Consider the following 121896-nt stretch of genomic DNA (forward strand, 5'->3'; position numbering starts at 1 on the left):
ATTATAGGTCAACATATACAACCCCAAGGTAACCACAAATCAAAAATAATAGATACACAAAAACAAGAGAGAAAGCCTATATATACAAGCTATGTTATCATAAAGACACATGTTGCACTCAACATGTCAGCAAATCTGGAAGACCCAGCAGTGGCCACAGGACTGGAAAAGGTCAACCTTCATTCCAGTTCCCAGAAGGCTAGTACTAAACAACTTCAAACTATCAGACAATTGCAGTCATCCCCCACAGTCACAAGGTCATGCTTAAAATCTTGCATGCTAGGCTTCAGCATTACACCAATCAAGAACTTCCAGGCATCCAAGCTGGGTTTAGAAAAGGCAGAGGAACCAGAGATTAAATTGCCAACAGTCACTGGATCACAGAGAAAGGGAATTCCAGAAAAATGTCTATCTCTGCTTCATTGACTACATTAAAGCATTTGACTGTGTGGATCAAAATAAACTGTGGAAAGCTCTTAAAGAGATGGAACTACCAGACCATCTTATCTGTCTTCTGAGAAACCTGTATGCAGATCAAGAAGAAACAATTAGAACCCTGTGTGGAACAACTGATTGGTTCAGGATTGATAAAGAACTACGACAGGGCTGTCTGCTGTCACCCTGTTTGTTTAACCTATACGCTGAGCACATTATGAGAAATGCCGGGCTGGATGAGTTACAAGCTGGAATCAAGATAGGCGGGAGAAACATCAACAACCTCAGATATGTGGATGATACCACTCTAATGGCAGAAAGTGAAGAGGAACTAAAGAGCCTCTTGATAAGGGTGAAGGAGGAGAGAGAAAAATATGTCTTAAAACTAAATACTAAAAAAACTAAGATCATGGCTTTTCTGGTGGCTCAAACGGTAAAGAATTTGCCTACAAGGCAGGAGACATGGGTTTGATCCCTGGGTTGGGAACATCCCCTGGAGAAGGGAATGGCAACCCACTTCAGTATTCCAGCCTGGAGAATTCCATGGACAGAGGAGCCTGGTGGGCTACAGTCCATGGGGTTGGAAAGAGTCAGACACGACTGCCTGACTAATCACAAGATCGTGGCATCCAGTCCCATTACTTCATAGCAAATAGAAGGTAAAAAGGTAGAAGCAGTGACAGATTTCCTCTTCTTGGGCTCTAAAATCACTGCAGGTGGTGACTGCAGCCATGAAATCAGAAGATGATTGCTGCTTGGCAGGAAAGCTATGACAAACCCAGACATTGTGTTGAAAAGCAAAGACATTACTCTACTGACAAACGTCCATATAGTCAAGGCCATGGTCTCCCCAGTGGGCACACACAGTTGTGGGAGCTGGACTGTAGAAGACTACTGAGAGTCCCTCGGGCTGCAAGGAGATCCAAGCAGTCAGTCTTAAAGGAAATAAATCCTGAATACTCATTGAAAGGTCAGATGCTGAAACTGAGGCTCCAGGCTTTTGGTCACCTGATGTGAACAGCTGACTCACTGGAAAAGTCCCTGACGCTGGGAAAGATTGAGGGCGGGAAGAGAAGAGGGGGTCAGAGGATGAGATGGCTGGATGGCATCACTGATGCAATGGACTTGAACTTGGGCAAACTTCGGGAGATGTTGAGGGACAGGGAGGCCTGGTGTCCTGCAGTCCCTGGGGTTGCAGATAGTCGGACAGGACTGGGTGACTGAACATCAACATGTATAATGACCTGTCACTAATAGGTTTGCATTTTCATTTAATTTTATACTTTGATAAAATCACATTTGAAATAACATTCATTTTCAAGTCTTGCCCTTAAGTTGTCTCTTGGGGCTATAGCTTACAGGAAATCAAAGTTTACTGACCATAACTACAGTGGCATTGGACTGTATCAGCTTAGCCAATCTAAATCAGCATTTCCTAGAATCTTCTTGTATGGCTCCAACTGAGACTGACCACAATAGAAATTTGCATAATATTAATATTTGAAAATGAAAGTGAGGAAACAACACTTTCCTCCCCTTCTCTCCCCTTTCTTCCTTTTTCCTCTTCCTTCCTTCTCATCTTGAAGGTCATTGTAAGAGTGTCAGGCAATACAGCAGCTCAGGCACCTCACTGCTGATCTGTTGCAAGCTCATCTTACTGGTAGGAGGTAACAGCCAGGCCCATGGCATCTCCTACAGCTTCCCAGCTTCTAGGGGATTCCCTCCTTATGCTTCTCCACAAGCTGGGAAGGTCCATGTGTAGTCCTATGACAAAGGATGCCAGCTTCTATTGCAGGTCACCCACACCATCTCGTTGAGCTGGAGATGATGAAAGACTAGATTCTAGCATGTCCTTGCTCCTATTTCATTTCCTATTCTCCCCTCCAACAGCCAGCCTGACTGGCCCACAGCAACATCAGATCTAACACCAGACTCAAGAATCCTTGCTTAGACATATTCATTAGGCCTCATAATTATAAGAGCTAAGTGTAAGAAAGTGAAAGTGAAGTCTCTCAGTTGTGTCCGACTCTTTGCGGCCCCATGGACTGTAAACTACCAGGCTCCTCCGTCCACAGTATCTTCCAAGCAAGAGTACTGGAGTGGGTTACCATTCCCTTCCCCAGGGGATCTTCCCAACCCAGGGATGGAACCCAGGTGTCCTACATTATAGTCAGGTGCTTCACCGCTTTACCCTCTGAGCCACCAGGGAAGTCACAAGATCTAGATCGTAGGATCCAAAGCCTATAACAAATCCTTTATTCTATACCACTCATGCTAGTTGTTCCTTCCTGACCAAACCTTGACAACAGTCAACATTTTCTCAACGCTGACCGTTTCTGCTTCCATCCCCAACAGCTGAGGGCTTCCCTGATGGCTCAAATGGTAACGGATCAGCCTGTAATGCAAGAGACCTGAGTTTGGTTCCTGAGTCAGGAAGAGCTCCTGCAGAAGGGAAAGACTACCCACGCCAATATTCTTGCCTGGAGAATCCCATGGACTGAGGAGCCTGGTGGGCTACAGTCCATGGGGTCCCAAAGAGTTGGACACGACCAAGCCACTAACACACATACACCCCCCATAGCTGAAGCATGAGCATGCCTCTGTATTTTTACTTCATTATCTTCATTCTAATAATGAAGACTACTTATCTAAAGGTAATTGTGTTATTTCAACTAAAGTGTTATTATTTATCCCAAACTCTAAAAAGTCATGTTCCATAATGTTCTTTCAATAAAACTCACACAAGCATTGAAACTCAGTCTCAATGCTTTGCCAACTGTGAGTCAGTTTATTCTTTACTTTGTTCCAAATTAAATGTAAATCTTGTTAATATAAAATTAATTCATACAATATTGGCACCTCAGTCGAGTGATGGTCGGTATAGCATTGTGATTATAAATATAGATTGCAGAGTCAAACACCAAGTGTTGAACCCAGCTTCTCCTCACGCTTGCTGTGTATCCTGGACATGTTACCTATCTCTCCTGTCCTTCATCTCTTCATCTGTAAAATGGGACTAAGAAGAGTCCCTATGATTATAGACTTGCTGTAAAGATTTAAAAATTAATGTAACAAAAGTTTTAAGAACCATCCCTGGTATAATGTAAAGAAAGACCTTATTGGCATTAATTAGCTATTATTATTAAATATATGCCACAAATTCAGATAAGACACTAATGAGCAAAAGAACAAAGCTCTTTCTAGCTAGCAGGCTGCATTTATAACTCCTTTCCACTAATATTCTGTCTCATAACAACTCACAAGTGGCTACAGCATAAATTCTGAAGTGTCCTGTTCTTGCTAACAATGCCTATAATGCACTCTAATATTTTCTATTATTTTCTATTTGATTTTATTAACATGCTGGCCACATAACTCTTCCTCTAGGGAATTTTATTTTTTTTTTCTTTTTGGTCTCAGCCTCTTGACTTAGACCTGGAAGCCTGAAACAATTATGATGGGAATGCTGGGCAGAGTTACAATAAATTGCTTAAATTAATCAGTTCCTGCCCCTGGAGCTGTGATAAATTCCCCAAAGTGCATCCTGCTACATGATGGGGGAGGAGTGGGAAGGATGTTGAGAAGACTTCACCAATATCCACTGTCATACATATATTATCACATCTCTATGAGTATATATTTTGGGAAATTCTATTTTTCTGAGCTTTGGTCCTTAACATTAACTCCTGTCATATGGGTTATGACGTATTTTAATACAATCTCCTAAGACTGCCAGCTCCCATGCCAAATGCTGCTCATAATCTACTAAGTTGATTTCATGACCTACTAAGTTATAATTTACAGCTTACAAAACCCTGTACTACCTTCAATAGCAGAGCTGTCAATCCATGCCTTCTCTTTCCAAAAAAAAAAAAAAGAGCAAAAATAAAGAACAATGCAGAGGCCGGGATCTCCTTCCAGCAAACTCATTTGTCCCTTCCTGGCCATCACCCACTGCAGTGCTTCCATCAGTGCCTAGTTTTTAGTTTTATCTTTCCCTAGTTCCCTAACCTCACCGTGTAGCATTTAAGAACATGAATACTGGAGTCAGAGATTTGAATTAGCGCCTCAGTTTTGCCCTATTAGTTCTCTGACCTTGAACAACAGTACTTACCTCTTTGAGCGTCAGTTTTCCCTACATGCAAAAATAGGATACTGTAATCAACACATTCATAATATTAAAGTGAGGACCAAATGAGATAAGACATGAATACCCGGAACATATAAAGTACTTAATATAAATTAGCTGTGAATGTTGCTCTAAAAGCTAACTCACATAGTAAGCTAATTGCTCATTTTTATAAAAGACTACTTAAAAGTAATTAGCCTCCAATTAAAATAAGTAAATTAAAAAAAAAAAAAGAATGGGCCAAAATAAATAAATAAATAACAGACTACTTAATATTTCCATTTCCAGGACACTAGATGTCAAAAACTTAAGCAAAGAACTTCTAACTATAGAATGTCAAAGATCAGTCAGCTTACAAAGAGAAACTGTTTATGGCCAAAAAGTACTTCTCATGTCCTCAGGTCACATTGGTTGTTGTTCAGTCGCTGAGTCGTGTCCGACTCTTTGCGACCCGGTGGACTGCGGCGCACCAGGCTTCCCTGTCCCTCACCATGTCCCGGAGTTTGCTCAGACTCACGTCCACCGAGTCGGTGATGCCACAGCTAAGCGTCAGCGTCCAGTCGGTAACGCCACTGGGCACTGCTGACACGTCACAACACAGACAGCTATACACTTGACTCTACTGTTGCTAAAGAGAAGGGGGAAAAAAGAAGAAAACAGATTTTTTTTTTTTCTTAAAAAGCACTAACAATATTTCTCTTTGTCTCTGAGTTAGCCTGGAAATATTTCAGAATTAGACCCATGGAAGTAAATTATTTGACTTCCTTCTTCTAAGACTAGTATTTTAAAAAAGCAAATCTTAAGAAATGATTACACATTGAGTTCTTTTGGAAAACAAGTAAGTCAAGGCGTGAATTAGCTGAATGAAAACTGTTTTTAGAATCATGAACAATCTGCATGACACCTCCCAACCCTCCCTCAATGAATCTTCTAATTTGCCACACGCTATTTTAGACTTTTGTTGAAATCTATTTATGTATTCACATTACCTATTCACAGCCAGGAGATCAGAGCTCTAAGACAGAAATCACATTAAATGCAGCAGACAAAATGTGAAAAGGCTGTAAAATTACCCATCCGTAGTTAGGGAACTGTTATTAACCCTATGGCAACAGGCCAATCTAGAGAAGTTGTTTAAAACAGTCATTCAGAGTGTTAGCACTCCACTGTGATCCCGTATTTTTCACATCCATTACGTCTGATTTACAAGTTTTCACTCTGGTAATGCGTAACATTTGCCCATTGGTAGTGTTGCCTTTTGCAGTTAGTTCTAACCAAATGAAGTCGTATACTGTATTGTGACAACAAATGCATGAGGTAGATTTATGTTCGTCTGTTCAGTGTCACACAGTTCTGAACATTCAGCTTCCCAAGAACGGACCTCAGTGGCTTCAGCTGCTACCCATAAGCTTCGTTTGGTACTAAACAGAGGCTCTTTAGGCTAGAGGACATGAGTGAAGGGCTAAAAGAGGGAAAGCTGAATAACTCTACAGACAAATAAAAAGAGCCAGGATTTGATCCTTTGGGTTTTTCCTCTCTTGCACTACTTTGATATAGGAGTATCATATGAGTGAACTGAATTCCAGTACGATAATCAGCTATGAATTCACTTTTAATTCTTTCAATATACTGTAGTGATACTTCATTCTTTAGATTTATGCTTCATTACACTGAATTGAAATGGCTAAAGAAGACCTAACTTATGCCTGGAATAAAATGGGAGCATGAAAAGAATAAAAATCTAACTTTGTATGTCTGACTAATTATAGAACTTCTTTGTATAATTGATTATATTTTGAGATGAGCTTTTACTGTCTCCAGTGTTCTTGCCTGGAGAATCCTATGGACAGAGGAGCCTGGTGGGCTGCTGTCCATAGGGTCGCACAGAGTCAGACACAACTGAAGTGACTTAGCACACATTTACTGTCTTATGCTAAAAAAAAAAAACCATCCCATTACATTCTGATCACTGCTTCTTCTAATATACTTAGTAAAAAAAACTATTCAGTTTTTCTTAAAGGATTAAAATTAAGCTAAACTGAACAAAAAGAAGCAGAATGCAAAGATGTAGGAAGGCAATCACTACTAAATAATTTGTATCTTCAACAATAACAACTCCTAAAAATGCTTTCATAATTTACCATGTTTCCACAATAACCTGTATAAGAGTGCAATACAATTTTACAAAGCTCAAAACCAAAGGAAATTAAACAATTTATTATTTATAATATATGCATACATGCTCATTCGCTTCAGTCATGTCCAACTCTGTGCAACCCCATGGACTGTAGCCCCCCAGGTTCCTCTGTCCATGGGATTCTCCAGGCAAGAGCACAGGAGTGGGTTACTGGTCCCTGCTCCAGAGGATCTTCCCGACCCAGGGATCGAACCTGGGTCTCCTGCATTTTCTGAATCACAGGCAGATTCTTTACCACTGAGCCACCGGGAGGGAAAGCAAATGAAAGATACATATTCATTTATAACCAAATAGAAAGTAGAAACAGAAATTTGAATAGTGATTACCATGGTAGGCAGAGATGCATGATAAAGGAAGAAAACTTGAAAGACGAAAGCTATTGCTGGTGTTCCAGAACGAGACTTGGTAAGCTTAGACCCACAGGCTAGTCCCATTGTAACCTGTTGGCAACAGAAAGATTTCTTGGTAGACAGCCATGTTATTTATTTACATACTGCCAAGTGAATGTCTTCACACTACGGCAGCAGAGTTGCTGTTCAGTCTTCAGTCGTGTCCAACTCTTTTCGACTCCATGGACTGCAGCGCACCAGGCTTCTCTGTCCTTCACTGTCTCCTGGAGTTTGCTCAAACTCATGTCCATTGAGTCAATGATGCCATCCAACCATCTCATCCTCTGTCGCCCCCTTCTCCTCCTGCCTTCAATCTTTCCCAGCATCTGGGTCTTTTAGAATGAGTCGGCCCTTCGCATCAGGTGGCCAAAGGATTGGAGCTTCAACCTCAGCATCAGTCCTTCCAATGAATATTCAGGACTGATTTCCTTTTAGGATTGATTTGTCTGATCTCCTTGCAATCCAAGGGACTCTCAAGAGTCTTCTCCAACACCACTGTTCAAAAGTATCAATTCCTCAGCACTCAGCCTTCTTTACAGTCCAACCCTCACATCAATACATGACTACTGGAAAATCATAGCTCTGACAACACAGACCTCTGTCAGCAAAGTGATGTCTCTGCTAAAATGCTGGCAAGATTGTCATAGTTTTTCCTCCAAGGAGCAAGCATCTTTTAATTTCATAGTTGCAGTCACTGTCCACTGTGAATTTGGAGCCCAAGAAAATAAAGTCTGTCACTATTTCCATTTTCTTCCCCATCTATTTGCCATGAAGTGATGGGACCAGATGCCATGATCTTCGCTTTTGAATGCTGAGTTTGAAGTCAGCTTTTTCACTCTCCTCTTTCTCCCTCATCAAGAGGCTCTTTAGTTCCTCTTCACTTTTTGCCATATGGGTGGTATCATCTTCATATCTGAGGCTTTAATGTTTCTCCTGGCAGTCTTAATTCCAGATTGTGATTAATCCAGCCCAGCACTTTGCATAACGTATTCTGCATATAAATTCAATAAGCCAGGTGACAATATACAACCTTGTCACACTCTTTTCCCAATTTTGAATCAGTTCATTGTTCCATGTCCGGTCCTAACTGTTGCTTCTTGACCACATACAGATTTCTCAGGAGACAGGTAAGGTGTTCTGATATTCCCATCTCTTTAAGAATTTTCCAGTTTTTTGTGATGCACACAGTCAAAGGCTTTAGCATAGCCAGTGAAGCAAAGAGATGTTTTTTCTGGTATTCCCTTGCTTTCTCCATGATCCAAAGAATGTTGGCAATTTGATCTCTGGTTCCTCTGCCTTTTCTAAGTGCAACTTGTGTATATGAAAGGTCTCAGTTCACATACTGCTAAAGCCTAGCTTGAAGGATTTTGAGCATTACCTTCCTAGCACGTGAAATGAGTATAATTGTGTGGTAGTCTGAACATTCTTTAGCATTGCCCTTCTTTGGGATTGGAATGAAAACTGGCTTTTTCTAGTCCTGTGGCAACAACTGAGTTTCCAAATTTGCTCACATATCATATTGACTATAGCAGTTAAACAGCATTATCTTCTAAATTCCAGTTAACTTTTTTATCAAATACAAATTAAAGTACAGTGTTTCTTTTTAATGCTTAATTGTCCTTATACACCATTTCATTAGAGCAAGTTTATATATAGACCAGTGATTCTCAACTAGGGTCAATTTTGACACCTCTCCACCCCTGACATGGAACATTTGGCAATATCTGAGGACTTTCCACTTGGCTATTACCACCAAGTTACCTAGTAAGTAGGGGTCAAGGATGATATGGAACAGCCTAGAATGTACAAGGTAGCCCAGATCAAGAAAGCCCCAAATGTCAATTGGGCCAAGGTTGAAACACCCTGATAGAGACTGTTGGATTGAATCAGATGACAACTAGAGTCAAGATTCTTATGGTGAGGCCAAATTCAACACAAGTGACACCTCTTACAAAATTCCTTCTGGATTTGGTGCACAGGATTGCATACCCAGGGGCGTCCCAGGTGGCACAGTGGTAAAGAATCCACCTGTCAATGCGGGAGATACAAGAGACGTCAGGAAGATCCCCTGGAGTAGGAAATGACAACCCACTCCAGGATCCTTGCCTGGAAAACTCCAGGGAGAGAGGAGCCTGGTGGACGACAATCCCTGGGGCTGCGAGGAATCGGACAGACCGCGCGACCGAGCCTGGGCACACAGCCAGACACACGCACACCCTACACACGTTCATACAAGTTGTCTACACAGTGAAAAGACTCGCGGCTCTCTCCATAATTCAGACTTCTTGGGTACGTATTTTTCTCAAATCAAAAGCATTGTTCAGTCTGAATTACCCATACATACGGATTGCCCAAGTTCTTTAGTGTATTCTCCACACAAGGAGACAGCACATGGACATATACCATGGCTGACACTTCATCGTTTCATATAGATAACTGACCATCTTTCAACAGTACGGATTGCCAAAGCACACTTTTGCAAGTGTCTTATTTGTTATGTAGCTTTGAGTAGAGTGTGTGGCATCCACACATGCCTTGATCCACATCCAACTGACATCGGCAAGCAGCCTTTCTAAAGGATGTCTGGAAAATGACGTGTCATGAACTTCAGCAGTCTGGCTGTCACCACCAGGAGGAAAAAAATGATTTCAGCAAATGGTTCAGATGTATCCCAAAGAGGCAGTGAACATTTTCACTGAAATAAAAAATCTGTTTTATAATTAGTATTCCATATGTAACTGTTTCCTTTTTAATTTTAGTGCATTAATGGGCATTTCTAATGTTCACAAGAAGATATATGACAGCTTTGTTGTTCATTAAGTGTCTCATTAGTAGCCTCTGACAAAGTAGGATTCTAAACAACCAAAATTAGTAAATGTTAATAGCCAATTCTGAATCTTCTAAAATGCATGCTGATGTTCATAATCACAGCTAGCATGCCCATCATTATTTACTTATAGATGTTGTTAATAAAGACCTAGTAGAAACACTTATTAAGGAAATTGAAATAGTTTCTCTGCAAATGAATTAATCAATGTCTTATTCTGTGTGGTCTATTTTAAATTGCAAAATTATTCGGGTTTACAATGTGCCTTAATATGTAAAGTTCACCAAGTGAAATACAAGACATTCTCAGAATTAATCTTAATTAATTGCTCTATCTACCACTAACCTAGACAAAATTATAAAGCAGATAGTGTATATATCAGTGTGCTTTCTATCCAATATATTTAGAGGTGCAAGAGCCTCTTTTCATCGTTTTAACTAACTTCATCCCTATCGGTTCAAGTTTTTCACGTTTCCAACAGTGCAGTCACTGTTGTAAACACTGTGTGGTTCAGTCTATCACACAAAAGCCACATCCACAGATCTAGCCAGAGTGAGCCTCCTCTACCTTGAGCTACCTCTGAAGCTGTTGTAAGATCACCACGCCCTTGAAAGTGTTACTGTTTAAAGGCAACTATTTGCGTAGCATGCTCTTAAGATTCTTTTTTTTATTATTTACTTATTTGGCTTTGTGGGGTTTTAGTTGCATTATGTGAGGTTTTTCCATACAACGCTTGGATTTACTTGCCCTCAGTCATGTGGGACGTTCGTTCCCCGTTCAGGGATCAAATCTGTGTCCCTGCTTTGTAAGGCTGATTCTCAACCACTGGACCACTAGGGAAATCCAAGCCCTTAAGATTCTAAAGGCATGTTCTCTTATGTTTGAGAATTCATCTTAACTTTACATTTTATGTAAAACAGCAAAATATTACTATTAAGTATGGTGTGGAAAGTTAAGAATATATGTTATAATTCCTAGAGCAAATACTTAAAAAGTAATGTGGAAATGCCAATGACAAAGTTAAACATGGATTTTTAAAAAATACTTGATTAATCATAAATGACAGGAAAGGGGGAGCAGAGGAACAAAACCAGAAGTGGCAAAGAGAAAATAAATAACAAATTGATAGACTAAATCCAACAAAACCAATAATTACATTAAATATTAATAGACTGAACATGCCAATTAACAGAATTAAAATATCAAATTCAACTTTAAAAAAGGAAATCCCAACTACATGCTGGCTATTGCATACATAAACTTTAAAGATAAAGAACATGTAGACTGAAAGCAAATAGGTGGGAAACATAATGGATTGCTAACAGTGAGCAAGAAAAGACTGAGGTAATGTTATATTAATATCAGACAAAATATATTTCAAGACAATGTGTATCCTGTCTATGACCTGAGTGATAATGAAAATGCATTATATGAAATAAGCAGGGTGCAAATGCTGCTGTTGTTGCTAAGTTGCGTCCGACTCTCTGCAATCCAATGGAATGCAGCGAACCGGGCCTCCCTGTCCTTCACTCTCTCCCAGAGGCTGCTCAAACTCATGTCCGCTGAGTTGATGATGTCATCCAACCATCTCATCCTCTGTTGCTCCCTTCTCCTCCTGCCCTCAATATTTCACAGAATCAAAGTCTTTTCCAGTGACTCAGTTCTTCGCATCAGGTAGCCAAAGGATTGGAGCTTCAGCTTCAGCATCAGTCCTTCCAATGAATAGTCAGGGTTGATTTCCTTTAGGATGGACTGGTTGGATCTCCTTGCAGTCCAAGGGACTCTCAAGAGTCTTCTCCAACAACACAGTTGAAAAAAATCAATTCTTCGGCACTCAGCCTTCTTTATGGTTCAACTCTCACATTCATACATGACTACTGGAAAAATCATAGCTTTGACTATACAGACCTTTGTCAGCAAAATGATGTCTCCCCTTTTCAATATGCTGTCAAGGTTTGCCACAGCTTTTCCTCCGAGGAGCAAGGGACTCTTCGATTTCTCTTTGCTTTCTATCATAGGGTGGTGTCATCTGCATATCTGAGGTTATTGATATTTCTCCCAGCAATGCTGATTCCAGCTTGTGCTTCATCCAGTCCAGCATCTCTCATGATGTACTCTGCATATAAGTTAAATAAGCAGGGTGACAATATGCAGCCTTGAGGTACTCCTTTCCCAATCTGAAACCAATCTGTTGTTCCATGTCTGATTCTAACTGTTGCTTCTTGACCAGCACACAGCATACAGTTTTCTCAGGAGGCAGGTAAGGTGATCTGGTATTTCCAACTCTTTAAAAATTTTCCACATGCAAATGAAATCATGCATATAAGGAAGTGTTTAACTTTAATGGTTAATTTAAATCTAGTTTCTTAAACTTCTGCCAGAAGAAGCTAGAAATAGTTCAGTAAACCAAGAATAAATAGAAGAAAGAAAAAAACAAACGTAAGAGTGAAAATCAAAGAAACAGAAAACTGGCAATTGAGAAAACTCAAAATGCCAAACATTGTTTCTTTGAAATGATCAAAGAAATCTATCAACCCCGGGCTATACTGATCCAGAGATAGAGCGATAGAATGCAAATTACCATGATCAGCTTTGAAAGAAGGCTTGTCACTACAGATCCAGAAGACATTAAAAGGACAATAAGGAAATATTTTGGCTCAGCAAGTAAAGAATCCAGCTGAAATGCAGTATACTAGGTTAGATCCCTGGGTCAGGAAGATTCCCCTGGAGGAGGAAATGGCAACCCAATCCAGTATTCTTGCCTGAAAAATCCCACGGACTGTGGCCTGGCGGGCTACAATCCAAAGGGTCAGTCAGACATGACTGAGTGACTGAGCCATCAAAGGAAATATTTTGAGTAAATGAATGCCAACAATTTGGACTACTTGATAATATCTACTGTGAGAAGCTGTTGAAAAGAATAATGTATATAGGAAAATGTATATAAAATGCTTAGTTTACATTGGTGCCAACAATAAGTCAGGCCTTATATCTCTGACACAGGCTCTTAACTTCAAGGGCAGGAATAATTCACTTAATAAGTGAGAAAAGAGGAACTTAAAAATAATAACTAATTTTCAGGTTTACACAGAAAACAAAGAAGAGTTGTTATTTGAACCAACTGTCTACTTGGCTTTAAAGCCTATGCCTTCTTTTTTTCCAGAAACATTTTAGTAAAACTTGGCTGTTTCCAAGAAACACCCACTACATGCCCACCAATAAAAGGGAACCATAACACAGTAGAAAATTTACCATATGTCTGTGGGCTTCCTTGATAGCCCAGCTGGTAAAAAAAAATCCACTTGCAATGCAGGAGACCTGGGTTTGATCCCTGGGTCGGGAAGATCCCCTGGAGAAGGGACAGGCTGCCCACTCCAGTATTCTTGGGCATCCCTTGTGGCTCATCTGGTAAAGAATCCGCCTGCAATGTGGGAGACCTGGGTTTGATCCCTGGGTTGGGAGGATCCCCTGGAGAAGGGAAAGGATACACACTCCAGTATTCTGGCCTGGAGAATTTCAAGGACTCTATAGTCCATGGGGTCAAAAAAAGTCAGACACAACTGAGTGTCTTTCGCTTTTCACTTTCACTATGGTTTAGAGAAAAGGAACTAGTGAGTGTTCAAGCAACCCAGCAAACTCCAGTATTAAAGTCACATTCTTTCTTATGGGCTATGATTAGAATGCAAAAGTAGGAAGTCAAGAGATACCTGGAGTAACAGGTAAATTTGGCCTTGGAGTACACAATGAAGCATGGCAAAGGCTAACAGAGTTTTGCCAAGAGAACGCACTGGTCATAGAAAACGCCCTCTTCCAACAACACAAGAGAAGACTCTACACATGGACATCACCAGATGGTCAATACTGAAATCAGATTGATTATATTCTTTGCAGTCAAAGATGGAGAAGCTCTATACACTCAGCAAAAACAAGACTGGGAGCTGACTGTGGCTCAGATCATGAACTCCTTATTGCCAAATTCAGACTTATTGAAGAAAGTAGGGAAAACCACTAGACCATTCAGGTATGACCAAAATCAAATCCCTTACGATTATACAGTGGAAGTGAGAAATATATTCAAGGGATTAGATCTGATAGAGTGCCTGAAGAACTATGGATGGAGGTTCATGACATTGTACAGGAGGCAGTGATCAAGACCATCCCCAAGAAAAAGAAATGCAAAAAGGCAAAATTGTTGTCTGAGGAAACCTTACAAATAGCTGAGAAAAGAAGAGAAGCAAAAGGTAAAGGAGAAAAGGAAAGATATACCCATCAGAATGCAGAGTTCCAAAGAATAGTAAGGAGAGATAAGAAAGCCTTCCTCAGTGATCAGTGCAAAGAAATAGAGGAAACCAACAGAATGGGAAAAACTAAAGATCTCCTCAAGAAAATTAGAGATATCAAGAGAACATTTCATGCAAAGATGGGCAAATAAAGGACAGAAATGGTATGGACCTAACAGAAGTAGAAGATATAAGAAGAGGTGGCAAGAATACAGAGAAGAACTATACAAAAAAGATCTTCATGACCCAGATAATCACAATGGTGTAATCACTCACCTAGAGCCAGACATCCTGGAATGTGAAGTCAGGTGGGCCTTAGGAAGCATCACTATGAACAAAGCTAGTGGAGGTGACAGAGTTCCAGTGGAGCTATTTCAAATCCTAAAAGATGATGCTGTGAAAGTGCTGCACTCAATATGCCAACAAATTTGGAAAACTCAGCAGTAGCCACAGGACTGGAAAAGGTCAGTTTTCATTCCAATCCCAAAGAAAGGCAATGCCAAAGAAGGTTCAAACTACCACACAATTGCACTCATCTCACATGCTAGCAAAGTAATGCTCAGAATTCTCCATGCCAGGCTTCAACAGTACATGAACCATGAATTTCCAGATGCTCAAGCTGGATTTAGAAAAGGCAGAGGAAGCAGAGATCAAATTGCCAACATCCATCCTAAAGGAAATCACTCCTGAATATTCATTGGAAGGACTGATACTGAAGCTGAAATTCCAATACTTTGGCCATCTGATGCAAAGAACTGACTCATTTGAAAAGACCCTGATGCTGGGAAAAATTGAAGGCAGGAGGAAAAGGGGATGACAGAGGATGACATGGTTGGATGGCATCACCGACTCAATGGGCATGAGTTTGGGTAAACTCAGGGAGTTGGTGATGGACAGGGAGGCCTGGCGTGCTGCAGTCCATGGGGTCGCAAAGGGTCAGACACTACGGAGCAACTGAACTTAAAATTAGGGTTCTGAATGAACACTGCAATAAAGCTTAATATGGACACTGAACTATTAAAGTTAAAGGACCTCTGCAGAATAACCTGTCCTCAAAGGCATTCCAGTTTGAGACTGTTGACTGAAAAATATAGCCACAGTCTGAAAGTAGAGAGTTATTTTATTTGGTGGGAATTTTTAGGACTCCAAGCCAGGAAGACAGTATCTCGGTAGCTCTGAGAAAACTGCTCCAAGGAGGCTGGAGGGGGAGTCAGGCAATACACAAGTTCGCCACAAAGGGAGCAGACAGTCTGAACATCAAAGACCAGGTATGGGTGAAGGAGCTTGGTGTTCTGTGTGCGGGAAGATGCAAGCCGCTGGGCTTACCGGTTTCATTCCTTTCACATGCACCACAGCTATCAGGGGTCAAATCCTGTTCCCCTGTTCACCCTAAGCAGTGGCCGAGGGCTGCTTCCTGCATTCCCCCAGCTCCTCCGCAGTCGCTGTCAGCATCCTCTGCATAGCGGTTTGGGGAGCCCGCATTCACAGCTGGAGACCGGACGTCCCGATAGCGGCGACATTTCTTGTCTATTGATATGGCAGGAGATAGCTTCATTTCACAAGACTCAATTTCAGAACAATAAAACCTATGCCTTTTAAATGATATAACATGATGCTTTAGTAATAGATACAGTTTACCTTAGTGTATGCTCTTAAAAAATTGTATCTAAATATTATTCTCTGTGTTCTTATTACTCCTAAGATTCTAGTTGTCAAAATTGTATATTGTGAAAATTTTTTTTAATTTTACTTTTAAATTTAAAAATATAGGTTAATGATTTGCACGTTAAAATTCTAAAATTACAAGTAAATTTTAAGTACTATGAACATAATATAAAATAACCATAATCATAGTAGCTTCTCTAGGTCAGGAAATAGGTTTCATACAGCTTAATACTTGCTATTAGGTAGTTAGAATAGGAAACAGGAATCCAGAATGGCGGTGGCTAGAAGACAAGGAAAGGAAAAGCCGGGGAAAACTGAACAAAGGAAGGTCGGAGGACCAGAGTGCAGACCTCAGGTAGAACAAGCAGCACTTCTGGGTAGCCCAGTTTACACAGGGCAGGCTCAGGGGAGAGGAAAAAAACACATAAAAAGAGGAGCCAAAGGGCCGGGGTCCCCCCCCCGGCCCCCCACCCTCTCTCTCTCTCTTCTCTTCACGTCTTTTGGGTTGGCATGCCCTCACGCCTCAAGGATGTATTTTCCTTTATTTTCTAAATAAAGCTGAGCTGTAACATGGAGCCATAACACTGGTCCATCCAAGGGCTGTAATGTGGGTCCAGCGCTTCAAATTTTTGTTGTGACGAGACAGAACTGAGGAAATTACGTACTCCCCTGACACTTGCCATAGGAATAATTCAGTGCCATCCAAATTACTTACTTATTTTTATGGGCGTATAATTCCTTTACGGGGTTGTGTTAGCTTCTGCCGGGCGACCAAGTGAATCAGCTGTATGTACACACGTGACCCCTCCCTCTGAGTCCCCCTCCCCCCGCCCCTCACCCAGGTCATCGCAGAGCCCCAGGCGGGCTCCCTGGGCCTCCCTGCAGCTTTCCCCCAGCTGTGTGTCTCACATGCGGTGGTATATATGTCAGTGCTGCGAGCTCAACGCACCCCACCCTGTCCTTCCCTCGCTGTGTCCGCAGATTCACTCTCTACGTCTGCATCTCTATTCCTGCCTGGCAAACAGGTTCACCTGCACCTTTTTTCTGGATTCCATAGATATGCTTTAATATATTACATTTACTTTCCTCTTTCTGACTTACTTCACTCTGTATGGCAGACTAGGTTCTTCTACATCACTGCAAATGACCAGTTTTGTTCCTTTTTATTACTGAGTAATATTCCATTGTGTATATGTACCACATCTTTTTCATCCATTCATCTGTCGATGGATATTTAGGCTGCTTCCAAGTCCTGACTATTGCAAATAGTGTTGCAATGAAAACTGAGGTACATGTTTCTTTTTGAATTATGGTGTTCTTGGGGTACATGCACAGTAGTGGGATTGCTGGATCTTTTTTAGTTTTTTACGTAACCTCCATACTGTTCTCTAAAGTGAGTGTATCCAAATTATTTTTAACCAAATTACTTTTAAATTGTTAACTGCTATATATCTATACCCCAATGTATAGAATATAAATTTAATTCATAAATTTATAATTTGTATATAAGTTAAATGGATTTAATAGACTAACAATGAATTTAACAGATTTAAATTATGTTTAATGGATTTAACAGACAAACAAATCATGCTGAAAGTGTAATTAATTACTTAGTTAAATTAATTACATTTCTAAAGCATCAACCAAAAATCATCTGGGCTCAGATTTCTTATCATCAAAATGCTAAATGCCAGTGGGGCAAATTTTCCATTTTCTATGTGAAATTATAATGTACCCTTACTTCTGAGGGCAAGCCTAGAGCCTATTATACAGAGTGAAGTGAGTCAGAAAGAAAGGAAAATGTCATACACTAACACACATATATGGAATCTAGAAAAATGGTACTGAGGAATTTATTTGCAAGGCAGCAACGGAGAAACAGACATAGAGAACAGACTTGTGGACATGGGGAGAGGGGAGGAGAGGGTGAGACGTATGGAGAGAGTAATATGGAAACTGACATTACCATATGTAAGATAGATAGCCAAGGGGAATTTGCTATATGTCTCAGGGAACTTAAACAGGGACTCTGTATCAACCTAGAGGGGTGGGATGGGGAGGGAGATGGGAGGGAGGTTCAAGAAGACGGGGATACATGTATACCTATGGCTGATTCATGTTGAGGTTTGACAGAAAACAACAAAATTCTATCAGGCATCTATCTTTCAATTAAAAAATAAATTAATTTTAAAAATGCTAAATGACAAAGGAGTGAATTTCCAATTTCTATGCGAAATTATATGCTCACTTCTGTACTATGGCAAATTATAAATCCAACATGACTACAAATCAGAAATATTTTCAGATACTCAAGAACTTAAAACATCAATTCCCTGTTCTTTCCAAACATGTGTTTGGATATTCAGTCATGCATATTCAGTCATGTCCAACTCTGTTCAACCCCATGGACTGTAGCCCACCAGGCTTCTCTGTCCATGGGATTCTCCAGACAAGAATACTGGAGTGGGTTGCCATTTCCTCCTCCAGGGAATCTTCCCGATCCAGGGACAGAACCAGAGTCTCTTAGGTCTCCTGTATTGGCAGGCGGGTTCTTCACCACTAGTGCCTCCTGGGAAGCCCCCAGATTTCTTTCCAAGAAACCCACTTAAATAAGAGTGGAAAATAAGAAAGAAGACTTGGGATATGAAAAACAGCTTTCCCAGGATTCTGATAGAGTGAAGTGTGAAAATAACAGCTGTGCAGCAAGTCTAGGAAATAACAGGTCCAGATGAGAAGAGGAAATTAGTGGGCTCTAGGAGGAAATTCCTCCCAAAGAAAGCCCCAAGAAACAACACAGAAATACAGTTTACGAAAAACTCATCTTTGTCACATGAAGTCAATGACAGTGGGGCATGACTTACAGAAACTTATGAAGGGTTAGAAAAGCTAAGCCAGGGGCTTCCCTGGCAGTCCAGTGGTTGATTCTGAGCTCCCACCGCAGGGGCATGGGTTCAGTCTCCGGTCAGGGACCTGAGAGCTCACGTGCTGCTGTGGCACATCCAAAAAAAAAAAAAGAGCGAATCCATTTGTCCTTAATCTTGGTGATATTCTTTTTCTAACCATGAAGTATTAACAGTGGACCTTTAGGAAGGAAATTCTAGCAAGTGGTGATGATTCTGAAACTAAAAATATTAAAACAAAATTTATTTAGAATCAATATATGAAAGATCCTAAAGTATTTATATACATATAGACAATACATGAACTATTTATCCAGATGCAGGCAAAGCATAGGGTAGTTACCTCAAGTCAACCTCTAGATTAACAGTGAAAGAACTCATTATGCTTGCAAAATCAAATATAAATATTATTAGTGATAATAATGTGAAAGTAAAGCTATAGACGGCACAATTAGGAGAGGAATGATAAGGGTACTAACAATTATGTCTTACTTCAGTGCAAAACCAAGAAGACTTACTGTCTGATTTTGACGAAATAATAAGTGTAGGTTGATAAATAATGCTTAAAGTCATGAAAGTCAAAGTGTTAGTTACTCAGTCGTGTCTGACTCTTTGCAACCCCATGGACTTTCGCCTGTGAGGCGACTCTGTCCATGAGATTCTCCAGGCGGGAACACTGGAGTGGGGGTAGCCATTCCCTTTGCAGGGAATCTTCCTGACGCAGGGACTGAACCCAGATCTCCAGCATCACAGGCAGATTCTTCACCATCTGAGCCACCGGAGAACAGCGACTGTCTGAATTTGAGGAATAACAAGCATAAGCTGACAAATAATGCTTAGTGTTATAAAGGGAGCCAATAAAAGATAATTAGTAATACCAGTAACAATGCTGAGAAAAGAGGAAGGGATTGAAAAATAGGAGTTAAATACCAATCTTTCATAGGAGAGGCAATAGAGTTGATATTTCCAAAGTTGATATTTCAAGAAATACCTTATTATTTAGATGCATGGGATTATCCAACAAAAGATCTAATAAGAACAGTTGAAAAGGATTGTTTCTGACAAGGGAGTATAAAGGATGGAGCTTTTCATTATAAGCTTTTCTGTACTGCTGGAATTTTTAGCATACCCATTCTGTTTTGATAGCAACAAATAATTTTAAATAAAATATAAAACAAAGAGAAAGAGTATTTCACAGATAATAGCATATAACCTTGAATACCAAATGAATACTCTGAATATATTGCCATTGACATGAGCAAAAAAAAAAAAGCCTATAAAGGCAAGAATAGAACAAATTTCTTTAAGAGGTAGACAATGGCTATAATTCATGTAAATTATTCTATATGCAATTTCATTAGCAATAAAACAAAAATTGATACAGCAAGAATAATTCTACTTCTAAAAGTTCTGCAAGCAATGCTCTTGTACAAGCTAAAAGAAATGTTGAGTCAAAACACTGCAGAGCAGCTTCAGGGCTAAGTCACCCCTGAAAAGATCCAGAGCAGCTTCAGGGCTAAGTCACCCCTGAAAAGATCCAGAGCAGCTTCAGGGCTAAGTCACCCCTGAAAAGATCCAGGTCATCAGTAAATCAAGGACTTCAACAAATTCTTAAAAGCATAAGAAGGGGAAAAAAAGCATAAGGTTTAACTCTATTCCAATAATGAGATATATAAATAATGAAAAATGTCAGCCAAAACAGTCTCCAGCAGAATTTCTGAGCCATCCACAATGCTTTCATTAAAGTTTGACTGTCACCAATTAATATAATAGAGAAAATGTCTCCTTCAAAACTAAGATCTTAGGATCCAGAGGCGTTTCTCTTTACTTGCAGTCTCTTACTTTATGTCACCTAAATGCCCAGACTATTTTAACAGTTTTAGAAACCTCAGACCCCAAACTACGTAAGGAAGATGCAATTTAAAAGTTCACAATTTTATATTATTCAACAAGCTTAAATACTGAAAACACCAATTGTCTTACAGTCTTCTCAGCTTCAAATGAATTTCAGCCAGCTCTGGGAGTTGGCGATGGGCAGGGAGGCCTGGAGTGCTGCAGTCCATGGGGTCGCAAAGGGTCGGACAGAACTGAGCGACTGGACTGAACTTCTCAGCTTCACCCCTTCTCCACGTAAACTGGATTCAGCTGTGAACACATCCATGACGCATCAGGTGCTTATCAGGACACTTATTCCCACGTGCTTCTTATGAGTAGTCGTGTATTTCTGAGCACAACTTTGAAAAATAAGTACATTTTCTGTACTCCACATCTGCAACTTGATTTCAGGGAAAATCTACTATTCTCACACAGCCATCTAGGTGCTACTCAATATCCTATGGCAAGTTGTATGGTCCAAAGAATCTTTCTGCTCTGAAATCCATTCAAGTAAATTCTGTTATGTTAGTGACTACAGGACTGCATGACCAGGTAGATTACACTGCTTGTGCCAAGATGGGGAAATGGAACGGGAAATCTGTGTGTGTGTGTGTGTGTGTGTGTGTGTGTGTGTGTTTTGTTCGCGGTCGTGGGAAGCCAGGTGTTATTAAAGTTACTAGAAGGAGGGAGCAGGAGGAGATCATAAGTCATGTATATTATGTAACATAACAGTTACAGGAAAGAAGAGTGATAGTGCACAGTGCTCCAAACAGATTCGTAACTTGTCTTAAAGCACTGTAACATGTCACAACTGCAAAGCTCCAACAAGAAACAGGATGCAAAACCCCAGAAAGCCTGAGAAACACAGGCAATAACAGTAACAGTATCAACAATTAAGTGACAAGTATTGAGGACTTATGAATCAGATAGTTTACCTATACTTACATTTATCTATATTATCTCATTTAAATCTCAAAAAAAATCCTATGCACTAAGTGCTATCACCGCCTTATTTCATTGATGAGGAAACAGAAACTTGGAAAGAATATCTGACTCGCCCATACCTAGCAAACGGTATAACAGCGATTCAAACCCAGACAGCAGAATTCCAAATCTGACATGAGGAAGCACTCAGCTGCCTAGCTCAAGGGGGCTTCCCTGGTGGTTCAGTGGTGAAGAATCCACCTGAAATGCAGGAGACGAAGATTTGATCCTTGGGTTGAGAAGATCCCCTGGAGAAGAAAATGGCAACCCACTCCAGTATTCTTGCCTGGGAAATCCCATGTACGGAGGAGCCTGGAGGACAGCAGTCCATGGGGTCAGAGAAGACTTAGCGACTAAACAACAGCATAGCTCAAGACAAAGATTTACATATAAAGAGAGGACGACTGATTTTACTGAAGCTGAGCTAAAAGAGACGCATTAGGTATCAAAAAAAGGGTTTAAAGGAAAATAAGAAAAGGGGGGTTAACAACCTATTGAGCTAGTACTAAGTAAAATTTAAAGGTGCCTCAATCTCTTTTATAAATATCTCCCAAAACTCAAGACTGGTACAGGAAGTAGTTAGGTAAAAATCACAATTAACAAAATATGAGAAAGGCAAAGGTAAGGGTGAACATATTTTAAGAGTTTATTTGTAAGCAATTTTAACTTAATAGCATATTTTAATAAGGGCTTCCCTGGTAGATCAGGCAGTAAAGAATCTGCCTGCAATGCAGAAGACCTGCCTTTGATCCCTGGGTCAGGAAGATCCCCTGAAGAAGGGCATGGCAACCCACTCCAGTATTCTTGCCTGCAGAAATCCATGGACAGAGGAGCCTGGTGGGCTACAGTCTATGGGGTCGCCAAGAGTCGGGCAAGACTAAGTGACTAATACTTTCACTTTTTAATAAAACAAGTTAAATTTATTTCTATGCATAAACAAAGTACTATGAAAGGAAACAAGAAAGTATATTTTAAAAACTAAAGGATCTAATCTTATTTTAAAAAGACTGATATACAGAGATTTGTATGGTAAAGGGAGGTAATGAAATTATGAGGTTCAGTATTACATAGGTTTAATAGGTTATTAATATTCATTTCTGTGTTCAATCTGACATTCATTTTTCTCTTTTTCTGTAAGTATTATCGCTGCAACTACATTTTCCCTATTTGCAGAACTTTGAACCTGATACCCATAAGACCCTCTGTAGTCTTTCAGAAGAAGGAATTATCTAGCCTTTTGGAGAAGAGAGTAAAACCAATCTGATTAAAAAGACTCAAGATTCTATAACTCTGGTTCTACTTTGGGACAGAAATTTTTTTCAAGACCATTTGGATTTGAAATACTATATTCTTTGAGAATTTTGTTTTCTAAGAGTTGTGAATACATTTAAATATTAGATTAACAGATGGACAGGTGAAAAGATAGGTAGGTAGGTAGGTAGGTAGATAGATGGACTGATTGATTTCTAAGAGAACTTGTGAACATAGAATGTAAACTATGATGTGAAAGAAAAAAAGAGTGTAGTCAAAGGAAAGAATTAAATTCAAAATTCTATCCAAAATAATTCACTTTTGAGATTTCACCAATAAATTATTTACTCAAGTTACACAGACCAAATGTAATATTCTATGTCAGTGGGACATTTCATGGCTTGTCCCCTTCATATGTAAAAACAGCTTTTCAACTCTCTTTTTCTCGAGTTGGCTCAGGTTCCCACAAGTTTCTCTCAGATATTGCCATTTAGCACAGTGTGATTGCTACATGTGATATAATATGACAAGACTGCCCACTGATGTGTTCTCTAAAACACCCTTAAGTAACTGACTTAATACAATATTTAGAACAGTGCAATCAGCTGGGAAACCGCGCTGTTGACTGTAGTGACTGCGAGCACAGATTGTAGCATTTCCTCCAGCCTTTTATCCCTGAGCTTTCAGGGGCGATTTGCTCCCCCTGGAATCAAGTGCTCCAAATCAAACAACAGTTTTAAAACAATGTTTTCTTCTTTGGAGCACAGACTTTAAAATAGAATAAAGAGGACTCTCCTGCTTAATTGACTACTTTCTTCCTTTCTCTATAGAAATACTCCTCACACTCGGTACTACTTTCTTCCTTTCTCTACAGAAATACTCCTCACACTCGGTCCCCATTAACTGCTCAACTACAAAGGTTATTCAGAACTTCAACATAACTGATGTGGATTCATTACATCAGAAGAGGTTTTTCTAAATGTTACTTTTCCAAGCCTCATTTTTTTCCTTATCTAGTCAAAATACAAATGTAGGGTCCACTGTTAAACTACATTTCTCTAGCCATGGAACATAAATGTCTGTTTCTCTCCAGAAATCATCTATCACTTACAACAGAATCTCCTGGGGAGTTCTTTATTTCAGATTTACTGGATCAAAATCTCTTAAAAGGAGGCAAGAAAAATTGCATTTTAACAAGCTTCACAAAAGCTTTATGGACATATTAAAATTGAAAGTATTAAATTATAAATTCCATGATTCCTTATCTTGATTGTAAACTTATTAATTGAAGCTTTATGAAGATGTGAAAAAATAAACATTTTATATATATATAGAAATTTATGTGTGCATATATATATAATAAGTTAGCAAAATATTATAATCAAACTTCAAGACTTCAAACTCAGACCCATTAACTATAAGATAATTTTTAAATTTTCAAATAACAAGGTTCAGTTCAGTCGCTCAGTCGTGTCCAACTCTCCGCGACCCCATGAACCACAGCACACCAGGCTTCCCTGTCCATCACCAACTCCTGGAGTCCATCCAAACCCATGTCCATCGAGTCAGTGATGCCATCCAGCCATCTCATCCTCTGTCATCCCCTTCTCCTCCCGCCTTCAATCTTTCCCAGCATCAGGGTCTTCTCAAATGAGTCCGCTCTTCCCGTCAGGTGGCCAAAGTATTGGAGTTTCAGCTTCAGCGTCAGTCCTTCCAATGAACATCCAGGACTGATCTTTAGGATGGACTGGTTGGATCTCCTTGCAGTCCAAGGGACTCTCAAGAGTCTTCTCCAACACCATACTTCAAAAGCATCAATTCTCCGGTGCTCAGCTTTCTTTATAGTCCAACTCTCACATCCATACATGACCACTGGAAAAACTGTAGCCTTGACTAGACGAACCTTTGTTGACAAAGTAATGTCTCTGCTTTTTAATATGCTAAGTTGGTCATAACTTTCCTTCCAAGGAGTAAGCGTCTTTTAATTTCATGGCTGCAGTCACCATCTGCAGTGATTTTGGAGCCCAAAAAATAAAGTAAGCCATACTAAATGAAACTTAAAGGGGTTGCTGCTGCTGCTGCTTCTGCTAAGTCGCTTCAGTCGCGTCCGACTCTGTGCGACCCCACAGACGGCAGCCCACCAGGCTCCGCCGTCCCTGGGATTCTCCAGGCAAGAACACTGGAGTGGGTTGCCATTTCCTTCTCCAATGCATGAAAGTGAAAAGTGAAAAGTGAAGTTGCTCAGTCATGTGTGACTGTTCGAGACTCCGTGGACTGCAGCCTACCAGGCTCCTCTGTCCCTGGGATTCTCTAGGCAAGAGTACTGGAGTGGGGTGCCATTTCCTTCTCCATTGAGATTCTTATTATTTTTAACATGTATATGAAAATATCAAATTCAGGACCAAAAGTTAGGTCAATGAAGTCATTGCTCATTCACTGTTTAACTGATCTTGTGTCAATCCTTCTACTAAGCACTAGAGATAGAAATATGAATTAGATATACTCCAGCTAGTAGAACAAACACAAAGACAGATCTCTGTAACATAATGCAGTAAATGCAGGCAAAGGTATATCAGAAGCACCAGACAGTACCACTGTATCTGGCTGGCTGCAGAATGAAGGGACGGTGGCAAGAAGACTGCTTGGACATGACTCATGGGCTGAGACTTTAAGTAGAAGTACGAGCTGGATTGCTCAAGAGTATGAGTTAAGAGGATTCTAGGCAGAGACACCAGAATGAACAAAGATTTGGAGACAAGAAAAAGCATGGTTTGTGAGGTAAACTGTGAGTCATTCAGTGACCTGAAGAGAAAAACCAGTGTCAGGAATCGGTTTAGAGTTGAAACTTGAAGACAGGCAAAAGTCAGATCATTAAATGCCTGGTGAGACATGTGAACTGCCTTGGATTTTAAATACTTTTTACTTTGCTCTTCCCTTTCCCGGGACTCCAATCACAGGTTTGATAGACCGCTTCGTAATATCCTCAAAGTCACTGAGATTACACACGTTTTAGTTTTTTCTCTCCCCAGGTCTCACTGTCTGTGCTCTCTACATCTATAGACTCAAGTTCACTGATCCCTTCTGCAGTGTTTCACCTGCTATAAAGTCAATCCAGGGAATTTTTTTCAGATTTTATTTTTATCTCTAAAACTTCCACTTCATTTTGTATCTTTTACTTCTCTTCTCATTATGCTCATTTTCTTTTTTCTTTTTTTAACCTTTAAAGCCTTTTTTTGTATCGAAATATAGTTAGTTTGGGCTTCCCTGGTGGCTCAGATGGTAAAGAATCCGCCTGCAATGCAGGAGACCCAGATTCACTCCCTGGGTTGGGAAGATCCCCTGGAGAAAGGAATGGCTACCCTTCTTGCTGGAGAATCTCATGGACAGAGTAACCTGGCGGGCTACAGTCCACAAGGTCACAAAGAGTTGGACATGACTGAGAGACTCAGCATAGTTCATTTACAATATTACATTAGCATTAGGTGTGCAACAGAAGGATCAAAATTTTTACAGGTTATAAATGTCAGACAGAGAGAGACAAATAGCATATATTTTCACTTGTAGAATCTAAAAAATAAAACAAATGAATGTAACGAAACAGAAACCGACACAGAGAACTAGTGGTTACCACTGGGGAGAGGATGCGGGGGGGAAGACAGGTGAAGGAGATTCAGAAGCACAAACTAATAGGTGTAAAATAAACAAAACAAGAGCAGGTAATTTACAACACTGGGAATATAGCCAATATTTTGTTCATGTTTTCTCTTAAATCTCTGAGTATATTTATAATATGATGTCATTTGCTAATGTCATAATATTCCTCATTTTGTGCATTTGCTATAAACTGATTTTTTCCCCTAGCTATAGTCACAATTTCCTTCTTCATAAGTCTGGTAATTTTTTATTTATTGATAGATATTGTGTGTGTTTTCCCATTTTTGGAGATTAGATTTTGATCTGACAGGCAGTTAACTTACACGATACTTTTGAAGTTTGTTTTTAAACTCTGCAGAGTGGTTATAAAATACTCCTTCTCAATTAGGTTTCTGCAAGAAAATTAAACCCTAGTGCCTAAGGCAATATTGAACATAATGAATTAACTTGTATCTAATGTATTTAGAATGGTATTATATCAACCCTGAAAGAAACAAGAAAACAGTTACTCAAATTTTTTTTTCCACAGAATGCCACTTGAGAAACACAAACAGTTCAGCTGAACTACTAAGGCATGACCCTTTCGAAATTTCTCGGAAGGTCCAAATGTTTAAGGAGGACTCCTCATTCAAACTAAAACTCAAATGTCTCCCAACCATGTGTGAATTCTGGAAACTTTTCACCTTACAGCTTCACAGCTGTTCTTTGCCTGACCTCAAGCAGCTTCGTCATACACATGTACAGCTTGGTATTTAGCAACAAATTCAAGGAGATTCCTGAACAAATTTCTGACATTTTTTCTCTATGCAGCCTCCACCTCCTTGCTATTCTGCTCCATAAATTCCAGATGCCTCAAGCTTCCTGGACAACAGTTCTGTCTACTCAACTCAGTGATACCACTGTGCTCTGTTCAAGAACCCCCTCTCTACACTGTGGTCCAGAAAGTGTTTGAGGACAGAATAACTGGTTTCCTTCCTTCGGTATTGTGCCAACTATTTGACTAATGTCCAAAAATTGTTGCAGCATATATATAGTCCAGTTTCATCATTACTTATGGGAGGAAGGGAAGTCCAGTCCCAGAGCGAAAGCTTTATCTTGGACCTTAAGTTATAGTTGATGGGGAGCCAACAGAGGATTTTAATCAGAAGACTGACATGGTTAGCTTTGTATCTCAAATGAATGTAGCAGTCCTGTGGAAGGAGAAGGTGAAAAAGATCAGAATGATGAAAGGGAGAAGCTCCAGAAATATTTAGCAGTTGAAATCATCAGGATGAGATGGTTTGTTTTTTTTTAATGTGAGAGGAGTCAGAAACACCTGTTAAGAACTCAAGCTTGGGTGTCTGAGTGCCATCAACTTATATGAGAAAAGGGACCTAGTTGATGGCAGTTTTGTTGTTCATATTGTCTATGAGGCATCTTTGGAACATCCAAATGGGGAGAACCTTTGAAGACTTGAATACACAAACCTGAAACTCAGGGGATAAGATTTTGGTTGGAAGAAATAAAATCACACGTAATGAGCACATAGTAAACAGAAACTATGGAGGAAATACTATTGTTAAGGAAGAACATGTGGAACCCTAAGACAACACGGGGGAAATAAAAAGCACACTAACATTTCAGGAAGAGAGGGACAAGGTGGAGCTGGAGAAGTCCTCTGAAATGAAGAGGACCAGGAGACTGAAGAGTTGTCAAGGTACTGAAGACGATGATTTCAAAAGAGAGCTCTAGCTAAATAAAAGCTAAGAGAATGATCATTTGCTTATGCAGTTAAAGAAGCAGAGGACCTTCACTCACTCAGTAGATGAGTGTAGCCGAAAGCCAAATGCCAACAGGCAGAGAACATGACGGGGAACAGAGAGCAAGTCAAGACGACACCTTTAAAGGCTGAAAGGAAGAGGGCTGACTGAATTAAAGCTTAAGGAGACATGTGGTCAGGAGAGCATACCTTTAATATATGAGACTTGAATTCTTTTTTTTTTCCCCATTTATTTTTATTGGTTGGAGGCTAGTTACTTTACAATATTGTAGTGGTTTTTGCCATACATTGACATGAATCAGCCATGGATTTACATGCATTCCCCATCCCGATTCCCCCTCCCACCTCCCTCTCCACCCGATCCCTCTGGGTCTTCCCAGTGCACCAGCCCCGAGCACTTGTCTCTTGCATCCAACCTGGGCTGGTGATCTGTTTCACCCTTGATAATATACACGTTTTGATGCTGTTCTCTCGAAACATCCCACCCTCACCTTCTCCCACAGAGTCGCAGCACTGTTTATAATAGCCAGGACATGGAAGCAACCTAGATATCCATCAGCAGACGAACGGATAAGGAAGCTGTGGTACATATACACCATGGAATATTACTCAGCCGTTAAAAAGAATTCGTTAAAAAGAATTCATTTGAATCAGTTCTAATGAGATGGATGAAACTGGAGCCCATTATACAGAGTGAAGTAAGCCAGAAAGATAAAGACCAATACAGTATACTAACGCATATATATGGAATTTAGAAAGATGGTAACGATAACCCTATATGCAAAACAGAAAAAGAGACACAGATGTACAGAAGAGACTTGAATTTTTGAAAGCTGAAGAGAGGAACTTAAAAATACAGGAGAGGGGGGAGAATGGATTAAGGTCGCAGAAGAGAGAGGCCAAGATGCAGTCAAGAACACAGAAGGATTGATTAGCCTCAGTCAAGAGTCTTAATCTCCACTGGTATCAGAGGAAAGAACATAGAAATCAGCAACGAAGCCCACAAAGGTTTGTTCTGACCGAGGGTTCCCACCTGTTTCCAGAGCAGTGACAAGACCTTGATCTGAGGATAGATTGCTATAGAGTTTGGGGAGAGACAGCAAGGGTGTCAGAAAGTTAGGGCAAGGCCTTATTCTGAGAGACAGCTTTCATTCAAAGCCTTTACAGTGACTTTCTTATTGACTCAGTCAGTCAAGAATCTGCTTGCAATGCAGGAGACCCAAAGTCAATCCCCGGGTGGAGAAGATCCCCTGGAAGAGGAAATGGCAACCAACTCCAGTATTCTTGCCTGGAGAATCCCATGAATACTACAGCCCATAGGATCTCGAGAGTCGGACACAACTTAGAGACTAAACCACCACCAGTGACAAAGACCCTGGTTAGGGAACAGTCACTGAAGGCCTTGTTATCAACGCGAGCTGTCACATAGCATTCAGAGAATTCACATGAGGGGATACACATGAGAATGCTAATTACAACGATGATGATGAAAACAGATGTCCTGACAGATACCTCTCCACCCCCAGCCCCACCCCACCGCCAGGAGCTCCCTTCAGAACCGTAGTCCCCTGGCTGCCCAGAAGGCAGCGAGCTGACAACCCTCAAGGCAAGGGAATCTCCGCAGAAGAGAGGTGCGTCCCCGACGTCACGATTCAGTCCCAGCTACAGTCTGCACCCATGACTGGTCAATGCAAGGACCCAGAAATCGGGTCCCTGTGCCCCGTGGACGGGGCTGGACTGCCATTCCAGCTGCAGGTCCCCAGGGAGCCGGCCGAGGCCGCGGGCGTGGTGTTCCAGCAGTCCCAGCTCTCTGCATCCACTCCCTCCCCTTCCTCCTCACACAGGGGCGTCGCCCAGGACACTGGACGCTCAGATCTGAATTGCAGAGTCATGCTCTGAAGACTGCATTTCTAATTAAAAAGGACTCATTGTTTGCCAGAAAGTTTTAACTGGGCAGCCTATGTTTTTCCTTGCTAGATCTGGCAACCTTATCCACAGGTATTAACTCTGAGAGCACTTCCTAGTAAACTTCCTTCACACCAATTCCATTTCAGAGCTGGCCTCCCAGGGAATACAACCTGCAATTGGCAGTGAACTCTGGAATTAATTACCTACTGGACAGCTTGCAGTGAGGAACCCATATCTGGGCACAGGCAGAATATAAACAATTCCCAGAAGTAGACTGATGCATGCGTGCTAAGTCGCTTCAGTCATGTCTGACTCTTTCTGACTCCATGGACTGTAGCCTGCCAGGCTTTTTCGTCCATGGAATTTTCCAGGCAAGAATACTGGAGTGGGTTGACATTTCCTCCTCCAGGAAGGAGGCGCGATCCAGGAAAGAGTGGGTTGGGATCTTTCCAACCCAGGGATGGAACCAGTCTCCTGCATCTCCTGAATTGGCAGGCAGGTTCTTTACCACTGAGCCACCTGGAAAGCCGGAAATAAGAGGTAGCCTCACTTATATCCCTCCCAGGGAAGCACTTGGAGAATTTTTGCTTTTTCCTCACACTTTGGGGCTCTATGGGTTGACAAGTCCTGACTCCCAAAGCAGGAATTCTACCAGGGGAAATGACAAAAACCTCACTGAGCTTTAAGCTAGGGGTGTCTGTCTAGCACCTTAAGCTTCGCGTGACAAAGGACCAGCAGGCAAGAAGCTACCAGACCGGGCAAGGCAGGTGGTCATTAGAAAGAGATAAAGCTACTCGCAGATCATGGAGGCAGGGAGGAATGTGTCTGGCGCCCTTAGACATGGCTTGTTACTCCCTTGCTCGATCTTGATGGTAAGCAGACAAGTATAGAAGCCGTGACTAGAGAAAGGCACAAATAACTAGGTACTTGACTATACGCCCCAAAACGTACTGTGGCAGGACAAGAAAAAATTAAAAGACAGAAGAATAATAGAAGAGTGTCATACAGAGATCAGAACAAGCTTTCTCTAGATTCAGAGTATATTGATTTCTCCTATCATCTTCTCCTGATTTTCCAAGAATCTATTATCTATCTAATATAAATCTATTATCACTGAAAAAATTACATTACAGAGAATACAAATTAGTGTTTACTGAGAATCTACTATATGTCAGGCAGTTTTCTTATATTATTTTCACATTAATTCTTACAACAACCCTACAGGTTAAGTCTTACTCTCCACAGATTAGAAAATTGAGTTTTAAGAAGTGACTAGTGAAAGATATTTCTCTTACAGGATGTCCACGTGGGAAACTAATAGAACCTTGGGCTTCAGACAGACTGAATAGGACCATGGAGATTGAAAACAACACTGATGTGGCCAGTATAAATGCTCAAAAGCATGACTCTGCAATAGAACTTTCTAGGATGATGGAAATGTTCAATATCTCTGTGTTTTCTGTTTCACATGGTAGCCGCTAGCCACACGCAGCTAGTGAGCAATTAGAATGTAACTAATGCAACTGAGGAATTCTCTTATTTTATTTAAATTTAATTAGCTTAAATTCTCATTTAAATATCTATTTGTATTCAGTATACAGATCTGAAGTAACCCTGGAATTTTCTCTGTGCTTCTAATAAAATATAACCAGGGGTTAAGATGGTTGTTACATCAATGGAACTCTGAATTTCCAGCATAAGGTTTCTACTTTATACCATACTTTTCCTCTCCCTCAAGTTCTGAAAAAATTGCAGTCATGGCACTCCAAGCTCTAATTCTTTAATAGAGCAAATGTATCATGCATATATGGGCTTCCCTGGTAGCTCAGCAGTAGAGAATCCACCTGCAATGCAGAAGCCGCAGGAGAGACGGGTTTGATCTCTAGGTTGGGAAAATCCCCTGGAGGAGGGCACAGCAACCCACTGCAGTATTCTTGCCTGGAGAACTCCATGGACAGAGGAGCCTGGTGGACTACAGTCCATGGGGTCGCAAAGAATCAGACTCAAGCTACTTTTTCCTTTTTCATAACTCCTTAGCTAGATAAAGTCTAATTTTTCTTTCTCAAAAATAATGTAGATCTATATTAAGTTAAACAGCTGTTTTCTATTTTCTGTTGTTTTTATGCCTGGTTTTGTTGAGAGGGGCCGGTTTGGTTTTGTTTTTCACCGTGTGACTAATCTTTAAATGTCGCCAATTTACTGTTTACTATCTGTTCAACCTCCTTCTCTAGAGATTTAGACCAAATAGATTTTTCCTGATTAGGTTGCTCATCATTATTTTCTGAGCTTCCAATTAAGTATCATCTGGCAATCTAGCAGTTTTGTGAAACATTAAGGCAGGCTGTATTCAGTTCTGCCTTTTTAACGTTTAACTTTCATTAAAGAGAATCTATTTTGAGACCACTGCTGAACTGAGACCTCCAAATATTTCATAAGTTTTGACACTTTGCCAAACCTACAAAAGCTACACTCTGCTTAAAAGGATTTTTTTAATCAAATCCTGACAGACCATTTACCAAATTGAATATCTTTAACTAATTTTCTGGCTTCTCTCATTCAATCTAGTGAGTCACATTGAAATTCTTAAGTTTCGGTGATTTCACAACTTCCACAAATGTTTTGCAATTAACACTACCTTTCTACAGGTAAAGTATGAGGTGAGAGGAAAACCTCTTTGAGAGAGTTAACAAGCTATCTCTCCCTGCCTTCATATGAGTACTCACTTTTAACACCTGCTTCTTTGCTGAGATGAAAAAGGAGATGTAGATTTTTAAAACCTAGAGTGTACTACACATTTAAAAAAAAAAAAAAAAGAAAGAAACACAGAACTTTTACCCTCAACTTCTTATGACTTTCGAGTAACTGGCTAGATGATAGAGGTCACACAGAGAATCTAAGCAAATACTCAGCTCTTTAAAGCCAGAGAACCTCAGTTTGACTCTTGATTCTATTGTTGAACATTAGACAATTATTGAACATATATGTACCTCTGCTTCTTCATCTAAAAAAATAGGGATAATAATACTACCTACCTTATAATGTTGTTTTGAAAATTAAAAAGTTAATATTTGTAAAGCACTTAAAAATAGTGCCTGGCGTAAAGAAACCTAGCCTAAGTACATGGAATCATAGTATACAAGTGTTGACTAGAACTCTAGATATTATTAACTTTATGTGTATATTTAACACTTGCATGATCTTAGAAACACTTCTTATACATACGTTTGAGACTGTAGTATTTAGATTCTAGAAACAGCAGTAAAATTTAAAATGTTCATTATAATTTTATATAAACAGAATTCACAGAAAAGGAGTTTTCACTCAAATTGGAGATTGGTGTTGTGATACTTCTGTAATGGATACAGATAAGAGCTTTGTATTCCTAATGGAAATGATGCCTACAATTCTCATAGTGATAACAGTTGTGGGCACTGAGGTATCTATGGGAACTGCACTGCATTATTCATTTTGAGAAGATTTGCTTATTCACTCAACCAATGCTCCTAAGTCACCTCCATTTCACCTCTTTCTTTTATTTTATTCACCTTTATTACTAAGTATGAGCAGTAACATTAGCACCAAAATAGCTTTCATGACATTTTATCCTTTACTTTAGTAAAGGATAAAGACATTAATTTAAAAAAATCACAGAAATGTGAAACTTCAACTGATTTATATGAGTTTATTTGAGCATATTAATTGAAGGTGTGATCTAGTCAAAGAGATAAAGGAATTTTCCCTAGAGAAGAGAGAATTGAACAGATAGATGCCCGAAGGTGTGAGGAAGTTAACCATTCCTGGAAACAGCATGAGCAAAGTTTCCTGGACTGAAGTGAAGAGAATAAGGTAAACGAAACCATCAATAAAGCTGGAATGGGAGGTAGAGAACAGACCATACTGTGCTATGAGGCTGTGCTAAGGAACTTTACCCACATGATACAGTCATAAAACCCACTGAAGGATTCTAACCAGGAGGTGAGGAGGGACCAAGCATGATCGGGTCTGACGTTACACCAATCAGCAGGCCTACAAGAAGACAGACAGGGAGAGGAGGAGGCAAGAGTTCAGTCAGTCAGCAGGGAGGCTATTTAAATGTGCTGTCTTGGTCTCCCAGGTGACTAGTGGAGGTGGAAAGAGGTATAAATTCAAGAGATACTTAGGAATCTTGATTCACTGGATGTGGGAGGTGAGGAAGAAGAGGTGTCAAAAGTAATTTCTAACTTTCTGACTTGTGTAACTAGACCAGATTTAGGGAGGGGAAAATCATGAATTTTGAGGAGGGGGTCACATACTGCATTTGAAATGCTTTTCTGTGTGTGTCGGTTTTTTCTGTTCTTTTTTTTTTATTTGAAGTACGGTTGATGTACAATATTGTATTAGTTTCAGGTGTACAACATGGTGACTCAATATTCTTGTAAATTATAGTCCATTTAAAGTTATTATAAAATATTGGTTATATTTCCAATATTTTGTGCTATACAATATATCCTTGGGCTTTATTTTTTTATTTTATTGTTTTTAAATTAATTTTTGTTGGAGAACAGTTGCTTTGCAATGTTGTGTTGGTTTCTGCTGTACAGAAAATGATTCGGCCATTCATGCACATATGCGCTCCCCCTTTGGGGTTTCTTTCCTGTCCGGGTCAGCACCGTGCATCACGTGTGTTCTCACCAGATATCTACTCCACACATAGTACCAATCAGTCTCCAACTCCCAACTCCACCCCCTTTCCCCCTGGGCATCCATATATCTGGCCTTCCCTGGTGGCTCAGACGGTAGAGAATCTGCCTGCAAGGCAGGAGACCTGGGTTCCATCCCTGAGTCGAGAAGATCCCCTGGAGAAGGGAACAGCGACCCACTCCAGTATTCTCGGGGCTTCCCTGGTGGTGTTCTCATGCCTGTGTCTCTATCTCTGCTTTGCAAATGAGATCATTTCTGCCATTTGTACCTCTCCATTCCTACCTTATTTTGTCCCTCTCTCTTTCCCTCTCCTAAAATATTCAAATAAAGATATCAAGTTCACGATGAGAAAATTTCTAATTTTAACAAATTAAACTGGTACCAGACTATTCTTCCCATAGTAAATGATTATAAAACTGACAAAATAGTATTTTCAGATCTTGGTCAAAAGGCAGCACTGAACTCTAATCCCTGAGAAAGGAAATACACAAAAGAAGTCCCATAATTGCCCTGAATTTCTGCCCCAGGGAAAATTTCCAGATTACAATGCAGGGAGGTGGAGTCCAGGAGAGCATAGAAATACCACTGAGCTGAGGAATCAAAGTCTGAAGCTGCCAAAGAAACTAAAGTTTGTGGCTCTGGATATTGTAGACAAGCAAGCTGCATAGAAAAAGAGCTCACCAATCGACATCAGGATCATCTATCATCTAGATATCTGAATAGGTTACAAACTTTTGCTCTAAATATTAGCAGATCTTCAGAATAGAGAAGCATTCAGATGCATCTTGTTTGCCAGTTTCTGGGGGCTGCCAATATTCCTTGTTTCATAGCTACATCACTCCCATCATAAACACAGTCAATAATGTGGTGTTTGGTTGTTTTTTTTTTTTTTTTAATAAACAATTTAACTCAAAATGATTGAGAAAAAAGTTTTAATATTTTAGCCAATGATATGCCAAGAAAATGCAAATTCCAGAATCTAAAAAGTACACTGGTGCCTCATGGACTGTCTCAAAGAGGAAAGCAATATGTTTCCTCAGTCATTTCTTAAGGACAGAAATGAGCTCTGACTTTTACTCACACCTGGAGGTAAAGGTCTGCAAGTCACATCTCCAATCCAACTGCCATAAAAGAAAAATTAAAGAGGAATTTCACCTTAACGTGATTTTATATCTACTCCCAAGCCCCTCAAAATTAACAGTAAAGGGTGAAAAATATAATTCCACAAGAACAAAGAGAACAGGACGGTACAGACAGCAAATGAGAGATGTCAGAAACTACTGTAAAAGACAGAAAACATAATCATGGTACCATACAGGGTACAATTCAGCAGTCGAAATATTGTAAATATTGATAGGGTAGTGAAAACAAAGAATAGTGATAAAATTACACCGAGAGACAGTGGGAGGGAGAAGTCTTATATAAGTAAGGTCAATCTTTAATACCGACTGGCCAAAAGTTTGTTTGGTTTTCCATACCACCTTATGGAAAACCCCGAACCAACTTTTTGGCCAGCCTGACAGTAACGAGACCTAGTAGATATCTAACATCCATAAACCAACAGAAGCAGCTTCTTTGGACATATGAAGGGAATGACAGGAGATGGACAGAGAGAAGGACACGCAGTCCCCCTTGAAGGGCCAGGATCTGGAGTAAAGAGAGGGATGCAGAAAGCAGCTGTACTCGGTCGTAAGCTTTTAAACTGTGTGACTTTTAACCCTATGTATTTTGGACTGATGAAAATTCAGATTGCTTTTCTAAAGTTCAATAAGGCTCAAAATAAGTTCAGTAAGTTTATCAAATATGTCTTTTTTCAAATGTCACACTTTATTAAAAAGTGCTCCAGTTTTCTCAGACGATCAATACTGTCATTTTCTGACAATCAGTCTCCTCTGTGTATTCCTGTTGAAGGTTGAGGTGTATTCATCCCTGGCACCCGGCCCTAGAAAGAATCTTTACCTCACGGTAGAGAACTATAAAGGACTATCACTTTACTTCTACATTTCTTCCATATATTAATCAATTTGTGAAAATCTTCCCACTAAAAACCTCCACGTGCTCACCCTCCGACATGATATTTGAGGAAATGTAAACTGGAAAGAGAGTGGAATTTGAAGCCAGATAGACTTAGCTTTGAACTCTTGTTTTCTAACTTTCTACCTTAAACATATTTATTAATTTTTCTAAGTTGTATTTTCTCATCTATAAAATGATAGCAATTCCATTAATGTATAAAATAATGCACATAAACATCTTGTAGTGTGCATAGCATACAGTAGGTACTCAATAAATGATGGATATTTCATTACATCCATTACATGATGGATTTCTATGGTATCTTAATCAGAATTTTGTAATCCGAGTGCCCATAAATTCACAGGCCTACAAAACAAGGCCATATAGCCTTTAAAAGTTTAAATTATCATGATCCAACTGTCCACAAGCTTTATTAACCAAAAAATGGTACCCCTAAAATGTCCCCCGTTATTTGGGGTCATCCAAAGAGCCCTTACAAGTGTCCAGAAACCATTACTCCACACGTCTGCGCCTCAACGTCCTGTTCTGTATGCACGCTTCGTGCCCGTGAGGCGCCCGAGAAACCTCCAGACCAGCTGCACCACCACGGCTGGTGACCTACGGGGCCTGAGCCCAGGCTACGGCCTGAAGAGGCAACTGGGCCAGGGCGCCCGAGGGAAGGGGGAGGCCCTACTCCGTGTCAGACCACAGACAAGATCTGTCCGAGTTACTCTGGGGGCAGGGGGAGGGGGTGGATAATTTAAGTTGGGGAACTGAGATTCAATTTTTTTTTAATTTAATGAGGTAGGTTTTAGTCTGTATATGGGAATTACTGCAGCTAGTTCATCTACCTTTGGTAAAAAGAGGAGCTAAGGCCATTCTAAATGCTTAAGATTCAAGTGGTGGGCATGTTTAGAATCAAAAGTTTCTTGACTCAAAGTAACTTTGTACCCATCTGAAAAATACAGTAAATCTTCATCATTGGCAGATTCTGTGTCCGCAGATTTGCCCACTTGCTTACAATTTATCTGTAGCCCCCAAATTCATACACACGGTGCGACCTGGAGATGCTGAGGGTGGTAAAAAATACGTCATCTGTGCACATTCCCGGTGGGAGACCTCTGCCTCCCTGTTCTGATTCCCAGAGTGTAAACGGTGTCCGTTTAGACGGTGTCCTTCTCCAGGGTATTTAGGGCCGCAGTTTCCACACGTCGTGCTTTCTGGTGGCCACCTCCCTGTGGACCATGGCCCTGAGCATAGCGGGGGAGAGCCGGCTCGCGCTTCCAACCAAACACAGGAGGGCTGTGGTACGTCTTCTGGAGAAAGTGCATGCGCTAGGTAAGCTGCCTTCAGGCAGGGGCTACAGAGCTACTGGCTGCAAGTTCGCTGCTGATGAATCAAGAATATATATTAAATAAGGGGTTTTTTTTTGTTTTTTAAGAGAAGCACGTATAAAAGAAGGTTCCGTACTGATTGGCTGATGAAAATGCTGTGACTATAGGCTCACTGGCATCTAACCCTGTATTTCCCCCAGGGCAATGATTCCTCCTCTCTAATTCAGTGTTCCTGAAAACACCTAGATAACAGAAGTGAATCATAAGAATCTACTACAGTCTGACTTATTAAAGTAGTTGAGGTCCCTCTTCTTTGTCTGGGCAGTAAGGGGAAATAAACCAATGAGACATTGTGACAGGCTGGGGAGACAAGAACTAGTGAGATTCTGACTCCGCTGGGACAGAAGTTCTTGAGAACACAATAGGGGGAAAAGCTCCAAAAGGTCTGCGCTATAGGTTGCTACAGGTGGAATTATCCATACCACAGAATGGACCCTTCTCCAACTCTCCTAGGACTAGCAAGATGAGGATCCAGGCCATTCAATCATGGTCCAGGGGAAGCCATCCGCACTGGAGCTGCCCAACTCATCTCTGCCCAGGGATAGAATTCCTTATTCCCGAGAATCAGCGCTGGAGCCAGAAGTGGCAGAATCGGGCCTGGGGAGGACTCATTCTTAGATCTTCCCATTTGGGGCCTACACTTACTAAATGGGCTTCTTTTTCATTTGCTTGTTTAAGTGCCCAGGGTTAAAAGGGTGTTGATTTACTTGAACTAGGCAAGTAGACTAGAGTGAAGTGGGAAAAGTGATGGTAAGTCAATAAAGTCAGCCTTTAGAAGCTCTTCTGAAACACTCCTAAGTAACTCTGTTTGTTGTTCACAAGGTCCTGTTCAGGAGTCCTCTCGGCTTCTGACCATCGCCTCTTCCTGGCACCTCCCCACATCTTACTTAGAGCAGCAGTTCTGTTAAGTCTCTAAACACGGCTAATTCAAACCCAGGAAATCAGTCCTGAATATTCATTGGAAGGACTGATGTTGAAGCTGAAACTGCAATACTTTGGCCACCTGATGCGAAGAACTGACTCATTTGAAAAGACCCTGATGCTGGGAAAGGTTGAAGGCGGGAGGAGAAGGGGATGAGATGGTTGGATGGCATCACCGACTCAATGGATGTGAGTTTGGTATGCTCTGGGAGTTGGTGATGGACAGGGAGGCCTAGTGTGCTGCAGTCCACAGGGTGGCAAAGAGTCAGACACAACTGAGCGACTGAACTGAACTGAACTGAATTCAATTCAAACCAAGTTCATTTGCCTGCTTGGAAACAGATTCCAAATACTGGCTTTATTCTCAGCTTCTTTTCTTTCATATGCAACACACACACACACATACACACAAACATGTCAATTGGTACAAATAAATACTGGTAGAGGCAGTTTTTGCATTATTATTTTTGTAGTTCAGCTCAATGAGCCCTAAATGGAGAAAAGCAGACAAAGAAATGCCCTGCCAACTAAAGACAACAGCAAGAATACAGTCTTTACCAAGTACCAGGGACAAAGTCTTACCTACAGTAATTCATTTAATTCTCACAACTCCATGAGATGGTGATTTTCATAACCCTCATTTAAGACATATGGAAATCAGGGGATAGAAAAGTTAAGCAAGTTGCCCAAAGTTGCACAGTGACAGACTTGAACTCAGGCAGTCTGGCTCTAGAATCTGCTTTCTTAACCAAAACACAGCACTGCCTCCCCTGTTATCTACAAGCTCCTAAAATGAGAGAACTTGTTTGGTTTTTAGATCTCTAGCAGTTCCTAGCACGATACGATTACAACATTAGCTCACAAATATCTACAAGTATCTACACAAGTATCCACATGAGAACTTCTCTGAAGCTTGGGCAATTTTTATAATATGAAACTACCTTGAACGTTTTCAAGGATTTGTGATGTCCTGTGTAATGTCATTACCACAGGCAAAATTTTACAGTTAGCAGGTGACGCTGATTTTTACTTTCTAGAAAAACACAAGCTAATCTGAGGACCAACAGGCCTTTCCCCAGTTTCCCATAGATAACCCAGTTCAGATTCAAGAGCATGGAGGTGTGGGTTGAAAAACACGGTTATGGGCTTTCCTGGTGGCTCAGGGGTAAAGAATCCATCTTCCAATGCAAGAGACGTGTGCTTGACCCGGGGTCCAGGAAGAACCCACATACTGCAGAGCGACTAAGCCCGTGTGCCAGAACCACTAAGCGGTGCCCTGGAGCCTGGGGGCCGAGACTGAGGAGCCCGCATGCCACAGCGACTGAAGCCAAGCGCCCCAGAGCCCGTGCCTGACGACAGGGGAGTACTGCAGTGAGACGCTTATCACAACCAGAGGCGGGCCCCTGCTTGCTGCAATTAGAGGAAAGCCCACCAACGAAGAGCCAGCAGAGTCAGACAGTAAAATAATAAATACAGTTAGATTAAAAACAAAAGAAATATGGCCATGCTTCCGTGGAGTAGGGAAATAATAGCTTTTCTTGATTCTCCGACAACTGGAATATGAGATGAGAAAACGGTGAGGTGAATCTGAGATTACATACGCAGAGGAGATGGTACAGTGTTTATGACTAAGGGTGACAAAAAAACTGAGGAAGCGAGGAAAGCCCGTAAACCATGACAAGCAAGTCAGCTTCCGCTATATTGAGACTGCCAACAGAAACATCTGTCAGCCTAGTAGCTCTATGTCCCGTCAGTCAAATATTTATCGACTGCTTCTCTGGAAGATGCTCGGTGGTAAACATTCCACAGAGACAAACACATTATATAAATGCCATAAAATGTGTTGGAGAGATTTCCAGCCACTGCTGACCTCATCTGAGCAAATCTGAACAGTCCATTAACATCCAGAGAACCATCCACATCTGACACTCCAGTCATTTTAAACCTTTCAAAAGTGAAAAGATTCAATAAAAATCACCAAAACAAAGTATGTTTCCTACTGTTTGATAAATCAATAGTATTGTTTTTCACAAATATCTGACTCTAGACAGAACTTCAGTGTAGCAATCTGAACAGACTTACAAGCAATATTTTATTTCATTTGTTTGAAGATACCTGTTGATTTCTTAGATATAAACTCCCTAGTTAGTTTAATTAGTTCTAGGTTTTTTAACCATTTTAAAGTTGACTACCCTTCTTTCAGTCTTCCCAGGTAGAGCTAGTGGTAAAGAACCCACCTACCAATGCAGGTTAGACCTAAGAAACACGGGTCTGATCCCTGGTTCAGGTAGATTCCCTGGAGGAGAGGATGGCAACCCACGCCTCATCTGAAGAATCCCAGGGACAGAAGAGCCTGGTGGGCTATAGTCCATAGGTTCACAAAGAGTCAGACACAACTGAAGTGACTGAGCATGCATGCACACCCCCTTCTTTCACATGCCAATCTCTTTGAGATATAAAGATTTAAATCTATTAATAAAGCAACAATCATTTGAATTTTATATACATAAAACAAGAAATTTCAACAATAATGTCTCTCATTCTTAAATATTGGTCATGTTGTAACAAGCTAATGTTGCCATTTATGTACTAATATAGAATTATTTTACACAGTAAGGTATTGATTTTCAAACTGCTCTCCTGAAGCCCAGGGTTCTGGGATGTGTAAAGAGTCTATTTGGGTGAAAAAAAGGAAGAGAAATAAATGGCCAAGGGAACTGGGCCCACAAGCATCACTCTAATCAATTTTTAAATCCATCATAAATTACAGTCTTACATACAATATTTTGGGGAGAAAAATAATTGCTAGCTAGAAACATATGTAAATTATCTCTAATGGAATTCTGTTCTGCCAAAGGAAAATATTGCAAATCTAATTCTAGTCTTTACCCTGTAAAAACGATAATTATTTTTAGTGGTTTCCAAGAGAATGTGCTTCAGTTATGCTCAGCTATTGGTTTAGGTAATTTCATATTAAGTGAAGTCTCAAATGTAATCAAATATCACAAAACATTTAAATCACACTTTTAAACTGAAAAAAAATTGAGATATTTAGATACTTTTTCCTAAAACAAATATATTACCTTTCACAATAATCATCAAAATGAGGTAAATTTTTCTTTTGTTTTTCACACCTATCAATAATGTTTCTTAGTTATTTGCACTTAAATTGACTATTTTCTCTCCAAAGTATTCTACTGTCTCCACTAGTTTACTTTTCTATTATTCTATGTGAATAAAAATGAGGCATTCCTATCATACAACAAAATTAAATTATGTTATATGCCTGAAGTTCAAGGATAATTTAATTTTACATTTATTCATTTGTGGTATTTCTTGAACTGCTATGTTATTGTACAGAAAAATGTTTCCATCTTTATAATGAAAAATACCTCAGTAACTTCATCAAGATTCCATTTAAAGTTACAGAGATAAGAAACAGTCAAAATCTCATCAACACAATTACTTCATAAATGTCAGTAGGTGACCAACATGTGTGAGTTGTGAGAAACGCTTTGTACAGAATTAAATTGTATGTAGATCTTTTTTTATTCTTCATCACCTCCTTAAAATACGGGAAGTTAATAGATTGACAACTCTGGATAGAAACTTTGAAATTATTTTATCTAACACATTGTTTTATTGTTTAACATGGTGAACCTAAAGTCCCCCAAAACCCTTCTAACTAAAGCCCTTTCAATTACATTGTCATAAAACAGAATACTATAGACGATGGCATACAATGAATATAACAGAGAATTGCAGCTGCATGTCAAGACAGCCTTCCGTGAATGCCTACCCCCCAACAGAAATTGTAACGATAACCAAAGCACGCAGGACATGTGCTGTTTAAATGTATTTACCAGAAGACAGTAGGAATAGTTATTGACATAAAAATACAGTAGCAAGCATTAACTGAGAAAACAACATGCGGATACTAAGCCAACTGCTTAGCATTTGTGGCGAAGTTTCCCACCTTCGGAATGCCTCTCAGCCCGGGCACGACGACCAAGCGGCTTCGGGCGACCCTCCCGCTCCGCCCGAGGGGCCCGCGCGCTCCCGGCAGGCGCGCGCACGCCGGCGCCCTCACCGTCTCCAGGGTTCGCTACCGGAATCCCCTCTAAGGGTCAGAGCATGGTTTCAGCAGACTGAGGGACGGCTACTGTCCTCCTCGCAGGCGCGCTCAGTCGCGTTCACCCTTTGGGAAGCCGTGGACTGTAGCCCACCAGGCTCCCCAGTCCATGGGATTGTCCAGGCAACAGTACCAGAGTGGACTGCCGTCTCCTACTCCAGGGGATCTTCCTGACTCAGGGATCGAACCCACATCTCCTGCGTTTCCTGCCTTGGAAGACAAGTTCGTTATCTCTGTGCCACCTGGGAAGGCCCGAGGGACAATTAGAAAGTCTAGCAAACAGACAGGATAGCACATGCAAAATTCACCTGGGACCGCAGGCACGGAGAAGGTGAGGGAAAATCACTTGAAAACCAGTAAGGAAAGAAATCATTTTTAAAAGGGAATAAAAGGCTGTTTAATCAGAATTTGCTGTCAACTGAAAAGAGACATGTCTTCTCAAAAACATCACAGACTGTTATTTAAGGTGAAGAACTTTCGAGCACCCTAAGAAATAGGCAATCATTTGGGGGTACTCAAAAGACTGACTGTATCTCAAGCGAGAAATGTTTGCTCATGGACAGTTGAAACTGATATGAGGCACTAGAGATACAGGCTAGCTATCAAAATGTCATTGACAGAGAACATAGTGGTTTCAAAATTATACCCAAATCAACTAGGCTGACATAGTGGGATTACAGAATAAATCTCTGTTACTACAATATGGGAAAACGAAAGCAAATCTAATCTTTCCAATGAGCCACATTCCAGTGAGTAACTAGGAAATTTATACTTTCCAGTTAATACTGTCTCAGTCATTTCAAGTTTAACTAGTCTCCTTTTAGTATGCAACATTTTCTTTCAAGTAACTGTGGTTCAAAGTTTCTCCCTGTACTTTCCAAAGACTACCAGAATATCCCCTATTTCACCCTCTCTTCTAGAATGTGACCTTACCACCTTCCATCAAAAAATGGGGTCTAATTTCTCCAAAGAAGATATACAGATAGCCAATAGGCACATGAAATGATGTTCAACATTGCTTAGTATGCAAATTAAAATTATAATAATCGCACCACTCAGAACAGCCATCATCAAAAAAAAAATCTACAAACAATAAATACTAGAGAGGGTGTGGGGAAAAGGGAACCCTCCTTTCCTGTTGGTGGGAATGTAAATTGCTACAGCTACTATGCAGAACAGTACGGAGGTTCCTTAAAAAACTAAAAACATGACTACGTCATGATCCAACAATCCCACTTCTGGGCATATACCTGGAGAAAACCATAACTTGAAAAGATACATGTGCTCCAGTGTTCACAGCAGCATTATTTACAATAGCCAGGACATGGACACAACCTAAACATCCATCAACAGAGGAACGGGTAAAGAAGATGTGCTGTACACACACACACACACACACACAGATATACAATGGAATATCACTCAGCCATAAAAAAGAACAAAATAATGAAATAATGCCATTAGCAGCAACGTGAATGGACCTAGAGACTGTCGTACTGAGTGAAGAGAGTCAGACACACAAAGGTAAATACCATATGATATCACGTATATGTGGAATCTCAGATAGAAGAAGCGAGAACTACAACCCCACTCCAGAATGCAAAGCACAATCAGAGAGAGCTAACCACAATGATCGCATGGATCACAGCCCCCTGTGACACAATGAGGCTAGGAGCCGTGCCATGCAGGGCCACCCACGACAGACGGGTCATGGTGGAGAGAGTTCAGACAAAATGTGGTCCATGGAGGAGGCAATGGCAAACCACTCCAGGATTCTGCCTCAAGAATCCCATTAACAGTATGAAAAGGCAAAAAAGATATGCCACCAAAAGCTGAGCCCCGCAAGTCAGTAGGGGTCCTATATGCTCCTGGGGAAGAGTGGAGAAGTAGCTCCAGACAGAATGAAGAGGCTGGGCCAAGGCGGAAGTGATGCTTAGTTGTGTGTCTGATGAAAGTGAAGTCTGATGATGTAAACAATATTGCATCGAAACCTGGAATGTTAAATCCATGAATCAAGGTACATTGGAGGTGGTCAAGCAGGAGATGGCAAGAGTGAACATCAATGTTTTAGCAATCAGTGAACTAAAATAAACGAGAAGGGGGAAATTTAATTCATGGCCATTGTGTCTACTACTGTGGGCAAGAATCCCTTAGAAGAAATGGAGTAGCCCTCAAAGTCAACAAAAAAGTTCAAAATGCAGTACTTGGGTGCAGTCTCAAAAACAAAAAAATGATCTCAGTTCCTTTCCAAGGCAAACCATGCAATATCACAGTAATCCAAGTCTATGCCCCAACCACTAATGCCAAAGAAGCTGACTGGACGGTTCTATGAAAACCTACAACACCTTCTAGAACACCAAAAAAAGATATCTTTTCATCATAGGGAGTTGGAATTCAAAAGTAGGAAGTCAAGAGAAACAGGCAAGTGTGGCCTTGGAGTAATATGAAACAGGTCAAGGGCTAACAGCATTTTGCCAAGAGAACACACTGGTCATAGCAAACACCCTCTTCCAACAACACAAGAGAATACTCTGCATGTGGGTATCACCGGATCATCAATAATGAAATCAAACTGATCATATATTCTTTGCAAATGAAGATGGAGAAGCTCTATAAAGTCAGCAAAAGCAAGACCTAGAGCTGACTATGGCTCAAATAATGAACTCCTATTACAAAATTCAGGCTTAAATTGTAGAAAGTAGGGGAAACCACTAGACCATTCAGGTATGACCTAAAACAAATCCCTTATGATTATACAGTAGAGGTGACAAGTAGATTCAAGGGATTAGATCTGGTAGACAGAGTGTCTGAAGAACTATGGATGGAGGCTCATGTACAGGAGGTGGTGACTAAAGCCATCCTCAAGAAAAAGAAATACAAGAAGGCAAGTGGTTAACTGAGGAGAACTTACAAATAGCTGAGAAAAGAAGAGAAGTGAAAGGCAAAGAAGAAAAGGAAAGACATACCAACTGAATGCAGAGTTCCAAAGATAGAAAGCCTTATTAAATGAACTAGGCAAAGAAATAGGGAAAAACAATAGAATGGGAAGGGCTAGAGATAACTTCAAGAAAACTGGAGATACCAAGGGAACATTTCAAGCAAAGATGGGCTCAATAAAAGACAGAAACAGCAAGGACCTAACAGAAGCAGTGGAGGTCAAGAAAAGGTGGCAAGAATACACAAAGAACCTGTATAAAAAAGATCTTAATGTCAATGTATGACAAAACCCACTACAATATTGTAAAGTAATTAGCCTCCAACTAATAAAAATAAATGAAATAAATAAATAAATATTTTAATGACTTGGATAACCATGACAGTGTGGTCATTAACCTATAGTCAGACATCCTGAAATGTGAAGTCAAGTAGGCCTTAGGAAGCATCACAACAAACAAATCTAGTGGAGGTGATGGAATTTCAGCTGAGCTATTTCAAATCCTAAAAGATGATGCTGTTAAAGTGCTGCACTCAATATGCAAGCAAATTTGGGAAACCAAGCAATGGCCACGGGACTGGGAAAGTTCAGTTTTCAATCTCAAAGACAGGCAATGCCAAAGAACGTTCAAAGTACCATACAACTGCATTCATTTCACATGCTAACAAGGTAATGTTCAAAATCCTTCAAGCTAGGCTTCAACACTATGTGAACTGAGAACTTCCAGATGTACAAGCTGGATTTAGAAAAGGCAGAGGAACCAGAAATCAAAGTGCCAACATCCACTGGATCATAGAAAAAGAACTACTCCAGGAAAACATCTACTTCTGCGTTACTGACTACACTAAAGCCTTTGATTGTGTAGATCACAAAAAAGTGTGGGAAATTCTTAAAAGAGATGGGAATACCAGACTACCTTACCTGTCTCCTGAGAAACCTGTATATAGGTCTGAGGTCCTTCACACAAAGACCTCTTTGTCTCAACTCTGGGCCTCTGATGGACCACTGACTCCATCAGTCCCTCCACATCTCCTCTCTAGAGGATAAAGAGATTTCTTAATTTCCTCACCCTCCGTGCATACCCGGGAACTGAGGAGGCTGCCTGGGTCATGCCTTCACCGTCCTTGTGCCTTCACCCTTGCCACACATGTGAGATTTTCTCTGAATTTTGCAGTCTCCCCTGACCTCGCTTCTACTTAACCCTCTGATGTGGTCAGATTCTCCCACACACTCATGCATGTTCCTACCACAGACACCGGGTTCCGTTTCCAAGAGGAAAAAAATGAGGGTATGAAAACCTAACCTCTTGACCACATCCCTCTCTCTCTCTTTTCTTTTCCTAAATGCACATGTTCAAAAAAGGAAAGTATCCTACATATATTTTTCCCAAGCAAACACTTCTTCATTTTATCTATTGATAACTCCTTCCCAGGCGACATGAAACCTCAGTTCCCAGCCTCAATAATAGAAGAGGTGTCTTCTCTACACTAAAAGATAATATAATCTGAATATCCCAGGCATGGCTCTTTATACAAAAGTTAAAACTACTAGGAAAAAAGTCCATTTTGGCTTAATACCATGAAAATATCATTCCTGTTACAACACGGAATATTACAGTTTTCTAATCTTTAAATGGAAAAGTGAGCAGAAAGGGACCTGCTTTACCTCTGAGTTGTTTCACTCAGGAGACATACTCTGACTGCAACATATTGGGATCATATTTTTAAAACTACAGTGGCAGGTTTTCTGATTCCTTTGGATGTGGATTCCATATCCTTTGGGTATGATCAGAGTGTAAGAGTGAAGACATCTCACATGGTATTAATAAATACATAATTAGCAGGTGAAATGAAAATCATTTACAATATGGATTCAAAGAGCATCTTCCTCTTAGTGTCTTTATGTCATTCTGGTAATTCCTAAACCTTCCATGAGGCAAATTTACTGAAACAGTGAATATTTGCTTATTTTTGTCCTCCTTATCCATCATCACTGTCCATTTCTTAAATGGGCAAGGTAATTTATATTTTTGAATCAGCTGTCCCCTCCGTACAGCACTACAAAGCAACAGAAAAATTTCCTATCCCCATCTCCAGGTCACATGTGAGGCTACAGACAGTAATGCCAATCCGGAATTGAACAAGAGTCAGTGTGCAGAGTGAAATCTCCATAACAGACTCCTGGATTTAAAATACATATGTCTGACTAAAACCTAGTCTATGTGTGATCAATACATTAACCAATTTTCTGTTGTTTAAAGTCAAGGGCCAAAAAAAAAAAAAAAAATTAAAACAAGGCCAATTACTATAAAACAGTGACAATATGTTTATCACTATTTAACCATTAAGACTTGTCTTCTAATGAGAACTTTTAGTCATATGAACATCAGTAAAATATGCTTCTGAGTAAAAAAGAAAATATGGATATTTCATTATCCATCTCAATTAACCATTATGCCACATTTATGAAACTCTAAAGGAGAAAGAATTTTAAATTCACATAAGTCTTTTAAATCAGTAGAAGACAGGCACTCTATCTATCTTGTTCATCTCTGTATTTCCAACACTAGCATCTGGCACATAAGCATTCTGAATAAATGAATGAGCCTAGCCCAGCCCTTTTATTTTACAACTAAGGAAACTCAGACCCAGAGAGGTCATACATCTTCTCCAGTCATTCAGTAAGAACAGCTAAGAGGCTGCTGAAGTGAATCTGTACTCAGTATGAATGTTTCATTAATGCTGCTTATATTATTAATATATATGCTTGTGATTTATCACCTCCATATGCATTTTTAGCATTTGCTCTAGTAATTTACCTTAATATTGACAAGTACACTCAACTGCATTTAGGTTCTTTTTGCTAAGTAAGATACAGCTACTTTTGCTACTGTTTGTTGATAATAAAACAAGAAGAAAAAAGACAAGAAGAAATACTGTATATAAAATATTCAGTCAGTTTGGGACACATGGCTTTACTATACCCTAAGCTAAAACTTTTCTTTGGAGTGAAATATGTAAGAGACACTTGGGTGCAATAATATAATTTAAGTAATTCTGTATGTTACATACAGTCCTTTTGAAGAAGACCAAAAATCTTTAAAATTTCATAATATTGAAAAGTAGGTTATAGCAAGGCTCTGCTACTGCAATTTATATTATTTTTTAATATTTAGAATTTTTACTGTTTATTGAACAGAAATATATTTATTAAAGGAGAAATACATTTTAATGTTGAATATTCCTAGATCCCTCTTCTATAATATCTTGAAATTTCTACTTAAATTCAGTAATATTTATTGTGTGCCAACCAGAATTGCCCACCCTGATAGGAATTTACAGTCTAAAAGGACAAAGGGGAAAAAAATTAAAATATGATTGAAAAGTACCATTGTAGATGTCTGTATACAATATTTTAAGGGTGAATATTAGAGATTATTAATTCTGCCTGGGAAACCTTTGAGGTTCTCTTTTTTCAGAAAAGGTGATTTTGAGCCAGGCTTCAAAGCATATGGAAGAAGTCATCAGATTAAAGGAAAGAAATAAAGCTCAAGACCTAAGGAAAAACATGCACAGTTACACAGAGAAAAGTGTAACAGCTTACAGATAGAAGGCACGTCCAATGGTGTTGTGTGACCAGAACAGGGGACATGAAGAATGGACGCTTCCCTGGCACGATTCTCAAAAGTAGAGCTGGGATCAGATTATGAAGAACATTTTGCATCATGATAGAGTTTTAACCTCATCTCCCAGGTAATGGAAAGCAATTTCTAAGCAGGAAACTAATATAATTTGGTTTATAGATTAGAAAAAAGAATCAATTGGAATAACGAAGAGACTGAAGAGAGATAATAACAAGGTTATTTAAAGAGGTCAAATTTGATGACAAGAACATTATCAGAAAGAATAAAAAGGAGGGAGCAGATTCTGGATACCTTTGAAGAGTACCTTCTAAAGCCCTTGGCGACTGATTAACTATGGACCTTAAAGAAAGACCTGAATCGAAATTTCTCAGCTGAGCAACTGAATGGATGCCTGGCAACTTTAACCAAACTGAAATGCACTAAAAAGAAAGAATCAGGAGATCATAGCATTTGTAAGACACAACAGCAAGTACTCAAAATTTGAAAACTAAATTATTGATTGGTTTAATTTTTATTCAACTGGTAAATCAATCAACTCTATTTTCTCATCACAACGAAAAGCCACATGAGGCCGATAAAGGGCCTGTTTAATATTCTGCTCCCGAAAACACCATTAAGACATAGTTTGATGGAGACACAAGTTAAACAGACAGAAGATGGGATAACCTTTAGCTTCCCTAACTTCTTGTAACGAAACCATAGGGCGTGCAGCTTATTTTCCAATCCTGATACCGTATTCCATGTAAAGGGATACTTGCTCAGCTTCACATTCCTTATCTTTCCTCCCCCTCACTCAGTCTAGGGGAGATGGGCTGAATTACCTAACAAGTCATTGACTTTGGAAAGTATTAAAGTGTTAGTTCGAGTCCTCCGCGAAGCTTATGCAAGATGGGATGAGACATGCAAGAGGTTACTGGAGGAAATGCCCATTAAGGACGGGGGCAGAGGAGACAGGGAAGGCAGGAGACAGCCTTCATAACGCAGTGCGGGTCTGACAGCTGCTAAGGAGCATCAGTAAGAGACTCAGACCACGGTGCCATTCCGAGAGGCTGGGCCAGGTCAACGGGGCCCTCACAAGGGGCTGCCCACGAGAAGGCCTGAGGAGGAGGTGGAACTAGTCCAGAAGCCCTGCTCGGTCACTGGTGGGAGCCGCCGCAGGAGAGGCGCAGAGGCGGCTCCAGAAAGGGCAGAAAGTGGGGCAGTCAGTCGATCACGCTCCCTGCTACAGAAGCAAGCACCGCATCTCAGCGCAGACGTGCACTGTCTCGCACCTTCCCCCTCCTTTTCTTGGGAACTGGACTCCCCACAAATTATTATACACTTTACTGCTCCAGGTCAGGACACAAGATCCACTCCATGGAGGGTAAGGAGTCCTGCGTTTATTTTTCAGGGAGGAAATGTCTGGCACGCAGTGCCAGGGTCTTTGTAACAGAAAGGAGGATGAATCTTTGGGGACTGACACACACCAGCAGTGAGGAAGGCTTCTGGGACCCACGGCTTCAGGCTTTTTGGTTTGTTTGTTTACTTAGACTACGTGTAGAAATTATCAACCTTGAAATCTACAATTATGCATTTGTTGTTTTGTTTTTCCTGCCCTGGCCTGAGAGACTGTGAGCTTTGAGCATGATGGCATTTTTTCACTCGCTGTTGATCACAGCTTACAGAGGCGCTTTTTCCGGGAGGGCAGTGACACCTGTCCCAGGACTAACAGGATGACGGCTGTAACAGAGGCGGGTGCGGCTTCATCTAAGGCTGGATCTACAGCTGACTCAGCAGGCGCAGGACAACGGGTCCTTGGACCACCTAGGTGTGGCTTCCTAGGCAGCCAGGGCTGAGATAAAGCTCAGCTGCAGGAAGCAGTCTTCTTACACAGAGGCCCTAAGATTGGACAGGAGACAGAACATTTGCCTCTCCTGTGCGGAAAGGATTTAGCTCAGGCTAACCTGAGTTCTGCCCGTGCTACACTACACTGGCGAGTTTCCAGGTTTAGATTTTCAATGTCAGGTACAGATGAACAGTACAAAGAAGACATGCAAAAACAAGAGGCTGTGACCACGGGATGGAAATGAGAGACTCCCTGGGATTTTCTGTCTGAAAATTTCTGTCCACCATTAAAAGGTTCTAACCTTTGAAAAACAGCAGCCATTCTCAAATGCAAGATCTGGAAGAGGACATGGTACACAGAAGTGGATTTTGCTCCATATACATGTAAAGGAAAAATTAAACTCTTACTGATTTCTCCCATTTGAGTTTACGACTTCTGGACCAACTGTCATGACTGGCTTTACAGCAAACCTAGATCAAGAATATTTTCTGTGATAGGCAGTTAAGAAACATACAGCTAATTTATATTTTGGATGAGATAAAACCTGTAGGTGTTTAGAGAAAATAGTGATCAAAGAAACCAGGACAAGAGTGATAACATCATTATCACTTGGAACATCTACCAATGCAGAATCCTTCTAAAGTCATTTCTTATTTCCTAATTGATAAAAACCTTGAGTTTAAAAACAAACCTTTTTATTTTATATTGGGGTATCATGTTCATGTTCAGTCGCTCAGTCTTGTCCAACTCTGCAACCCCATGAAATGCAGCCTGCCAGCTTCCTCTGTCCATGGGATCTTCCAGGCAAGAGTACTGGAGTGGGCTGCCCTTTCCTCCTAGAGGGGATCTTCCTGACCCAGGGATCAAACCCATGTCTCCTACATTGACAGGCAGATTCTTTGCCACTGAGTCACCTGGGAAGCCCTGAGTTGGGGTAAAGGTGGTTAACGTGCTAGTCTCAGGTGAACACAGAAGGGACTCAGCTACAGATACATGTATCCATTCTCCTCCAATCCCCTCCCATCCAGGCTGCCACGTGACATTGAGCAGGGCTCCATGTGCTATACAGCAGGTCCTTCCTGGTTATCCAGTGTAAATACAGCAGTTTGTACACGTGTCGCTTTTTTTAAGTCAAAATCTTTCTTTTGCATACTTCCAATGCTAGATTCAGCTTTGTCTTCTGGGAAGGCTTCCAAATTTAGATATTTTGAAGTTCAGAGATTTTCTGAGAAATAAAGTTTAAAATAAATACATTAACATTTAAAATAAATACATTAACAAAAATGAAAAAAAAATATTTTTTTCTGAGTTCCTTCACTTACATATCCTGAGTCAATGCTGTGGGCTTTCACAAACATTTGCTTAGACTAGATCTTGGGTTCTGGATTCTGGAAATATTATTTTGCCTTGTATAACGGTTCTAGGAACTAAGGATTGGCTCATTTCACAATTTGTTGTTATGTGCCTAAAGCTGACACTTTCTGATGTGAATTTGGTCTCTTCAAAAAAAAAAAAGAAAAAGTGTAGCTCATAAAACAAACATTTGGCATCAAGCAAATGCAACTTCTGAGACGCTGAAGGATCTACACCCATTGTAGGAGGAAAGAGTCCAGCCTGCAGCTTTTAAAAGAAACCCAAACACTGAGAAATGGCTCTAGCTGAGACTGAGCAGAATATTAAGTTAAACAGAATGGATTTTGCACTTAAATTTCTCTGGCATTCTACAACACAAGGGCAACAGAACTTGATTTTGGACTTTATTTCCTTCACGCTTTTTGCTAAACTTGAATTGATGAGCTGGTTCTTTTCTGCCTGCTCTCCAGATCACTCTGTATGCTTCGCACCCCAGAGGCTGCGCGGGCCCCTGGCCCTCTGACTCTCCGCTGAACGCACCCGCGGGGAGGCACCCGGAGGACAGGAGGAACTCAGGGCACGGGCTTTCCCCTCTGTTCCTCCCAGGTTGCCGGGAGTCCCCTTCCTCTCTGTGAAGGTGGCCTTCTCCACGCAACTCCTTTCCCTGGAGTCTGAGGCTCTCCCGTTCCGTGGCCCCTTCAGGCCCAGGGTAGTGTCAAGGACCCCCTCCTGATAACCCCAGGATGCTGTCCATCCTTCTTCACTTCCAGACGCCTTGTCTCCACTGCGGTCAACAGTTCTTTTATTAAACCCTTCTCTACTGCCCAGCGTGAGCTGCCATCTGCTCCCTACTAGAAGTTAACAGATATAGCCTGGAAGGGAATTCAGTTGACAAGTTACATTTCTCCCGGGGAATCTGATAATAAGAAGAGGATTGTGTTTTATGATTTTTCATTTGCTCTCTTTGAAGAACCTCTGATCGCCCCTTCTGGATATGTGGTGGGATACATTTGGGATGCGAAGTAACATATAAGTGAACTTCAGCCTTCAATGCAGACTAGTCTTGGAGGAGTTAATTTAACTGGTTATTGTTTTGTCCTAGAGCCATTTGAGTGTTCAATCTATACTGCCTGCGAGTGGTCCCAGTGGGTACTCAGAGGAGCAGTAACCAGTGTTTGCAGAGCAGCCTCAGGAGAAGGGTCATCCTGAGAGACGCCCGCTCCCCTTTCCGGCTGACAGGGCTATAACTCTGGCTGACCAAAGATTGTACAGATAAGCCCCAGATGATAAAGAATCTGCCTGCAGTGCAGAAGACCCGGGTTCAATCCCTTGGTCAGGAAGATCCCCTGGAGAAAGGAATGGCTATCCACTCCAGTATTCCTGCCTGGAGAACCCCACGGACAGAGGATCCTGGTGGGCTACAGTCCGTAATGTTGAAGAGTTGGATAGAACTGAAGTGACTTAGCAGGCACGCGCCATTGAAGGCTAAGTTGTGATTTCATTATTTGTTTCACAAAAAAGGTAAAGGCCATAATTCCCAGGAAAAACACAAAGCATTAAATTATATAGCAATCAAGGAAAAACCAAAAATAACATGTCTGTCATTGTTTGGAAGATTTCAATTTATGAAGCCAAAATGAGTATGTAATTCTTGAAAAAACCACCTTGAAAACTGAATTAAAATAAATGGTGGAATTTTTCACTTAGTGTTACCTCTCCTGAGTCTTCCATCATTTTCTATTTAGATAAACTACCAGTTTCATTTCTTCTTTGTCCTCAGTGTGGAGAATAAAGGTCAAAATCTGAGCGTACATCTCTGTGGGTAACTGTGATTACTGACGATGGTGTCTGGGGAAGGAGCGGCTGACACCAGGTCAGTTCGAATGATAGAAAAAAACATCGCACTGATAAGAGAGTAAGACCTTCCTTGTTTGGTGTCATGTCTGATAGCCGAGCACATAGGGTAAGTGCTGGTTAACGAAGATACGCTATTACGTGAAAACTATTAGAGTTCAAAAGAGGAAGATGTCTACTTGGGAGGAATATTGCTGGGTTAAACAATTGAAGAGTTGCCAGAGCAGGCCACTGGAGTGCTATCGATAGCCCCGTTGAGAAACAGACAAAGCTGGTGGGAAATTTCCTAACACGAATCCCCGTGAGCCCAGCATTAGTATTGGTGATTTTGTGACATGTCTCTCTGGTGGTGGATTTCACTTCCTGAACAAACCCTCTTTTCACCAAGGTTAAGCCAGTCTGTGCTTGATAACCACGAACACAAGCCTGACTTGTCCCAGAAGGGCCGGTAAGTCACAGAGCAAGCAGCGCGGACCAGAGGAGAAGGCTCTGAGGACACCAACAACACGGCTCTGCCAGGAGAACCCAGAGGCTCCTGGAAAGTTGTTCTACACATAAACCACGTCTTGCAAGGAAAGACTCACTGGAAAAGACCCTGATGCTGGGAAAGACTGAAGGCAAAAGGAGATCGGGGCGGCAGAGGACGAGGTGAGACTGTGTCACCAACTCAATGGACGTGAATGTGCGCAAACTGGGCGATGGCGACGGACAGGGGAGCCTGCGTGCTGCAGTCCATGGGGTCGCAAAGAGTCACACAAAACTTAGAGACCGAAAGACGACGACAAGGAAAAAACAGTGTTTGAGGAAGGAAGGGGTATTTCACAAATGAGGAGTGTTCCGTATTACTGTATCAGCCCACACTCATCAACCATAAACTTTTATCCAACATCAGCTCAGTGTCAGGAACTTTGCCAGGCAACGGAAATACCTGCTCTCAAGGAACAGTCAAGCTGAGGATACAGAACATATTTATGAAGTGGCAAACAACATACATAACAGGTCAATCAGTCAGTTCAGTTATTCAGTCATGTCTGACTCTTTGCGACCCCATGGACTGCAGCATGCCAGGCCTCCCCGTCCATCACCAACTCCCAGAACTTGCTCAAACTCATGTCCATCAAGTCGGTGATGCCATCCAGCCATCTCATCTTCTGTCGTCCCCTTCTTCTCCTGCCTTCAATCTTTCCCAGCATCAGGGTCTTTTCCAATGAGTCAACTCTTCGAATCACATGGCCAAAGTACTGGAGCTTCAGCTTCAGCATCAGTCCTTCCAATGAAAATTTAGGACTGATTTCCTTTAGGATGGACTGGTTGGATCTCCTTGCAGTCCAAGGGACTCTCAAGAGTCTTCTCCAACACCACAGTTCAAAAGTATATAATAAACAATAATGAAGTAAGCCAAATATCCCAGTTTTAGGGAAATATACCAATACCAGGCTAGTAGAATTATTTTAATAAGGGAATAGAACCAAACCAACTTCCTTGAGTACTGGGATGGTTTTTCCAGAAAAGAGTTTTCCTGTTGTTGATCATACAAAAAAGACGTTAAATCAGAAAGCTGGGATGGGAAAGAGGTGTAGGGAACTTGGGTGTGAGGGGTATACTAGTCTCTTCTGGGAAGGGGCATCTCATGCACAAAGATGACTGAGAATTCTGGAGTCATTCTAAAGGTGAGGCGTGAGTTATCCCTGGTCAGAGGACACAGGCTGAGAGCTAGGCAAAGAATGAGGCCATAAGTGATCAGAGGTGTGAGCACAGGTTTAGGCAATGGTTGTTAGGAATTCTCTAACTTAAACCTCTCTACTCTTTTTTCTTTTACCATGGTGCATCAATAAAACCTAAGCAAGAATTATCAGGGTCTCAGTTGGGTTGAGGTTCATTTAAAAAGACCTAGTACAAGCACTGTGGGAAAGAATGACAGGAATGAGGGTCGTTCTTCCCCATCCTGGAAACTGCTGTGAGTATGAGGATCAGGAGGGGTGAGGCAGGGAGTCAAGGGGCTGGGCAATGTAGGAGCACCGCGTGGAGCAGCTATCTCATAAGTTATCAGTCGTCAGGAAGGCAGAAGACACCTGAGGATCAAGTTCTGTTCAGGAAGAAGCCTGAGCAGAAAAAACTGGGGTGTTTGGGTCTGAACAGTCGAGAAACACTGCTCTTGGAATGGCCAGAGACGACTGAGGCTCATTGTGTGTGCATGTATGCTTAGCCTCTCAGTCGTGTCTGACTCTAAAGGTTCACTTTAATGAATCTCATTGTCTGTCACATAAATTTATGGGAGATTTGCCATACCCATTTGCATGTAAAGATAGTTTGCTGTGACTTGATAATAACAGATCTGATAACTTAGGGCTGCACTACTCAGGAGGTAACCGTCTGTCTCTTAGCCCAGGTCAGTCCCAGCGTAATTATCAGTGGTCCTCACTTTCACTATCAAAAGAGTCCCAGCTTGAAGAATAAATAATGCAACTGCTCTAACTGAGCACCGCATCAATGACAAAGAAAAGAAACACACCACTTCAGAAGAGTAGACATCACTGAAGAATGGAGATTGGATCTGCAATGTGTCTTGAAGCAACAGAGAGCTGAAATAAAAAATGTCATGATTTTTGGAAAAAGAAGTGGCATGTGAAAATAAAGTCAAATCTGCTGATATAATGTATTGAATTCTTTCCATGTGTCACGTACGGTTTTCTGTGATTTTTATGTAAGAACGTTTTACTCCCCATAATAACCCTACATAGCAGACACTGTTAGTAGTTCTCTTTTAGTGAGACACAGATAGTTTAATTAATTTACCCAAGCTATACAGTGAGGAAGTAGCAGAGCAGGAATCAAATACAGACAACCTGGTCTCTCTAAATACACTGCCTATCAGTGAGTAATGAGCAGATTTATTTTGGTCAAGTTTTTGATGAGAAAACAGCTGTAGATAAAGTTGGCAAATGGATCAAAGGGCCTGCAATACCTAATACAGCATTCATACTTCATTTGCTACACGGTACAGACTTAGTGAGGAGTTTTGAGATACTGATTTGAGCAAGTCTTATTTTCAAAAGATTTATCTTTGAGAGAAGCATACAGAAGGAATAAGAATTAGACTTAAAGTTTGTTTTAATCATACTAATTCATAATCTCTAATTCATTATGTTTGTTACCTTTACTCTACACGTTGATATAAACATAGGTGACATTTTTAAGAATTGCCTGCAACTAAGATTTATGGAGAATAAGATTAACAATCAGCATATAGAAAAAGAAAGCTGCCAGGGAGGGAGACACACACAGATATTTGAACATACAAAGATTTCTTGTTTAGAGATATGTATCTAAGACAAAGCCCCAAAGCCGAGTGTGAAACCCTGTAGGAGTGGATTAAGTTAAAGATGAAAGGAGAAAGGAACAGTAGGATTATGCAATGAGATCACTGTTTCAGAAAAGATTGGGCTTACTGCTTGCTAGTAAAGTGAACTCAACAGACAGAAATTTCAGTTCAAAACAAGAACGAATTTTCACAGAATTACAACTCCCCAAGTGTGATTCTATCAGCATTTGTCCCCAAATTCCTATATTCTAAAAGTTACTCTACTGAATGTCACACAAAAATGGGAAAGAAAAGAAAAATGTAACTGACAGAGCATATACATACATACACACATACACACAGAAGATAGTAAATGTTTAGTAAAAGAAAGAGTAACATACATAATACACACACTATAGGTAAGCTGGTGAGAGATGGACGGAGATTCATAGGATACAAGCATGCTCAGTCGTTCTAGTCATGTCCATCTCTTTGCAACCCTAGGCTGTAGCCCACCAGAATCCTCTGTCCATGTGGGCTCTCCAGGCAAGAATACTGGACTGGGTTGCCATGCCCTACTTCAGGGGATCTTCCCCACCCAGGGATCAAATCCATATCTCTTATATCTCCTGCATTGGCAGATGGGTTCTTTACCACTAGCGCCACCTGGGAAGCCCTTCATAGGATAGGTAGATATTAACTAGATAAATGAACATCCACGCAAATAGGCAGATAAGTATTATTACATTTTTTATCAAATTTCCCAATTTCCAAAATGTGAGAACCCAATCAAAACTCCAAGAGTCTAAGGGCTATGCCTGAATAATGATTTGCATGGTCCATGTACCAGTAAATGGGAAAAGGAAAATGACTGAAGGCTTTAGTAATTATTTCTAACATCTGGATTTGGACAATTAGCATTTGTTATTGAGGTGAAAATTGGGTAGTATTTCACAGTATTAAAAATCTAGTGAGTATTGGAGTTTGGGGAGATCATTTTCCCCAAAAGGTAAAAAAATAATTAAAAGTATTCTTTCTTTCATCATGTGAGAAAAATGAATTCATCATGGTTCTTTTATAAGCATCAACATTTGGGGCATCCTACTACATCCAGTGTAGTAGGGTGTAACTGGGATTGTGTATGTGTGTGTATGTAAAATATAAAATGAAAATTATATTTCTGAAAATTTAAACTATTTTCATCTCAAATAGTAAATTTAAAAATTGTTAAAACTTCTATGAAAGCAACTCAATTAAAATCATATATATTTCATTTACCCTAATACATATGTGAATATATATAGTATATATATATGTATAGCTTCACTTCCTTTGCCTAGGTAGCTCATATCTCCTAGTAGCCCAAATGAAAATTCCAGTACAGGACCAGACACTTGTCTTCTAATGGTAATATAAATAATACAATATATATTATATATAATATACTCTGCCTCTTGAGAAACCTATATGCAGGTCAGGAGGCAACAGTTAGAACCGGACATGGAACAACAGACTGGTTCCAAATAGGAAAAGGAGTATGTCAAGGCTGTATATTGTCACCCTGCTTATTTAACTTATATGCAGAGTACATCATGAGAAACGCTGGACTGGAAGAAGCACAAGCTGGAATCAAGATTGCCGGGAGAAATATCAATAACCTCAGATATGCAGATGACACCACCCTTATGGCCGAAAGTGAAGAGGAACTAAAGAGCCTCTTGGTGAATGTGAAAGAGGAGAGTGAAAAAGTTGGCTTAAAGCTCAACATTCAGAAAACTAAGATCATGGCATCTGGTCCCATCACTTCATGGCAAATAGATGGGGAAGCAGTGGAAACAGTGGCTGACTTTATTTTTCTGAGCTCCAAAATCACTGCAGATGGTGACTGCAGCCATGAAATTAAAAGATGCTTACTCCTTGGAAGGAAAGTTATGACCAACCTCTACAGCACATTAAAAAGCAGAGACATTACTTGCCAACAAAGGTCCATCTGGTCAAGCTATGGTTTCTCCAGTGGTCATGTATGGATGTGAGAGTTGGACTGTGAAGAAAGCTGAGCGCCGAAGAATTGATGCTTTTGAACTGTGGTCTTGGAGAAGACTCTTGGGAGTCCCCTTGGACTGCAAGGAGATCCAACCAGTCCATCCTAAAGGAGATCAGTCTTGGGTGTTCATTGGAGGGACTGATGCTGAAGCTGAAACTCCAATACTTTGACCACCTCATGCGAAGAGCTGACTCATTGGAAAAGACCCTGATGCTGGGACGGATTGGGGGCAGGAGGAGAAGGGGACGACAGAGGATGAGATGGTTGGATGGCATTACTGACTCGATGGACATGAGTTTGGGTAAACTCCGGGAGTTTGTGATAGACAGGGAGGCCTGGCGTGCTGCGATTCATGGGGTCGCAAAGAGTTGGACATGACTGACTGACTGAACTGAACTGAACTGATAATATACTCAAAGTAATATAAATATTACTTTAAAAAATGGATTCTTCAGAGGAACAAGAACAAAAATATGTTCATTTTAAATCATTTATTTCAGTAAAAACACAACTAAAGTTTTTTATTTATATTTTTAGGTTATATAATGAAGTCATTATTTCCAGAGAATAATTCTTCTGTCCAATTGCTTGAAACCACTGTCATAATAATTCGATTTAGATTGGAAAGAAACAATCATAGTTGCTTTTCAATTAAGAGACATTTCATTTTCCAATACCTCCATTTTCTTCATTTCTTCTAAAACTCATTATAAACTAAATAATTTCATTCAGACCAGGCAATTTCTGAAAACACAACCAAGGGTTACAGTATAAACACGAATTTTTAATTTTGTAGTTTATCTATTTCTCGGGAACATTTTACATTATCAGGTAGAAACTCCAGCTTTTAAAAATATTTCCCTAGGGTATTACATTTGCACTGAAAAGCGATGTTCAGGAAAACTATAACTTTTCTCCAGGATTAGCATGAGATAGCGCCATCAGAATATGCTTTCTAAGACACAAATGCTGTCAAGAAATAATGATTGGTATATGATCAAAGAGAGAAATTAAAAAGGAAGTTTAAAAAAGAAAAAACAGTCCCAGGTATATGGATTTTTAAAGTCAGGAAAATAAAAATGTATTCTTCATATGTGTATGCATGTGTGTGTATGTGTGTTTAAGCTATAAGTTCAGAAGAAATGCTACTCTCCTGAAAATTTAGTAATCAAGCAGGACTTTACAATAAGATGTGAAAGGGCCAAAATAGGGCTTATATATTATAGTTAATTTTTTTTTCCTTTCCTTATCAAGTTTTTATTTTTTTTCATTTATTTTTATTAGTTGGAGGCTAATTACTTTACAATATTGTAGTGGTTTTTGTCATACATCGACATGAATCAGCCATGGATTTACATGTATTCCCCATCCCGATCCCCCCACCCATCTCCCTCTCCACCCGATTCCTCTGGGTCTTCCCAGTGCACCAGGCCCGAGCACTTGTCTCATGCATCCAACCTGGGCTGGTGGTCTGTTTCACACTTGATAATAAACATGTTTCGATGCTGTTCTCTCGAAACATCCCACCCTCGCCTTCTCCCACAGAGTCCAAAAGTCTGTTCTGTACATCTGTGTTTCTTTTTCTGTTTTGCATATAGGGTTATCGTTACCATCTTTCTAAATTCCGTATATATGTGTTAGTATACTGTATTGGTCTTTATCTTTCTGGCTTACTTCACTCTGTATAATGGGCTCCAGTTTCATCCATCTCATTAGAACTGATTCAAATGAATTCCTTTTAATGGCTGAGTAATATTCCATGGTGTATATGTACCACAGCTTCCTTATCCATTCGTCTGCTGATGGGCATCTAGGTTGCTTCCATGTCCTGGCTATTATAAACAGTGCTGCGATGAACACTGGGGTGCACGTGTCTCTTTCAGATCTGGTTTCCTCAGTGTGTATGCCCAGAAGTGGGATTGCTGGGTCATATGGCAGTTCTATTTCCAGTTTTTTAAGGAATCTCCACACTGTTCTCCATAGTGGCTGTACTAGTTTACATTCCCACCAACAGTGTAAGAGGGTTCCCTTTTCTCCACATCCTCTCCAGCATTTATTGCTTGTAGACTTTTGGATAGCAGCCATCTAACCCTAACCCTAACCCTAACTAATACAGCCGCTATGTAGAACAGTGTGGAGATTTCTTAAAAAACTGGAAATAGAACTGCCATATGACCCAGCAATCCCACTCCTGGGCATAGACACTGAGGAAACCAGATCTGCAAGAGACACGTGCACCCCAATGTTCATCGCAGCACTGTTTATAATAGCCAGGACATGGAAGCAACCTAGATGCCCATCAGCAGACGAATGGATAAGGAAGCTGTGGTACATATACACCATGGAATATTACTCAGCATTAAAAAGAATTCATTTGAATCAGTTCTAATGAGATGGATAAAACTGGAGCCCATTGTACAGAGTGAAGTAAGCCAGAAAGATAAAGACCAATACAGTATACTAACACATATATACGGAATTTAGAAAGATGGTAACGATAACCCTATATGCAAAACAGAAAAAGAAATACAGATGTACAGAACAGACTTTTGGACTCTGTGGGAGAAGGCGAGGGTGGGATGTTTCGAGAGAACAGCATCGAAACATGTTTATTATCAAGGGTGAAACAGATCACCAGCCCAGGTTGGATGCATGAGACAAGTGCTCGGGCCTGGTGCACTGGGAAGACCCAGAGGGATGGGATGGAGAGGGAGGTGGGCGGGGGGATCGGGATGGGGAATAGATGTAAATCCATGGCTGATTCATGTCAACGTATGGCAAAAACCACTACAATATTGTAAAGTAATTAGCCTCCAACTAATAAAAATAAATGGAAAAAAAAGCAAACTGTACATATCAGAAACCATATCATATGACTTGCATATAACATGTACATTAATATATATTCAAATACCTTTTGTTTTGCTATCCAGTGATTCCTTTTAAACTGCTTATAATTTTTTGCTCAGTATATATATATATATATATATATATATATAAAACTGTGAAATGCTAAATATTACCACAAGGTGGCTCTTATATTCTAAATTAACTGTATCATGTAAGCAGCACTGAAAAAACAACTTCCATAGAGAATATATTATCTGTTATATGTTCTTTTAAAATGAATACTATTGAAATAAAACCTGTCTGGGAAAGGAGAGAAATATAATATATACAACTACACACTTTTTCAATGATTTTGGTGTATTCATGGTGGGGGAGAGAGGGCAACTGACTTGAAAATCCATGATTTAACCTTTTTCACTTGTATATTTCCAAGAGTATATTTTTAATTCAGTGTTGGGTATAGGATATGAAATGTCAGATATGAAATACTTTACTTAAGGAACGTCTTAACTAGCATTTGAGAGAAGCCCAAATTATCAATACAAAACACTAATCCATACAACTATTATATATTGGTTCTAACTACATTCCAGACTCTGAAATAGTCAACATAACAGAATGGTTCAGAACATAGACCCTGGAGCCAAACTGTCTGGGTTCCACTAGTAGTCTCCCCCACCTTACTATCTGTGTCTTAGAAACACTTAACTTATTGTAGCTGTGTTTACTCACATATGAAACGGGTCCGGTAATACAAGCTACGTAAGTTCCCTTGTAGCTGAGTCAGTAAAGAATATGCAAGCACTGCAGGAGACCCGGATTTGATCCCTAAGTTGCATAGATCCTCTGGAGAAGGAAATGGCAAACCACTTCAGTATTCCTGCCTGGACAGGAATTCTATGGACAGAGGAGCTTGGCAGGCTACGACCTATCGAGTTGCAAGAGTCAGACACGACTTAGCTACTAAACCACCACTCACCAATACAAGGTTATCATGAGAATCAAATACTCAACCCAAGTAAAAAGCATAAAAGAGCACTTTCTAAGTCTAAGTACTTAAGTATTAGCTACAAAATTAGGCACTGTAGTTAATTTAAATCACATCAGCAAATTCCTTGACACTTCTCCCATCAAAATTCTGATTTACTTTCCTTTAGGTATGAGCAAGCCTTAATAAGGTGTTCCCAACAAGCAGAAATGCAAGGTTGGTTTAAAAAAGCTATACAACCTCAGCATGGTCCACTCTTTCTTAGGATGCTTACCCTGGGAACCCAGATGCCATATTGTAAGACAACAAGGAATAAGACACAAGGAAAGTCCAGGTGGAGGTGTCCGTGGCAAGAGTCCCAACTAAGGTTCCAGGCAACAGTGAGCATCAGCTGGCAGACGTGTGTGAAGGAGCCCACGGGTCACCCAGTCCCACCTTCAAGCCGCCCTAGGCGTCGCTCAGGAGAGCAGAGCCAACTGGTCTTTCCCAAGCCATGCCTGCTCCCTTTGCAGAGGCATGAGCAAAATGAATGCTATCGCTTTAAGCCACTAAGTTTTGCCATGTTTAGTCACTCACTGATAGATAACCAGGTCAGGCACTGAACCCATAAATAAAAGACGCAGCTTCTTCCTTCAAAGAGGAGTACAGCCGAGTACACGGGGGCAGAGTGATCTACCAAGAAGAGGTGTGGACTTTGGAGTCCGATAGTCCAGAGTCTCAATCCTGTTTACTGCCCAACACCTCCCTGAGCTCTGCTTCTTCTCCTGGAAAATCAAGGTAAATAATAACCCTTGCCTTCAAAGGACTGCTCTGTACCCGAGCAGGTCACCTCCCTGCCTGGGTCTCACCTCTCTGCTTCTTCCAGATGCCAGAGACAGAGGAATCTGTCTGAAATGCAAATGTGACCCTGGGGCCTTTCTCAGCCTTGCTTTCAGGGCCCTCTGTGACCTGGTCCTCCACCTTCTTGGCCTCATCATGAACCTTCCCTGACTCTATGCTTTGAGATTTTTGTTCTCTGAACTTTCTCTTCCTGCATTTCCTTCTGAAATCCAAAGAATTGCCAGTCCAATCTCTGTGTGGTGTCCCAGCCACAGAAACATGAGCCTTAAGTCCAGAAGCCTGAAGGACAGCATAGATCTTAACTGTGACGTTCTTAAAGAGGTGACCCAGGACTTTCACACAGAATTTCAGAATGCTACCTAGGCATTACCTTTATGCACCTTTCCTTCCCCTGGAGGTTTTCCATGACCTCTGAAGCTGGCAAAGATCTTTTTCCCCTCGTGGCTCTCTTACAGTCAGGGGGCTCCCCCTCCATCCCATCCCACCCCCACCAGGCAGCACTCTTGGTCCCCATTCTTCCACTCAAGCCCACTAGCTAAGGTAATCCACCCTAGGATGGCCGAGGACAGCCAGACAACCCAGCAGTTCAGACCCCTAGAATTCTCTCAGATCCTCAGAAAGGACGCACACGTGAAACTTCCTGGGAAAGGCAGGCACAACTACCCTCTTGGTTGCTTTAATTATTTTTGAAAAATCAGGCTATTAGACCTAAGACCTAAGAAGCAAGGTTGACTCCTCTAAGGTCTAGGGTGCACAGAAAATTGTACACATTCATACACTCATAATGTTTTGCCCCTAAGACACAACTCTACCATGCTGTTTTTCACTATCAGACCTTAGAACGTACTATCCTACCTAGAATGTCTTCTTCCCTCATTTCCAATCCCCATCCCCTTCTCCTGCCTAACTTTTAATAATCATTCAGGTCTGACCTTACTAACAGGTGCTATTTCCTCCAGGAAGTCCTCACTGATGGCCCGCCCTGCAGCCTGGGTTGGCCCACCTCCTCTGTATGAACCCTCTACCCAGTTATGGCGCTTGGGACGCTGTATTGTGATAGCCTGTTTGGTCTGCCGCCTTTGAACTATACTGTAGATGCCATGAGGGCAATTACTAATTCTAATTACCACTGTATCTCTTGGTCCAGAGCATGGTAACCATAAGTGTTCGTTAAATATCTATTGGTGAAGAAGAATAAACGGGACAGCACATGTAACTTGACTATCACTATCCATGACCTAACACGTAAGCCCCAACTCCTAGTAACAGTGCCTCTTTCTTCCTTATGCTGACCAGGTACCCTGTTGAGAGATCCATCCTACCATCTGAACACGTTCATATTTATTTATTCAAGTGCCTATCTCTGTTTAACTGCTAAACCAAGTTGGTAAATATTAAGTGTTTATTTTTAAATGGCTAGCACTCAGCATTGTGCTTCTCACACACAAAGTACTTTGGAAATCTGGGCTGACTGAATGAAGGGGAGACAAATATGAAGACAATCTCAGTACAGTGTGGTCAAGGCTGAAATCTACACAAGGGACATATGGAAGAAATGCCAACCAAGCATGGAAAACTTATGAAAACACACACAAAGGACTTAAAATGTGAGCTTTATGAACAGGCTCTTTCAAAGAGAGAGAAGAAACAGCACAGACCAAGCAGGGGAGACATGTCACATTTATAACAAGTGCTTCATCCAATATTTGGGCTAAAAAGAGAGAAAAAGAAAATCAGGAATAAGGAGATTAGAGAGGCAGGCAGCAGCCAGATCACAAAGTCTTAGGTGCCAGCTGTCAAGCAAAAGAATTTTGCATTTTATCTCTTAAACAATGAGTGATAATAAAAGAACCTGAACAGGTGAAATAGGATGCATCTAGATCTATGTTCCGAAATTCTAACTCTAGTAGCAAAAGAAGAGAATGAAAGTCTGGTGTCAAAAATACCAGTGTGAAGTCAATTGTCTCAGTCCAGGGAAATATATATGGATGCCCAGAGGAAGGTATTTGTAGTGATAAGTGAAGAGAAAACAGTTTTGAAAGATATTTTTAAAAACAACTAACAGACTATTTCTGACAGGGTGGAAGGAACGGAGAAATGAAAATTTGGGACAATTTTTAAGTTTTTGCTTCAAGTTATCTGGCTGGCAAAAATACTGTCACCAAAGAAAGTAGAGAAGAGGGAGATACTGGTCTTAAAGTGTTGATGGAACATTCAAGTAGAAATTCAACCAGCTTCAAGGACTCAGCCCAAGTGGAATGTTCCCCCCTTTTTTGTTCACTTCTAGAAAAGAAAAACCTGGGGGTGAGGGTCAGCTTTACCATTTTTTCCAACTGGGCTGTTAACAACAGACAAACACTTCTCATCACTCAGCAAACACGATGAATCTTGCTTAATTAAACCCAATTAATCTTGCTTAATCAATAAGGAAATTTATTACCTCAGACCACTTCAAAACCAGAAACAGTGCGGACTCCAGGAACAGCAAATGCAAAGGTGCTGTGACGTCATCAGGATGCTCACCCTGCTTCACCACCCTGCCATCCCCACACCGGCTCCATCCCAAGGTGACTCCCTCGCGGCTGCAAGATGACGGGTAATGGTGGTCAGGACTCTGCACTCCCTTGTTCATGGACAACTGCAGAGAAGAAGAGAGTATTTCCCCTCAAGCTGTTGTTGCCGTTGTTCAGGTGCTCAGTCGTGTCCGACTCTGTGGCCCCATGGACCGCAGCACGCCAGGCTTCCCTGTCCTCCACTGTTTCCTGGAGCTTGCTCAAACTCATGTCCATTGAGCCAGTGATGACATCCAACCATCTCATCCTCTGTCATCCCCTTCGCCTCCTGCCATCAATCCTTCCCAGCATCAGGGTCTTTTCAAATGAGTCAGCTCTTCCCATCAGGTGGCCGAAGTACTGGAGCTTCAGCTTCAGCATCAGTCCTTCCAATGAATACTCAGGACTGATTTCCTTTAGGATGGACTGGTTGGATCTCCTTGCAGTCCAAGGGACTCTTAAGAGTCCTCCCCAGCACAATTGAAAAACATCAGTTCTTCAGAATTGAAAGAGACACGTGTACCCCAATGTTCATCGCAGCACTGTTTACAAGAGCTAGGACATGTAGCAACCTAGATGTCCATTGGCAGATGAATGGATAAGAAAGCTGTGGTACATATACACCATGGAATATTACTCAGCTATTAAAAAGAATGCATTTGAATCAGTTCTAATGAGGTGGATGAAACTGGAGCCTATTATACAGAGTGAAGTAAGCCAGAAAGAAAAACACCAATACAGTATATTAATGCATGTATGTGGAATTTAGAAAGATGGTAACGATGACCCTATATGTGAGACAGCAAAAGAGACACAGATGTAAAGAACAGACTTTTGGACTCTGTAGGAGAAGGCGAGGGTGGGATGATTTGAGAGAATAGCATTGAAACATGTATGTTACCACATGTGAAATAGATCGACAGTCCAGGTTCCATGCATGAGACAGGGTGCTCAGGGCTGGTGCACTGGGATGACCCTGAGGGATGGGAAGGGGAGGAAGGTGGGAGGGGGGTTCAGGATGTACACCCGTGGCTGATTTATGTCAATGTATGGCAAAATCCACTACAATATTGTAAAGCAATTAGCCTCCAATTAAAAAAAATTAATTAATTTTAAAAGAAATATTCAGGGCTGATTTCTTTTAGGACTGACTGGTTTGATCTCCTTGCTGTCCAAGGGACTCTCAAGAGTCTTCTCTAGCACCACAGTTCAAAGGCATCAATTCCCCTCAATTTAAATCATTCTTTTTTCTTGGCCTTTCTCTTTGCCGTTCTCTTCACTTGCTTATGTAGCAAGCAGCTCAAAAGTGACTCTGTCAAATTTAACACATTATTGACTGGGGGATTTTTGAAGAAACTAAAACCTGTGGCTGGAGATTTGTTATGCAGGCAGATATTGAAACATTCCAGTCAATAATGTTTGGGTAACAAAAGATATATGTCTATGGTCAATAAGTTGGTAAGAAAAAAAGAAAAACTTTAAGGATATTGACTAGCTTACAGAACTCTGAAATCCTTGGGGACATTGCGTGCATATATGCTAAGTTGCTCAGTTGTATCCAACTCTTTGTGACCCTATGGACCGTAGCCTGCCAGGCTCTTCTGTCCATGGGATTCTCCAGGCAAGAACACCGGAGTGGGTTGCAGGAACAAATCGTGCTTGGGCGCTCAGTCATACCCGACTCCTGGACTGTAGCCCGCCAGGCTCCTGTGTCCATGGGATTCTCCAGGCGAGAATACTGTAGCGGGTTGCCATTTCCCACTGCAGGCAAGGTTCCTGACCCGGGGATCAAACTCACATCTCCTGTGTCTCCTGCCCCGGCAGGACGATTCTTTGCCACTGAGCCACCTGGAAAGCCCAAAGCCAAACCACATAATGAGTCCTGTGAGCAGGCCGCTACCTCTGAGCATTAGACCTGTACTTCAATCAACGCAGCAGGCGTGGGAAAAGACTCCTCTGACTGGGAATGCTGAGGGCATGTTCTGTACGCTAACTGGAATGAGGCTGAGAAAGCAAGGATACGGTAATCTAGAATTTGAGATTGGGAAGTGGGCTCTGACCTCTCACCAAGAATCAGATGGCAGGAATTCCCTAGACACAGAAAGACACTCAGAGAGTTGGCATCCGATGAAGCCCACTGCAGAACTGTTACAGGAGCTTCGGCAAACTCAGCCACCCACATGGATGGTGCTCCCTGGGGAGAAGGGGACTAAGTGAACAAAACTCAAAGGGGGTGCCCGACACACTCTGTAACACTTGGGGATTCAAGCAAACGTGAAAGTTCTCCATTTCAGCTGGCACAGGCTGCTGCCCGGTGGGTCTCCCAGGGGCCCTACTGGAAGTTCTCCACTGGCGTCTGTGTAAGAGCGTGACTCCATTGACACTGAGCATCTCACCCCTGTTCGTGGAAAGGCTACTGTGGAGCTGTCAACACAAGCGTGATTCTGCCGGTGGCAAAAGCAGGGACAGCAGCTCACCCAGCCACAAAGGGAGCAATGACCAAAACAGAGTCCCTGAAGCACAGAAGACGCCTCTCGGGGAGTTTAAGGGTGAGCAGACAAGGGAAAACTGACACGAGACTAGAATTCCTTAAAATGAAGCGGGAGCTTGAAACTAGCAAGATTGGGATATTAATGTTAAAATTCAAATGTCAGAAACACATGGATCACATATGCAACTGGAGAAACATCTGGCATCTTACTTCCTGGAACCAGAGAGTTCCTAGGAAAAGGAAGAAGAGTGCTCTGGCTAAGTGGTTTCCTTTTTCCTCCTACAGAACACGTGAGTCAGCCTTCCTAGAATGCTCTTCCTACATCCTCAGGTTTGCAAAGCTGTTTTCTTCTAGACATCCAAATCTAGCAATCAAGACGCATTCAGAGAGGTCTGCTTCGATGCCCCAGTGGATAACTGCTTCACCTTCCCCAGCCCCAGAGACTCCAATCATGTGACTCTTACTTTATTGTCTTCAAAGAATATAAACCTAGATAAATTCTTAACACTTATTTCTTGTTACGTTTATTGTCTGTCCCCACGTGAACATTTACCAAATGTGAACTCCATGAGAAGAGTGGTTTTGCATATGCTGTTACTGATAAATTCCTAGAGGCTTAGAACAATAACTGGAACATATGGTAGGCAGGCAACAAAGATCTGTCAAATGAAGAGGAAGAGCTGGCTCCTCAGAGTTAAGGCTATTTAGTATCACATAAAAATTAAAACTGCAGGTCTGTCTTTATTTCAATTCAAACAACTTTGTCTCTCACTATTAAAAAAATCTCTATATAAAATCCTCTACACCTTTTCTGCCTAGGATACTCCTCTTCCCAACTATACTCCCTCACTTCCTATCCAAACTCAATCTCTACCTGTTTAATTCCTTCCCAATCCTTCTGGTCCATCCAATCTTTCAACAAGGAAGATGAGAGAAGCTAGGGCTCAGAACCAATATAAACAGCAAATGAGAGCAACAGGAGAGCATGTGAGGACAGGACAGGCACGGGAAAACATCAGTCTACCAAGACAAATTACTTTAGGAGCCACACCCAGGATGCATGAATTCTACTACAACTGGGTAAGAGTCAAAGAGAAAGATAAAAGAAACGAAATCACTCGGGTCTGCTACCATAGCGCTAAATGAAGTGAGACCCCAAGCATTTCTGGAACTAAGTCTAAAGACTGCTCTTTCAATCTCTGTCTTGCCAAGGATGGCTTCTGAGGGGCGAGGCTTCAGCCCGTGAGATGACAGAGAGAGGATGGTGGAGGAGCAGTCTGAGCGTGGGCTTCCGAGGCAGACAGAGCCGGGCTTGCGTCCTTCATTCTCTCCAATCAAGGCTGCTGTTGTGGCTTAATCGCCGAGTCGTGTCTGACTGCGACCTCACAGACTGCAGCCCGCCAGGCTCCTCTGTCCATGGGATTCTCCAGGCAAGAACACTGGAGTGGGTTGCCATTTCCTTCTCCTCCAAACAAGAGAACTTCTCAAGTATATATATGTATTTATATATACAAAGATAACTTCTCAGAGAATAACTTTTCATATATAAAGAGCTGCTATTTGGCCTCTTATAAACTCAGTCTGGAAAGAATCAATCATAACAACACTATCTGACTCATGGGATTATTTTGAGGGTTAAATAAGTTAATGTACATAAAATAAATAGTGCAGATCTCTGCTCATAATTAACTACTATTCAGTCATTCATTCAACAAATATCTATATACATTACTATCAATGCTGTCTACCTTCTTAAGGTAGTTGAGCTACCAAGTTGACCCCAGATAATAATATCTATTGTTCATTTTGCCAGGTACTGTACTAAGCACTTACCAAGCAAGATCGATTTTTTTTTTTTTCAAAACAGCCCTATGAGGAAGGACTATTATTGTCACATATTACAGATTAAAAAAAAAAAAAAGCTGGAAGTAATCCAAACAAAATACCATGGGTAACCCAGATAATTTAAGCCCTCACTGAAGAGGTTAATACCTCACCTGAAAGATGAGCAGAAATCTTGGTGTCAATGGACCAGAGACTTGCTACTTCTTCCAAGGCTATAGTTTTTCCTTGAATACATTTTGTTTTCTTTTTTGGAAGGATCTCTTGCATAGTGGAATGTTGAAACCTGGCACTAGGACCTCAGAATTCTTTCTCTATGTTTATCCCAGGAATTGCAGCATATCCCAAACTTAATTAAGACAAAGACTTAAAAGAACAATAACACCTGATTCATCAGTCTGTTTAATTTCAATAGTTCAGCTTTTTCACATTTCATTTGATTTTTTGCTCTGCCTAATGCACTTTATAGATCTGAACCAGGCTGTGATGTTTGTTTCAGCATCTCCTTAAGGTTTCAAATGATACTCATAAACTCATAAAACATTAGATCTAAAGTGGACTTAGACATCATCTATCTAACGCAGTGATTTACAAGTTACTCTGTGCAAATGAAGGGGTCCTTTCTCTTTAAGCAGAGTTGTTTCACTCTGTTTCACGGGCTAAATTTCCTTTTAATGTTTCTTTGAAACCAAGTTCCACTGAGAATGTGTGTATGTGTGTTTGCTTGTTTCTATTAAACTACCAAGCTGATCCAGTAAGAAAACTGTAGTCGCCCATTTTCATTCATAAGCTCTATTTAGCCACAACATATGCTGGAGGTTCTGTGAGCCAGTGAAGAAAAAGATATGGTCTCTGCCTCAAAGAGCACATGTCCTAGTCAGAAAGGCAGTCATAGAGCGATAACCACATTCAACAGGGGCAAGGCCATAACAGAAGCTTGAAGAGGGGACTGTGAGAACATGGTGGAGAGGGAATCAGACCAGCCTTTGGAGAGCATGGCATCTAAAGCTGAGTCTCAGAAATGGGACGAGAGGAGTAGAATTCCAGGCAAAAGCTGTAAGAAAAGCTAGCAAACAGAAAAATGGAAAGCTTAGAAGGGAAAATAATTATAGATATAGCTGGACTTTGAGACTCATTGCATATGATAGGTACTCAATAAATAGCTGGTGAATTAATTAACCAATTAATTCATCTAGAGGAAATAGACCGTAAAAGAGATAGAAGTCATTACATGAAGGGGCTCATGGACCTACTCAAAAATTTAGATTTTATTCTCTAAACCAGGAGTGGAAAATGCATAAGTCTAGAAGAATATTATAGGAAATGTGCACAAGAAAGATGAGCCAGGTATTTTATAAAGTACTTATTATGGAGACGATACCCACCTGCCTTATTCGGGTACCATACAAGGTCAGTACATGGATGTCCAATACACAATCCTGGCCCATATGCTATACATTTAATGAAAGTGAAAGTGTTAGTGGCTCAGTTGTGTCCAGCTCTTTGCAGCCCCATGGACTGAAGCCTGCCAGACTTCTCTGTCCATGGGATTCTCCAGGCAAGAACACTGGAGTGGGTTGCCGTTCCCTTCTCCAGGGGATCTTCTCAACCCAGGGATCAAACCCGGGTCTCCTGCATTGCAGGAGGACTCTTTACTGTCTGAGTCACCAGGAAAGCCCTCACAAATCAAGCAACGACCGCCTCCACTTGTGTACCAAATACAAGGGGCTCATAGAGGCTTGTATAATGCTTGCTTTAACTCCATCTGAAGAAAGCAGGAAGGTATTACTAACAAAGTTATGTTTGAGATGGCTTGAGGGATGAGGAGGAGCTCATAGCTCTATTTCCAGCCACATTCAAAGGCCCTTCAGTTCAATCAGGCTGGTCTCCTCGATGTCTCACCACACTCCACACAGGTACGCCCTTTCTCGAGTTTCTGACTTTGCCCAGTGTGCTCTGCCTGGTGGCTCAGACCATAAAGAGTCTGCCCATAATGCAGGAGATCCAGGTTCCATCCCTGGATCAGGACGACCCCCTGCAGAAGCAAATGGCAGCCCACTCCAGTATTCTTGCCTGGAGAATCCCATGGACGGAGGAGCCTGGCAGGTTACAGTCCATGGGGGTCACAGAGTCGGACACAACTGAGCAACTTCACTTTCATTTTTGTTTTTTGCCCTGCCTGAATCCTTCACTTATTCAATTCCTAGCAACCCTTTAAGCCCAATGTAGGTCCTCCTCATGCACCAAAATCCATGAAGGCTTCCCAGGCATCACCTGTTAACTGAGAATGTACCAGAGGCAAGACACTATTGGAAGGATGACAGACATTTAGGACACAAGTGCAAAGTGCTCAGAAAAGGGTATCTTACTATCCCCGGTAAGAAGCTTACCAGCTTGAGAACCAAGAGTTAATGGGCAGTGGAACTGATTACAAGCAGATCTTTTAGCTTCTGTTTTCCTCAGCTTTTGAGGAAATGAAAGGGTCATTTTAGAGTCATTTTAGAGTCTCAGTTCTAAAATGGAGACTTATCTTCAAGATCATTATGGTCCCTTTCAGTTCAAAGACTAACTGCGATTTTGTGAAGCAATTTGGTCTCTTTGTTATATTTCCAGTAGGATTTCCACACATGCTTTCAAAGTCTTCCTTAAGTAATAGGAGTAGAAAATCACAAATTCATGCTAGTAGTATGAAAGGCTCTTCTCTGTGCCATTATAAATGCCGTGTAATTCCTACCCGGGGTTAAGACACTCCACGGGTCACAAATCCGTTGTAAGAAAGTTGTGTGATTCCTACCCGGGGTTAGGACACTCCAGGGTCACAAACCCACTGTAAGAAAGTTGTGTAATTCCTACCCGGGGTTAGGACACTCCACGGGTCACAAATCCATTGTAAGAAAGTTGTGTAATTCCTACCCAGGTTAGGACACTCCAGGGTCACAAACCCACTGTAAGAAAGTTGTGTAATTCCTACCCGGGGTTAGGACACTCCACGGGTCACAAATCTGTTGTAAGAAAGTTGGCTATCATGCTGCTCCATTGCTGCTTTGGCCACCTCCTGTCACTCTAAGAACAGACTGTCTACAGTTCTTTTTATGAACTCTTAAAATTTCATGACAGGGAGAAAACAGAGGGCAGGTGGAGCTCAGATCCTGACTATTAAGATTATAGAAACACTGCCTATGGAAATGGAGAAGGCAATGGCAACCCACTCCAGTGTTCTTGCCTGGAGAATCCCAGGGACGCCGGAGTCTGGTGGGCTGCCATCTGTGGGGTCGCACAGGGTCGGACATGACTGAAGTGACTTAGCAGTAGCAGCAGCAGCAGCCTATGGAAAACAAGGAATCCATGAAATTCTACCAAAGTAATGACTGCAGCCATGAAACCAGAAGACAATTGCTTCTTGGCAGGAAAGTGATGACAAACCCAGACAGTGTGTGGAAAAGAAGAGACATTACTCTGCCAACAAAGGTCCGTATAGTCAAGGATATGGTCTCCCCAGTGGTCACGTACGGTTGACAGCTGGAACATAAAGAAGGCAGAAAACCAAAGAATTGATGCCTTTGAACTGTGATGCTGGAGAAGACTCCTCAAAGTCCCCTGAACAGCAAAGAGATCAAGCCAGTCAATCTTAAGGGAGGTCAACCCTGAATATTCACTGGACTGATACTGAAGGACTGATACTGAAGCTGAAGCTCCAGGATTTTGGTCATCTGATGTGAACAGACGACTCACTGGAAAAGTCCCTGATTCTGGGAAAGCTTGAGGGCAGAAGGAAAGGGCGTCAGAGGATGAGATGGCTGGACGGCATCACTGACACAATGAACATGAACTTGGGCAAACTCCAGGAGATGGTGAGGGACAGGGAGGCCTGGCGTGCTGCGGTCCAAGAAGTCACAAGCAGTCAGACACAACTGGGTGACTGAACAACAATAACTGGAGAAGAGTCATTTTATGTTATTTCAGTTATTTCAAACCATCGATAAGGGATTGTTTGTATTTTATCAACTTTCACTTTGTGCATTCAGTTTGTCTCATTTCAATGTGCCTATTAGTTGTACTCTCAGTTATAAGCAAAATAACCAACTCTGGCTAGATTTAAGTAAAAAGCAAATACTGGAAGAACATTAAGGTACTCATGAACTCCAAAAAAAGTGGGTAATGGGGAAGAACCAGACCAATTCCAAGGACCTCAGCTGTGGGACTTGATGGACCGTCACACAAAATTTCCTTTAGCTGACTTTAGCTCCTGTGACTTCCAGTCTGTATGCTCACGTTCCCACAAGAGAGTAGAAAAGAGCATCATTTGGACATAACTGGATCAAAAATCCTGTTCAGATACAATCAACTATGACAAAAAAAAACTTTTGTAATAAGAGTAACATATTATGAACATGGCCACGAGGACCCATCCATGTAGAAGAGGGACAAACTTCAGACAAGGGGGAAATGTTGGGATCTGAGAAGCTACCTCAAGAGATGTCTGCCTATTTCACATACTTTATTCTGCTGTGTTTCTTCCTACCTTCATCCTCCCTCCCCCTTAAACCCTCCACCCCTACGTACCAGTATCTATATATCACTGTATAAAATCAGACCTTGAGCGGGCTCCATATGTCCTGCTATGTGTATATGTTTTATACAAAATTAAAATGATGAAAGGGCAGAAAAATGGTCTTCTGTTACTTTAAAAATTTTAATGAATGCAATTCAATTTGATTGTGTGCACTGTATAAAGGCATCATAGCTCAAATAAAATATTCCATACACAAAGACTAGCCATTAGATGCTATGTGTGTTAATATAACTTTTATTTTGACAATCGCAGATATTCTTTCTTGATTGTTAAGGATGTCCTGGAGCTCAGAAATATGGCCAATTAATTTACAACAAAGGAGACAAGAATATTGTTATTGTTGTTTTTCAGTCACTAAATCATGTCCAATTCTTTGCGACCCCACGGACTGCAGTACATCAGGCTCCTCTGTCTCCACGATCTCCCAGAGTTTGCTCAAACGCATGTCCATTGAGTTGGTGATGCTGTCTAACCATGGACTTCTCAGTCACCCCTTCCTCATTTGCCTTCAGTCTTTTCCAGCATCAGGGTCTCTTCCAGTGAGTCTGCTCTTCACACCAGGTGGCCAGAGAATTAAAGCTTCAGCTTCAGCATCAGTCTTCCAATGAATATTCAGGGTTGATTTCCTTTAGAGTTGACTGGTTTGACCTCCTTGCAGTCCAGGGGACTCTCAAGAGTCTTCCCCAGCACAATTCAAAAACATCAGTTCTTCAGTGCTCAGCCTTTTATGGCCCAACTCTTACACATATACATGACTACTGGAAAAAATCATAGCTTTGACGATATGGACCTTTATCAGCAAAGTGATGCTTCGGCTTTTTAATATGCTGTCTATTGTCATAGCCTTCCTTTCAAGGGCCAAGCATCGTTTAATTTCATGGCTGCAGTCACTGTCCACAGTGATTTTGGAGCCTAAGACAAAATCTGTCACTGCTTCCACTTTTTCTTTTTCTATTTGCCATGAATTGATGGGATTGAATGCCATGATCTAAGCTTTTTTCATGTTGAGTTTTAAGCTAGCTTTTTAACTCTCCTCTTTCACTTTCATCAAGAAGCTCTTTAGCTCCTCTTCACTTTCTGCCTTAAGAGTAGTATCATCTGCATATGTGAGGTTGATATTTCTCCTGGCAACATTGATTCCAGCTTGTGATTCATCCAGCCCAGAATTTCACATGATGTACTCTGCATAGAAGTTAAATCAATAGGGTGACAATATACAACCTTGACATACTCCTTTCCCAATTTGGAACCAGTCAGTTATTCCATGTCCAGTCCTAACTGTTGCTTCTTGACCCACATACAGGTTTCTCAGAAGACAAGCAAGGTGGTCTGGTACTCCCATCTCTTTAAGAATTTTCCAGTTTGTAGTGATCCACACAGTCAAAGTGTTTAACATAGTCAATTAAGCAAACGTAGATATTTTGCTGAAATTCTCTAGCTTTCTCCATAATCCAACAAAAGGTGGCAATTTGATCTGTGGTTCCTCTGCCTTTTCTAAACCCAACTTGTACATCTGAGAGTTCTCAGCTCATGTACTGCTGAAGCCCAGCTTGAAGGATTTTGAGGATAACCTTGCTAGCATGTGAAATGAGCACAATTGTACAGTAGTTTTAACATTCTTTGACACTGCCCTTCTTTGGGATTAGATTGAAAACTGACCTTTTCCAGGCCTGTGGCCACTGCTGAGTTTTCCAAATTTGCTACCCTATTGAGTGCAGCAGTTCAACAGCATTATCTTTATGACTTTAAATAGCTCAGCTAGAACGCCATCACCTCCACTAGCTTTGTTCATAAGCCAAGAATATACAATAGGGAAAAGACAGTCTCTTCAATAAATGATGCTGGGAAAACTGTATAGCCACATGCAAAAGAATAAAACTAGACTACTATCTTATACCATCCACAAAATTAACTCAGAATGAATTAAATACTTGACTGTAAGGCCTGAAACCCTAAAAATTCTAGAAGAACACATGGACAGTAAGCTCTTCAATGTGAATCTTGGCAGTGATTTTTTTGAATCTGACTCCAAATGCAACAGAAGCAACAATAAACCAGGGGAGCTATCAAACTAAAAAGCTTGAACACAGCAAAAGAAACCATCAAAAAAAAAAAAAGAAGAAGAAGAAAATACTTGTAAATAATAAGGCATTAATATCCAAAATGTATTTTAAAAAATTCATACAACTCAATAGCCCAAAAGCAAACAACCCAATTAAAAAGGGGTAGAGTATCTAAACAGGTATTTTTCCAAAAAACACATACAGATGGCCAACAAGCACATGAGGAAAATGCAAATCAAAACTCCATGAGCCATCACCTCATACCTGTTAGAATGACTATTACCAAAAAGATAAGAAATAACAAGTTTAAGGATATGAAGAAAAGGGAACACATGCACTATTGGTGGGAATGTAAGTTGGTGCAGCCACTGTAGAAAACAGTATGGATGTTCTTTAAAAACTTAAAAATAGGCCTATCATATGATCTAACAATTCCATTTCTGAGTACTTATCCAGAGAAAACAAAACACTAATTCAGAAAGATACAGGCACCCCCAAGTTCACTGTGGTATTATTTACAGAAGCTAACATATGGAAACAATCTAAGTGCCCACTATGGATGAAAGGATAAAGATGTGATACACACACACACACACACACACATACACACACACACACACACACACACACACAGACGGAAACACTATGCAGCCATAAAAAATGAAATCCTCCCTCTGGAACAATATGAATGAACCTTGAAGGCATTATGTTAAGTGAAATAAGTCAGACAGGGAAAAACAAATACCATGTAATCTCACTTATATGTAGAATTAAAAAAGAACACAAAGCTCACCAATCAGAGAACAGATTAGGGTTGCCAGAGCAGGGAAGTGTGGATGAAATGAGTGAAGGGGGTCACAAGGAACAAACTTACAGTTACAAAAAAATTAATGTCATGATGATATAATGTACAGCATGGTAACCATAGTTAATAAAAGTATATTGCATATTTAATAGTTGCTAACATAGTAAACCTTAAAAATCTTCAACATAAAATTATAACTGTATGGTGACAGATGTTAACTAGACTTACTATGGTGATCGCTTCACAATGAGTACAAATATTAAGTCATTATGCTGCATACTTGAAACTAGTAATAATTTATACTGCTAATTGGAATCTCATTAAAAATATTTTTAAGAAATGTTCAGTTCATTTTCTAAAAGCAAAAATCTAGACATTCATCTATGCCAGATATTCTGGAAAACAAAGGATATAGTATGTATGTCCTGTACACTCCTCTAAATACTTTGTGAAGGAAGTTCTTCTTGGACAATTCCAAAGATCTTTTCTAGATCTTTTTTCTATCCCTAACTGAGGTATATGTATACTTCTTGAAAGTTTAATATTCCTTAGCTTCCTGGATATTAGATTATCAGATCTTCCATTTTCAAACTTATCTTTTTCTGCAGTCCTGACAACAAGTGAGGGAAATATTCCAAAGCTCCTTTTTCTTTTTTTCTACGCCTTTAATAACTTACAGAACTCAAGGATTTATCTGCCACCTCTCAGCCAAGGCTGCCAAGTCTATCCTGAAAACTATCTCATGTTTTAGTCTACCATCTCTACAGAATTCTTTTTTACTTTTTAATTTTATTTATTTTTTTCGCTGTAGGAGGCAGCATGAGGGATCTTAGTTTCTCCACCAAGGATGGAAACTTTGTCTTCTCCATGGGAAGCACAGAGTCTTAACTACTACTGACAGCGAAGTCCCTAGAATTCTCTTTTTACGTCTTATTCACACTGAAAGCTCAATATTATCAACCGAAAACCATCGATACACCACAAGCCAGATTATCTTCCTATGTTCACTTTGAAATTACAAGTATCAGTTTTTCCCAGTCTTGGGACTATTCCAACGCCTTAGAACTCATGCAATGATTTTTGTATCAAATTGCTCAATTCTAATGATAAACAGGCCTGCAGACGAGTCTGAATTTTAGTATTTGCCTATCAAAGAACGATTTTTCTGTTCTCTTCAGGTCTTTAAACGAGCACATGTAACAAGCCTGTGTGCTAAGTTGTTTCATTCCTGCCGACTTTTTGAGACCCCGAGGACTATAGCACATCAGGCTCCTCTGTCCATGGATTCTCCAGGCAAACACTGGAGTGGGTTGTCATGCTCTCCTCCACGGGACCCAGGGATGGAACCAGGGTCTCCCCACTGCAGGCAGATTCTTTACCATCTAAGACACTAAGGAAGTCCATAACAAGCCTAATACTATATTATCTGAAACAAAATTTCTCTCGAGATAATAAAAAATATATAAAATTTTGGGGGAAAAAAAAAAAAAACACCGCCACACTGAGCAATTTCAGGAGTTCTCTGAAATTACTCCTCATTGGAGTAATAGTGAGGAACAGTAGGAGGAACAGGCTGTAATGAAGCATCCTGCGTCCGTCCCCCTTTTAGAATCAGCGGTCCTCCCCTGAAACTCGGCTCCTTCTGGAAACCAGCCCGTAACCCGGTAGAACCAGCCCCGCAGGGGATGACTACGAGTCCCATGATGCAAAGCGAGCCCAGGCCCACATTGGCCGCAGTTCCTCCCGGGAATTGTAGTCTTCTCATCATCTGTCGGTCAAACTAGGGACCGTAGCCTCCATTTCTCAAAAGTTAATTGATAAAAATAAAGCTATGGGAAAGAAGATAAAATTCTGACCACAAAACTAGGTTAGACTCAGGCGCTAAAGACCCCTGAGCCCACAACTCATGCCCCTGAGGCGGGCGACCTCGGTGGACGTCACTTCCGGGAGCGGCGGCGGCCCAGTCCCTCCCTCCGCCTGGCGGGGACCCTGGGCCCGCGGCCCGCACGGAGGCGGGCGGGGAGCAGCTGTTTTCGGGAAGCGAGTCACGTGAGTTCTCTGGGCGTTGTGGCTGGAGACCGAAAGCTGCCTTGAGGCAGGGTCGGAGTTAACCCTCCCAGGGCAGCGCGCCCGGAGCAGGTGAGGTGGGGAGCGCGCTGAGGTGGGGAGCGCGCTGAGGTGGGGAGCGCGCTGAGGTGGGGAGCGCGCTGAGGAGCGGAGCGCGCTGAGGTGGGGAGCGCGCTGAGGAGGGGAGCGCGCTGAGGTGGGGAGCGGGCTGAGGAGGGGAGCGCGCTGAGGTGAGGAAGGCGCTGAGGAAGGTAGGGGGCGAGCTGAGGTAAGTAGGGGGCGCGCTGAGGTAGGTAGGGGGCGAGCTGAGGTGGGGAGCGCGCTGAGGTAGGTAGGGAGCGCGCTGAGGTGGGGAGCGCGCGGCGGCTGACACCTGCGCCCAGTGGCAGGCGGGGGGCTCCCCCGGAGGGCCGGGAGTGCTACAGAGCCCGGGCGGCCGCCGACCGGGGCGGAGGCGGAGGCTGGCCGTCCCCCGAGCCGAGGAGCCCTGGCTTGCGCAGACCCGAGCAGACCGTCCTGGGTAGTCCCGGCTCTGCGCTGCCCGCACGCCGCGACCTCTCTGGCTCGCCGTGCTGCTCGGGCTCGGGCCACCTCACCTGCCCGCGGTCCTCCAGAGGACGGAGAGGTTCTCAGAGCAGGTCGAGGCCGCGGCGCGAGCCCCGCTTAGTGTCTCACCGCCGGGCAGCGCTCAGGCCTTCGCGAGCTCGGATGCTGTCCGGGTCCGGGCGCTCCCGGCCCTGAGGCCTCAGGTGGTCGCGTGGCCAAGGGCGGGGCGACCCCGCCGGCCGTCAGGAGGTTGAGAGTTCAGGCTTTTATTTACTTCTTTGGGAGGAAGCCGTCGGGCGGAACCGAGGAGCGGTGAATCAGCAGCTCGGGTTTCCCGAGTCCCTGATGATGGGGAAGGGTGCTCAGAGCCACGTGCTGGGTTAGAGATGTTGTCTGAGCGGCTTGTCTCTTACCTTTCTCGCCGGTAGAGCTGCGTAGACGTAGTTGGATAGGCAGACCCGTTGTTGTGTGCCATTTCCCGGATCTGTACTTTACTGCTATTTCGTAGTTTATTAATAGCCTAGTGGGAAACCTTTTTTCCTGTATTATTATGAAATTATGAGACAAGATAAACTCCTTTTGAGAACAGAGCTTATGGAGTATGGGTTTTGAACATTTGTTCAGTACCTGCAGTTTATGGTGTAGGAATTAGGGATGGTCTGGAAACTACGAAGAACGTTTAAACTTTTAATCATTTAATCTTGTTCGATATACGTTTACCATTCATTGCGGTTTATTTGATTAATTTAATTTGACCAAGTTTGTTTTTTTTCCCCCCCCCAAAAAAACCTGGTTTGACCCTGGTTTTAATAACCTGTTGCTTTAAGAACTGTTTATTCTTTACCTTACAAGCTGTCTAAGCTTCTGGTGACTGTCATTACTCTGGGTAATTTTTTAGTTTCCCTAATTAAATCGGAAGGAAATATAAATAATTTTTCTCCCTTTCTTTCCTTCCCTTTACCCTCCACTGCCTGTACGATATGTAGTAGTGTCAGCATCATAATAAAGAGAATAAAGTTTCAGAACAATCTTTATCACTTTTCCTCTTTTCAACTCCTTTATGTCCGTGACGTCAGGTTACAATGACCCTTACAGCAATCCATCACGAAGTGGGGGGGAAAGCATACCATGTAATATTAGGATCAAGAAAAAGGGTGTAGAATACTTCTGCTCTCCTCATCTTGCAAACAGGAGCTCTTAGAGGTGATATTTTTGGATTAAAGAAAGAAGTTTGGGGTGTATTTTCTTTCTAAATAAAATAATACAGTGTCACAAAATTAAAAGAAATGGATATGAGCATTTTATTTTCTTTTGGATAATGCTCCTGATCAAAGACTAATCTTTCATGTGTTCCTCTCATTTTTAGAGTGAATTCCTAAGAAGAAAATAATGTATTGCTTATTACTTGTTCTCTAATTGTTCGGACTCAGAAGTGTGCAAGTTTGTTACAAACGCCAAAAGAAGATGGCAACTCCTTACGTTCCAGTTCCTATGCCCCTAGGGAACTCTGCTTCCAGTTTTGCAACCAACAGAAACCAAAGAAGTTCTTCTTTTGGGAGTATCTCAACAAGCTCAAACTCTTCCAAAAGCCAGTTAGAAGATTCAAATATGGGTAATTTTAAACAGACCAGTGTATCTGACCAAATGGAAAGCACTTCATCTGTCTGTAGCAGTCCCCTCATTAGGACTAAATTTACAGGTGCAGATTCTTCCATTGAGTATTCTGCTAGACCAAGAGAAAGTGAAGAACAAAGTCCTGAAACAGTGAATTTGGAAGATAGACCTTCTACACCTATTATCCTGGGTTATGAGGTGATGGAAGAAAGAGCTAAATTTACTGTAAGTATTGACTTCTGCTATCCATCATTAGATGAAAGATTTATTAACCTGTGTTCTAAACTTGTGTTGAATGATGTTAGCCTATACTTGTAATTTCTTGAATGTAAAAGTCAATTGGTTTATACCCCTTAAGTTGTCATGCTGTTGGTGTACTTTTGCTTTACTTGAATTAATTTTTGCAAACCAGACACAGCTGGGAAACTAGCACACAAATCAAGAATAGACCATTACAACATCCTAAAAGCTTCCGCTCGTGCTGTCAGTCAATACCCACTCTCCTGATGGCCTAGATTAATTTTGCCCTGTTTCTGTACTTCATGTTAGTGGAATTATGAAGTATTTACTCTTGGGTATGGTCTCTTCAGCATACGTTTGTAAGAGTCATCCTTGATCTTGCATGTAATTGTAGGCAGCTCACTTTTATTACTGATGTTACTCCTTTATGTAAATATACTACAGCTTATCCGTTCTACTGCTGAAGGGCATTTTGATCATTTCCAGTTTGGGACTTTTACAGATACTACTGCTGCAAACCTGTTAGTACTTGTCCCTGATTAAACACATGTACTCACTTCTGTTTGATATAAAGTCCTAAGAATAAAGTTTCTGGATCATCTGCCCAGCTTTAGAAGATACTGATGAACAATGTACCAGAGCGGCCATACTAAGTTATACTCTTTTAAGCAGTGTATGAGAATTCTAGTTATTCCACACCTTCCCAGTTCAGTTCAGTCACTCAGTTATGTCCAACTCCGAGACCCCATGGACCGCAGCACGCCAAGCTTCCCTCCATCACCAACTCCTGGAGCTTACTCAAACTGATGTCCGTTGAGTCGGTGATGCCATCCAACCATCTCATCCTCTGTCTTCCCCTTCTCATCCCACCTTGAGAATTCTAGTTATTCCATACCTTCCCAACATGTAGTGTGTTTTTTTTTTTTTCATTTTAGCTTTTCTAGTGAGCAAAATGATACACTGTGGTTTTAATTTGCCTTTAAGACTATTTTTTTTTTTTTGGCCATTTGAGTATTCTCTTTTCTGAAATGTCTGTTCAAGACTTTTGTTCATTTTCCTTTTGGGAGGTCTTTTCCACTTTGATTTATAGTTTCCTGTGCATTTTGGACATAAGTCCTTTTTCAGAACATGTGTTGGGACTATCATCTCTCACTCTGCGATGTGCCTGCCTTAATGGTTCATTCGATAATCAAGAGTTCTTAGTTTTAATATAGTCCAGCACATTAAATTTTTTTTTACAGTTAGCTCTTTTTCAAATCTGCCTCCTCCCAGGTTACAAGTATGTTGTCCTATGTTTTCTTCTAAAAGCTTTATTGTTGGACCTTTCAAAGTTAGAGCTATAGACTGTCTGGAATTGATTTTTGTCCGTGGTATGAAGAAAGAGTCAAGACACATTTTTTTCTCCCTAAAATCAGGTTTTTATTGAAAAGACAACCCTTATCTCCTTTGCATTTGCTTTGTTGTCTATGTCACAGTCAGGTGACCATAAGTGTACAGGTCTGATTCTGTGTTCCATTTCTCCCTTCTTCACTGGTTCCACCCTGTCTTCATTACTAAGGCCTGATGGTAGTATTGACATCTGGTAGCTAAGTACTATAGCTTTGCTGTTCCTCTTCAGGGTTGTCTTGGCCCTTTGCATTGAGATTGTATTAAATCTATCTAGGGAGAACTGACATATTTGCAGTACTGAGTCTTTGAACCTACGAACCTAAACCATGTCCTTAAGTCTTTAATTTATTTAAATAATATTTTGATTAATTTTACATAATATTTTAAATAATTTAAATGCTATTTTAATAAATTATTAAATAATATTTTAAATAATTGTTTTCAAGGCAGAAGTCTTAACCTCTTTTGCCAAGATTTATTACTGGGTATGGATATTGTTTGATATTCTCGACATCTTTTAATGTTTTCTGTTTGTTCATTGCTAGTTTAATATATTTTGTCCTCATTATATGTTACATATTTCTATATCCAATGACCTTGTTAAATCCACTTAGAAGCTTGTTCTTTGAAACTGTTCTTTCTGTTGGATTTTCTGGAAGTAATTTCATATTTACTTCAACATTTCATGTTGTATAGTTAATGACAGTATGGAAGGATCTTCTAGGAAAAAGAATATTGAAATTATGAAGAGGCAATTTTTAGAGTTAAAATATTGTAAGACATGATATGGGTGGCAAATCTGCATGAATCTGACTTTTTTGTGAGTGATTTTTGGAAATTATAATAAATTGGTGGCTCATTTCTGTACAGTGACCTATCTTCTCTATGAAAGAATGAGCATTCACTGAGATAATGTGTGTGAAAAGTTTGTATGTAAAGTCTTTCAAGACAATACAGAGGAAGAAATAAATGACATATATAAAATCAGTCATATTCACTTATTTATTTATTTAACGTTTTTGGAGTACCTGTTATGTGCCAAGCCCTCTTCCAGGTAATAGTGGTACAGGAGCTCACCTGAACGTATGAAAGATAGATAAGCAATTTTATTTTTAATGTTAGTTTGTCACATGGTGATAAGTGCTGTAGAGAAGAATAAAAAAGGGGAAAGAAAGAGTTTCCTGAAACCAGAGCTGCAATTTAAGTGGCACTGCCAGTCATGGCCTCACAGAAAAGATGTAGCACTAAGAGAAAATGACAGGCATGGACAGGGAGGCCTGGCATGCTGCAATCCACAGGGTCACAAAGAGTCAGACGAGACTGAGCCACTGAACTGAAGAGAAAGTGAACCATGACAATACCCAGGACAATGGGGGGGTAGGGAGGAGGCTTCCCAGACAGGTGGTTTAACTGCCAAGACCCTCATGGCTGACAGCAGAATAATCATTGGGGAGAGATGTAGGAACTGAGGTAACAGCAAGGGAGTGTGACCCTCAGATCAAGTAGAGCACAGACGCCTTTATGAGGCCTTTAGAGTTTCCCCATTTTGAGCTGGGAATCTCAAAAAGATTTTAAAAGGGAAAATCAGATGATCTGACTTAAGCTTTTTTTTTTTTTTTTGGCAAGTTAGGGGTATGGGGTTAAGAGGTACAAACTACTGTGTATAAAATAGATAAGCAACAAGGATATACTGCATAGCACAGGGAAATATATGACTTAAGCTTTTTAAAGGCTCATTCTGGCTGCTGAATTGAGACTAGATTTCGTGGGAGGAAAAGGAAGGCACGAGGCAGTTAGGTTCTTGTAGTAATCCATGGGAGAAGTGGTGGTGTGCACCAGGTGGGGGAAGAGGGCCTAAGAAATTATCAATTCTGGATATATTTTGAAAAGAGAGCCTTTGGATGTGGGAGGTGGAGAAAGCAAAGATGATCCCAACACTTTTCATCTAAACAACGTGAAAAGTAGAGTTGCCATTTAATTAAATGGCAGATTTTGAGGGAAAAACCAGAATTTGTTTTTGCATATGCTAGGTTTAAGACGTTTGTTAGACATCAAGTGGAGATGTCAGTTATGTATATGTACATATGAGAGTATACACATGTATATGTATTTTATCTCTACATATATATCCACATAGATATATATTCAGTGTTCAGTTTAGGGGAGAGGTCTAAGCTAGAGTTACAAGCTTGAGGGTCTTAGGTTTGTCAAATAATTTCACCTTGGTATATTTCTTTGAGTTGATCTCTTAACTGAAGAAAGTTTAGGAAAAACTGGCAAGGTCTTATATAGACAGTGTAATGTCGTTGAAAAGTGTTTAAAAACAAAAAGTAACTGGGAGGGGTGGTGAGCAGGTTCCGGAAAGAGTCATGGGGTGGACTTCTTTGGTAATGTTTTGTTTCTGTTTCTTCCTCTTGTTACTCTTGTTACATGGTGTGTTTGCGAAAATCTATTACGTTGTATACTGAAGTTTTTGTGCTTTTCTGTATGTATTTTATGATCAGTGTATGTGTCTACATTTGTTTAGTTAAAACAGACTACATAAAACAAGAGTACAAAGTAGTATACACTAAGTTTCAAATAAAGAGTAGAGACAATAGCTGCTATTAGAACTTGGAGGAAGCAATGATCAGTACTGTACATAGTTTTCGTTGAAAGTACTACTTAAACAAGTAGATAGGAGAGCTTTCTAGAAAAAATAAAGCAAAAATCTATCCTGTGTTTTTCCTAGAGAAAAAAAGGACCACTGTGAAGGGTAGCAGTTAGAAAAGGGCTCATTTTTTAAAACAGAAAAAATAAAGTTAATATGTATTATGTATAGTTGAAGTAATTATCATATGAAGTTGACTTTTATCATGCATCAGTTATTCATAGTCAAAAGTATTAAAGTCAATTTATCCCTTTTTGAATTAGTAACTTCTAGAAAGAATATTTACTTTTTATCCCCTGCATGACTATTTTACATCAGGACTTTCTGGAGACTTTACAGGGTATCTAAATAATCTTCATCCTCACCTTTATATGTTACAAAGATAAATTATTTACTTTTTACTTGAAAACTAAAGAATCCAACCTAAACCTTCCTGATTCTCTCCCTTCAAAGCTGAGAAGTCTGTAAGGGAGAAGAATCAAATTGTAAGGATGATCAACAATCCCTAACTAATAAATTGTCTCTAGATCATCCACTAAGATTATAATATGAGTCATACTTGTAATTTAAAATTTCCTAATTTTTAGTGTTAAAAAAAGTAAAAAGAAACTGATGAAATTATATTTAGTAATGTATTTTGTTTAATATATTTAAAGTATGATTATTTCAACATGTAACCATTATATAATCTTTTTAATGAAGTATTTTTACATCTTTTTTCATACTAAGTCTTTGAAATCTGGTCTATATTACACTCACAGCATATGTCAAAGTCACATTTCAAGTATTTTATAGCCGTTTGCAGCTAGAGTGCAGCTCTAGAGCTACAATTGAAAGCTATTCCACACTTTAACTTGAAGGAAAAAAGTTACTCTTTTTAAGAGAGTTTCACTCATTCAATAGATAGTTATTGAGTACTTTTTGTGTGTCATGTATTTAGCTTAGCTGAAAACACTGTACCAAAAACTACCAGATGTTTCTCTGAGATTCTGTTGTAAATAGTATTTCCTTGCAATAAATTCTAAAATTATCCTTAGGAAACATAGAATCTAGCTTTTTCTTAAGTACCTTTTAAAATATTGACTTGCTTCAACCAAATTTTTCTATTCAGTAGCCTAGAAAATTTTACATAATTATAGAAATGTAAACTTTCATCTAATACAGATATTTTCTACCTTGTATTTCATCCTTGAAGATTAAAACATCTGATTTATTTGAAAACTTTGCTTGGCAGTTATTGATTATTAATTTAACTATAGTTATTTTGATTATTAAATTGACTGTGTAAGATAATAGTGGCTATTTTTCATATTAATTTTAGAATATATTAGCATAAAATATCAGAGAAGGCAGTGGCAACCCACTCCAGTACTCTTGCCTGGAGAATCCCAGGGATTGGGGAGCCTGGTGGGCTGCCGTCTATGGGGTCGCACAGAGTCAGACACAACTGATGCGACTTAGCAGCAGCATAAAATACATTTTAGAGGCTGATGAGTTTATTTATTATTAGTGTGCTTCAGAAAAGCATTTTGCCTCAAATTTGTCAGTCCTGAGAAAAAAAATCTTTGCTTTTGGTTCCTACATTTGATTATTTGAAGATTTGATGGCCTAAATAATTTCTGAACTTTTAACATAATAATCGTTACCATCTGGCTTGTCAAGTAAAAGTTTTAAAATTATTTGGCTTAAATTTTAAAGTATTTACAGAAATATATTTTAAAACTCTGTCTCTCTCTCCATAGGTATATAAAATATTAGTAAAGAAGACCCCAGAAGAAAGCTGGGTAGTTTTTAGAAGATACACTGACTTCTCTAGGCTTAATGATAAAGTAAGTACTTTAATAAATCTAAAACTGACTTTTCAGTTTGGAATTATTATCTGTTCCTGGAGTTCTACTGTTGTTACTTGTTTTTTCTCCTTTGTTAATTATTTGAGTGAAGTTGAATCTTTGCTATTTCCTAACAACTGTTTCATTTAATATATAGAGTCTGAACTCCCATCTCTACATATAACTTCCTTTTGTTGGAAACAAAAAATTATTTTTAATATTAAAAATGTGAAAACCTTAAAATTGGCAATAGAAATATAATTATTTACATAATCTTATAACTTTGAAAAGATGTATAAGACCCCCAAAATCACAGGATTACAGAAGAATGAAGAAGAAAAATTTAGCATATTATGATTAGTTTTCTTTGCTGTATTACAAATTATCACAAACTTTGTGGCTTAAAACACACCTCTTCATTATTTAGAGATTTGGAGTGCTCAGCTGGGTTTGCTGCTTAGGGTCAAACAGGGTCAAAATCAAAATGTTGACTTGACTGGCCTCTTATCTGGAGGCTCTGGGAAAGAATCAGCTTTCAGTATCATTGTTGTTGGCAGAGTTTGGTTTCTTGTGATTGTGAGACAAGGTCCCTGTTTCCTTGCTGGTTGTTAGCCAAAGGTTGTTCTTGGCCCATAGATACTATTCTTCAGCTCTTGCACATGACCCTTCCATCTTTAAAGTCAGCAAGAGCTGGTCAAGTTTTTCTTGTGCTGGAATATCTCTGGCTTTCTCTTTTGTCACCAGCCAGGAAGAAGCTTTACCTTTATAGCGCTAAAGTGATAATATTAGGCTCACGTAAATAGTTTTTGTGTCTTAAGGTCAACTCAATAGTAACCCTAATTGCATGTACAAAATCATTTTTGCTGTGTAACAAGGAAACACAGAGGCTACACCAGGAGCAAAGGTCTTGGAGCCGTCTAGAATTCACATGTGCCCACTGCGCATGTGAAACAAAGAAGATAATAATAAACCTCAGTACATTAAGTACCCTTAAAAATAAGTAACAAGAAACACCCCAAAATAGATAATTCAGCAAGTGATATGAACTGTGTAATCCACAGAAGAAATAAAAATAACCAATAAATTTGGAAACCATTTACTATCACAAGTACTCCAAGAAAAGAAAATTAAGACACTATTTTTTACCTTTTGGGCTTTCCTGGTAGCTCAGTGGTAAAGAATCTGCCTGCCATTGCAGCACACGTGGGTTCAGGCCCTGGTCTGGGAGGATCCCATATGCCATGGAGCAGCTGAACCCATGCACCACTGCTGCTGAGGCTGTGCTCCATGGCCCGGGAGCCACCGCTGCTGAGGCTGTGCTCTGTGGCCCGGGAGCCACCGCTGCTGAGGCTGTGCTCCGTGGCCCGGGAGCCACCGCTGCTGAGGCTGTGCTCCGTGGCCCGGGAGCCACCGCTGCTGAGGCTGTGCTCCGTGGCCCGGGAGCCACCGCTGCTGAGGCTGTGCTCCGTGGCCCGGGAGCCACCGCTGCTGAGGCTGTGCTCCGTGGCCCGGGAGCCACCGCTGCTGAGGCTGTGCTCCGTGGCCCGGGAGCCACTGCTGCTGAGGCCACGTGCTGCAGCTGCTGAAGGCACTGTGCCCTGGAGCCTGTCCCCCACAACAGGAGAGGTTGCCCCAGCAAGAGGCTCACACACTGCAGCTGGAGAGAGGCCCCCGCTCTCTGCAACTAGAGGAAAGTCTGCACAACCATGAAGATCCAGCACCACCAATAAACAAATAAAATTACAGTTAAAGAAAAGAAAGAAAAACCATTTTAATTTTCACCTGTCAAGTTGACAGCCTTTAAGTGGTATATCTGTTGTTAGAAACATAAGTCTTCCTAGAGGACATCCTAAAGCTATGCATAATTTGACACAATAATTACATTTCTGGGATTTATCCTATATAATAAATTATTGATATGGGCAGGATGTAGCCCTATGGATATTTCTCATAATGTTTTGTGTATTGTTCTCTTTTTTCATTTTTTATTTTGTTTTAAATAGTAAAAATTAGAACCAACCTAAATTTCTAACACTAGGGAATTAATTGAGTAAATTGCACTAATAATTCAGTAGAGAAACAGCAGCTGAAGTGTTCAAAGAGCTGGAGGAAAACCAGGTAGGACAGGTAGGGGTAACTGGTATCTAAGAAACCAAGAGAAAAAGCATTTTTCCAAAAGAAGCAAGTGGTTTATGATGCTTCAGAGAGGCCAAGTACAATGACCTCGGACCACGGGTTACTCCCTGATTTTGATAGATGTTGAGTAGAGGAAACTTTATTGGTCCTACTTTCCCACCTGCCATCTTCCCTCTCGCCTTCTTGGACTCTCTGAACTTCTCAAGTTGGTGTGTTCTTAAAACGTTTGGTGATGGGAAGTTCCATTTATGAGACTTTGCAACTGCCGGGATGCCAAAAAGCTTCCACCGTTCTTAAACCTCAGTTTTAATGAAAAGGTAAAATATAAAATGCTAAACTATTTTATCCTTAATTAAGGTATTGTTAAGATGACTTGTTGCAACATGTCAAAATACTTAATATTATTTCTAAGATATTTATATCATATATAAATCTTATTTTCTGTTCCTGAGTTCTTATTTTACATTGTTGATTTAAAAACCTGTAATTCTTTACTTCCGTTCATCTTTTTAAATGGTTAAAATACACAAGACCAAAGTGATTCATTAAGTTACCACATACTTAAGTGGAATTCTTAACTTTCTTAGGAAATTGTTATAATTTTTGTTCATACAAACTCATTTCTAACAGTTTTAGTTCAGAGCTATTTCATCCTTTATGACTTTTGTTCTCCTCAGGACTCAACTATTATTTAGTGTTTGCTTCCTTTTCTCTCTTTAGATTCATCTTTACTGCCAAAATATTTCTTGCCTTAGGCAAGCTGGGATTTAGATTGCTCTTAAGCTTTTGAAAAAAGATGTTAATAGAAGTTTAATTTAAGTCTTCTAAAATATATCCTTGATCCTCTAATTTGGGCACTTAAAATTAATAAGTGTATATGTCAGTCTTCTAGGTACCAGAAAGAGCTCCATTCATCACCTGATTTTACTGGCAAGAATCAAAAATGTGTGTCAGACACCAGCAGCCACACAGTTTAAATGGTAGTTATTATTTTTATAATTGTTAAAGTAAAATCTTAGCATCTTTCATTTTGTAAAACCAGTCATGAAGTTTTTGAGTTCATCGCTGCGCTAGGAATTTGGTATCATATAGAAACTATACAGATGTAATTCTAACGTTGAGGAGTTTACATTTTCCATTTTTCTGTAGTAGTGAGGAAAAAAATAGCCAGTTGTCAATGTGAAAATCATTTTAGTTAAAATAACACTGTTTAGAAAGAGAAATTTTTTCTTCCTCTTTTTTAAATTACCTGGGTTATAATCTGGCTTCAACTTCTCTAGGAGTTTTTCAGAACCTCTTCTGAGAAAGTTAGAGGGCAAAGTCATGAGCAAGGTCTGGAACACACAGTCTCTCAGAGTTGAGACATCTGGCAGAGTTGTAGAGCAGACTGGTGATGAATAGTTTGCAGAAATGTGGCCATGAGAGTGAGGTTTTCTTTATTTTCTTCTAGAAAACTCACTGTTTTCTACTTCCAGTTTGCAGAAGTAGTTTAAAGTTGAGTAATTCTCTGATGTAAAATGATTATTCTCAATTGGTTCCACCCAGCAGAGCATAGAGAGGAAGCAGAACCATTATCAGCCCACTGTCAAGACAAGCAGAGCTCATAAGAAAATCTGGGCTAAGCTCAACCAAGCATTCAGTCCTTCCATTAAAAAGAAACTCATGGTAGTCTTCAACATGTCTGTCTCTTGGGTCACACTGTCCTTAACTGTCCCAAACTGACTGACATGAGGCAGTTGTAAAGCTGCCTTTCACTATCCTTCTGGGTTTTTTCACTTTTTCCGTTGTCAGGGTTCCTTTCCTTTGTGTTGTATCTTCTTTCTTGGATCACAGGCTCCTCTTGGCAGAACTCACCCTTCAGTGGCTTCTTGAGGAAGGCCGCATGGGAAGCGGTGTCCTTCAGACCCCACACGTCTAAAATGCTCACTCCATTTTCATGCTTGGTTGAAATGTGCGCTGGGTATAGAATTCTAGGTTGGAAAATGTCCTTTCAGAATGTTGAAGACATTAAGCTGTTTTATCTTGTTCTTAGTGTTGCCTATTGCCCTCGAGAAGTCCAGAGCTGTTCTTGCTCCTTATCACTTGGGTGTCACCTGTTTTTTTCTTCTTTAGAAGTCTTTTGAATCTTCTCTGTGTAATTAATCTGAAATTTCCAGTGACTTTTTTTTTTTTTGGCCACCTTCTAAATTTATTTTTTAATTGAAGGATAATTGCTTTACAGAACTGTGTTGGTTTCTGCCAAACATCACCATGAGTAGCCAGTGGGAATTTGCAGTATGGCTCAGGGAACTCAAACTAGGCCTCTCTAACAGCCTGTAGGGTGGGGTGGGGAGGACGGTGGGGCGGGGGGCGGTTCAAGAGGAAGGGGACACACAGTGACTTTCTGTAGGTTCTTTTCTTGTGTTAACTTGGACACTCTGAGAAGCCCATGTCTTTCAGTTCAGAGAAGTGTTTTTGAATTGCTTTATTAATGAATTCCTCCCTTCTATGTTCTGTGTCACCTCTCTTATAAAACAGATCTTCGGGCTGGCTCTATATGATTCTGGATCTTTTCCTCTCCCTGTTTACTTTTTTTTTTTTTTGGCTATTTTGAAGGCAGTTTTCCTTTTCTCTTTCTAAGACCATCTTTTCTCTGAATTTCCTCTCTTTTGGTCATCTTATTCTTATTTCTTAATGTAGTATCTTAGTCCATTGACTGCATTAGTGATTGTATTTTTATTCATACTTTTTCCTCCTTGTGATATTTGTCTTTGTCTTCCATGTTAAGTACTAGTGTGTAGTAATTCTTGGTTGTCTGCTCATGATTAACAGTTGGGTACTAATAGCTGATTGGAATCTCTTACTTCATGGGAGAGTCTTGTGTTGGCTTCAAGGTTCACTGTGTAATGGGAAAGGTGTGCTTTTCCTGGAGAACTTCTGATTGCAGGATCTTAAAGTCATTGCTATTGAGTTGATCAGACTCTCCAGAGGTGTTTTCCAGGCTCCTGCCTTGTGCTGCCAGTTTGCGAGCAGTTTGAGGTCTATAAGTATGAACTTGGAGTAAGTTTTTCTGCACCTCAGGTTTCTTGGCTCTCTTGAGCCAATTGCTGCTCTCCTCAGTGCTTTTTAGTTTCCAGTATGTTGTTTTAAGTTTCTTTCTCTTTACCATAATTTTAGCAGAACTCAGAAAGACAGAATTAGATGAATGTGCTCAGTTCTCCATCTTAATCCCACAGCATGTGTGTCATTTTTTTCAAGGCTTTTTTATAGAAATATCAAATGCCTATTTTGATGTCATTTCACAGGAAATCTATTAATGTTTAATGAAATATAAAAGCTAGCATTTATTAGTTATTTCAAGCTAATGTATAGTTCCCAAATTGTACTTTGTTCAAAATAAAGTTATTGAATAAGCACTTATAAACACTTTGTGAAGGCCTAATTATGGAACAACTCACTCTTTTCAGAGGATTATTTTTTAAGGGGGAAAAAAAAATCTAACCATGCATGTGGACATATGTTACATTTAAATTTTAAAGCTTAAAATTAATTTTTAAAAAGACTATTTTTATTTCATCCTTACAGTTTTTTATTACTTTCAAACAGTAAACAATCAGACTCCAAGGCCAAAAATATCTATCTACATCTTGAAATCAAATCAGAATTTTCAGTATAGAAATGTTGACAGAATGTTTTATATTTTTCTTTAGCTTTTTACCCTGTGAATTTTTCTCCTTTGCTAGTCTTTTTTCTTACATTGTAATATTTTGTCTTGTATTTAAGTAGAGAAATGTGAATGTATGTGGTTCCATTTCATTTCATCCATTTATTGAATGTAGATTGTTGACTACTTGTAATGTAGCAGGCATTGTGTTAGGCATTGGGGGTGCAACTGTGTGTAAAATGGTTCTCAATCTTAGCTGTACTTTGCACTTCCCTGGAGACCTTTTTAAAATTACAGTGCCCAGGCCATATCCCAACCAGTTAAAATCCAAATATGTCAGAGGTAGGACACAGTCATTAATATCAATTAATCATCTTCAGACAAAAGGGAGCTGTTTACAGTGGAGCCCTCTCAGAATATCTGTGAGTTCCTACTCAAAAGTTCCTTGGGTGATTCCAGTGTGCAGCCAACATTTAGAATGACTGGTCTGGTAGGAGAGTCCAGTTAAATAAACATTACTTAATTTGCCTCATGATAAATGTCATTTAAAAAATAAGTGAAAGATTTGATAATGTGTGGCATATTGTCTTTTCCAAAAATGTCTGCAGCAGCATTCTCAGTCCCATATGCTCTCCTGGAATCTTGCCACTTACCGTCAAGGGGTAGAATTTTGTTTCCTCTCTGCCTCGAAAATGGGTGGGCTTGTGACTGATGTAATAGAGAACAGTGGAACTGACGCTTTGTGAATGAGGCTAGACCATAAGAAGTATACAGCGTCATCCTGGCTTTCTGTCTTGGGATGCTCCCTCTTTGAAACCCAGTCTCTATGCGTTGAGAAAGTCGACTATACGTGGAGAGGCTCTGTCAGGCTTGTGATTGACAGCCCCAGCTAAGGTCTCAGCCAGGAAACAGCCTATTCCTGTATAAATATGTGGGAGTGAACTTCAGATGCTTCTCAACCTCAAGTGTCCAGCTGAAGTTCTAATTCATTGTGAAACAAATAATCCATCCTCACCCTGCCCTGTAGGAATTGCCAGCCCACAGAGTCCATGGCCTAATAAATGATTGTTCTGTTCCACTGGATTTTGAGGTACCTTGTTATCCAGTTATATTAATATAGTCAGTTAATCAGAGTGTATAAAGGGAAATCTCACCCAGCTTAGAAGGTAGGAAAGCCTTCCCTAAGAAAGTAAAATTTAAGCCAAATATGCAAAATGGATTAGAAGCCAAAATGTAAAAGTTAAAACTATGAACATCTAGGAAAAAACATAGAAGAAAATTTTTACAGCCCTGGAGTGAGCAAAGGTTTCTTAGATAGTATCTAAGACAGCATAAACCAGAAAAGGAAAAAAAAAAAAAAAAGGATGAGTTAGGAAACAGTAAAGATTTTTAAATGTACTCCATTAAGAATAACATGAAAAGTCAAAACACAGTTTGGGAGAATATATTCATCGTACACATACCTGACTAGTATCTAGACTATATAAAGACTATATAAAGAACTAGTATAGACTAGTTCTATACTAGAACTATATATAGACTATATAAAGAACTTGTATCTAGACTATATAAAGAACTCTTGACAACCTAATCCAAAGACAAGTACCCCGTTTTTTGAAAAGCAGAGGGTTCAGAAGATTTGAATAGATCCAAGCACATGAAAAGATACTTAACACCATTTGTCAACAGAGATAAGCAAATTAAAGCCACAGTGAAATACTACTACACGCCTAGTAGGATGGCTAACATTGAAAAGATGGACAATACCAAGTGTTAGCAGGGACGAGGAGCAACTGCAACTCCTGTGCATACACAGCTGGTGGAAATCAAAGTTAAACAGTCAAGCTGTAAAAAGCATATATCTGAATTTAAATTTTATTGTAAGCTTGTTTTATGAATAGTTTCATAGAGTCAACAGGTTAGATTTTTTAGAATTCAGGTAATTTAGTTGAACATTGTATTTTCTGTTTTCTTCTTTTTCAGTTAAAAGAGATGTTTCCAGGCTTTCGATTAGCCCTTCCACCAAAACGCTGGTTTAGAGATAATTACAATGCCGACTTTTTAGAAGATAGGCAATTAGGATTACAAGCGTTTCTTCAGAATTTAGTAGCTCACAAGGACATTGCTAACTGGTATGTAACAAATTGAATAAGAGTTACGAATGCATTCCAATAACTGGTTTAAACTAGAGAGTAAATCTAGGACCATATTTATTCAAGCACAAAAAATACAAGGTAGGAGTATAATTACTTATCCTGTCTGAAAGCATAGCTGTGGTTTTCTTGGCTTTTTTCAGTGTGGGCTTACTTGGTTTTGGTTTATACTCACACTTACGAAAAGTCCAGCGAAGTTAAAAATTCACTGTGCCGTATAGTTAAACCACCTACCGAGCTGTAAACTTGATTTTAGTGTTTTAGTAATAACTTACAATAGTAGCTAGCATTTTGGTAGATTTTTGGTAAATATGACACTATATAATTTTGACAATATTTATAATTATCCAAAGTAATACAAAAATCATGAAATCAGGTTAATTTATACAGAGAGTGAAGTAAAAATACCAGAAACTATTAAAAAGGGAAAGAATGGATCTATATCCTTTCTTTATTTTTTGTATCTGAATATATTTACAAGAAAATTGCTATATGATCTGATTGCATCTGGGTATCTAATCTTGGAACTTACATTATCAGATAAATTAGAACCATTTTGAAAAAATTAGCATATTTATAACTTCCCAGGTGCCTCGATGGTAAAGAATCCGCCTGCCAGTATATGAGACAGGGGTTGGATCCCTGGGTCAGGAAGATCCCCTGGAGTAGGAAATGGCAACCCACTCCAGTGTTCTTGCCTGGAAAATCCCATGGACAGAGGAGCCTGGTGGGCTACAGTCTTTGGGGTCACAGAGAGTCAGACACGACTTCATGACTAACCAACAGCAGAGGGCATTTACAGTGCAGCAATAGCATGTTGTGTAGAGACCTACTTTTGTAACGATCTTCAGCAATTTTTCACATAAGAATGGAAAACAAATAAAACCGCTCTCACTTTTTTCACCCTTTCTTCTTAGTCTTTCTTTTATTTGTATCACCTTAGATGGACAGGGAGGCCTGGCGTGCTGCGACTCATGGGGTCGCAAAGAGTCGGACGTGACTGAGCGACTGAACTGATATTACACACGACACATGTCCTGTACATATATATCTTGCTTCTTAATGTGTGCTAAGCTCAGTGACTGCCTGAGATCTCTGCCATCCCTCCTCACTTTCCTCTAATAAAGTAACTACAAGCCAGACCTCTCCTCCCATTTCCAGATTCACTGCTGCGGTTGCCTCCTTGCCATCTCCTTCAGACATCTCAATGTGACCTCAAACCTAGAACAGACTTCACAGCTCACTCCCTCACTTTTCCCCCAATATTCAGCATCATTGTCTACCCAAAACCCAGTCATTTGGACACATCCCTGCCGTTATACTTTAAATACTACTCAAATCTGTCTGCATTTCTCCATCCCTGCCATTGCCACTCTAGTCTAAGTGGTTGCTTCTCACTTAAATTACTCCTTTCCCACCACTGTCTTCCTCATCCACTCCTGTTTCTGTAGCCCACTGGAGCCACAGTGGCCTTTTGTGATGCAATTTAAATCATCCTTTCTGGTCCCTGACTACATGTCTGTCCTTCCAACTTTATGTTTCATTATTCCTCCCTGCACCTGTTCTCTGCATCAGACATAGTTGGTCTTGTGCTTTTTCAGAGTCCCCTGTTCCTTTTTTAATATGCTGTTCCTAGAAATACATTTCACAGTACTGCCCTTGCCCCTTGCTCCTTGCCCAGCCCCAGCCTAGATAACTCCTTCAGGTTTCAAGCAGACTTCACTTCCTTAGGTTGGTCTCCTGACCAGCCCCTCATCCATCACCACCACTAAAAATCAGGTCAAGTCTTTCTCATAGTGTCTTCTCTACTGGTTCTGAAAGTCAGTTCCTAATGTCTTAAGACACTTGTTGCATGTAACAGACTAACTTCTCTCTAGGATGATACTAGCCATATACCACCAGTCTTAAGAGAATTGAGAAAATAGTCACTCATATCATTGGCAATAGGATTTAATCCTCATGTGGAATCGCAGCTGAACAAGGCTGGTTGGAACTTTACTTTAGTAGCCTTCAGTTTGTAACTGTTTCTGTGATTACTTGATTGTGTTCTCCCACCAGGCTGAAAGGTACATATGTGCAGGGCCTATTAGCATAATGCAGCAGTCCATGTCAAAAAGTCCTTGCTGAATGAGTGGCAGGACTGTTGATAGTTGTTATTATACTGTTTATAAGAAAAAGAGGCTGAAGTAAATATGATTAAACTTAGCAATTGTGTGTTCTTGTCTAGGTGGTGGGAAGATGGATGCTCCCTATTTTTCTGTATTTTTTTTTAATCTCTCCAAAGGGAAAAAAAATAGTGTTAATTCAGATATACAAAGCAGGAATAAAAGCCAACAAGCTCTAAAATCATAGAGAAAACCTTGAAGAAAATATGTTTTATACCATACCGTAAAAGACTTTTATCTCTAAGAAATCAACAAATCCTATCCCTTTTCTCTTAATCCTTATTCATTAAACCTTTATATATTTGTATTGAAAATATAGCAAATTAAAATTGAATTTATTCTATAAATGACTACATCCTCTTTATTTAATGAAATATTATATAGTATGAACCACATTGATAAACTCATCTTATGATTTATTGATTTTTTTTTTTTAAACATTAAAAGTGTATCTTAGTTGAGCTGTATCTTTTTTTTTAATTTTTGGTACTAGATCTCTGTAAATGTTCAAGATCCTATTTCTAAAACAGTTTCTAAAATTGTCCTTAGAACAGTGATAGCGGTCTTATTCAATTCACAGATGTTTTCAGGAAAAGAAAGATTTCTTGGTCAAGTAAGTTGGGGAAAGGTTTCATTTGAATTTCCTAGAATATTAAAGGTTCTAAAGTCTTACACAAAAACCTGTAGTGTGCCTCACACTTAGACTTGCCTATGTATTTTTGTCATATATCTCAGATACCGAAGGAATTCAGTAAGATAAATAGAACTCTAAATAATGTATGTGTTGTTATTGTTGTTCAGTCGCTAATTCATGTCCCAACTCTTTGCAACCCCATGGAAGTAAGATAAGCGTAGAAACCTTATGTTTGTTCTCGAGTACCGTCTTTTTCGTGAGTGATGAGTAGCGTTTTTTATTTCACATTTTAAGCAGTTTCTTAATAAATTAGTATTTAAAACATGACTTGGCAGAAGGAAGAATTATTAATCTGTATCTTAAGCATTTGTCCCTTTTCATACTAAGAAGGGTATAACAGAAATTGAGGATCTATTTACTAATCTTAATTCGTTTGAAGACATTAGGCTTCTCTTCTAACAAAATAAGGGAGATTATAAAATTCTACTTGACATGATACAGATGGTAAAAGTTAAAGGAATTCAGAGAAGGGGGTGATCAGTCCTGTTTGCAGTGAACCAAACAATACTGGAAGTAGGGAGTGGGGTTTGAGAACCATGAATGATAGATTAATGAGTACGGGTCCATCTATGAATTTCTTCTAAGGGAGGAAAGGGGAAAAGACAGAATCCCTATTCTTCTTTATAAAAACATGAAGTTGCATATTTAAGAATCACTATTTAAAGTGTCAGTTAGTTTACATTACCTATTGGTATGCCTGTTAGCGTCCTGTTCCAGTTCGAATGGCAGCACAGAAAGTTACTGTCTTTATATGGCCAAATAATTGTTTGATACTACCTTCTTTATGCAGTTCTTCCACTTTGGTTTTTGATTCCTTAGCACCTCACAGCACAGTTGAGATCCAGGGGATGTTAGGAATTGTTGGTTTAAGTGTTTTAAGAGAATATTATTTTCAGATACATTTAGAAAATACAAAATAAAACAAAAACGTTAATATTTTCAAGATAGAATTTCTTAATGGTTTTGTTTGTTCAATAAATGTTTATTTAGGTCTTTTACGATATATAAGATATTGCAGCTACACAAAGGTGCATTAGATGCTAATCCTTTATTTAAGAAAACTAAATAGGAAGAAGACACACAAAAAATAAAAGTTGGATATCTGTCTTTTTCAGAAGGGGAAGGAAAGAGAGAACTTTTAACTGGAGGAGTTAGAGGAAGCTTCCTAGACAGTGATATTTAAGCTGGGTTTTAAAGAATTACTGATATTTGAATTGACAGAGAGAAAGTAAAGAAGGACTTCCCAAATGAGAAATACATCAAAATACAGAAGCAAGCAGGCACAATCCTGTACCTGAAACAGCATCTAGCTTAGCTTGTCAAATGCATAAAGACGGATGGAGGGGGACCGTCTCTCGTAGCTATATAGTTAAAATATAGCTACTATTTTATTCTGGCTTCTGCTATTTTGAAATAATTACATCATTTAATCAGCACAGCAAATATCTTACTACTCCATGCTTTCAGAATTACTACACGTATATCCTGATTTACCAGATTTTTCTTCTTAATGCTTTAAAATGCAAGGGTTAAAATTATATATATTTTCCTTATATTACCATTCATCTATATGGGGTTCAGTGCCAGAATTCAGTGTTTTAAATTCTACATCTGTTTTAAAAGAAAAGAAGTCCAGGTGTATCTGGATTAACGGAAGCTCATGATTTAAAAAAAAAAATACTATTCAAACATTTTACTTGAGGAATCAATTGAAAGAAATGAGAATCTTTACCCTTTGAAAAGAAAACTTACTTGGAGAGACATGATAACCATAGTCAGGTGTTTGAAAGCTTGTGATGGGGAAAAGAATTAATCAAATGAGGACTTCCCTGGTGGCTCAATAGTAAAGAATCCTCCTGCCAATGCAGGAGACACGGGTTCAATCCCTGATCCGGGAAGATCCCACACGCCTCAGGGGACTAAGTCCGTGCACTGCAGCTGTGGAGCCTGTGCCCTGGAGCCTGGGAGCTGCAACCGTTGAAGCCCACGTGTTCCAGAGCCAGTGCTCCACGAGAGAGGCCCCTGCACCTAGAGTAGCCCCTACTCTCCACAGCTAACTACCACGCAGCAGTGAAGACCAAGCATGGACAAAAACAAGTAAATAAACAAACATTCAGAAAAGAATCAATTAAATGATAGTTAGCTTTAAAGCCATGCTTCTCCACTGCCATGCACATCATGTTCAAATGCAGGTTCTGAATTAGCAAGATTGGGAGTGGAGATGCAGCGTTTCTAACCAGTTTCTCGGTGATGCCAATGCCGCCGGCCTAGGACCTCATTTTGAATAGCAAGACTAACATGTAGAACTAAGAATAAATGAGAAGTTAGAGGAAGCCCCCCTAAACTCAGATAAAAAAGTTACATGTCATTTCAAGCTGTCTGGTATAGAAATCTGTTCTGCCTTTTGAGTAAGTGAGTTTACCTTAAGTATTAGAAGAGACTAGGCTAGGAAACTATCAGTGGTATTAAAGAGGAAATTATCACATAGGATATATTGAATTAATGACTTAGGGGTCTCTTCTAGTTGTAAAAGTCAATAAATCTAATTTTTGAGCAAGAATATCTAAAGTTTTTTATACATTTTCATATCTTCTTGTGTTTCTAAGTTGTTTTTATATGTAAAGAGACTGTCAGGAGAGGTTGAGTTAACCTTAGTATTTTTATAAAATGAAAAAATTCAGTTATATAAGCAATAGCTTATGTAATGCCAGCTCATGAGAATGAACACATTATTGCTAAGGTTGGTTGGATGATTTTTACACAAAATATTAGTTTAGTAGACATTTAATTATGGACAGTTTTCTTTTTAATGCAGTAAAGCTAAATATGTTGTATTCAGATACATGTAAACTCTTACCTAATTGGGTCTCAAAGATCTTATGCAAAATTCAGTTTTCTGAGTTTCGTAGTGAAATAATTTTAAGCAATTACTTAACTGATTTTAATCAATGTCTCCAATTAGAAAATGAAGTAATTAGACTAAATATTCTCTAAAAATATTCATTTTTAGCTCTAAGTTTCTTATTCTTTTTGTTGTGCTTCTTCATAAATCTTGAAGTCATACCATCAGAAGCCACCAGATTCTAACCTTCTTTTAACTCTTAAGACTTGGTCTTACATTTTGCTGTCTAAGCTTACTTTCTCATGAAAGTAAGAATATCTGTTGAAAACTAAAATCCACCTCAAATTTGAGAGTTCTGTTGTATTATTTATCTACAACAGTGGATAGAAGTTTGTTCTAATGCTCTTAACAGTTTCATTGCTTTTTTTCTTCTAATTGCATAGCTCTTACAAATAAATTCATTATTTTTGAATACTTACTCTGTGCTGTGCTAATTGGTTCAGATTCTGTACAGTTCTGGAACTTGTCTACTTTTTGGTGAAACAGAAGACTGCTTGGTTAAACAGGTAATACTGATAAGACCGTGTAAAAGTCCTGTGACAGGCATCTCCTCAGGGTGGTGTGGTAATGCACATAAGAGCACTGAACCTAGTAGAGTGTGGAGGAAGGGACTTAGGTGGAGAAGATTGTTTGAGGAGACATTAGATGAACTGAGACACGAAGATTAAGTATGAGTTGGCTAAGTGAAGGGGGGGAGGGTGGGCAAGGATAATAGCGGCAAGCATGAAACAACACGATAAACATGAGGATGTACTATTTCTGAAGTGTCAAATAAGGAAGGCAGTTAAAGTTTGAATGTACACAGGCACTTTATGCGAACACCAAGACCTCAGCTTTGTTCCCTCTTGTGAGAGGAGGCTCAGGTGGTTTGACATAAAGCATTTGTTCTGGAAGCATTTCATGTTAGAAGGAATAAAACTGAAGGTCGGGACACAAATGAGCTAAAAGTAACCAAGTGAGACATAATCAAGGTGTAAACCAGGCCCCAAAACCAGGCCCACACATCCGCCACAGTTACGGAAGCGGAGCCCTTCAGCTTCACACCCACCAGCCCAGTTCCTGCACCTCGACCCTCGCTGCCACCAGCCTTGAGAGTCCCTATCCTCAAGGCTATAGTTAATGTCAAATTTTGTTATTTTCATTTTACTAGTTGAGAATACTGAAGAGAAGTAGTAATTAATAAAACATTTCTATCTGAAATCCCTCATTAATTTTTTCATGCAGTGACTTTTCGTGCTTAATTTGGTTTTGACAGAATTAGTATCTAGAATTTTAGTACATTTTTTACTTAGCTCTTTATTGACTTTTTAATGAACTGTAGGCATTAGTTTTAGCTTTTTTTTTAACATAAATTTTGAGATAAAGAGCACAGTTGTTCAGTTCAGTTGCTCAGTCGTGTCTGACTCTGCAACCCCATGGACTGCAGCATGCCAGGCCTCCCTGTCCATCACCAACTCCTGGAGTTTACTCAAACTCATGTCCATCGAGTCGGTGATGCCATCCAACCATCTCATCCTCTGTCGTCCCCTTCTCCTCCTGCCTTCAATCTTTCCCAGCATCAGGGTCTTTTCAAATGAGTCAGCTCTTCACATCAGGTGGCCAAAGTATTGGAATTTCAGCATCAACATCAGTCCTTCCAATGAACACCCAGGACTGATCTCCTATAGGATGGACTGGTTGGATCTCCTTGCAGTCCAAGGAACTCTCAAGAGTCTTCTCCAGCACCACAGTTCAAAAGCATCAATTCTTCTGTGCTCAGCTCTCTTTATAGTCCAACTCTCACATCCATACTTGACTACTGACTGGTCTGTTAGAAAACTGGCATGTAAACAAATACATACCCATGAAAGAAAAAAGATATATTATGAAATACAAGGTGAAGATTCACTGAGTGTAATAGTTTTTTAAGAAGTTTGAAAATTACAGTGAAACTCTTTTGAAGGAAGCTTTTTCAGGAGACTCAAAGGAAGAGTCTAAGTTGCAGAGCAGGTTTGCTCTGATAAAAGCAATGCTGAAGAATACCATCTCCGGTTTCCTTACGTTGGGCATGTTAAGTCAATAATTGATCACAATTTTAAAATAGGGATTTCCCAACCACTCTAAAAAGTTAACTCTACATACCAAAGAGAGCAGAAAAGTAGTCTTTTCTTTCAATTCCAGATTATTGGATTTTCTCTTAGATAGTTTTGTCTCCTGTCCTGATATTTTTCTTACCTTTATTATCATGGTCAAATGAAAAGTATTAAGCGTTGAATACAGAAGAGAGATTAGGGGTTATATTGAACTTATCAGTGAACAAGTAAATAAAACTTTTTTAAAAGAATTGACTTTTATTTAATCCATAGGTCATTTAATAGTATAGACTCTTTGGTACTTATGCTTTATTTGAATTTAGTTGATTTGTTTATAAATCATACATTGATAATATATAAGAAATCGCTAAGCAGGCCATGGCACATATAGGCAATCAAGTGTTTATCAAATCTAAGTAAAGTTCTCTAGTCAGTGAATATCAGGAAGGGGTAAGAGCTTGACTTTCTAGACAAGAAAAAAGGATCAGAATTTTTGATAAAGCAATTGTTTTCTCAAACACTACTCTGACATTCTTGTCTGCCCCTTTTCTTGGATAAGAAAAAAAGCTTGAGAGTATTAACTTTCTTGCTCCATCAACTGAGTCCTATTGAAACAGAAGAAATGTATTGAACCCCTTAAAAAAGTGTTTTGTAAATTACAATTGTGATGCCAGTCTTAAATTTCATTCTTATGCCATAGATTGAACAAAGTGGGATATAGAATATAACCTTAGAATTATAGTGGAAAAAAGAATTGGAGAATCCTTTGGACTTCATTTGAGTAGAACTCTTGTTGTTTAATCGCTAAGTCGTGTCCTGTTGTTTAATCGCTAAGTCGTGTCCAACTGTTTGCAACCCCATGGACTGTGGCCCCAGGCTCCTCTGTCCAGGGGATTTCCTAGGCAAGAATATTGGAATGGATTGTCATTTCCTTCTCCAGGGGATCTTTCTTACTGTCTCCTGTATTGCAGACGAGTTCTTTATTGCTGAGCCACTGGGAAAGCCCAGTCATACTTTAAGGATTCACAGCTTTAACACACACACAGAGCTAGCTGTCTCAGTCCCAAATTACTTTTTAGAAACAGGAATGTTGTATAACAAGGAAGTTCAGTTTTTTAATAATATCATATTATTTCATTATTTTGAAATTTTTGGTAATTCATAAATGGAATGGTCAGAATTCTTTCTCTTGAACTCTCTAGAGAAAATATTTAAGTAAATTATTATAATAAACATAATTGTAAGAAAAATCTTTTAATTTGTAATTACTTTAGAATCATCTCCTGAAGAGGAAACAATGATATATAAATTAAAAATTGTATTTCTTCATAACAAGATAGTGAAAGTAATACTATGCCTGTTCACCATTTAAGTTGATCTCTTGTACCATTATTCAGATTTATGTTTTGTGTCATATAGACTATGTAACAAATTCAGAATCTCTATTCATAGGATCTTAGAAATAACCTAAAATCTTTGTCTCTTCTATCCATTTTATATTTGTATTTTGTTACTTGTGTGAAAACACATAAGCCATCTTACTCATTTTCTTGCTTATCAGAAGAACCAACTTGCTTAAAACACCATAGCTTTGGAATAACTTTTGTTCTCTGCTGTCTTTTGTAAACTTATTTGTACCCCAGCTATTTTTTTTTTTTTTCCTTTGAAAGCCTTGCAGTGAGAGACTTTCTTTGTCTGGATGATCCACCAGGTCCATTTGATAGCTTAGAAGAAAGCAGGGTAAGTGCTGTATTATATATCACATGAAAAGAGGAACAAATAATACCATACAGTAACTACATTGTTTCTTGAATGGAATAGCAAACAGCAAAATTATAATTTCAGACTGGTAGTTTTGCACAGAAAGCTTTTAATGTTTGAGTCAAAGCTTTCTTTCATTGAAATACATGGACCTAATTCAGTGAAAAAAGTAAAATTTCGTACATATCATATAGTCAGTGAAGCTCTAAAATTAAATCCTACGTTTATTCTCTGTGTTTTTACCATTTCTGAAAGCAAAAAAAAAATTACTTGGAAATTTATTTTACATTCAAAAGTAATATGTGTATGTTGAATTTTCTTCCATCCAAGTATCAGAGTAAGGAAACTAAATTTTTTAAAATCAAATTTAAAAAACTAATCTCAGAAGTCGAAGTTACTGTCTTGTTACCAGTTCAGCTCAAGCTTGATGCTACTCAGATTACGCTAATTGACGTCTAAAGTGGCCTGTTTCTTGAAGAAATTGGCTAGATTCACAGATTTGGTAATAATAGGTTAGCTAGGATTTTATGCAAATTTTTCCCCAAATGTTTAATGACTTTTAAGTGGAACAGATTTAATTGTTAATGTTTTCAGTTAAACTGAGTCAGTTCTTTGTGTTAGAAGAATGCCATAGCTTTTTTTTAAAAACAACTTTATTGAAGTAAAATTTTCATCCATAAAATTTGTTATTTGCTATTTCATTTAAATGTACAATTTAATAACTTTTAGTAAATTTGTAGAGCTGTGCCTTCATTAACATACTCCAATTTTAGAAATTTCCACGACCTCAAAAAAAATTCTACAAGCCATTTTGCAGTCATTCCCCAGTGCCAGCCTCAGATGACTCCTGTTCTGCTCTCAGTCTCTGCGAATTTCTTTTCTGGCTATTTCATATAGGTAGAATTGTATCGTGTGTATACAGTACTTCCCCAGTGGCTCACTGGTAAAGAATCTGCTTGCAATGCAAGAGACACAGGTTTGATCCCTAAATGGGGAAGATCCTCTGGAGGAGGGCATAGCAACCCATTCCAGTATTCTTGCTTGGAGAATCCCATGGACAGAGGAGCCTGGCAGCCACAGTCCACAGGGTTACAAAGAATTGGACACTACTGAAGCAACTTAGCACACACGTGTGTATATAAATATGTGTCAGTTCAGTTCAGTCGCTCAGTCATGTCTGACTCTGCAACCCCCTGGACTGCAGCACGCCAGGCTTCCCTGTCCATCACCAACTCATGTGTGTGTAAAATGTATATGTGTCTATATAAGTACATAAATACATATATAAATACATAGTACATAAATACATATGTACAGTATGCATAGCCTATTAAAAAACAGATCATTAAATCTACCATAATCTTTTTGAGCATCACCCATGTTATGTGTGCTAATGATGTGCTCAGTCTCTCAGTCATGTCCGACTCTTTGCGACCCCATGGACTGTGTAGCCCACCAGGCTCCTCTGTCCATGGGATTTTTCAGGCAGAAATACTGGAGCAGGTAGCCATTTTCTACTCCAGGGATCTTCCCAACCCAGGGATTGAACCCAGGTCTCTTGCATCTCCTGCATTGGCAGGCAAGTTCTTTACCACTAGTACCACCTGGGAAGCCCATCCATGTAACAGTCTCAGTGTTTCGTTACTTTTTGTTACTGAATGGTTTTCCATTGTATACATATACCACCTTTTGTTTATCCAGTCACCAGCTGAGAGATATTTGGATTATTTCCAGCTTTGTACTGTTATGAATAATGCAGCTTTGAACAATTTCAAAATTGAACAATTTCAAAACATATGTGGACATATGTTTTCTTTTCTGTTAGGTTGGTTCCTGAGAGTACAATATCTGGTTATATGGCAAATTATGTTTGCCATATAACCAAACATTTATGTTAGCTTTTTTTAAAAAGCAGAATTTTCTCAAGTGACTATATCATTTTATGTTCCCACTTGTCGTGTATTAGAGTTCCAGTTTCTCCAGATTCTCACAGGCATTAGATATTTATCTGTCTTTTGGATTATAGCCTTTCTTGTAGATATGTCATGGTATTTCATTAAACTTTTAATTTTATTTCCATAATGATTTTCATGTTAATCGCTTTTTCATGTGCTTTTTATGCCATTTGTATGTTTTCCTTGATGAATCAAAGCTTTTTGCTTATTTTTTTAGTTGGATTGTTTGTCTTACTGAGTAGTGAGAATTCTTTAAATACAAGTCCTTTATCAAATACGTGTTTTGCGTATATTTTCTCATAGTCTGTATGTCTCTTTTTATCTTCTTAATGGTATATTTTGAAGTCCTAATGTTTTTAATTATTAAATTCATTTTATCACTTTTCTATTTTGGCTTATGCTTTTGGTATTGTATCACAAGAACTCTGCCTAACATATGACCACAAGTATTTTCTCCTAATTTTTTTTCTAGAAGCTTTATAGTTTTAACTCTTACATCCATCCTGAGCTAATTTTGTATAAGGTTTGAAGTAATGATCTTGAGTTTCTATAAATATTTAATTGTCAGTGCCCTGTGTTGAGTTATATTGGCACCTTTATCAAAAGTCAAGTGAATGTAAGAACGGGGGTTCACTTCTGGACCCTCTTCTTTCATTGATCTCATTAGTTATCCTTACGCTGCCAGTACTGCACAGTAGAAATGAGTAAATGACAGACACATACGAGATGTTAGGGAGGAGGAGAAGAGGGAAGTGGAAAAGACTTGGCTGCCTGGGTCACAGAAAGCAGCAAAATGCGGTGATCTAAGAGGCCTGCCTGGTGGATTTGGTGATTACGGATTAGGAGATAGAGCAGATGTTCCCTTGGGAGTGCATTCTAACCTACTGTTGCTCCATCCAATTGAAGAGGACCAATAGGCATATGAATGACAACTATGTACTCAGGAAAGGTCTGGGCTGGAGATTAGCGGAAAAAAAAAAATGGAAGTTGATAGCAAATAGCATAGGTTATAGTTGAAGTGGTAACAGTAATGCCCAAGGACATCATATAGAGCAAGAGAATATATAATCAAGGACAAAACTGTGAATGCCCATGTGTAAAGAACAAGTAAAAATCTCACTGTAAAGTTAGGGGAACTGCAGGGTTTCACAGATGCCAATAATTTTTTTTTTTTTTTACTTACTTTTTAAGTGTAGTGACATGCTGTGTAGTTGAGAAAAGCAGCATTTTGGATTTGACAGTTAGAAGTCATTATTAGCATTTGCCTGGGTATAGTTAATATAGAAAAAAGAGTAAAACTATTAGTGAACTTAGCCATGGATAGGGATGGGAGGGAGGGGATAAATTTGAATGATAAAAAGTTTTTCTGTGGAAATCTTTTTTTATTTTATTTCAGTAGTTTAACTTCCTGGTATAAAGGGTAAAATGTCCTTGCATGAATATAGTTAAAGGAGAAGCAAGGGGAAATAATATTGAGGGTACTATGAAGGAAATTCTGATTATCAGATATGTCTTATGAGCTAACACAAATGGAGTCAATAACCACAGTTGGTTTCTGTTTTGTTTTTTCAGTATAATCATCTCAGACTGGGCAAAAGCAGACGGAGGAGAATAGAAACTAAAACAGTGGTTATTAGTAATTTTTTCCCAGTTGTACACTGGAGACATATCACGTATGAATTTCTGGCACTCTGACTTACTATTTAATAATTTTCAGGAAAAGGGACTTGTATTTATTTAAGATTTCCTCAGTAAGTGAGATCTAAGGTAGCAGAGACCTAAAAAGATGAGAGTGGAGAACAAATCACCTGGGTTGTATCCATATTGTTTTGATTATCTGTGTTCGTGAACTCTTCAGTTACACTCTAGAGAGTGTACTGCATAAGTAGTTAATGTTATTCTCTTTCTGCATGTGGTTTTTATTTGCTGTTTGTTTTTAAGGCTTTCTGTGAAACTTTAGAAGAGACAAACTACCGTTTTCAAAAAGAACTACTTGAAAAACAAAAAGAGTTGGAATCACTGAAGAAGCTGCTCAGTGAGAAGCAGCTTCTTATAGACGCTCTAGAAAACAGAGTCAGGTATGTGCTGTGGGCTGTGCTTTCAGTCCAAGTTTAGCTCAGTACTCTGTACTAAATACCTTCTGTCCATTAATATAACTTAGGAAATTTCTGACTCCAGAAGTCTTAGACTCATGGTGTACATCCTCATAGATGGGGAGAATTGTTGTCTGATTATTTAGAAGACTGAAGATTTGAAGGGTAGGAAATACCAGGAAAATAAAGCTGTAGCTGTTCACCAAGGCAAACATTATTTATTTTAACCTATTTAAATGATATGTTTGTTTCTAGTCATTTATACCAACTTTTCACATATTGATACTTCTAGTTTGCCTTCTTGTCAGCATATATCAAATTGATGTTAAAATCATTTTAAATTAATCATAAGTACTGATATCACTGTTGACACTTAGAGTCAGCAATTTATTAAGTATATGACTCCACTTAGAGCAGCTAAAAGCTGCTAAAGCTACATGCATCGACAACAATAAATACATACCTATTTTATTCATAGAAAACAACTTATTACTGTACTTTACTGCTAGGACACTATCTTTGAAACCTGAAGAATCCCTGCTCACATCAGGAACAGAAGCTAGACAGATCCTAAAGGTGGAGCCCTCTGCGCTTGAGGTTGATCAAGGTGTCCTGGATGAAGAATCTAGGTATGTAATGTTTGGTTTACTGTGGCCTAATCATCTGAGTAATTGGCGGGAAATAGTCATGCTCTATGGAGTATGTTTTTATGAATTCAGTATCATTGTATCATGAATCTGATGAGCAAACACAGGGAAACTCTACATATTCTAGACTGTCCCTAAAAGTGAGTCTTTGGCATCCAGGCTGTACATTTTATTACTCATTTTGAAGATATGTCTGAATTAACAGGGGTGTGACTCAGTTAATTCACTAATTTTGTAACCTTGACAAATCACTGTAATCTCTCTCAGCATCAGTCTTCTCCATGCAAAAAGTGGGACACTGTAACAGCATCTACCCTGTCTACATAATAGGAGTGATGGATAGATAGTATATTTGAACACACACAGAATTTTTATTGCATATAAGTCCAAGGTCATCATTAATACTTCAGAGATGGTCATTAAGCTATAATTATGAGAACAAATTTTATGTTGGTAAAGGTCATTACAAACTAGATTTTTATTGAAAAACAGTAGTTCAGAAAGCTAAAAGAGTTAAAAATCATCCCCAAAGGTGTTACCTGGCAATGATAACTTTAATAAATTTCTGATTGAATATTTAGATATTCTTTTTTATTGAGTATTTTTCCATTAAATATTCTTTACATGAGCTAAAAAAAAATTATAAGGTAATAGGTGAAGTAGTGTGCATCTTGTCTCTTCATTGTGTTTCTCTTTTTTTGCAGAGCTGCTAATAAGCAATACTCAAGTTTTAGTGAACCTAAAAATTCCATATCAGACATAGAAGTAGCAGAAGTGGCATATAATGCAGAAGACTAATGCAACTCCAGCGGTTCCTTCCATTTTTACGTTCCTGTGAATTTAGAATAGAGTGACAAATATTTAAAAAGAAGAAAAAGAGACTGAAGCATCGACATTAAACTGCCAGATTACACGTGTATAAAGTTTACATAAAGGAAAATTTAAGTTATTGGTGTAGGAAATATATTCACTGTTGCTTTAAATTGTCTTTTAGACAAACTTTGTATTTAATACACTAAAAAAAATCTAGTTAAGACTTCTGTCATCAAGGCCCACATCCTTAAATACTGTACATAAATTATTTTGGTACTTTGCCAATATATTGATCCAGACTAACATGGGTGAGCACGCTTTGTGTGTATGTGTTTAAATCACCAGTTGTATTAGTTAAGTGGACATAAATTGCATGTTGCTATCTGTTGAATATATACTTCCTTGTGTCTCTGACCTGATATATTTTTATTAATGGTTTATTTAAATGAGTGGTAAAGATGAGTTTTAAATATTGACATGTTTATCATCTCTAAATGAAAGTTGCTTATTTGGAATGTTACTATTTACAAGAAGAAGAAAACTTTCTAATACCAAAGCAAAACTCTGAAAGAGCTGTAATAACATAGCTAAAGTGATAAAATAGCTTTGATTTGAAAAGCAAATTCATTAATATCCAAATACTATAATAAGTGTACCAGTGTATTATATGTTGCACTTATTTATTTTCCATGTAATCTTTATCTTAAACCTCTACCTATAGAATTAATGGGTTTGCCTTTTTCAGAACACTACCTCTTTTAGCTAATCAGGGCATACTCTTTTGAAAACACAGATTCTAAGCAAATAGGCAGTTATACAGAAAAATAAAAGAGAAAAAGCCATATATCCTGCAGAGTTCCTATATCAACTCCTGGCTTTGCGTTTTTATTTCTGTATATGTAAATATGTTGCTATAATGTATTGATGCTGATTTTCTTAATATATTTAGCTAAGTGATGCACTTTATGATAATTAAACTCCTTTGTGCCAAGTTTAATTGGTGAATTTCTTTAGTAACTGGAGTTAGGAAAAAGAATTGTATAGTGCCTTCACTATTTCACCTTTTACAAAGTCTCCTAGAGTCCTGTGAGTCTGCTTTATGAAAAAGATGTTTATTTCAGCTTTGCATATAGTTGTTGAAAGTGCCTTGTTTCGTTTTATAGTATGAAGTTACTCATTTTATTTTTTATTTCTACTGTTTTGCATATTGTTGTTAATAAGCATGGTAATCATTCTAGCATTTTGAAATTCCAGTTGGTTTATTGAACTGCATATGCTTTCTAAAAACTGAAGGAAACTTACTGGGGAATTAGAATAACAATCTCCATTTTTTCCCTCCTCTAAAATTTATCAGTGTCTTGATACACAGCATATTAAGATGTGATTGTTTAAAATTCATCTGACATAGATAAACAGATACAATGGCTGTTGTTAGTCTTTGACCTAAAAAGGAGACTGCTTTTTACCAAAGTACCAAAACTTTTTTAAAGTTTTCATCAAAATGGACAGGTATGCTTTATCTCAGAATATTTTCAACAAATTTTATTAGAAATATGTTTGCTATCCTGGGAAACAAAGAGTATAATAAAATGATCTACTGTTCATTTCAAAATGTTTAAAAAGGCTTAAAGAGAACAATCATTTAAATTAATATCATTTTTAGTCTAATAAAACATGATAATAAATTCCAGGTATTATAGTGCTACATATATGTCTGTTTTAAAGTGAACCATACACTTTCAAAATCTGGCCTTTCAGAAGATTGTATTTAAAACTTAAATGGGTGAAGAAAAACTCTTGTTAATTAGAGAAATCACTATTATTTATATATATTTAGAATTTAATTTTTTTTACTTTTATGATGCATTTTTTCCCAGTATTATATTCATTTAATAAATTATTTTTTCAGTAAATAGTAGCTGTCTTGTCAGATCATGAATGCCATTTTCCCCTCCAGTTTCTGTGTTCTTGTTGTCCCTTACAATTATTGTAAACTGAATTGTAATGGACTGTAGTGACTAACCCAACTGGTATTTGCAGTCCTCTTCTTCGCCACCTCCAAAGTAAGAATTGGGGAAGCTTGTTTTCTCAGCTCCCCTTGCAGCCAGGTTTGAGCCTGTGACATATATAGTCAGTGACACAAATGGACATTTTCTGGTTAGCTGCATCTGCTGCATTTCACAGATGGGGACTGAGTCTATGATTTTCTTTTTAAGTTTATATTACTGATCATTTTAAGTCTCTGAATAGGTGCAGTGCACTTCAAATGTAACCAATATTAGTAAAAAATTTGAACATAACTGAAAGAGAAAACATTCTGTGAATAGTTTTTTAACCTTTTGAAAATTAAGTCTATGTATAAGAAATACAACCATAAAATTCAGCATTTAGAATGTGTTCTATCTACTAAACTTAGATTAGCCATTTAAAGCACATGTATTTAGAAAACCATGGTTGATCCACAAATGTTTATTTAAAGGAAGAAAACATGGTCCTGAGATAAATCATGTAGTTTACTGCACATGCCTGTGAGATTAGAAGGGAACAGTGGCCTCAGGTCTAAGAACAATTAGTCTGGTTTTGAAATGGGTTTTTATTACTTCCAGTGATATTAAAACAAGTTTGTATTCCCAACTAGTAAAGAAAGGAATCTAAATTTTCTGGGAGATTTTCAAAGAGCTACGTATTTGGTCCACATTTTGATTCTTCATAGAAGTAGCTTTGTTCCGTTGCTGTTTGTTTCTATGCTGTTGGCTTGTACTGGCAAAAATGGTCATCAAAACTTGTAATTTCAATACATGTGTGTTTAAAACTGATGTCTTCTCTGTCACATTGTGTACCCTTTATGAGAACTCATGGGAGAAAATTCTCCTAGGTCTCAGTTCCAGTAAACCTGTGCTTCTCCTGAACAAGTGATTTGTTTTTATCTTAAAGATTGTATTACTGTCTTGTCTTGTTTTCTGGGCAGCTCTAAGCCAAATTGTGGTTCACCTATAGCTACTGTATAGAACCTTATGAGTTACGCTTTTGTGTAGTAAATATGTTGTTTTCCTCTCATTTTCTCTTAACTCCAGTTTTCTTCACTATTTAACTTACTCAATTAGAGCAGATGTATTTTTGTTCCAGTAAAGTCTCAGATCTGAATATTTTAGACTACGTTAGATAAGAACTTGCCATAGCCTGCACTGAAACAATTACTGCACCCTTAAGTGATGCCAGTAACTACACAGATTACTTTAAAAGGTGCCGTTAAGCAAAATCAGTAAACACGAGGGCAAATTTAGAAATGCTATCTATTGATAGCTATTGGTAGCTTCTTGGCCAGAGCACAATATTAGTAAACTCAAGTTATGATTTTAACCGTTGCCTCAGAGCAGATGCTACTTACCGTTTTGATATTTATCACTGACAGAAAAGTGATAAATATCAGAAAGTGACAAAAGTGATCTTTTCCATAAGATGTTACAGAAAAACCTGAACGAAATTTTTGGCCAACCCAATAGAACAGTGTTCTGTTATCTCCAGATAAAACAAATAATTAAAAATACAGCCAATGTATACTCAGTAGATGAAAGGTAGCATTTTAGATACAGGGAAGATTAGGTATAGACTTCACATGTCCTAGTGTAATGTTTGCAAATCAGCTAATTGTACTCAGAGTTACTAATGTTAGTACCTGAAATCCTTTGCTGCAGTATGAAATACAAAACCCATCTTGGGGTGATTAAGCTCATGAGCGGAGAAGTCAAGAATGACCTGATCCGCCAGTCTAGTTTTCCAGCTCCCTATGTAACAAACATGTAATGACTAACCCAACAGGCATTTCCACTTCTCTTCTTCGCCACCTCCAAAATACGAATTGGAGAGACTTGTCTCACCACCCCTTGCAGCTGTTTGAGCCTGTGACACATACAGTCAGTGACACACATGGGCATTTGCTGGTAGCTTCTGGGAGATGCCTCGCTTTTCTTGTAAGAAGGTAAATGTGTTACCGACCTCGCCTCTCCAGCTTCCTCCTGTTTTGACCTCAGGTGCTATCCAGAGGTATCACAAAAACCACGTTGCAAACAAGGTGTGTGAGAAGCGTGGGGGAAGAGGAAGAGAATCACAGAGACTCCAGCTACTTATCAATCCACCCTGAGTTGTAACTTTTTGTTAATTACGCCAAAATAAAAATTATCTTAAATTTGGATTGTAGGTTGTAAGCTTCAGGAGAAAATAAGAGGCCTTCCTGTGATGATACTGTATATCACCAAAGGAAAAAAGGAGAAAAAAGTTTTGAAAGCTAGAGGGAAGATAAGAAATCTATTAGACATATCAAAGGTCACTTTACATTTGACGCTTCTTTTGACAAATATGAATGAAAAGATCTATTATTCGATGTATAGATATTAGTCTGGTCAGGTAACTAAAACAGCACCACAGACTGGATGGCTGAAACAATGAATGTACAGTGGAGGCTGGGCACCAAGATCTAGGGGCTAGCAGGGTTGGTGTCTGATGAAGATTGTCCCTGGGGTTGCAGTCAGCGGCTTTCTCATTGTGGCCTCAGGTGGCCCTTTCTTAGGGTGTGTCTCAGAAGTACAGTAGTCCTGTTGGGTCAGGGCCCTACCCTTGTGACCTCGTTTAACCTTAATTACTCCCCTGTGAGTATGCATGCATGTGTGTGCTCGGTCGTGTCTGACTCTGCAAACCCCTGGACTATAACCCACCAGGCTCCTCTGTCCATGGGATTTCCCAGGCAAGAATACTGGCGTGCATTGCCGCTCTCTGCTCCAGGGGATCTTCCCAATCCAGGGATCGAGCCCACGGCTACTGCATTGCAGGTGGATTCTTTGCTACTGAGCCACTTCAGAAGCCAGAGGCTCCATTTACAAACACAGCCAACACTCGGGAGGTGGGACTTAAATGTATCAATCTGGGGAGAACATGAACATTCAGTCCCTAACAGTATGGAATGAATGTGACATCATTAAATGTCTACAAAGATTTTTCTTCGTTCAAAAGGTAAAAGGAGAGAGACTAAAAAAAAAAAACCACCACCAGCCTATTCTTTCATCTGTTCATTCAACAACACTTGAGTATCTACTGTGTATCTGCTCTGGGTTATAAAAATCGTTGAGAAGTATGTGATCCCTCCCAGGAGTTCAGAGTGAATGGATGTTTCTATGATCTGTAGCAGCATGAGGTAGACTGGTAATAGAGAGATTCGTGATGAACTATGGAAATGAGAGGACAGGAAAGGGGCAGATCGTGACAAGCAGCAGGAATCCAGTGCTTTAGCTGTTTTAAAGCAGAACGCAAGGGCGCAGCAAGCAGAAAGTCAGCTCCAGCTGTCGGGGTCCAGCCCCAACAGGACCAGGAATTCCCGAGGGATGAGTGGCGTCAGCAAGGAAGAAGACAGACACACACAGAAGGTTGCGTGGAAGAGGTAGCTTTTTTTATTTCTAGGAAGCTCAGTTTTTATAGAATGAACGTTACCTCCCCCTTAAGTCACCACATGCTACATTAGATATTGGTTTCGTGCTCCTGTCAGTATTTTTCTTTCCCATGTTTTTCCCCTCTGCATTCATCTAGAACGTTTCCGATTACAGGGTTTTTTCTTAAATGTCCCGTACATAGTCTTCTTGCCTCAATGGCCTAACATTTTCATTCTAACAAAAACAGTGTTCTACAAATCTCAGGTATAGTGTAAATTCTTTGGACAATAAAACATGGGAAGGGTCACGGTAACATGTTTGACATTTCTGAGAATAGTACCATGAGAAAAACCTTGATATTTTTCTTTACCTGAAACCACAAAATCTCAATTTACAATGATTAACTATTAAACAGCAAAAACACCTCTAAAGCAGCGAAACACGTCTATTAATAGTAAGATAATGGCAGTGAAGCTGGTTAATATAAATCTTCTATTGAAATCCTATGTACCCCATTTCCTAACTCTACAAAAATACCCATAATCTTCCATGTTGTTTAAAGAAAGGGAAACAATGAACAAATAGCAGCAAGGAAATAGCGATAATGAAAACCCTCTCAACCAAGAAGCAAGTAAACTGAAGCAGTATATCTACTTCTAAACCTAAATGCCTCTACTCTTTTCTATTCTAGAACATTATAATCTTTTAAGCAAGCAGCCAAACTATACCTGTGGCCTTTTTTTTTTTTTTTGACTTGATGTTTATGGTCGTGTCCTGAGCCAGAGCAATCATGAGCATTTCCAAAAAGCCTTGGACTTTTCCAGGGAGGACTTATTACTATATATTATATTTCCAAAAATTAATAGAAAGCCCAACAACAGTTAAGACAGAAAGAAGAAAGGGACATACCGGGCCCCGGGACAACCTCGAGGGGAAGAGCTGCCTTGCAGATTCCTCTCTCTCCCCCCGGCGGCTCCCGAGGGGACATATTGGACCAGGGGCAGCCCCGTGTGAGGAAGAGCTGCCTTGCAGGTTCCTCTCTCATCCCATGACTTTGTCATGGACTGGGCGCATCCGGGCGGCTCCCGACATCCAGTCTACTCAAGACACAAGTATTATTAGCCCTAATTCCCCCTCCCTCTTCCCATGCCTTAGATACAGCTACAAAATGCAAAAGTCTGCTTCCCTGATGTAATAGATCGGAGACACATACTGTGATACACACGGTAAACGTTTTAATGTAGGGCACATACTGTATATTCATTTACCAATTTTCTGTCAGCGGTTCAAACTTTTACTTGGTATGGTTTCACTAGATTGAGAGTTTCTGCTTCTCGCTCTTGATAAGCCACACCTCTAGCGCTTCGTCTGAATCTCAGACATACCCCAGGTCCTAACTGGCTCTTCTCCTCCAAGTCTTAGGTTAAATGTTACCTCTTCAGGCAACCTAAAATAGTCCTCAAAACAGTCACTTCGATTTCAGTTTTCTTATTTTGTTATTATCTGTTCCACTTGCCCGCCTCCCCAGAGGCTGCCCCAAAAGGCAAAGCTTTGCCTATTTTCCTCTAATCCCTGCCTGCCCCACAACTACCAAGTTTAGAAAGAAATGGCAGATGCTCACAATATTTATTGAATAACCTAAGTTAGGAAAATAGTAGAGAAAATAGAGGTATTTGAAAGGAAAATTTAAGTCTTCGGAATTGATACTTTCTGTGGGTCACTGTGCTGCCAACTGAGGAAGAGAATAATGCAGGAAGAGGGAGGTTTAGGGGCCAGATTCAGCCTGGGACACGCTGGATTTGAAATACGACAGGTCATCCAAGTGCAGCTCTCTAGCAGGCATTTGGACACAGTCATCCAAAATTCAGAGGAGCGGTCTGCCTTGTAGAACTCAAGTCAGATTCATAGGATTAATTGTTCTTCACATCCGTTGCCTATTCTGCATTGATCTAAAACCTATCAGGGCCCCGTATGTTAGCAGTACTAAAATGAACACCAGAAATGCATGACCCCAGGTGTACTACTGTGACAAGCATCATAGAAATACGCTTAATGGGCCCAGGTGTCTCATCCAGTTAATTTGTTTTTCATTCCAAAAGTAATTTGTATTCAGAGAGAACCGTGTTTTTCTTCTTCATTTAGAGGGGACACAATAAGAGCACCATACCACAGTTTTGTCTTATTTTGGCTAATTTTAATATTTAGCATTTAAAGTAAAGGTTAAGAAAAATTCAAATATACAGTAAAATTTAAATACTTCAACCTCACTAGTAATCAGATATAGTTGCGCTTTTTTAATTTATTTTCACTAGAGTTGGAGCAATGAAGTCTGTGTATTGCTGGTAGGAGTATGAACTGGTTCAAGAACAGTGTTTCTGGAGTTGATTTGACTACATACAGCCAAACTACTAAAAATGTTCATAGCCTTCAACCTAGCAATTACACTTTGAGGAACTTATACAAAAGAAATATATATGATGTTTAAAAATTTTGCTTAAAGGATATACATCACATTTATCTTGAACATGTCAGCCAGTTTCCAGTACTGAGGGGATTTTGTCAAATATTTTATGATAGATAAAAAGTGGACTGTTTTGTACCCAATAATGCAATGTTACAGAAGACTTAAAGATATTCATGATATAATTAAAAGAAGCAGAATTCAAGATAGTATTATCTGACTTTTAGAAGTAAGGTGTACAATATTTATGCATTTGTATACAGAAAAAATAAAATCATAGTCATGGTTATCTACTTGATGGAATTATGAAGGAACCTTATTTCCTTCCTGTCATGAATCTGTATTCTCTCTCTTTTCTATAATAAGCATGTACTGAAAAAAGTCTTTGTAATTTTTAAATTATTTTCAAGCTAACAGTAATTAGTATGTGTAGTACCCCATCATCTACAGTGTGTTTGTCTCAAGGCAAATTCCTTCATCTACTTCACTCCTATCAAAGGAAGACAGTGCCATCCACACCACGGCACTATGGTGGTCCAAACGGAGTGTGAAAATCATAAACTTGGTCTGTCCCGGAGGAGGCACTTCTAAGTGAACAGACTAACAAACGACCCCCTGCACCCAACAGCATCACCTTGTCCCTTCAGGAGTCTCCCTGTGGACAGGAAGACACTGGAAATCCTTCATGAAACTGACATTGGTGGACGGACTGAATGTCATTTGTTAACTAACCTTGTTATTCCATCATTCACCCTATCTTTCACATTTTGAAAGCTCGAGCAGGCTCTGTCTGCTTTACTGATGGTCTTTGTTCTAACCACGCTTCGCCATGACGTAATCCGTTGAGAATGCATGTTAAGTCGCTCAGTCGTGTCCCACTCTTTGGGACACCATGGACTGTAGCCCACCAGGCTCCCCTGCCCACGGGATTCTCCAGGCAAGAGTCCTGGAGTGGGTGGGTTGCCATGCCCTCCTCCAGGGGATCTTCCCGACCCCGAGATCGAATCCACGTTTCCTGTGTCTCCTGCGCTGGCAGGCAGGTTCTTTCCCACTAGTGCTGCGTGGGAAGCCCTGTCTATCATGTGCTTAGCCCTTTCAATCGTGTCCGACCCTCTGTCACCCCACGGACTGCAGCCGCCAGGCTCCTCTGTCCTTGGGGCTCCCCAGGCAGGAACACTGGAGTGGGGTGCCCTGCTCGCTTCCAGGGGATCTTCCCCACCCAGGGATCAAACCCCCCTCTCCTCCATCTCCTGCATTGGCAGGTGGACACTTGCTGGCACCACCTGGGGTA

The 121896-nt window shown here is 39.8% G+C and overlaps 1 protein-coding gene and 1 long non-coding RNA gene across 2 annotated transcripts; both read left to right on the forward strand.

The window, feature by feature from the left end:
- Nucleotides 1-64711: 64711 nt before the first annotated feature.
- Nucleotides 64712-70583, forward strand: LOC122679299. Its single transcript, XR_006336360.1, has 3 exons — nucleotides 64712-64966; nucleotides 69406-70130; nucleotides 70358-70583. It is a non-coding gene; the product is annotated as an uncharacterized LOC122679299 (long non-coding RNA).
- Nucleotides 70584-81295: 10712 nt separating this feature from the next.
- On the forward strand, nucleotides 81296-115636 carry SNX16 (sorting nexin 16). Its single transcript, XM_043879841.1, has 8 exons — nucleotides 81296-81494; nucleotides 83333-83807; nucleotides 89604-89690; nucleotides 97453-97601; nucleotides 107126-107195; nucleotides 111113-111249; nucleotides 111774-111893; nucleotides 112616-115636. The coding sequence occupies exons 2-8, from the start codon at nucleotides 83433-83435 to the stop codon at nucleotides 112707-112709; spliced, it is 1032 nt and encodes a 343-aa protein (XP_043735776.1). The 5' UTR covers nucleotides 81296-81494; nucleotides 83333-83432; the 3' UTR covers nucleotides 112710-115636.
- The last annotated feature ends 6260 nt before the right edge of the window (nucleotides 115637-121896 follow it).

The sequence above is a fragment of the Cervus elaphus genome, chromosome 21, assembly GCF_910594005.1.
Source record: "Cervus elaphus chromosome 21, mCerEla1.1, whole genome shotgun sequence".
In the NCBI taxonomy this organism is placed as follows: domain Eukaryota; kingdom Metazoa; phylum Chordata; class Mammalia; order Artiodactyla; family Cervidae; genus Cervus; species Cervus elaphus.

Bases quoted from the DNA above. Each gene is read 5' to 3' on its own strand.
- SNX16 (XM_043879841.1), top strand. From the start codon at position 83,433: ATGGCAACTCCTTACGTTCCAGTTCCTATGCCCCTAGGGAACTCTGCT. The intron at 89,691-97,452 runs GTAAGTACTTTA...CTTCTTTTTCAG, and splicing joins TCTCTAGGCTTAATGATAAA to TTAAAAGAGATGTTTCCAGG. The intron at 97,602-107,125 runs GTATGTAACAAA...TTCCTTTGAAAG, and splicing joins CACAAGGACATTGCTAACTG to CCTTGCAGTGAGAGACTTTC.